The following is a 140,612-nucleotide window of genomic DNA, read 5'->3' as shown; positions in this document are numbered from 1 at the left end:
TTTCCTGTGTATGTTTCAAATTAAAAGCTCTACAGAATGCCATTTGAGATGTTCCCTTCACTCCTTAAAACAGGACTTTTATTTTGAAACATTTGCAGGATGTTAACCCTTGGAAAAGTGTCATTATAGACTATGGGCACCTTAGCATGTGCTACTTCCGGTGGGGAAACTCCTGTAGGGCTTTGTTTACGGTGTGATATTCGCTCCTTGTTTACAGTCGGGTTTTCCAAAAGAAGTCAACCAAATGGACGAATCAAGTGGCCACTTACATTTCTATGGATGTCCTTTGCATTTACCGAATATATCTGTAGATGATATTCATCGACTTGTCGATATTTTTACCCCCGCGCCTCAGAGCAAAAGCAAGAAAGGATTCAAATTCTATATTTCCCAGTATTTTTGTTTCATTGTTCTTTACTTTTACTTCCTAACATCCAAGCCTGCAGTTCCTCTTATGTCCAACAGAGGTGCCAGCAGTGAGTCAGTAAGCTGTACGCCTCATCTGGTTCAATTGTATTAAGGCTTTGTGTTTGTACTTATAGGGGCGTGGCCTCTTTTATTTGACATACTTTGGATTATTTTTTTGCTCATTAATAAAAAATATTAAAAATATTTTTTAAATTTAACATTTTTTAAATTTAAAAATTATTAAAAATATTTTTTAGTAATCTGATTACTTGATTAATCGATGGAATAATCGACACAACACTCGATTCTCCCGGGTGCTGGCTCAATTTCCATCTTTTATGTACAGTCTCCTGCCTATCAGTAGAGATTCGTAGATAGAAAAGGCATCAGACGGTTTAATTAGCTGGACGAGTCCTGACAGAGCTCGTTGTGATGCTCTCTGTGCAGTGAGGTAAGTGATGAAACATTGATGTCATATCTGCACCAGCTACAAAAACAAAGAGCCAGGCTGGAAAATAACACTGATCATCCTTTAAGCGCACTCGGTTGTCGAGCGGTGTGTTGTGTTATTGTGCGAGGTGGTGCTCAGGTCTCCGCTGTAGTGCTCTCTCTGCAGTGCACTAAGCAGGACACCTTATTTAGGACAAAGTGGGAGAGGAGAGTGCTCCCCCCTCCCTCCGACTCGCTGACCTTCTGGAAAGAGGTAGAGCTAGCAGAGGGAGGAGAGGCCATTTATCTACTCTCCCCACCCTCTACCCACCAGCACCATCCAAGTGGGGCAGCGAAGCTGAAGGTGAGGGCAGCTCGACCTGCTGCCTGCAAACATCGAGCCTTCCACTGCTCTCCGTCCCTAAAGTAACAGCTGTTCAAACGGGCGACGGCGTCAATCCACGGATTTTTAAACAAATTCAACATGGCCATCCCCCATCGCGCACGCATCCATCACCGCCACGCCGCGCTCCAGCAGACACGGCCGGTCGATCGGCCTCCCTGACGAACTGTCATCACCAATTAGTGCAAATGTTAACAACTGACATCCCATAATGTAGATTCAGCATCACGATCACACGACACGAACTACAGACGGGCGACAAATGAAAGGAAAACTGGTGTTTTATGGTGACTTCATTATTTCTGTGGTTTACATTTTTATTCTTTGACTCTTCTAGAACAGCTTTGCATGATTCACAGTTCATAATAATCCTTTGTCTCATACTGAGCCTCGGTGCAGCCCCTCACTTCAAACTCTCACTGAAACAAGCCCCTCCTCCTGCTTTTAAGCCAACCTTCTTCTGATTGGCTGCCCCTCATACAGTGTAAACCACAAGAGGGCGGGGCTTTTGTGCGACTACGTATGGATATCTCCTCGCTCGGAGTAGAGCTGGTGCCTTCTCGGTGACGTGTTTCAGGCACAGCGAGTCCTGGGACACGCTGCAGGGATTATGTCTCTCAGCTCGTTTGGGAATGACAAGGAATGGAAAATGTCTGGATAGATTTTCAAAATAAAAGACCCTGCCAGCTTCTGGTTTGAATAGAGAACGTTGGAGACCAAATATATTCTGTGGAGGAACATGTCGCAGTCATTATTAAAATACCAGAGACGGCAAGTAAAGTTTGGAAGAATGCTGTTTTCCTCTAAAGTGAGCTTCTGCTGTGGACTGAGAGACGTCATCAGAAGGGGCTGGGAAGCTTCTGGAGGCTTCCTCTGAACCTTTCTCCTAGCCACACGTGGACCTTTACACCCATCAGGGATGCTCGCGCTCTGTCACTGACACCCGGAGGTGCTACAAACTATATTCAGTGTAACACATCACCTGCGATCAGCCCTGCAAACAGTGCCGCTCGCTTAATTAGCGAGCAGTTAGAATCCGCCTCGTCCCCCGACAGACACTCACATCATTCCGTTCTGGACGCCGCCCAAACCTGCCGCTGCTGCTGCTGTGGCTGAGAAGCCCTGACACGTGGTTAAAGGGGGGAACTCGCACTGTTAATGTGTGAAGTGTGTGCGTGGATAACGGGGTGTGTGTGAGGAGAGGAGGGGGGTGCTAGAGAAGACGCCATCAGCATCAGCCAAATATAAATAGCTTTGCCCTGGTTTGGTAGCTGGCACCCTTTAAAACACACACACACACACACACATACACACACACACACACACACACACACACACACACACACACACACACACACACACACACACAGAGTATAGCCCTGATCTAGTTGCCACTGTGCAGCCTCTCTGTGTGGTTTGGCTGTCCTTCAAGAAATGAGTGTGTGTGCGCATAATTAGGAATGAGTGTTTGTCGAGCTGTTTGTGTGTGAGTCTGTGTGTGTGTTTGTGAGTCTGTGAGTGTGTGTGCTCTGCAAACAGTGAGACAGAAAGAAAACTGTAAATTACGGGGTTTGCATGTTTGCACCTGTGTTTCTGCCGCAACCAAACACACACAACCAACAATTCTCCCCTGCACAACACACACACACACACACACACACACACACACACACACACACACACACACACACACACACACGTGAAAATGTCAGTTATTTGTCCAAATTTCCACCATTCAAAACTTCATATTTGACTTCTGTTGCTGTGCGTCTCTCCTGAGGAGCGGCAGTGAAACTGAAATCTCCTCTAATCCTCGACACGTTTGCCATTTCTCGGCGTCACCGCCGTATTGTGCTAATCTCAAAGCCTCTAAACGAAGTGCTGGAGTCTCTGTTTGCAGCCCACTCTGGAGGGCCGGTAAACCACTGAGCGCCTGAGAGGATGTGGTGGTTGAGAGCTGGACATGAAATAAACGCTGTGACAGATCACTTCTGAGATGTTTACAGTAAGCGTGCGCGCCGGATCGGCTCCTAATCCCGAACTCACAGCATCATCTGAGCGAGGGAGCGAGGTCGGAGTCAGCTGGTTTCTGCTGAGCAGATTATACCAAGACTGTGAAATAAGTTCAACGAGCTGAAGTTCAAGTTTGAACAAACTGCCAATATTTTTTCTGTTAATGAATTTGAATGAATTCATTCAAATTTTCTACATCGCTTCCTGTTTGCTGGAAGAACCAGCTGCTAGGCTGAAAAGTGCAGTTAAGAACCCAAAGTTAGAACTTAAAGATGATGGGAACAGAGCTCGAGTCAAACGGCAAACATCTGTGATTGTGTTGATTCGCTTTGCTGTCTCAGACTGATTGCAAACAGCTGCAATCAGATGGTTACCCAGAGATTCAAATGTAACATCTTTGACCTCTGGGTGGTCACTTTCCATCACCTGGTGACTGCACCGATCACCTGGTGGGAGGAAACCTGTCTCCAAACAGCTGCAGTCTGAGTCAGACCGTTTGGAGACGTGTTCCTCCCACCAGGTGACCGGCGTAATCTTCCTGTGATTGAAAGCGTCTTCCAGAGGTTGACGGTGTTGCGTGTCCAACCTCCGATTGACCAGGTGGTCTTTGCAACTACTTTCAATTAATCTCCAACAATCACAGCAACGTGATATCACGGCAAAGATGGACACTCCTGTGCACTGTGTCCATGTCACACTTTGACTCTATTTGACTGTATTTTAACTTTATTTTGACTCTAGTGTATTTTACTCTATTTTACTTTATTTGACTCTATTTTACTGTATTCTATTTGGGCTCTGTTTTACTGCATTTTACTCTATTTGACTTTAGAGACTTAAATAAATTCTATTTGACTTTATTTGAGTCTGTTTGGACTCTGTTTGACTCTATTTTACCCTATGTGACTCTATTTTGACTCTATTTTACTCTATTTTACCCTATTTGAATTTACAGAGTTAAATAAATTCTATTTGACTTTATTTTGCTCTATTTTACTGCATTTTAACTATATTTTGACTCTATTTTACTCTAGTTGACTAGATATTCCTCTATTTGACTCGATTTGATTGTATTCTATTTGAATCTGTTTTACTGAATTTGACTCTATTTTGATGAATTTTACTCTTTTTTTAACCCAACTTTACTGTATTCTATTTTACTGTATCTGACTCTATTTTACTGTTTTACTATATTTGACTCTATTTTACTGTATTTGACTCTATTTTACTGTATTTGACTCTATTTTGATGAATTTTACTCTTTTTTTTAATCCAACTTTACTGTATTCTATTTTACTGTATCTGACTCTATTTTACTGTTTTACTATATTTGACTCTATTTTACTGTATCTGACTCTATTTTACTGTTTTACTATATTTGACTCTATTTCGACTCTATCTTACTCTATTTGACTCTGTTTTGATGAATGTTATTCTATTTTGAATCTGTTTTACTGAATTTTACTCTATTTTGACCCAATTTTACTGTATTTTTATTCCATTTTGACTCTACTGTTTGTTTTTTACTCTAATTGAATTTAGAGACTTAAATAATGTCTATTTGAGTTCATTTTACTCTATTTTGACTCTGTTTTACTGTATTTGACTCTATTTTGACTCCACTGCTTCTTGTTTCTTCTGCATGTATGTGTCTGGAATCTTTATGACTTTATCCTCATGCAACCTCGCTCACCCTCCCTCTTCCTATGTACATACATGTGCACACATTATAAAACTGACCCTGCTATACAATCAGCCAAGTGTGTGTGTGTGTGTGTGTGTGTGTGTGTGTGTGTGTGTGTGTGTGTCAGTCCCTGCAGCCGTCTAGCACCCCTGCCAATGACCTGACCACTGCTGTTGCCAAGATACTGGTGTGTGTGTGTGTGTGTGTGTGTGTGTGTGTGTGTGTGTGTGTGCATGGATACATACGTCTGTTTCCACACCAACATACAGTCCAACCTATTTCTGTGTTGGGCTGAAAGATGAATCTCCACGCACCCGCTGTCAATCAGACGTGCACACCTACGCAGACAAATAAGGTGCTGAAACGTTGCTGATGTGCATCGTGATTCATGCTTTCTGGGGGCGGACCATTTACATCTGGAGTCCAGCGGTCCTCCCCCAGAAATTGTACATTTTGCCGTTTAGAACGATAAAGCAGAACATAAATAATTCAAACAAATGCAGAATGCCACCTGACCTGTGGGGGAGCAGTTGGCTGCGCACAGTGAAACTCGCTGCATGCATAATATCGCAGCAAACACTGGAAACATTACAGGAGCTAATCTGCAGATCTATTCAAAACAGAACCTGAGACGCCACCAATAAACTGATCGGCCAGCAGGTGCTGACCAGGTATGGAGGTGTCTGCACAGCGGGGGGACAGTTGGACGTGGGACAGGATTTATTGTCTGATTGATTTCAGTGGACAGAAAGTGAGGGGAGAAAATGGACTTGGAGGCTGGAGTGGTTGACAAAGACGTGAATCATCCTGCTGGGAACTTTCTGTCCAATGAGGTCTCAGGATGGTGCTGCTCTACACTCTCCAGTCATGAAGCCTTCTTCTGATACCGATGTGTGTATATGTACATATATTTATCTATCCAGGCTAAATTTACTTTGCTTTTATTTCTCACTGTTAGTATGATGTATTTTTAAGGAAGCTGAAGCTATTGAGCGTCATTTTAACTTACATTTTAGGTTTATTTAAAATGTAAGTTAACTACTTGTTTATATTTAAGAAAACTTTCTGTCCTTTCACAACATTCAGTACATTTACATGTGGGGCAAAGGTGAGGTGCAGACGTAATGAGCTGGGAGTGGCAGATTCCTCTGGCTGTTGCTGTTACTCGGTGCATCACAATGTTAATGCCATCATCATGATGAAGATAAAAAGGAGAACTTGTCCCCACACACAGGCACGACCTGCTGAAACTCAGGATCAGAGTTGGAGGCGCTCCCACTGGCCTGCTTCGGTTTGTCAGACCTGTCTGGATGGTATTCAACATGAGACGGGCGGTTTTAACAGATCTGAGGAGACCAGCTGATCGGAGCTGAGAATTCATCACGCACTCAGAGCGTGATAATATCCTAAAGGTCCCGTGAAGCGGCTGAGTCAGAGCGTCTCACGCTGCCGCTCTGCAGTCAGTCTGAACACAGCAGTCCTCGGTAACACGAGCAGCTGCAGATGTCCCATCAGGCATTTTATCTCTTGTAAACATCGGACCGTGTACTGTAATCCAGCGCGTTCTCTTTCACAGGGTGGCGGATACCGGAGCCGGAGCGCCACCCATCCGTTTAGCATCTCTTCTTTGATTCACAATAACGAGTCTCGCTCGCGGCTCGTCACAGCGCAGCGCTGTTCAGGATCTCCTGTCACGTAGTAACTTCGGCAGCTTTTCATGGGAAAACTGAACACAGTGAAGCGAAAAGCACGAAGCTGTCTGTGCACAGACCAGAGTTTCCTGACGAGCATCCTCCCAATGCCTCATTTTTGACTTCTCGTGGCCTCAGTGTTGCTGAGCGCATCAACACACGCCAAAGAGTCTACCTGTGGATCGTTCCGTTACCGACAGCATTATACGTCAATACTTCATTTTTTAACTTCCTCCCTTCCATTTCCTGCCTTTGTCTCATTGTGTTTAAATGTCGTTTAACACACTTCAGTGTGCAATGTTTCTGTGATCTTAACTTGTTATGTACTCTTTGTGTTTCTGTATCTTGTACCTGGTGGTGTTGACTGACTCTACCTGAACCCTAATATTGATTTATTTACTCTTATTTTCATCATCTCGTTTTCCTCCTCTATTCCTTCTTATGGTGTTAACTTGGGATTATTAACCCTTTATTTCCACGTGTCTTGTTTTCCTCTCTTCCTTTACCACCATTGTTATCGTTCTGATTGGTTCACCTGTGTGTTACCATCCCGTGATTTCCTCATGTTGCTTTCACCTGTGTCTCTGTTCTTTCCTTTTCCTCTCTGTTGCTGTTGTATTGGGTTCACCTGTGTCTTATTTCCCCTCTCCCTGGTGTCCACGTCCACATGGTTGTCATCTCTCTGTCCCTGAGTCCTCCCCAGCCGTCCCTGTTGCTTTTGCATGTTGTTGGTGAATTGGGTTTTCCTGCCACACAGTGCAGTGTGTGTTGTTGTGTTCTCACTTTCTCGTTTTTTTCCTTTTCCATTTCAGTCTGAAGATGCTGTAAGAAGAATGAACAGTGAGATAATTATTGTTAATGTTAACTCCCTGAGTCCTTTGAGCTCCTGCTTCCACGCTGAGCATTCATCATTGTTTGGCAGTGACCTCACATGACCCTGCAGTCGCACTGTGCAAAGACATTTTTCCCTGGAACTGATCTCCATCTGTGGAGCGAGATGGATTTGACCTGGAGCAGGACTTCCTGTGGCGTCCTGTAGTAGCATGATGACGATTGGCTGAGAGAGTGCGTGCTCGTACCTGGTTGGGCTGAAACGATCAAATTGAGGAACGCCAAGAGAGCTGACAGAAGTGACGGTGTGATCTGTACGCACGAGCAAAAATCAGCTCGAAGACCAGAAACCTTCCCTGACTCCACTGCCTACTCACGGCTTCACTCCTCAAACCTAAAAAGTCATAAAACTAAACAAAAGCTGAATAAGTCCACCACCCACACACACACACACACACAACTCAGCAACTAAAATCTAAAGTTTCCCCTAAAAATCAACACCACAGAGCCGGAGGTGCCATCCCACACACGCACACTTGACTTTTTAATACAAGCCCACCACATCTCCCAGCATGCACATATTGCAGTTTGAAGCCCCGCCCCAAACCGTCACAGACACAAAATTATTCCTAATTATTCCGTCGTTAAACGAGAAAATTCCGTAAAGTCTTCGATTTGGATTTACAGTGAACAGAAAACAACAACGTCTGCACTTCCAGCTGTAACAAAGCTGTGATAGAGTTTACAAGTTTCTCCAATCTGCAAAGGAAGAGAGCTTCTCTTGTTTCTGGACACAGTGAGAGCTCGATCGCTTCTTTAAATATTGCAGAAATGTGCTCCTGTGCCTCCTTCTCACCTCTCTGAGCAGAGCAGACACTTTGTGACGGGTAAGAATTTCACTCCACGCCATAATTCAAAGCAATTCACGGAACAAATAACCAGAAGAAGTGAAGCATCGATGGTTACGGTGCTGGTGCAAACACATCAGTTCATCCAGCTGCGTCTGTGTTCGTTCAGGTAAATTCTTCAGGTTTGCACAAAAACTCCAAATCTCCAGTCAGACATGGAGGAGGAGCTAAATGATGCTGTTGAGGGCAGCTGAAGCTGAATGACCGGATCTCTGATCTCCTCCCCGTGTGTCCTCCACCTTCAGAGGAAGCTCCTTCCTGCTCCTTCCTCACCCAGAGCAGAAGTGCAACTTTACCAGTAAGACGACAGCTTCTGTCTCTTCAACAGACCAACCAGTACATCCATCCTTTATCCAGATAACTGCAGCTCTAAGTTGGTGCTCCACCCTTTTCCAACCATGGCCTCAGAGCTGCAGGTGCTAATGCCCCGCAGCTGGAGGTCACCGACTGATGAAGCCAGAGGGCAACATGATCTGCAACGAGCAGAGAGGAGGTCCTGAGATGCTCTGAGGTGTTTCCACTGAGGTGACCGCCAATGCCCCGCCCACATCTGCTCCTCGGCCTACCTTCACCTGACACTCCAACATGCAAAGGTAAAGTGGAACAGTCCTGTAGCACGTGTGTTTGTGGGCTTCAGGAGGACGTTAGCAGCTGTAAAATGAACATCTGGATCCTCTCTGTTTCCCAAAACGTTCGGCTCCTTGAAAAAACAGCTTTACTTGTACGTTAGCGTGCTGGAGGACGCGGCGCTGAGTGAAGTGCCGAATGTGCTGCGAGTCAGCAGAGCCGAGATCGATGGCAGAGGTAAACAAGCCCAGAGATGTAAATAACAACAAGCTTCCATTTACAGAGCAGCTGAAAAACTGCAGCTCTGACACTGATTTATGCTCTACCGCACGCGTGTGTGTGTGCGTGTCTGTGTGTGTGTGTTTGACCACATGTGCTGGCGTGTTCTCATTTCTGTGTGTACGTGTCGATGGAAATGAGGTGACCCGCTGTGTGTGAGCGCGCTCAGACAGAATGCCTCGTCAGATGTCTGGGGACAGTTGGCCAATCGGCTCTCGTGTCTGTGGCCCAGACACACACACACACAAACACACACAGACACACACACGCAGAGAGGTGACACACGTTACAGCTGTTAAATAAAAGATGGCCGTTGGGTGGCTGAACAAAGAGTCAGCTTGTAAACAAACAGAGACAGAAACCCTTCCTTGCTTCTTCGCTGCCTGTGGATGAAATCCTGCTCTGCATTTTGGGGTTTTTTCGTGATATCACAAATGCGTACGTGATGTGTACGTGACGTGCTGCGCGCATTGTGTCCAGGTGAAATATCGATGCTTGGGTTTAAGTTTGGTACGTACTCGTGCTCTTGAGCATCTTTGACCTTGCAGTTGGGACCGATCCAATAACTCAATGGATTAAAACCTCAATCGATAAATGGATCAGCGGGGCCCAGGTGCTTCACCTGGACCCCGTCTCATCCCTCACAGGTCACACTGACCCCCAGCTTCATAAAAAATACAGTTTAATCCCCAACTTTCCACAGAGCTCTCAGCACCGCGAGCTCACACACGGCCACGTTCAATAAACTCATTAGCAGTCTCAGTTTGCTGTGCGCGCCCACGCTGGGCTGCAGATCCCCTGATCTGTCCTCGGAGAAATCCCCGCTGCTCATCGTGTCCAACGCCACACAGAGACCTGACGTCTCTAACCTCCGTCGCAGCTGCAAAGAGGAAACTTGCCCTTCGTTTCCTTCAAACTCTGCAGCAGAAAGCGCAGCGGCGTCCGACCCTCCTCCCGCCAGCCTTCTGTCTCAGCTCACGCTCTCGGTGAGAGGGAACAGGAGGCTGCTCTGCTAATGAATAGCTGAGTAGCTCCTGTATGAGGCCGAGCTGCGGGTCTGCCTTCACTTCTGTTTGCTGCAGCACGGCCTCACAATGCACCTCAAACACGCTCACACCTGAGCGCAGCCCGAGCTTCAGCACACAGGTTCATGAAAGTAAGAAGAGTTCAGGTCGAGTCAGAGCTCCTGCGCCGCGTGGCCGTCTTTGAAGCCCATATCTGAAAGCTGTGACCCTGAGCTGAAGAGCCACAGGTCGCTGCTCCCTCCACTCTGGGCAAGGATGGACGCAACCCGCCTCTGTCCCTCGCCATGTCCACGCAGTCGCACCGTTGCGTGTGAAGTAGCATGTTTGTGTTTCTGTATTTAAATCTTTATCTGTTCTTTGAGCTGATTGGTGTTCATGTGCATGCAGGAGGTGGTCCCCCCGCCCCCGAGAGTCCGACCTGGACAAAGGGCAGAAAACAGACGACGGAGGCAACATCCAAATGACCATACACTGTATATAAATGATGGACACCTTATAGACGGTGTATTTTGTTTCCGTGGACGTTAACTCAGATCAGCTGTGAGTATTTTCATTCTTCACTCGAGCTGCTGTGCGGACATTAAACGCAGCAGTGGCTGTAATTAATATTTTGAGAGTGTGTAAAGAGCTGCAGAGCTGAAGGTTTGGTGTGTCTGTGTGTGAGGCGTAGCTACAACTACAACTAAACACACCACCTGAAGCATTCAGCATGTAGTGAGCTCCAATGTGCGATTCTGATTGCACCGACTCATCCCTGCACTGCTTTCTTTGACTTGCTCACACTAACACGCTGCTTTGTCTGCAGGACGGAGTGAGCATCACAGAGCAGCTGCACACATACGTCTCCACACTCGCTGAACCATGCCACGCAGCCCCTGTAGGAGCTACCTGACAGGAGGACTCTGGTAGAGGATGTAATATGATAGACAACATGACAGACTGTGTATAAAATGTTGACCAATCATGCAAACCAAAGGAGAAATTAACCCTTGACCTTTACAGTGAGGAGATGCAGTGGCTCTATAATGTGAGGGGCGTGCTTACCTTTGTTGTGATGGAGGTTGTCTCTCTGCAGCTGAACCCGTACAGGAGATTTGGGACCAATCGGGCCTAAAACATGAAGCTATCACCAAAATCTGCAGTTCCTCTACCGTCCAGCAGGGGCTCCAGCAGCGAGTCAGTTCACATAGACTGCAAACTTTTTGCGGGTCGATACAAAAACCCCTTGTCTCTTATATTGCACCTTTTCTCCATCGCAGACATAACACGTGCAGAACGGACCTTCACATGATGCACAGGCCTGCAGAGGGCAGCTCTGCACAGATGTGCATACTAATTATTCAGTCTCTGCCGTCCTCAGTGTCTGCAATTTTATGCACCAGAGCAGTAAGTAGACGTCTGATGGCTAAAGTGAATATCTACCTTGATAGCTGCCCAGCAGGCCGCCGTGCTGGAGCTGCACCCCACCTGCACCGGCCCGCTCGGACCCCTCCTGTGAGCGCGACAGTTAGAGAGAGAGGCAGGAAGAGATGTCGGAGGTCTGCATGAGAGGAGGATGGAGGGAGGAAGCACAGGCGAGGAGCAGAGAGGCTATGATTGCCAGCCAGCGTGTAGCCGGTAATTACAACGTTGTGTTCCCTCTCTCGCTCTCAGGCTCGCAGCCATTCACACCTTCCTGCTTTACATGCCCGTGTGCTCAAGGTTAATGCAAGGGAAGGCTAAATAAAGACATTCAGGACACTTGATTTCAGACTGTCACATGCCTCTTTGTGTTTTTGGTTATACATGTTAAAAAAGCAAGTTTCTGCTCTGAGGCTTCAGCTCACTCATCATTCTTGGTCCTGCAGTCAGAACGTGGTGTGAGTCTTTCAATGGAAGCTGATAACTTCCTGCTACATCTAACGCAGCCTCATAAACTCTGTTTTTCATGGATGTTAAACTTTATGGTAACACCTGGAGAAAAGCGATGATCTGACTCTACAGGTACCTGCAACAAATGCGCATTAATAAAAAAGTATTCCAACTTTTTCAGACTCTGGCTCTTATTCATTGGTCAATGCGACTGGCCGTAACCTTTCCTGTACTGCACGATGAAGGTGTCATTCATCGTCACTGCTGCCTTTTACAGCTGAAGAGCCTGATGTTTCTTACAGTGTTTGGGAGAAACCATCTCAGTGGCCCCCGTCGGGTGACGTAGGTGAGAAAAATGCACGCTTCAAGATCAATAAGTTGTTATATTAGTAGTAATGAGATAATTAAGCGAGTTAATGAGGCAACAATGAGGGAACAAAAGCTGCATGTCAAAGGTGGAAGTAGCTGCATTTGTTCCTGAAGTTTTGAGTCACAGACTTTGGCTTTGTGGCTGCTGCCATGTTGTTTTGGGTTTGTGACCATACTGCGTCGGCCCTGTCAGGGTGGGATAGGCTCCGGTGAAGCATGCAGAGCTGCTGCTGCTCCACATCGAAAGGAGGTAGCTGAGTTGGTTTGGGCAGGTGGAAAGGATGCCTCCCAGGTACCTGTTGGGTGAGGTGTTCCTGTACGTCCTTAGAGGAGGCGGAGGCCCTGGGACAGACCCGGGACACGCTGGAGAGACGACATGTCTCGACGTGCCTGCTCTCACGACGCACAGTGGACGTTAGAGGTACTGCAGCCGCTGGTGCTTTCAGCCGATTGCACGAAAAAGTCCTCCAGCTTTCATCTCTGTGTTGGTCTCTCTGTAAAAACAGTTTCAGCTTTTTTTAATGAAATCTGCTCCGACTCGAAGCCTGAATGAACCTCCTCGGCTTCGTTATCGCAGCCGCCTCGTCTCATTGTTGATGTGGGAAATATTGATGAGGCGGTCTTGGAGGCGCATGAATCTTGGATTAATCACAGCTCGGTTTATGACCTGTCCGCTGCATCGCAGTGCGTTCTGTGTTTGTAATTGTGCTGTCAGGTGATGTTAGCGTGTGTGTGTGTGTGTGTGTGTGTGTGTGTGTGTGTGTGTGTGTGTGTGTGTGTGTGTGTGGTCCCCAGGCTGTGGATTTATTGCTTACATGACTGCCTAAACTGACCGATCAGCTCTGGTATCTCCTCGTCTGTCTCCCCCTTCCTGTTTTCTCCTCTCTCGTTTTCTCTCTGCTGCTATCTTGCATCATTTCTTGCCTCCCTCCCTCCCCCCTCTCCTCACCCCCACTGTCTCGCTCATTGACTTATCTTTCTGCTTTGCTTGATTCATCTCCTTCTGCCCCTCGCTCTCTCCATCACACACACTCTGTTCCTGCTGCTCTACATGAGTATGTCCTCTCCTCCCTCCTTCTCTCCTCCCACTCATTCACCCCAGTCTCCCCCTCTCCCCTGCCCCTCACTCATTTTTATGACTGCCACAGGAGCCTTTCTCTCTCTCTCTTTGTCTCTGTGTTTATGAGCAGAGCTATATTGAGAGCGTCTGGCTGGTAGACACAGAGGAAAAGAGGGGGCGAGAGTGCACGATGAAGCCAGAGGAGAGAGGGATGGAGGGCAGGCGCGACCAAGATAGAAAGCGGGTTAGATAATGGAGCTCAAACATACATGCATACATGCGACCGATCAATGCCTTTTACATCTGGCGCAATAAAACGTTTTCTGATCAATCCGAGACAATGAAAAGAGGAGAAATAATCTAAATGTGGCCAAATGCCACCACAGAAGAGAAATTAAACGCTCAGGGGAATCAATGGCTGCTCAAAGTGGCGCAAATCGATATCTGCATATCAGCATCGCAGCTATTGATTTAATATGACTACATTTAACCTGAATCAGGTATCTGACTCTGCAGCTCTGATCACCTCAGAGGAACATTTCATCATCTTTAACTTGTTTTGCTTTAATAGTCCAGAAAGGTTCTCTGATCCGCCACAGAGCCGGCCGTTTCATTAGGCACGCTATAAACGTATACGTGTGGGTTTGTGAGACGCATCTTGATCAGCAAGTTGATTGGTCTGTTGAAGTCAGTGACAGTGTTTCAACCAATCACAGTGGCTGATAATCTACTGCTTGGTCTGTGTTCCTGGCCTCATACTTGATCCAGCTGTTTGACCTCATTATAGACTCATTTCAAACATTTTTAAAACAAACAGCTAACAGATCATCTGCAGAGGAATGGCTTATTGAAGAGTTTCAGTCAGGTTTCAGAGCTCATCACAGCACAGAAACACCTTTAGTGAAGGTTACAAATGATCTTCTTATGGCCTCTGACAGTGGACTCATCTCTGTGCTTGTCCTGCTAGACCTCAGTGCAGCGTTCGATACTGTCGACCATAATATCCTATTAGAGCGATTAGAACATGCTGTAGGTATTACAGGTACTGCACTGCAGTGGTTTGTATCATATCTATCTAATAGACTCCAGTTTGTGCATGTAAATGGAGAGTCCTCTTCACACACTGAGGTTAATTATGGAGTTCCACAGGGTTCAGTGCTAGGACCAATTCTGTTTACATTATACATGCTTCCCTTAGGCAGCATCATTAGAAGACATAGCATACATTTACACTGCTATGCAGATGACACCCAGCTCTATCTGTCCATGAAGCCAGATAACACACACCAATGAGTTAAACTGCAGGAATGTCTTAAAGACATAAAGACTCAGTGACGTGATCCTAAATTGCCGATAGGTGTGAATGTGAGTGCAACAGGATGGCGACCTCTCCAGCATGTGGTAGCTGGAGTAGGCTAATGAATGGATGGATGGGTGAGCACTGACTAAGCAACAGAAGATGAATGAAGAAATTAAATGCTAATAATGTGGTCTATTAAAAATTGGCTCTTTCTTTGTTACAAACTTTACTGTATTATCCATCAGTTAGGATACGACACAAAGTAACTACTATGATTTTACTGTATAACATTTTCAAAATTATAATAATTACATTGGTAGATTGCTCAATTACTTAAAGCTGTAGTGAGGTTTTATTACATATAAATAAATGTTCATAGATAAGTTCCCACATTTAAATGCATTTTATAGTTTCAGAGTTTCAAATGTCGTGTTTGCAGTGACGTTCCCACCCTACTACACTGCCAGAGCTGAAGCAGGACGCAGCCATAGTTTACACCGACGTGAAGAGGAACAGAAAGCAACACTAACTCAGGTTGAAAGGACTCAAATTTCCGGATCATTGCAGGCGTGCTGGTATCACTTTCAGTTTCCTGCCTTAGCTTTCTGACTCCTGCTTCTGTCTGAAGTCCTACCACTGAGATGTGTAACCAGCTGAAGACCTGCAGCCCCGAGCAAAGACAATCATCTGATGAGTCATGCCGTCTTTCCCCTCCATCCTTGGGTTTATATTTGGAGGAAGACAAAAAGAAGCCTCCAGCTCCGAGTATGTATTAAAGATGGAGGTGGGTGTGTAATGGCAGCAGCTGAAGTGAATCATTAGCTGGAAAGTTTGTGTTTGATTACTGCAAGCGCTCCTCGCCACAGGCAGAATACAACTGAGGCCATATTACAAAACCGGCTTCGTCCTATTGCAGCAAATCCAGCTCTCCTTTCATTTTTCTCTTATTGCTGAGCTCTCCTGAACATCTGCGAACTCAAACAAAAGCCAGAGGAGACCAAAGTCCCGACAGAGAGCCGAAGACTGAGTGTTTCATACGACAGTCACAGATCAAAATGTCCCCAACGCTCTTTGTTTATCTGCCAGCAAAAGTTGTAGGACCACCAGCCGGACTCTCGGATTCTTCAGCCAAACTCTTACAACAGCTGGAAGATGAAAAAACGAGGACGTGCAAAACCAAACTCTCAGACTGGGAACTGGACCAGACCAGAACCTTTAGACATCTTTGAAAACTCTACAATAAAATCTGTATTATCACCTTTATAAGGTCGTAAAGAGTCTGAAAGCACTGCTGGGCCTCAGCACGAGCACAAGGCTTAAGCTTTAAATCACGGTGGGTGTAGTTTAGGGCAGCAGTGAGGCCACTAAATGGTGTAATGTGCATTTGTTTAAAGGCTTCCTGCACACAGCTCAGTTTCACTCGGTAATCTGTGTAAACACAAATCTGTATATGAATGTAAAGAATCTGCAGGAAGGACTGTCTGGCTCCTGTTTGCAGTCAGACTGCAGGCTGTTGGGATGGAGATCCATCCTTGATGATCGTTTTAAATGCATCTGCATTCACGAACAATGAACGCATGGATGAAACAGCTGCATATCTGCTGGTTGTTCTGGGTCTCAGACCAACAGCTGTACTTTAACCAGAGAAGGGGGACGTGCACATTACCTGTGCTCCAGGACAGGTGTGGTGCTACAGCAGAGGCTGAGCTGGTGCAGCTCCTGTCCCGGCTCTCGGCCCCCTGTGTAACCTGTGTGATTGCAAACGACAAAAGTAAACTGATGATGCTCGCAGGTGCACAATCAGAATCTCCGACCCTCTCGCCTGCATCAGGAAAGCTAAAGGCTCAAATGTTTGGGCTCTTAAACCCTCACACTGAGCAGCAGGAGGTAAAAAGTTGAGACCAAACTACAAACAGACCTTTTATGAACATGTTGGATGTTTGTCCTGTTACCGTCCACCCTGGACCGCTGACATTCATCAGTAATCTTATCGCTCTTACCCTCCACTGAATTGTTCTGCTTCTGCCTCTGTTTTCCAGTCTTTGTTTTCGGTCCTTTACTCTGATGTGTCCTTCCATCATCAGCTGGGAATCCTCTGAAAAACACATCAAACCTTTAGTTTCTGTCACCGAATGAATCTAGCGTCACTTTGACCTGCAGGCTGCGCTCACCTACTCTGAGTCTCCCGAGCTTTGAATCAAAATCCAGATGTTTTCCGGCTCTTGTCGTCGTGGCTCTGTCACTTACTCAGTGTATGTTCGTGTCGTTGTGACCAGTGCTGATTGAACCGCTGCATATCTCGGCCAGGACAGTCTTGTAAATTAGATTTTTAATCTCAAGAGTCGTTTTCCTCGTTAAATAAAGGTTAAATAATAATTTCTCCGGCAGCACAGCAGAGGCTGGGTTCAGATTAATCAGACAGATGATGCTGGTCTGAATCACACTTGTTGTTTGGTGGTTTTATTACAAAGAGGAGCTCATGCACTGCTTGATAAACATGAGCGTTACAGGATGATGATGGTGATGGTGATGAGCTTGTACCTGGCTTCCATGATGGTCAGCAGCAGAGATGGGCAGTAACGCGTAATCTGATTACTTTTTTCAAGTAACGAGTAAAGTAAGGGATTACTATTGCAAAAATGGTAATTAGATTACCGTTACTTTCCCGTAGGAACGCTGCGTTACTGCGTTACTAAAACCGTGATTTTTTTGCGAGAATATCTCACGACAATGACGTAAGCGAGTGCGCCGTTAGTGACAACAGCTGTGTGCAGATCAACAATGGATCATATATTGATTGTGGGAGAGAGTATGAGTGTGCAGCATTTAAAGCGTGGAAGTACTGACCTTACTTTGAGTTTGATTCCATAAAAAGTAACAAAAACATTAGCGTCCATCATGCGTGGGAAGAAAACTTCTTTTTACAGCGAAAAAACCCCCTAAACTTCCAAGCAAGCGCCAAGTGCGCAACGACGTAATGGGAAATTCACAGAGAAACTCGCGGATTCTTCAACTGACCGCAGCACACATGCACCAGGGTAAACCTCCGCCTAACCCACTCCTGCTTTACAGGTGAAAATAGAGCAAAAGGACCGCTGAGTCTTTGACTTTATTTATTTTCTGCTGTGTTTTACTTGCATCTATTTGAAAGACTGAGTGTAAACACAAAAAATATTTTATTTTATGTGCTGGAATGTGCAGAAAATAGGTTTAAATGTTAAACTAATTTATTCAACTCAGAGAATGTTGCATATAAATAAATTTTGTCTTGATGCATAAAGTTAAAAGATTAAAACTGATAAAACAAGTTTAAAAAAAGAGACTTTTCCATTTGATTACATTGTGTATGATGGATTATGTAGAAAAAGTAGAATTGGGCTGAAAGATCTATCGCTTTATCACCTCTTCAGGTTGTAAATCATGTTTTTAAAAAGTAACTAAGTAGCTAAGTAATTAATTACTTAATTAAGTAAATAAGTAATTAATTAAATAAGTAATCAGTAAAGTAACGGGATTACTTTTGGGGGGAAGTAATCAGTAATTAGTTACTGATTACTTTTTTCAAGTAACTTGACCAACACTGGTCAGCAGATCTAAACATCCTTCAGGCTTCACAGAGTCACATTTCCACCTCCTTCACCCTTCTAAGAGCTGCAGGCTTTTTTTCTTCGACTGAAAAATTCCTCAGAGTTCAGACTGCAGAGTGACATCAGCACAGGAAACTGACCCCACAGCAGCGTGCTGTTCACCAACGAGCGTTAAAAAGGAGACGAGGGAGTGGGTAAGGCGGGGTGAGATTCTAGGGAGAAAAAGCATTTCTAAATTTCACAGATTAACATTTAAAAGTTTGAATAAATATAAAAATGTTAAATTCAGAAGGAAAAAACTGAGAGCTTTACATGAAAAAATGTATGAGAGAAAAACAGTGAAGCAACAGATGAAGTGATGTTTGTAAAGTAAAACTCATTTACCACAAAAAGGCAGCAGTTTAATACGAGTAATGTTACTTTTCACAGTTAGATCGGAAGTGCTCAACTTATAAGAACATCATCTTCTAACCAGACTGTTAAACAACAAAACACAGAGTTTATTTCTTTAAAATCTGACGTTTTCTCTTGTGAATTTGAGCGTTTGTGGGGGTTTTGCTCCCTGATGCGCCGTCTTAGACGTTAGACGTCGAATGGAGACATCCAGGAGGAGCAGTCCTGCTGCGGTGGGTCATTGGCTGTGTGTGAGGCACACTCGTGTGCAGTGGAGCAGGCGTGTGGTATTTGTGCTTCGAGCAGGTGTTTGCTGAAGTGAGGGGGAGCAGGAGTACTCAACCATATGTGATTGAGCAACTGGTCAATAAAGAAAGATGATGTAGGAAGCAGCCCCCAAGGTCACTTCATGGAAATTCAGAATCACATCGTTTCTGAAGATCCCTGCACCAGTTTTGAACAATTCCCATCTTTCCCACTTCTCAGGAATGACATTTCCATCCCAGATCCAGTCCCACACTCAGCCATAATCTCTGTTTTCATCGGGAATGCTCAGGCTCGAGTTTTAATAATGGAGCAAATAAATCAGATCTGTAATTAGGCGAGCTGCGATGCAAACGAGAGCCGAGCGCCACGTCTCTCTGCAAACGTACGTGCTGCAAAATGAGATGCTTTTCACAGATTTAATGCCGTTCTTCACGAGATCTCTGCTCCTGCTCAACGGCACAGAAACAGCAGCATTAGTCTGAATTCCATACGTTTAAAGTTAAATAAGCGCTGGCTCTGTCAAACCTGCGTTTCAATTAAAAAGTGGAGCACAAAGCTGCAAAGTGAAGCACGGAGCACAGAAATGCAGAATACTTGAAGAGGATCTGATCTGCTCTAAAGGATAAACGCTGATCTGAGAGCCTTATCGCTCAGATTTTTTAATTTTCACACGAGTGTGTAGCTATTAAGTTTAGTAATGAGAGCTGGGATCAATTCATATTTCAGACATTTACTATAAAAGTCCAAGGCCCAATCTCTGTCGTTCTAATTTCAGCTGATATACACTCAACAAAAATATAAACGCAACACCTTTGTTACTGCTCCCATTCCCCATGGGATGGACGTAGAGACCTAAAATTCATTCCAGATACACAATATAACCATCCCTCCCAAACAGTGGTCACAAATCAGTCCAAATGTGTGGTAGTGGGCACATCTGCTATATTGAGATAATCCATCCCACCTCACAGGTGTGCCACATCAGGATGCTGATCTGACATCATGAGTAATGCACAGGTGTACCTCAGACTGCCCACAACAAAAGGCCACCCTGGAATGTGCAGTTTTGTCTCACAGCAAAATGCCACAGATGCCACAAGCAATGAGGGAGCGTGCAACTGGCATGCTGACAGCAGGAATGTCAACCAGATCTGTCGCCCGTGCATTGAATGTTCATTTCTCAACCATAAGCCGTCTCCACAGGCGTTTCAGAGAATATGGCAGCACATCCAACCGGCCTCACAACCGCAGACCTCTTGTAACCACACCAGCCCAGGACCTCCACATCCAGCAGGTTCACCTCCAAGATCGTCTGAGACCAGCCACCCAGACAGCTGCTGGAACAATTGGTTTGCACAACCAAACAATTTCTGCACAAACTGTCAGAAACCGTCTCAGGGACGCTCAACTGCATGCCCGTCGTCCTCATCGGGGTCTTGACCTGACTCCAGCTCGTCGCCGTAACAGACTTGTGTGGGCAAATGCTCACATTCGATGGCGTCTGGCACGTTGGAGAGGTGTGCGCTTCACGGATGAATCATGGTTCACATTGTTCAGGGCAGATGGCAGCTGAGAATGTCCCAGTTCTTGCATGGCCAGCATACTCACCGGACATGTCACCCATTGAGCATGTTCGGGATGTGCTTGACCGGCGTATACGACAGCGTGTACCAGTTCCCACGAATATCCAACAACCTCGCACAGCCATTGAAGTGGAGTGGACCAACATTCCACAGGTCACAATTGACAATCTGATAGACTCCATGCGACGATGTGTTGCACTGCATGAGGCAAATGGTGGTCACACCAGATACTGACCGGTTCTGGGTCCCCAGACCCCCAATAGCGCAAAAAACTGCACATTCCAGGGTGGCCTTTTGTTGTGGGCAGTCTGAGGTACACCTGTGCACTACTCATGATGTCAGATCAGCATCCTGATGTGGCACACCTGTGAGGTGGGATGGATTATCTCAATATAGCAGATGTGCCCACTACCACACATTTGGACTGATTTGTGACCACTGTTTGGGAGGGATGGTTATATTGTGTATCTGGAATGAATTTTAGGTCTCTACGTCCATCCCATGGGGAATGGGAGCAGTAACAAAGGTGTTGCGTTTATATTTTTGTTGAGTGTATGTCACAAGCAGAGCTGCTGGTTTACGCTCGAATCGCAACAGACAACACACCAACGGCCACCTCTGCCAATCACAGGCAGTGTTCATAGACTTTGTGATGGAGGAAGATGGCACGTCTGTGCAGTCAGGCGAAAGTTTACGAGCACTCGAGGAGCTCTAAAAGCAAAGGTAACGCCTGCTGAAACAGGTGCTTTGTTTGGATTTGAAGCACAGCCTAGCTAGCAGTTTCCCTTTGTTTCAAGTCATTATGCTAAGCTACGCTAATCTGAGGACCTGCTGGCTGCACAGACTCGAGAACTCATGAGCTTTCAGTAAGAAAGCGACGCTCACGTCACCAAAAATGAGTGAATAATAACGGCTTATTACATGTGTGAACCACAGAGATGCTGCACACGTGCTGCTGGAATGTTAGAGAGCTCAGAAATGAAAGAATCAGACACACGGTGACGGCAATGTGGTTTAAACCACCAAAATAAAGTCACAAGTTACAGCCAGGCCTGTGAATTATCATTAGTAATTATAAGTGGCTCAGACTCGTCATGTTTAAGTTCAATAAAGCTCAAATATAACACAGCAGAGGATCTGAGTTACAGCAGCTCCAGAGCAAAAACACGACAGCAAACTCCTCTAAAGTTGGTGTCATAAGCCACCACCCTTGTTCAAAGCTTACGACACCAAGCAGTTTAAAGAAGTCCAGACGCTTTTCTTTCCAAGCTCCTTAGACTACGACAGGGGTAGGCAACTGCAGGCCTCGAGTACCGGTGTCCTGCAGGTTTTAGATCGCACCCTGGGTTAACACACCTGAATCAAATGATTAGTTCATTACCAGGCCTCTGGAGAACTACAAGAAATGCTGAGGAGTCATTTAGCCCTTTAGATCAGCTGTGATGGATCATGGACACATCTAAAACCTCCAGGACACCGGCACTCGAGGCCTGGAGTTGCAGGAACAATCGTGTCTGTAAGGAGAATGATCCAAAAATACGTCAACACACAAATAAAGCATAAACGTCCGGGAACAACAGGAAACACCGACAGTGTCGCAAAGACACAAGCAGGACGTGACTCAAACATCATGATGCCAGCAGCGCTAACGTTTGCACGCTCTCTGCAACATCTTAGCTGCTTGATGGTTAAACAGCCGCCTGTTCACTTTATAAATGAACCTTTAATCTGAGTCCAGCCAGAATGAAACTATGACAACCAACCATCAAAGGAAACAGAAACTATGGGAAGGACCGCAGTGAGCCAGGGTTGAGCAGCGGCTGTAAAAGGCTGCGTCTGAATTCAACCCATCATCATCTCCCAACACTAAACAAACTGGTTCTCAACTGGTCATGGATGTGAGCTAAAGTGTTTAAAGCTTTACAAATGCTGCTCCATCTCCATCATCAGGGAGAGGGCTCACAAAAGAGCCGCGGCTCTTATGGAGAGGCTGCGGGAGGTCTCGCTCCTTACTCCTCCTCGTGTCCACGGGAAGCACGCCATGTTTCAGGCCTGCTAGAAACAGTAGCACTGGTATGAAACCAGTTTATGTACCCAGAGTGCACTGCACACAGCGAGATTAAGGATGTGTGCATCTTGCATTTTTAACATACGAGCAAAAGCCAACAAGCTGATATAGTCGGGGTTCCTTTTAACGTGAGCATGGCGGCGGTTCAGCCCGGCCCCCCGCTGCGCCCTATGGAGTCAGCCAAACTTTCTAAGACACTTCACCCCCCCCCACCGTACCCCCTGTAGCCTATCCCATCATGGGAGGTTTTGATTCACAGGACTGACAACCTTATTATGCGGCACACTTATTATTGATATTACGCCGCAGAGGCACGGTTGCCATGGTCACCGAGCGAGAGACATTTAATTTTCTCTCCTCCATCATCATTATCTATGGGGCCATCTGTTGTGGAAAATGAATTCAGCCTCATTTGCATGACTGATAAGCACATTCTTTATCTGTCCCACAGAAGGTCATATGCCACAGATTTGGGGACTGGAGAGAGGGAGTGAGGGGGTGAAATGATGCGTGCTCTTACCTCTGCGAGTGAGGTAAATGGGCTGTGTGTTTGTGCTGGGATGTGTGCATGTGTCTGCATAATGCATGCACATGTAATGTTTATGTATGCCCTCTTGCCACGCTTTTGTTCTCACGCCGATGCTTTTGAATTTCCATCAGCACGTGCCTCTGAGCATGTTTGTGTACGTACCCGTCGTCATGGCTGCGTGTAGTCACTTTGTTTGCAAACTGCTCGTGTGAGTGTGTGTTTTCGTAGGTGTGGGTGTGTGTTTGTGGGATCTGTTGGTATTTTGGGTTTCAGATTTCAGAGTAAAGGCCTGTTTGCACTGCACGAATAAGAGGAACACGAGGAACAGCATCGCTGCCGTTCTAACATACCGGATCTGCAATCCACGCGTCCATCCTTTTTTTCCTATCTGAGGTTGTGGTTTCAGTACACTCGGAAGGTATTCCAGACCTCCTCCTCCTCAGACACCTCGTCCAGCTCTTCCGGGGGAGTCTTGAGGCCATCCTGGATCAGATTAGATGTATTCTCTCCAGCGAGTTCTGGATCTGTCTCAGGCTCTGCTCCCAGGAGATCCACACCCAGGTCCGGCTACAGGAGCAACAGAAACTTCCAGCTTTTTGTTGAGGTTTCCCAGCTCTGACTTGTCCGATTGCTCTCAGTCCGGCCCCCTCTCCTTGGACCAGTTTGTCTCGCAGGACTCAGTCAGGAGCTTTTCCCCAGACACCACAGCTCTATGCAAAGCTGTCTCAACAGGGAGGCTCGTGGAGCAGTAAGAGTCAGAGTGGCCCTGGTCCACGTGCCTGTGTGAAAACACTGAAGGGATTCTCAGTGGGTAAACTTTCAAAATAAGAGTCAGGGATTGTCCAGTACAGGATGACTGTGTTGAACAAATAAAAAATAAAACAGAGAAAAGCTAAAATGAATAACCAAATATAGTTTAGCTGTAAATATACTGTACCTGAGTGTCCTGCCTAGATGAGTGTAGAGGAAAGACTGAATATTATCATCTGGTTTTTTTTTCATTAAAATATACCCACTGTGAGCATCGCTTTATCTTACAGTTTGGTCAAACATGGGAACAATGGTGTAATGTAAAAAGACATATAATTGTCATGTTACTGATGTTTTGATTCTATAGTTTGTAGCATTTATCAATATCACTTCATCTGCTAAAAACCCTGGCTGATATTGTTACTTGGTTGTTTCTTCGATAATTATGTGATATTTTATGCACTGAAAAAAATGAATTCTCCATGAAATGTTTCTGCGTTGGTCTGTAAATGTAATAAAACATTACATTTAATCCAGTCTGGTTATACTTGATGATTAATTTTTTCTATAAATAAACCTTTGATTTCATATATTTCAGTGAACATTTTATTATTAACATTATTTATTATTATTCAGACTTATTGCTTCGTGTTTCTCGGGGACTCATTTTTGGAGTGAGGCTGTACACCTTATGTCCTTGCTAGCGTTGGTTCTCTGCAGCCCAGCTGCTAAGATAATGTGGGCTCATTGTATGCACAGCATGCTAACGCTAAGTAGCTAACTAGCTAAGAGCCCAGAGTGACGTCAAAGCTGAGCATACGCAGACTCCAGCCCCGCAGCCAGAGCATGCACGTCAACAGGTAACAGACTGCTACAGCAGAATCACCATGATTCTGCCTTTGAGGCATCTTTGTGCTGGTTTCATCTTTTCTTTGTGTTCACACCTAAATGCTAAGAGAAGGATCACCTGTATCCTCGTTAGGGTGGGGATGTGTGCGGTGTGTGGGTCTGTAGCAGTGTTGCCAACTCCTCAGTAAGGAAAATCGCTATCTGATTGTTCAGTCTGACATCACTAGCCGTGTCTGGGCCTAAACTCCGCTGCAGGTCCATATATCAAACGGTCACTATGGCATTACTGAGAGTTAAAACACTGTCTAAAGTCCTTCATCTTTAATAAAATGATCAGCGTTCTTCTCTACCAGGTGTAACAATTGAGTTTAACATCCAGGCATCCATGAAAACGGAATTTATGACATTTAACAGACTTAGAAGTTAGCTCGCTAGCTTCTATCTAAATACAATATAGCATGTCCTGACTGCGGGGTTTTGGAAACAAATTCAAACGTACAGCTCTGTTATCACTTCCAACATAAACGAAGACAGAAAACTAAACAGCAGTGACGTTTGTAGGGTTACTGAAGTTTGGCTAGCTGGTATATAATGATGTGCTACGTGACCGCTAGCGACACAGCAATGTTAGCATAATATAAACAAGCTAACTTTTTTTCCACTCGATAAAAGTTAACGTGAGTGTTCTCGGTGGTCAGGAACAAATGTAATCGCATGGCAGGATGCTGTAAAAGGACCAAACTTCAGCCAGGAGAACAACTGAGATAATCCATCCACAATACGAGGTTAGTCATTCATATACTGCTGCATGGGCTGGGCTGTAGCTACATCCTAAGGTTTTAAAAACTGAGCTTAAATAAATGGTCAACGGTAATCACTGACTTTTTTTAGGAGCTTTTTCAGATTAAATAGAAGAAAATTCAAAGCATTAAACATGTTAACAACACAAAAGCCATATTAAACGCAGACTACTTTAGGCCCGGAAGTAGGATTCCTCACGTCATCACTTAATAATCGGATTGGCTGTCCTAAAAGTCGCTAGAAGTCGCCAAATGACGTCATCGTCTAATTTGCATAATTGGTCATGCTAATGTAATTGTAACCTATCATGGAAGACACATAAAGTGAGTAAAAAACGTCCTAAATGCAGTTAGAATTTATTTAGAACTACAAATTAAATTTCTTTTAGCAATTATTGTTTTTTTAATGTCACAATTCCAATCCTGCTCCTTTATCCGGGCCTGGACCGGCAAAAGTGACCCGAAATTGGCACTCTGGTGGAGTTACTTTGTGTGTGAGAGTGTTTGTTTATAAGTAGTTTTAAACCTTGTGATCCACGAAACAGCATAACAGCAAAAGAACTGACTGCGTTACAGTCATGCGCGATTCATTTGCCGTTTGGTGTGAACGTCTCATGCCCTGATAGCAGCTGGGGGAGGACTATCCTCCGCCTAGGAGTGCTTTGGCACCGGTGAGGTGCCCAAGGCAGCACCGCTGCCTGTTGAGAGTAAGAGCCATACGTGTTTTCACGTCAAAAAGTCGTCATACAGTAAATAAGTCTCCAATAATACCAGAAAAAGTCGCCAGATTTGTCGCTAGTCGCTTTTTAGAAAAAAAGTCGCTAAGGGGGTCTGAAAACTCGCTAAATATAGCGATAAAGTCGCTAAGTTGGCAACACTGGTCTGTAGGCTTAGCTTATATCATTCAATGGTGATTAAGAGACAATAAGTTTCAGGACATTTTACCGAGAAAGTAATGTAACGAGTAATGTAACGAAGGACTTTGTCCAGCTAGCAATTAAGTAACACAAAAGTAAGATGTAACACATTTAGTGATGAAAAATGTGCAATACAATACTGTGTATCCAAATTATTACCCATCGCATATTTACTGAGCTGAAATATAAGGTGCAACAGACATTCTTACAGGATATCATATTTTTATATTTAATTGTAAAAGTGTAAATGTGCAGTGTTTGTGTCGATTTTACTGACAACTTTTTATCGTAAATATGAAAAAATCCCCCCTAAGCTGAGGGGACTTCCTGCTGAATCAGGTGACACATCTCCATGGATTTGTCTCGGTGAGCAGCACGCGTCACCTCACAGGTATGAATCTGATTTCGGTTTGAGGAAATATTGATTAGCAGATTTTTGTCTATGACTGTGGGGAGTAACGAGGGGAGGTGTGATTTTAAAACCCTGTGCTGGTTTAACAATGAGGAGCCGAATCTAGTCTTACAAACACAGCAATACACACTGTGTGTGTGTGTGTGTGTGTGTGTGTGTGTGTGTGTGTGTGTGTGTTTATCCCCTGAAGCTACTGCTGTGTGTGTGTGTGTGTGTGTGTGTGTGTGTGTGCGTGCGTGCGCGCGCAGGTAAAGAGGCTCCCTGTGGGTTTGTGTGTGCTCTGGTCTTTCATGTCTGGCACATTTGTCATCCTGTTCCAAAGACCCGAGTATCTCACACACACACACACACACACACACACACACACACACACACACACACACACACTCTCTGTACTGTACATAAGTAGGCTGAAGCTTGTTATTCCTCCTCTTTCTTACTCCCAGTACACCACCAATACAACCTCTCCTCCCTTATACATTTCTCTCTCTCGGCTCATTCTTTTCTTCTTCCTCCTCCTCTTCACCTCCCCCCCAACCCCACCCGCTCCTCTCCCTCGGTCCCAGCGAACAACAAGCCTTCACCTTCTCCCACGCTATCATCTCAAGTCCCCAAACACACAGATTGTCTTCCTCCCCCTCCTTTGGCTGCCTGGCGCTCACTTGCTTCCACTCTGCAGCAGCTGCACCTCTAACCTCAGCAGCCTCCCTCCATCCCTGCTGCGGTGCCGGGGTTCCCTTCGTTTTCTTTCACTCGGGAAGTTTTTTTCTTTAAAATTTACAGATGTATATGCGCTGCAGTCGGTGAATAAGTGATTTTAAAAAATGGCCTCTAAATAGTTCAAGCGCTTTTCATTTCAGGTGAGGAGATGAATTTAAGACGGTATTTATGTTAAGTAGACTCTTCTTCATTTTCTTCCACGTCTGAGAAGAAAACCTTGAACTTGAAAAATGATTTTCAACATGATGAGTGTGATTATTAACCTTCACTTCTGCTTTTCAAGGCATTTCTGCTGAGCCTCGTATTAAATTCATCATCAGCTGACAGAAAATCAGCCGCATAGCTGAAGCTCCAGCAGTGAGTCAGGACTCACCTGTTTAAATGCATTTGTAGGGGTGTGGCCTGTTTGATTGGCAGGTGCGTGGTGGCACAGGCAGCTGTAGCTGTTAGCTGTCTGCTGCTCTGGCCGGGAGGTTATCGTACTAGAAGGCTGACCTCCAGTTTTGGTGCACAGTGAAATTCTGGGATTTTGATTGGATGTCATTGAGCATCATTGTGCGATGCTTCCTGACAGTCCATGAATGAAGGCGATGTGGTTGGACTGAAGGACTGAGGAGCACTCGGTAAGTGTTATGCAGGGATGCAGAAGTGGTGAGGTTGATGTTCTTAGATTTACTTGGTTAGGTTTGTGCACTGAAAGGCTCAGTCTAAGGGTCCTGCTACAAACTAGCATGTGGCTGCTTTACTGCTCTGAAAGACACTTGGTGAGGTTTCACCAGCGGTTGTGGTTTGAGTCCAAATCGCTCTCCACACTGATGAATGACGCTCGTCTGGCGTGTGGACGTGTGACGAGCTGGGAGCTGAAACTGTGCTGTCGCATGTCTTTAAACACAACCTTGTCATAATAACTCTCATTTGTGACAATATTAGATATGATGAGGTGCAGAAAAGTCAACCTGGGAGCCAGAGTGTTCCCGCGAGAGCTCATTAAAGTGACAGTCAGTGAGCATCAGTTATGCTGATGTCCAGTGACAAAGAGATTTATGAAAGTAAAGACACAAACATGAATTACTCAGGGTGCACATTTTTCCCATAAACCTTTGCTCTGAGGCATTACGGTCTGAATTAAATCAGTGACGAGGGAATGAGCTTTGAGAGCGACGAGAGCGGCTCATTAAACAGCTGAAAACAAACACGCTCTGATTTGGTGGATTTTACAGTTTGTGTACCTGCAGCTTCTTTGCACGAGCAAATGTTAGCAGTGGACTGTGGACATCCCACTAAGCCTTTCCTATCACAAACATCTGTCCTGTGTCTGCTTTGCTTCAGCAGCGTCTCTGTCCTTCCAGTGAAGCACGCCACTTCATTATTAGACCCCCAATAATAAATGTGAGCTGTGGTTGGTTTGGGCCGTCAGAGGCACTCAAACAGAAAGCGCTCACCTATTGGTTAATGACTTGTCAATCACAGGTCAGGAACCAATGAGTGCGTCCTATCTGAGCCTTGGCGTGGCCAAACTCCATGTTTTATTCAGCATGAGCTGAAACAAGAGGCCGAGCTCATACAGTCATCGGGACTGTGTCCTCCTCACACGCGTCCACAGACATCGCCCCCTGGTGTTTGTGGGAAGGATTGCTGGTTTAGTGCGTCTGTCTTCAATCCATATTTATGACATCATACAGTCTGTTTCATCAGTGCATATGAAACAGTTAGCAACATGTAGGCCAAAAAAAGCAGGTTTAGGTTAACATCAGGATACACAAGGAGTTTTTAATGCGGGGCCTTCGGGGCAGCCGTTTGTATGATCGTCTCTAATGTGATGAAGTTGAACAGAAGTCAGTCGTTTGTGTTCAGTGTGTGCGTTGTTTGGTGTCTCAGTCGGTCTGGCGTGGATGGCCTTCAAGTGTCTTCGACACATTCTGAAGTGTTCACGTCGTTAATTATGAGTTTCAGTCATTTTCATGCAAAAAGAGTCAAAAAATAAAATAAAGTTGAACTTTTTGTAAGAACAGTTTCAGCTGTTTGTGCTGATGTTTCCTGAGAGCAGGACCTGAATTATAAGACTAACAAACTGGCACTGAAATGAGTTTAACATGGATTACAAATATTTTATATGAAACAGTCACTAAAAATGTATGTAGAATATATTTACATGTAATTTAAACTGATTTGAAGATTTTGAAAATGTTCTTTATTCAATTTTATTTATACAGCGCCAAATCACAACAACAGTCGCCTCAAGGTGCTTTATACTGTAAGGTCGACCCTACAATAATACACACAGAGAAACACCCAACAGTCATGTGACCCCCTATGAGCAAGCACTTTGGCGACAGTGGGAAGGAAAAACTCCCTTTTAACAGGAAGAAACCTCCTACAGAACCAGACTCAGGGAGGGGCGGGGCCATCTGCTGTGATTGGTTGGGGTGAGAGAAGGAAAACAGGATACCCGTCTTCCTTCCTGTACCTGTCTGATTCATGATGTCATCACAGTCAGGCTGGCTCTCCATCTTTATTACCTGACACTGAATCTGAACCAACATCTGGTTTGCAGATGTTTAAGATTCAAAGATCCCGTGAAGATTCACTGCTAACCTGTCACTGACCCCGTGGCTGAGTTATCCCTCGTTATGGAATAATTACCAACAAATTACAATCCAGTCAAAACCTAAAAGGGAAACGTATCCCGTCACTGCTTCCTGTTTCCGTCTCCTGCTTTCCTTCTCTTATGGCGTCCCTGTTGGGATTTGTTTCGCATGTTTGTTGGTTTATGGAGGGACGTTCTGGGTGAGACTCGCCGTCTTCAGCGGATTTCTTGTTTGAGTGAAGCGATCCTCGGTGCCGAGGCTCCGTGAGCAGCAGATTCACGGCAGGATTCAAACATCACAGCGCAGCGATGCAGGGCTGCTGGGTCAGCGCGTCGGTCTGCCTGATTGCTGGAGTAATTGTGCCTGATTGGCATTAGCATAGGTAATATGGAGCACCCCGGGGGCAGCGGCGGTCCCAGCCCCCCTGAGTACTTATGGTGCCCTGCTGCGCTGCTGCAGGCAGAGAGCTTGTTGGTTGAGTAAAATGCTGCTGGATGCTTCTGATGTGTTTACTGTTGGAGCTTCATATATGCTCTGAATATTTATGTGCAAACACGAATGTATTTGGAAACGTTATTGCTCGTGTGCAGCGAGAGGCCCGATTCAGCCGCCCCAGCGGGCCGAGCGAATGAATTAGCACCTCTTGTCCAGTAAGAAACGAAGCTAATTTATACTCTAATTATGACGATGTCTCAGGGATCAAATTAACATTGTGTGTGTTTGCATATCTGTGTAAATATGGAAATCAGTGTGTTGTTATTCCCACACATGAATGTCACCCCGGTTATTGTGCACTCCACACGGCTGCAGCTCGCCCGCTTCCACGCTCATTCATCTTCTTCTCCTCTCTTAATTCTGCTGCTCAGCCAGCCTCGGAGCCTGTGATGGGTGGAGGAGGAGGCGGAAGAGGAGGATTAATTAACGGCAAGCCAGCGATGAGGCAGAGACTTCCTTTAAGTTTGCTTCCTGTTTGTGTCTCCAGTCAGACGAGCACTGAACCACGAGTGGAGCTCATTCCAGCGATTTTAGGGCACAAACGTGTATCTGTGCTCCCCCTCCCCTCCTCCTCCTCCTCCCCCTCCCCCTCCCTTCATGTGTGCCCGTGCAGGGCCCGTGGGAAGCACTCGCTCTGGGAGCAGACCGTCTGCAGCCCTGAATAAATGTATGTGGGGGGGGGCAGAGAGAGTGTTGGAGGACATACATGCAGAGAGACGAGCTTTCAGCTTCCTTCAGTGGTCCCTGCATCTCCTCCGAGCTTCCTCACACGCACACACACGCATGCACACGCACACACACACACACTCCTTCAGGGTACACCAGCCGCTCTGGAAGTCCTCTCTCTCCTTTGTTGTTTTTCTGTTGGTTGGTCTCGGCGACGGCGGAGCAGCGTGCGCCTCTATCGCCGCTTCTGTGTGTGTGTGTGTGTGTGTGTGTGTGAGTCTGCAAGGCGGCGTGTGAAGGATACCACTAGCAGCGCCCGGGTAAGTCAGCCTCTTCCTTCCATGGTTTTTTTGAGCGTTTCTCTCCATCTCGCCTGGGATCCTCGCCTCTCTCCACCTCATCTCCCTCTCCCGCCCTCCCTCTCTCTCTCTTATTGCTCTGCTCGCTCTCTCTCTCCCTCAGTGTCTCTCTCGGTCTGGGTTACGCCGTTTCCTCCCGACCGCGCTCTTGCCATACCTGCTTCTCTCTCTCTCTCTCTCTCTCTCCTCATTGGTGTGTCCTGATTCCTTTTTTCCATCAGGCTCTGGGCCCCATTGGTCGTCTGCCTTCCAACCATTATCTCCACTCCTCCACCCCTCTGTCATCCTTTCTCGCTCTCCGCGCTCTCTCCACCTCCTTCCCTCATTGCCGGTCACATCTCTCAAGTCGTAAAAATGATTTGCATGCAGGAGGAGAGCGCAACTTTGCAGTGAGAAAAATAAAGGAGAGGCTGAAACCGGGAGAGCAGGAGGAAAAGTTTACTGAGAAGACTGCAGCTGGAAGGTAACTCCTGCCCGTTAACGGCTTCTCGTGTTTCTGCCGTGCCCGTAGACGTGACGGTGTGATGTTGATCGGCTGCCCGGCTCAGTGAGCGTTTCGGCTGAATCGGAGCCTCGCGGTCGCTCCGGTGTCGTATCGTCGGGCTTTGTTTCTGTCATGTTGCTGCAGTCGGGCGGGCTGTTGTTGCGTCAGGTATCGTGAAGAAACTTGCATGGTTCACAAGTTTGTTGTGGAAGTTTGGTGCTGAGTGCTGCTCTGCACATTCGCGCTGTGTTTGCTGGAAACGTGTCTCATCGTTATGCTGCTGAATGCTGGATTATTGCAAGATTTCCTCCATGTTTGTGTTCTCGAGCGCTTTGATTTGCACGCACATGTGCTGTCACTCTGATGTCTTCATGGACGAGGCTGAGCGAGGCAATCTGAAGTTCAGCTCAAACTTCAAGCACATGCTGTCCCTTCGGTCTGCTCTTCCTCCTGATGCAGATGTTGTGCGTGTGTGTCTGCATGCACTCACACAGATGCACTGTAACACGTTTCATTCTGTCATGACAAGCAAAGCTTTGCTGCTTCCACAGTGAGTGTTTGTGAGCGCAGGATGGAGGCGTCGCTCGGACACATCTGGAGAGGAGTCCAGACTGACCCTGCGTCGTCTGACACATCGGTGTTTTCAAAGTGAAAGTGTGTGCAGGTTGGGATGAATTCATTTATCGGCCGGTGTCAGTAGTTCAGCAGGTTTAACCTTTGTGTTCCTCAAATCTGAGATTTAGTTGAGTAAATCTGTGATTCAGAGATAAAGTGATGCAAACCTGAGAGACTCTAAATGAGTTCAGTGAAGATTTCTTTCTTTGTTTTCTGCACAAAATGGAATAAAAACATAACAAATCAATAAAAGCCCAGAGCAGTCTCTCAGTCCTGACTTTAGTGTGAAGTCATCTCAAACCTGTGAAACTGCTCTCACTGACGCTCTTACAGTTACAGTAAGAAGTGCATCTCTGAGCCGAGCCGCTCGGCGAGCTGAGGTGAAGCCGTGTTCTCCGGGATGTTCCTGAAACGGCGGCAGGAAGGAGACGGCGTGCTTGTTAGAGAGAGAGCGCGTGGCTGATGTGCTTTGCAGAGCGAGCCGAGGACAGCGAGACAGCTGAATGTGATTAAATTATAGAGGGAAAGCATGCTACCTGGTCTGACTGAGACCAACGCTGTGGGAACCCCCTCCTCCTCCCCCTCTCCCATCTCCTCCTCTGTGTGGTGTGAAAGTGAAAGAACCCGGGGAGGCTCGTCAGAGAGAAAGTCAGGTGTTGATGCTGAACGTGGACTCAGTGTAACGAGTCACGGCATCGACGAAGACACGGGTGGGAGTCTTTACTGCTCGGCAGCCTAATGAACGAGCAGGAAAAAGCCTCCCGGGGATCCCCTTCATGCAGCCGCCAGGGTGGGGGTGTGGGGGCAGCTGCGTGCTAATATTAGCTTCCATGTTGAATGGCTGGATCCCACACGAATCAGGCTTAGCAGAACTGCGGCGTGCGGTAACACAGAGCATGACTGTGCGCTGAGGCTGGACTGCCCGTGTGGTCGCACGCTGACGTGCATTTAATGACACGAGTGAGGACGTGCTCGACTCGCCCTCCTTAGGCGTTTGGAAAATATTAACAATTTTTAAAAACCCGTTGCTTTCAGCATGTTATACCACCACTCACCACTAGGAGGCGGCGCCTCTTTCGAGGGGAGTGAGGCGGGAATTAAAGCCACAAAACCTCTAGTACAATCAGAGCTCTGCTCACTTTCTGTTCCACAGGGGGCGCTCTCGAGCTCACTGTTTGGACATTGTTGACAGGAGAGCTCGAGACAGTAGAAAAGATTCTATTTGCAGATGTCTTGCAGGTTTCTATTGTAGTGAAAAACCATTCGTATTCACTCCTGCTCACTGATGTCAGAGCGCCCCCTGTGGACAGTAAACCCTCAATCAGAGCCGCTCGTTAAAGGGAGGGTTAAAACCCGATTATTGGCGGGCGCGATCGATGGATTCAAACGAAACACACTCTGTGGTTGAAGTTTCACGTCAGCTGTTTTTTTAAATTTGTCGGTTCATCTGTGACGCGCATGTTTCTGCAGGCATGTCCTACTGAGATAAATAAAGTTTTTCTCATACAGGAAGCAAGAAAAAATGAAACAGTGACACGTTAACGACGCAGATAATCTCTCTGTTATCATCTCGCACTGTTTCTATGCTCAAACGAAATCGCAGAATAAACAAAGTGAAAGTTTGATGAACGACTCACAATGAGGCAGCGTTTCTGTGTTTGATGCTTTTATTGTTTCAAATTATAAAACGACGTAAAGTGTATTTAAAGGCAGAGATGGATCAGCGGCGAGGGTCAGCTGACGGCTGTGGGAATGTGAAGCGCTCCGTACGAGGCGACTGCAGCACGGGCTGCTGTGAGCGAGAGCGGGAAACGGCGTCCGAAGTTAAAAATGAAAAAATATTTGCTCCCCGAGGCGAAGTTTGGAAAACTAAAGTATCATTTCTGGGAGACGCAGTTTCACGTCGCACGTCTGCAGCACATCTGTTCCTTTAACATGAACCTGATTATGCAACACATGCTAAAGATGACAGAATGATGCCAGGTCTCTCTTGGAAATGAGATTTTTAATCTCATTGAGATTTTTTACCTGGATAAATAAAGGATTAATAAATAAATGATTCCTGTAGAAGAAAATAATCACTGTGACGGCACAGCGGTCAGTGTTCCACTCACTGTGGACCTGTGGACTCCCACACACACTCCTGTTTGTAAAGTTAACAGTTAAAAAATCAGTTTTTTAAATTCAGCTTACCGTGAAAAACGAAACAGCTGATTTATTTCTTATTCAAATGTCGAATTTACGATTTACTTCATCCTGAAGCTGATCGGGAGTGCTCTCATCTTCATCATCATCATCATCATCATCATCATCATCATCAGTATTGTTGTTACAGGTGTTTGCGGTGCTGTAGTAGCTGCGTATCGGCGTCCTCAGCGTCCTTTGTTCTTACCTCACATTCTCCAGAGTTCATGTGATGTGTTTGTTTCTTCATAATTGAAATTTTTATGTGCAAACGATGAAATTATGGAACGTCTGCGTCCACACTCTGGGAAAAATCTGGGAGTGGAAACGATGATGTCGACCGTGCATGTGTATGAGTTTACTGATGAAAGAGCGTGTGGACAAATCAGGTGACCCTGGTCTGCACCGCCGGGGCTCTCGTTCCTCGGGATGAGTCGCAGGTTCGGCAGCGGCCGATCTCGGCTCAAACATTTAATCACGATGTGGATTTTTGGTCTCATTCGGGTCATTCCGAGCTCGCTGTGCGTGTCTTTGTGGGAATCAATGCGGTCTTCCAATCAGTCTCCGTGACGGGCTCGGGCAGAGGGGAGATTGATCGATTCGAGCCGACACGTCGTCGATGCCGACATCTACTCGGTGTAGGATGTGGCCGCTCGCGCGTCCTTCGCACACGCACTCCTGCGGCGGCTGATTAATTATGCCGCTCATCAGTCAGAGCACGAGTTGTAGCAGATACTGTAAAATATCAGCAGCATTTCCAGGCTGCTGTATTCAATGTGATGGTGACGGGACGAGGTGACACGGGCCAACAACAATTCATATCGAAGGTTATTATGATCACAAAGTCGCTGCTCCAACACCTGGGATCCTTTCATTCCCTCCTCTGCCCCATTGTTTACATGCAAATCGAACTGTGTGCATATCCAAAGAATCTACAGTTATACAGGAAAGAATGAATGAAACAAGGAGACATACAGAGAACTAAACAGGAAGAACACCGAGGGAAAGAGGAAGTACACAGGAAGGTTACAGAAGACTGAAAAAGAAGGAAGTAACACAGAAAGTGAGGAAAAAAGGATATATCAGGGAAGCGAAGAAAGGAAGCATGCAGGGAACAATGATATAAAGGGAGGAGAAAGAGGAAGGAAAGAAGGAAGAATGCTGTAGAGCAGGAAGGAGGTACGGCATACAGGAAGAACATGGGAAGGAAAAGCATACAAGATGGAAGAAAGCTTATAAGAAGTAAGGTAGGAAAGTATACAGGAAGTTAGGAAGAAAGGACACATAAACAAAGAAAATGGGAGGTAGGGAAGGATACTGGACAGGAAGTAAGGAGGCGTGCAGAAAACGGGAAGAAGGCATGTTTTGGTAAAGGAGGAAATGAGGAAATGGGAGGTTTTGGATGTGTAATTAGAATATCAGGTAGAAGCACTCGTGTAACTGTTAGCTGTCGTGTCAGGACTGAAGTCCGACAGCAAAAGGTTAAACCGCTTGTTAGTGGATAGAAAATTGTATTACACGTGGCGGTTACCACCTGGATGTGGTCGTCCGTCCCCCCGTGTGAAAAAGGTCCACAGAAAACAGAGTACAGGGAGTTTCAGTGTGGGTATCCCTCCAGAGAGACACACACACCTTCGTGCCTTTCCTCGGGGAAAACGCGATCTATCTCCTGGCGGGCAGGCCAATTAAAAACCAATCAGGCTGCTTGGAGTGCGCTGGTAATGGGAAAGCCGAGGCAGTGAAGGAAGTGCGGCTGATTAATGGACATTTTCACCTTGTGGCATAACAGCCTGCCACAGGCATCCATCACCTCGGGGGACGACGCTGGCCCCACACCTATCCCGACCGGCTGACGCGCTGTAAGAGATGTGCGAGCGTGCGACGGCGTGCCTGATGAGGCTGCGGGAGCTCCGCGTTAACCTGCCTGATCAGCAGGCCGCGGCGGCGGCGTCACGGCTACAGCTGCTTGTTTCCGTGTTCACACATCAGAGGACGCGCTGCTTGTGTTAAACGTGCATTTCTCACGTATTAGTTATAATAACGTGAGCCTTCCAGTGCTCGATGCGAGCACGATGAGCAGCTGGAATCACTTCCAGTGTTTTCGTTGCTCCGGTGGGTCAGAACCGGACTTTCCCACAGGCTGCAGACACGCTAACGGGGGGTCGGGACGCTCTTACCCAGCGCAAACACTGTGTTTGTGCCGTTGCACGGCAGCGAGCATTCAAAAGGAAAGTATTAAACGGCGTGAGCCGAGCTGGTTCCATTTCAGGAGCCGCTGTGACCTACTTCACACAGCCCGGCAGCGAGCTGTAAATAAGGATTTTCATAACCTGCTTTGGCCTTTTCCCATTAGAGCCACGACGGTGCCTTGAAGAATATTACAAAGAGGTGAGGAGCAGCTGTTTAGAGCGCTGCTATGATATCATCAAAGCGCTGACCTCCAGACTGCTGGAGTCTTTGTCATGCAATTACAATTAGCTTTAGCACCACGTTTAGCGTCAGCGATAGGACGGGACGGAGGGCGGGGGGAGTAATTGAATTTCTGTGTGCGCGGCTGCAGTTCAAAGTTGATGCCACTCGGTTTGTGTGTCTATCTGCCCGTTTTACCCGCCTCGCCGTGGAAACGCATTTATTTCAGCTCCGGCTTAGTTTGCAGATCTTTTCCAGTCGAATCAGCGGCCACGCTGGCACCTGTTGACATTTAGTTTCTCTCTAAACAATGAAACGATGAATCATTAAAGGAAATGTTTCAATCACAGCAACACCTGCCTCCTCGCTAATGACGCTGCTGCGTCATTACCGAAAAGTCAAGCAAGACGCCAGAGTCTTCGGGTCAGAGCGGTTACATCACTGCTGCGAGGGAGGCCGCATGTCAGGGGAGGGTGGAAGGAACCAAGGAAGGAAGGAGACCAAAAGCACACAAACCAGAATGGAAGGAAGGAAGTGCACATGAAGGCAGGAAACGAGACATATAGGAAGGAAACAAGGAAATAGGAATTATGAAGGAAGAACATATACAAAGAAGGAGAGATAAGCTTAAGGAAAGGAAAGAAGAAAGCATACATAAATAAAGAACGAAGGGAAGGAAGGATGTATGATACAATAACAAAGGAAGGAAATACATAACTAGGGAAGAAAGAAAATATGGATATTGAAGGACATTAAAGGTTTAAAGTATACAAACAAAAAATGAATGGATACAGGAAGGAATGAATTAAGGATACATAGAGAAAAATCTGGAAAAAAGAAGGAAATGAGGAAGGCAGAAAATAAGGAAGGAAGGATGTACAGAGAAAGGACATACAGAAGTAAAAGGAGGCAGGAATTGAAAAAAGGAAGAAAGGAAGGAGGAGAAGCTAAAAAAGGAAGTGTCAGGGCAGTACATGGGAACGTGGCGAGATATTGGAAAATGATTACCAAACAGGCATCCATTATTCAGCAGGGCAATCAGGGCGGGCACGCGCTCCTTATTTATGCCAGCGCTGTAAATCAGATTTGTCGGTTTTGATCACTCTAAAATCTCCCAGTCACACGCGGGCAATATTGGGTGAATATTACACTGTCTAATGGGTAATTGATGACGGCATGTGACACCGGTCGAGACGAATGGACGGCCTGCAGGAGCGAGGAGGAGGAGGTGTCGGGAGAGGAGCTGATTGCTCTGAGTAGCTTTGCAGGAATAATTCGGGTTCACACGCCGCTGTGCTCCTGCTTCCTCCTTTTTTAAGTGTTAATGTAAATCAGCACATGTGCAACTACAGACCAATAACCAATCAGCATCCAGCGCAGGTCACAGACAGCCCGTCTTCATCATCCTCACTTTGTTTTCTACATTTGAGGCACGATGTTGTCTTAACTGAGGATAAGTGATCTGTGGAGGCAGGCGGAGGAAAGGAAATACATCTGTGACTGATTAAGGAAGGAAGGAAGTGAAGAGGGAAGCATCAGGGGAAAGAAGGAAGAAAGGATACATTCAGGAATGATGGATGTTTACAGAAAGGAAGGAAGTATAGAGAAACTGGGAAGGAAGCATGCAAAAGAAGATGTAAAGAAGTAAACAGACAGGGAAATGGAAGGATACAGCATAGGAAGGATAGATACAGAGAGGAAAGAAGGAAATATAAAAGGCTTTCAGGTAGGAAGGAATTGTGGAAGGAGGGAAGCAAGACAGGAAGTGTGGAAGAAGAAAGGAAATATACAGGAAGTAAAGGAGATCCTGGAAGAAAGGAAATAATCACTGAGCAAAGAAATAAACAATCAAAGAAAGAAGAGAAGCTTGTAGGAAGGAAGAACAAAAGTCTGCAAGGAAGGAAGGTATTATTAAGGATTCAGGAGAAAGGAAGCATGTATGCATAATGTTAGGAAGAATAGAAGGATGGACAGCAGAAGACATACAAGATGAAGGAAGAACAGAAAGAAGGAGGGAAGGAACTAATGATGTGAAGTATACAGAGAGGAAGAAGGAAAGGAAGGAAGAAGTATGCATTAAGGGAAGGAAGGAATTAAATATGCAGGAAGGAGGAAGGGAGGATGGATGCATGAAAGAGGAAGGAGAGAAGGAAGCATGAAGGAAGCATGATGCTATTTTGTTGCACAGATAAATGTTTAGTGTGTGTGTGTGTGTGTGTGTGTGTGTGTGTGTGTGTGTGTGTATGCAAATGTCTTTGTGATTGATTCGTGCGTGCTGATGCCCTGGTGCTGCAGCGCGGCGGGCGGACATGATGTGCTCTGAGTGGCGCGTCTCTGCGAGGGTGGCCTGACCTCTGCCTTCAGCTCCGCTTCACAGGAGCAGCAGCAAATGAGAGGTGTCATGGCGTGACAGCGCCGCGGCCCTCTTTAGGACTGACGGCCCGTCTGACGCGCACAAGCGCTCGCATGAGGACTGAATGTGCAGACCGGCGGCGGGGGAGGGGCACGCGTGCACACACACACATGCAAATATGCAACAGTTGGAACATAAACAGACACGGGTGCATAAATATTGACGGTGTGGTTGAGTCCGGGCAACACGGCGCAGATCAATAGCTGTGTTTCATGAACATGCAGCTTTTGTTTGGGGAAACAATGATTTGGCTTCAGTTGTGACCACTTAGCACTCACGCCTCGCTCCGAAAATCAAACTCCGACGCAGACGGGATTGTGTCAGGCAAACAAACAGAGCTCCGAACTCGTCGGGCTAATCTGGGTTTGTGTCGCGCGCCTTTGAGCTGAATCAATCGCCTCGTTTGGAGTCCTGAAATTGTGTTTTTGTTGCTGGTTTTTGTGACATGTTGTCACAGAGGCTCGGTTATCAATATATGAATCACACAGAAACGCAGAGCAATCTCAGGACCGAGACATCGGGGTAAGAACAGTTAGTCTGCCTCTACTGCTGTAACTAAACTCACATATGTTATATTTAATTTCACTGTTTCAGGAGAATAAGAGAAAAGATCAGAATAAGCCTCAACTGAAACCTGCAGTTCCTCTAATGTCCAGCAGAGCGTCAGTCCCCGTGTTGCAATAAACACGTTAACAGCCTGATACAGAAAATGATCGCTATATATCATTTCCCCTTTCATAACAGCTGTTTACACTGAATTAAGGCTTAAAGTCTACGTTATTAGGGGTGTGGCCTCTTTGACAGGTGCAGACACAGGCGGTTGTAGCTGCTAGCTGTTTGCTAGCTTCACCTGAGCTGGACCTCTGGGACGTGTTTGTGCCGTTGGAGCATTTTTAATGACATCATCTGACCGATACCACGGCTGCTGTGAGGTTACTGTACTAACAAACCACCCAAGAAGGCGGAGCTCCAGTTTGCTGAGTGAGATTTGAGGATTTTAATTGGATGTTATTGAGCACTAATTAGCAGGTACCTGTGTCTGTCTTTCAAACTACAAGCCGGGAGTCGAACTCTGAATGTCCCCATAAAACAAAGTGTTCGTGAGACACACGCTCACTACGATATAATATTTCGTAAAAGTAATTTTATGAATTTTACGAAATACTATACGAGACTTGTAGTGGTGAACGATGTCGTCAGTTGGAGTCTGTGGCATCTGTGGGCACGGCGTTATGACCCCGCTCGCTTCTGGCTCCACAGACACCACACGCCAAAATCAGGTGGTCAAAGGGGTTTGCGGTAGTGTCTGCCATCTTTTATATACAGGCTGTGAGTGAATCAGTGTGTTAGCAGACGAGGTGCTGCTCAAACGAAACTAGGGCATATCCACCTGCCACCTGCAGGCCTCCCCAGACACAACCCCCTGAAACCGCTGACGAGGCACCGCTGGGCCTTCCTCCTGACACACACAGACACACACACACACAGACACACACAGAGTTCCTCCTCATGTCCTTCCTCTGCTCCTTCTGTCATTCCCTTTATCTCTCCCTCTCCCGTCTCTCCGCTCCTCTGGCTGCACTGTATCTCTGCTCATTGTTATCGGTCTCTGTAACAGGATTTTCTCCGTCCTGCCGGATGATTAGTTCAAATATAACTGTGAAGGGGTGTGAGGGGGGGAGTTTTGCCTTCATTTCTTCATCTCAGTTCAGTGGTTAACGAGGGGGATGGATCACATATTTACTGCTAACAAGGGGAATGCCATCGTTTCTCATTCTCCCTCACCGAGTGCGCCCCACAGTCCCATGCATAATAAATCAGAGCGTGTGTGCAGGCGCCGGCCTCTGCATGCAGACAGGAGTCACGGTGTGTAGTGTGATCTGCTACAAACGCAGGAGGAATGTGAAGCCGCGGCGCGTTCGGGTCGTTGCCGGGTCTCGGCTAAAACGCTCCCGTTCGCTTTGCCTCTGTCAAGCTCCTGCGTCCCCCCGCCCTGGATAAATACCGCTAGGTGCATCATTCCTTTAGTCTTAACCCCTTGCCACCGCCGCACGAGAAGCCGCTGCCCCGCTCGTGTAAGTGACCTAATTTTCCTGCTCGGCCCAGCGTTTTCCGATGTGAGCCATTCCAAAATAGCTTGGCTACAGCAAAGCGTGGCAAACTCATTTCCATCTTGCATAACAGAGACCAAACATCCCCTCACCCTCCCTCCCTCCTTTCCGGGCTCAGTGGCGAGATGGCACACTCTCTCACAGGCTGCATCTCAGCTTCCCACTTCAGTGCATGAGGATGATGGTGATATTATCATTTTCACTTATTCATCCCAGTGTTTGTGCTTTATGTCCTGACTGTAGGCCCGATTCGGCCCATCACATTATTTAGAGACGCGGTGCAGGTTTAGTCCAGGATATGGAGCGCCGTGCTACAAGCGTCGGGAGGACATATTTCAGGCACAGCTGATTCTGTGACCCGCGCTATGTCTCATCAAAATAACCATTCAGACGCTATTAAAAGCTCTCTGCGCCGCAAACCCGGCGTAATATCACAGCACGGTGGCATTACGGAGCAGTATAACATGCAGCAGGGCCGTATCTCCTCGCTGTCATTGAATCGGCTTTGGATGGAGATAATGAGGAGTGGGGGGGCTGAGAGAGGAATCATTATTTTACCCATGGCTGCGGCGCTTCTTAACAGGGTCTGTAGGGCGCCTTCACAAAGCTAATGTAGAGAAATGGAAACAGATGGAAAGCATGATTATTTGATCTGCCTAGACCGCTCAGAGGCAACAGAGTGGGCTGTATACGTCTGCGTGTGTGTGTGTGTGTGTGTGTGTGTGTGTGTGTGTGTGTGTGTGTGTGTGTGCAGTGACTGACGTGCATTAATGTGCCCGGGTGTGGGTGGCTATTGTTTGCGTGTGTTTTGCGGTCCATCTGTTGCCGTGTTTTTGAATGCGGCGCGCGTGCTTCTGAGTGCGTTCGCGTACTCATCGAGTAAGAATAAGATTGTTTCACGCTGCAAACATATGGCCTCTAATTAGGAGTGAGCAATGAGCAGTGATACAGGTAGTACTGCACGCAGGTGTCTGTGTTATGTGCTGAAGGCTGTGCGAGGCTGCTTCGTACCTGCGGCAGACTTTCTGCATAATGCACCATCTCACCTCCACATCTTTAACACTCATGTTACCTGTAAAAGTGTAACTGAAGCGAGGCTGTGGAGCATTTTTTTTTTTACTTTGCAAACAGAAGAAAAAGTTAGCATCAACCTTCAGAGCGCAAAAATGAAGCTGCAATTCCTCTGACGTCCAGCAGGGGCTCCAGTTAAAATAAACGTGTTTGAAGCCTGATGCAAAAACTATTTTTTGACCTTCATAACAGCTATTTGAGTTTGCATTGTTAGGGGCGTGGCCTCTGTGACCGACAGGCGGATGACGACACAGGCGGCTGTGGCTGCTAGCTGGACCTCTGGACGTGTTTGTGCTGTTTCAGAGCATTTTAAGTACATTTGAATGTAATTACTGACCAATAATATCGCTGCTGATTTGATGTGGATGTTACTGAGCACTAGTTAGCAGGTATGTGCATCTGCATGACGCTCTCATACAGTCACTTGTGGCTGCACGCGCTGAGGATAGCAGCAGCAGTGAGGCTAAAATGACACCTTTAATGCACAGCCTTTGACAAAAGCCACAGAGTCTGTTTTGGGAGGTGGAGGTGGTGCCAGTAGCATGACTGGGACGTACCTGGGAGAGGGAGGTTGTAGTCTCCTGAGGGATCATTGTTATTGTTATTATTGTTATTATTTTTGGATGTTTCTACTTAATTCTATTTTCAATCAGTTTTTAGTTCCTCGGTGTTCGAGGCTCCAAACTGCTCAGGAAACAGGTCGTGGTTCTGGCTCGAGCTCCAAACCTGCAGCCTTTACCCTAATAATGCTACATTTGTGTAGCCGTGACACATTAAGCTGCAAACGCACTCGGGCTGATCTGTTCCCTCCTGCACGGACGTGCTTCACACCGTTGGTACACACATGTAGCGAGATCATTGTCAGAAAGCCCATCCCCACTGTGAAAAGCACACGGCTCTATATGCGCTGTGCAGCCCACACACGATACAGAGAATTAGCTAGGCTGTGTGTTACTCGATCGATCCGAGCCGTCTCCATGCCTCTCCGCTCTCAATTCAGCTGCAGTAGCATGGCGGCGCGTTAGCGTTGCACCGATTGGCCTTGGCGTGCTTCAGCCTACTGTATGCACGCAGATAAAGCCACGAACACACACGCGACAGGGCGCACACGCTCCCTTTGTCACAGAATGGGGTACATTATCGCATGAGGTTCCCTGTCAGGCGAGGGGTTGGAGGACGAGGCTGGCTCGTGTGTACGTGCGTGACTGGCGGGCCACACCTGTCAGCAGCGCTCCATAGGCTGGCTGCTGATGCTATCTGACAGCCCGGCCGCCACGAGGATGTGTGTGTGTGTGTGTGTGTGTGTGTGTGTGTGTGTGTGTGTGTGTGCCGTGACCGTTTGGATGAGTCACTGTTGTGCCTCTGCTGCTATGTTCCCCAGAGGACCCTCTAGTGTCTGACTGGTGGTTTCTGTGTGTGTGTGTGTGTGTGTGTGTGTGTGTGTGTGTGTGTTTCTCTGGCTGTGTGTTTAGGGCTTATTAACAGCTGGCCTCTTACTCACACAGTAAACAATCACCATCGAAAATTTTTCGCCATCTAGTCTCTCGTAGTGCCGCGACTCTGCAACGTGCCGAAGCTCTCACACTCTCCATCTGCTCCTCGGCTCTGTGGCGCCGCAATCTGCTTTAATTCATCATTTACGTTAAAGAACAACACGCGTGACGCGCCGCCTCGTTGTGATGCAAACTGTGTTGCGGTAAACTTTCAGCCGAGCTGAGGACCGCTCTCTGGATGTGACGCTCAGACGGCGTTCTTCAATGGCGGCCGCTCGCTGCAGACCCAGCTTTGTGAAGCAGCTGTACCCTCCAGTGCCTCTCAGCAGCACATGCATTTGGCTGAAATATTCAGCCCGCTCCCAGCGATACCTTGCATGTATAATTACCGGATATGCTGCCTGCCGCTGATAACTCTCCCAAACAATGTTTGAAGGGGGAAGGCGGCGATGAATTCCCAATGAAGTGTGAAAAAGACTGATTAAAATTGCCGTGGTCAAAAGCCAGTGCACCAGTGTGTTCTGCTCTCACGGACCAGGGGAGATGAGGAGACAGACTGCAGTGGAGATTGCTAGCTCGCGTTTTTCCCATACCGTGCCTCGGACTGATTTGGCTTCTATTTTTGTCCTCGGCCGAATTGGAATATATTTGGTGCACTTCTTAAAGATACAACAGCAAAGCACATTTAGAGGCTCACCTGAGCCTGATTACTGATTCACATACAGCTGAACTGCATGTTTTACCTTTGCGATTTGTGTGAGTCAGTATATCACTGTACTACATGTCGCTGCAGTTGACTTTCAAATGTGGCACTCTTCACATGGTCCCACCGTTAGACAGAATCACATAAACGGTAAAAGCGTTCACGGGAAAATCGTCTTCTGTTTGCAGAATACGTACGAACTCTGAGTCTGAATCGTTGTGTTAAAACGGTAGAAGCTCAAACCAATAAGAGCCTCCAGAGCTGAAACATTACGATAACACTGAAACCTGCAGTTCTTCAGCCATCCACTGCATACTGCTTTTGCCACATCGGTCAGGTTTAGGTGGAAACGAGTCTGAGGTGAGGTCTTCACTGCAGTAAACCTCAACATGTCCTCGGCCGCTCGGAGCCAGAGGACGCCTCGTGTGTAAACGAACCACATCAGTGGCTTTGGCTCTAATTGATGCCCCGGGGACGAGGACAGGCTGCTTTAGGTGTAAGCAGGTGTAGTTTTGAGGGACTTGTTGAGCTCTAACTCTTCATGATCTCTATAAAAAGTGTACAAAAGAGTATTTGTATTTATATGTTCCCTCGTTGTCTGCTTTCATGTCTTTATGTGTTTTTGCATAAATCTGTGTGGGCGAGCTCGTCTCCTGTTGGTAGCTTGATGATACATGTATATGCTGCACATGGAAAATATATATAGGTGTGTGTGTGTGTGTGTGTGTGTGTGTGTGTGTGTGTGTGCAGCAGCTTCCAGGCGCCCGGGAGCCTGTTTGCAGAGGCTGAGGGAGGGAGGGGATGGAGAGATGGCGTCTCATTTGAGGCGTGTGGGCGTTGAGCTCTGGGCACCTAATTACAGCCCCAGCCGGCTAACGCAGCCCACCCGCCCGCTTCTCCATCGGCCCCTGTGTTTGGGTGTCAGAGCTGGATGACGCGCTCCCCTCGTCTCCGAAGCTTTGCTCTCAGGAGGACGCCACCTTAGCGCGAAGCACGGCTGTGTCTGATTAGCCGGCTTAAATGAGATCCCTAGCTAGCTGACGACGTTGTCAGTCTCTTTGTTGACAGCTATGAGAAGCGCTGCCAGACTGCCACCCGGCACGTTTAGCTTGTTAGCTTGATCAGGAGGCTCCTATGCATCATGTCTAACAAACATTGGAATTAGAAATCTGCAGGGAGCTCATTTAGGCTACTCCAGGAGAGAGACTAGTTAGCTAGCTAGCTAGCCACATGCCCAGAGGCTAACAAGCCCTGACTAACATAGAGGGCCCTTTTTGTTTTTTCTTTTCTCGTGTACAGCTCAGTAATTGGTGGTTATTAGTAAGCTTGCTGGAAGAGGAGCTCTGCAGCAGGTTAACCCTTTCATCCCCAAAAGCACGGCCGCTGTGTTTCATCTCGTTTCAGAGGATTAAAAGGCAGCGAGAGCAGAGAGAGAGAGACGGATGCCTATAGTGGGGGTTGGTTATTATTATTTTCTGCCAACAGCAGATGCCAGGCGCAGCGGTTTCAACCGGGCACACTTTAAAACACAACACAGCTGCCGTCTCTGCATCTGGGCACCGGATCGAAGGAGGAGGGAGGAGAGGAGCGCGGCAAAAATAATAATAATAAGAGGAGCAGGAGACAGGCTGTGGAGGGAGAAACAGGAGGAGGAGAGGGAGGAAGAAACAAAGGCTGACACAGATAACATCTATCAGTGCTGCAGAAACATGGGCCGGGTTTACCCACTGCACCCTCCCGCCTCATCCCCACGTTCCCCTCCAAAAGCCGGGAACCGCTAACTGGGCCAATCCACAACAGGGATTAGCCATCTCGCTGCAGAGGCATTTAAATGTGCTTCATGTGGGAGTGAGCGTAAACACAAACGGCGAGAGAACAGCAAGACAGGAAACGCTTGTACTCTATTGTTTTTACTTTATTTGTAGCGCACGGGTGGAGACAAAGAGAACGCGGTAAGGCAGAATCAGCCTGAACGCAGTGTAGAAGCGATCTCTCGTGAAATGACACAGAGAGAAGATTACATGCAGGAAAAATTGGAGGTGGATGGGATGTGTGAAGCATCTTGTTGACCCTGCAGTGAATGAACATAATGCACGTGGCTGTGGTTGTGCAGGAGGAGATGCAGTGCTCATTTGAAGCCTCCCGTGGAGCCGTGCGAGATGTAAAGCACGGGCAAACTTGTGTTTCCTTCCCCTGCCCTCCCCACCTGTGGACAGAGGTGCGGGCCAAACGTCGGCGCCACAGACGGGGAATTGCACACCTTTATTATTTTCCACTGATTTCAAAGAGCTCTGCGCCACAGCAGGCTTGTTTCTCTGCTCGCCTCCCTCGCCCCTCTTCTTTTGTTCTACCTCTATTAGACTCGTCCTTGACTGCCGAGCGAGCGCGCGGCGCAGCCTTTGGTCGAGAGGAGCCAGTCAAATGCTCTCTCGCTCTCCCGTTGAGACAAGAATAGAAGAGAGCGAGACGCAGAAAGGATAGCGAGAAAAGACAGGACAGCCTTTTCTGTTTTTTTTAAAACACGGAGCTGTGAATGAGAGCGTGGAGGACTATTAGCAGGAAGTTGGCCTGATGAGCAAGCGTCTGAAGACAGAGGAGCGCTCCGGGCGTCTCGTTTGGAAAGACAGTGAATGAAAAGTCGTCGTCTGCCAAGAAAGAAACCCTCACAAACTGTGGTGCATCAGTCACTGAGATTTACAGTCGACAACAGGAGCAGGAAGGTGCTCGTCTGTGAATATGAGATTAAAGCAGGAAAAGACTGAGCCGAGCACAAAGAGCCCGCTCTCTTAATATTTAATCCCACTGCGCCCCAACCGGCTGAGCTTCATCTAGAGGGCACTCTGATGAACAGCCCAAATGGTTATTTACACTCGTCTCTGAGATAAAGACACCACTTAAAAATAATTGTCTTATATAATATAATACAGATTATAAATGTGAGCTGGAATGAAACAGCTAATGATGGATAATCAATCCTGCAAGCCGCTTTGCAACCCAGTCCGAGTTCATCAGTGTCAGCTGGAGCTCTCCAATCATTTAATAGTTTCATCAAACATTTTTATTTAGGTTCTATAATAAAAGTAAAATAAAAACAAACTTTTTGCATTTTTTTATTAAACAGTGGTATTGTTTATTTCTGTGGTAAACTTCCTGCTAAACATAGAGCACAATAAAAGTTGACTTTATCAGCCAGATGAAAAAGAAATCTGAAACACAGACACACTGATCCCAGGAAACAACAGTTCAGTCATTTCAATCCAACAGCAGCAGAAAAACATTCACTGTAACCTGTAGCGGTGACAGGAAGTTAGAGGATCAAACTATCCTTTCATAATAAAATGTCGTCATCCACCACCATCTTCTTCTACTGCTTATCGGGGTCGTGACCTCTGGTTTGCCACAGAGGTGGAGAGGGTGATTTTCACTCTGGTTAAACTGGTTTCCATCATCGTTCGTAGCCGGCAGCACTGGGAGCAGCATAACGCTGAAACAGCACACAGTTCAACCTGCCTGGGTGGGGTGCAGAGCCAAAGTCACGGCGGCCTGTGTGGATGAAAACATGTTTATAACAATGAGAATATTTCATGTGTTCATGTTTTAACCAGCAATAAACAGAATTCACAGCATCCAGCCAGAAAGATGGAGAGCTGAGACTTCCAAAGGGAATTTGATTAAATCTGGTCCTTCAGATTTCCTCCAGAGTGACATCTCTGATGAAGCTCTCACCTGGTGGTGGGTGGATGGTTTCTGGGCCTGGTGGAGTGCTCGAGGATTATCAGAACCACACTGAGCCCGATCATCAGCCCGACAGATGCTCTGCTTCACCTTCAGACTGCAGATGCTTTAGAGTCTGATGTTTTCCTGTCATTTGTTGTATCCTCTGTTTCTCTTTTTTATGCTTTAGATCAGATTTTTGCAGAATTATTTCACAGGCCGCTACAGAGCGGAGGCAGGGTTTCGTTTCCCTCTTTACCTGGACGCAGACAGCCGTGCAGCGAGACAGACAGCAGACAGATGGAGAGGCAGACAGGTAAACAGGCAGATAGACGAGCGGGCAAACAAACAGAGACACAAACAGATGACGAGTAGACGGGCAGATAGTCGGGCAGATTGGCAGAGCGGCTGACAGCCTGGACGCTTTCCACTGTGGAGGTATTGGCTGGAGAAGGAAGCTGGCAGGCAGACAGGCAGATGGACAGGCAGGCAGACAGGAGGACTGGAGGAATAATAGAAAGACCGGCTGGAAGAGAGACAGACAGAAAGGCGGGCGGAGAGGTTGCCAGACAGACATGCACCGTTGGTAGCAGGACAGGCAGTTGGCGTAGGAAGGAGACACGGGGACAGCGAGTGCCTCTGGCAGAGAGGCAGAGCGAGATAGAAGGAGACAGAAATAGAGGAGAGAGAGGGAGAGGGATGAGGTCAGTGCACGGCTGGCTGGCTGACTGCTGATCTGTGGCACTGGGCTGGCAGAAGAGGCTCCTCGGGGAGCGAGCAGCTCCACACAGCCTCCGTCTACACCAACCCCCCGCCTCCGCCAGCCCTTCATCCCTTCAACCTCCAGCCGGGATGGAAGACGAGCCTGTGAGGGGAGAGACTTTTAGCACACAGTGGCACAAAGAGGTGAAAGAAGGCACGAAACGAGGAGCCGGAGCGACAAACGGCGCCGTGTAAAGGTCGAAAACAGAAAGCCGTGAATGAGGCGCAGGGACACAGGAACGCGGCCTCTCCTTCGGTCGGGTCTTTAATGTTTTAGTCATGTCGCACCGAGCTGCTATTTTCACCCCCTCGACACATTTAGATCACGCCATGTGACTGCGTCGTTAGGACGCTATTTCTGAACACAGATTCAACCCCCAGATCAGAAGGCAGCACAACGATGCTGCAGAGAGGAGCTGCTTTCAGGCCAGCCCAGGTATGACGCTCACTGGCCTGATTGACAGACCGACAGTGACAGCGAGGAGGTTTCCAGGATTGTCGAAGCATAAATAATGTAAACGCTTCTATGCGACACGTAGAGGTCAAACACCTGGCAGGACGCTGCTCTCAGACGCTGATAGTTTGGCTGCTCCGGGTTAAACCTCCTCGTCACACGAGGTCTTTCATGTTGACTTTTGCATGTTCTCCTGCACAGGCTCCTCCCACTATCCAAAGACATGCGTGTCGGGTTAATTAGGGAGTCGCTGGGTAAAAAGAAGCTCCCTCAGCCGCCTCAGGATGTTACAGTACAACTCTGCAGATATCCTGATATGAGTGAAGAGGAACTCACACTGCAGAAACAACAAAAGGACCTACTGGTCCCTGATCATTGGCTGTAACCCGCACAGCTGCAGGCCCAGCTCTCATCACCACTCATGACCTACCACGTGAAATCAGGATAAGCTGGTGTTTGAGGTGGTGAAGTCGCCAGGTGGTGGTGCAGCCCACCTCCTGCCCTGCCCTCCGTCCCATCCTCTGATAGTTTCAGGATCACCTCTGTGCTGCTGCTTTCCCTGCTTCCGAGATCTCAGAGCATCACTGCAAAAGGAAAACTACCATATTATAAAGTCTAAACTTAGCTCCCTCCGTGTGTCATAGTTACGTTTATATATCATATTCTTCTGTTTCACGAGCTTCGTGATCAGCAACAATAAACAAGTCAAATAGAGCCGAATGAAGCACGTTTCTATTTCTGTGGTGATGACAGTGCAGCAGGTTTAATTTCGACTGTATAATATTTCCCGATCATCACGTTTGCAGAGTTAAAATTGCTGAAGGAAACCTCTCTGCGGAGGCATCTTCAGGACGCAGACGAAACGTTAGAATCTGGAGGCCGATTCGACTTTCCTGGTGTTTGGACAGCTGAATTATTGGATCAGCGTGTCGATACGTGATTCGAGGTGCTGAGGAGGGTTTTTATGGCTTTCTCTCGGCTACAGTTACACGAGGTTAATGTTACAGCCGTGCGTGGGAGTGTGAATGTGTGTGTGTGTTTGCTGCAGGGCGCAAAGCTGCTCCAAATGTCCATCTGTGGAGTTCACAATCCACCTGAGCCCACTCACACATGTGCAGCCCTCCTCCTCCCCCCACTCACACACATATGCAGAAATCCACCTCAGAACCTCCAACGCTCGCTGCATACCTGCGCAGCTCGCCGAGTCTTTTTCTGGTTGCAGCTCCGTTCAGGCGCCATTTGCATAAAAACATCCCACCTTTTCTCGAGCTGTCACCTTGATGTCGCTGCGGCACGCAGTGTGATATCAACATAACAAGTTTTCTGACAAGGATCCAGAAACGCACATATACATATTTCACAACAGGTGTTAGGAGACATACGAGGGAAAGAAAAGACGAGCCCCAACACAGCGACGTATACGTGCAGCCATTCATGCGCCGCTCGTGTTTGCAGCTCGCTGTAGTCTCAGTTTGTGTTTCAGTGTGTGCTGGCACGCCGAGCGCCAAGATGATAATTACTGAAACGAGCTCCACGTCGCCGGCGCGACTCTGGGACGATCTCCAATCAGATTCATTCGCAAGCGGCGCGTTAATCGCACGTTTCTTTTCTGAGATTTGGTGTGTTTGCCGGCGACACTCGTCGGGGATCGGTCGCAGCTTTACGGCTGCTGCGTTCACACCGAGCCCGCCGGCATCAGCTCCACGCACAGCTGAGCTTTTATAGGTCGGAGACTCGGAGGCCGCTTTCCTCTGGAGTTGGGGATTTTGTCTCGTTGCTGCTCTTTGATGAAGTCGTTTTATTCTTTGATGGGATTGTGTAACGTCCAAAATCACAGATTATTAATGACGTCATTATGTTGGTCTCTCATTATTAATGAGATTAAAAGTAAACAGTACAGCTTGACAGCGTGCTTCAGGGTTTCTCCTCGCCGTTTGCACGTGCACGTGAGCAGTGCACGTCTATCATGTCTGAGTAAATATCCCCACATTAATACGGAGGATCAGAGCTGTCGCAGTCAAAATAAAGGAAGAATAAAAACATCTAAATATTTAAAACAGACATCAGTCCAAACTGACATAAATCAGTATTTGTGATGTAATTGCTTCCTGTGTGATTTGTATTTAAATTATATTAATTTATTGTATTTGTTGTTACATTTATTTTTTTTCTTTTCCGATTAATTTTGGTTTGAATTATTTTCAGCGTTTCTCATAGTGACACAGGGTAAAAACAGGCTGCAGTTACTGTGTTTTTAATAAGAATATCTGTGCACTGCGTGCTGCGGTGGCTTCTGACAGTCGTTGTGTTGAAAGTGTAACGTGACCACAATGAGGCACATCGTGAGACGTTCTGCTGTTAAATGACTGTAAAGTTGCAGCAGCTACATTTGCTTTGTTACTCCTGTTCATACTGCTGTGATCTACAAACACATATAGTCTTTATAGCGCCATGCAAACCAACAGCTGACCGTCTGTGCTGTTTATTAACCAGTCACACCTTCCATTCTTCTTCTTGATGTTCTGGAACGACGGCATGAGATCAGCTTTGTCGCGATCCTTCTGTTTAATGCGTGCAGCTGTTGCAGGAATGCTACTCGATCAAACGTGTATTTAATGCATGTTTTTCTGTAAACTCTGAAGACGATTAATCGCTGCAGAATTCCTGGTCGAGGAGGCTGAACCTGCAGATTTGTCTCAGTCCCGCAAACATTTTAAAGTAACCGTCACAGCTCTGCTGAATGAGCGATTTCTACTTAATTATTCACAATCCTGTGAGGTTTTTCCGTTTCTGTATGTTAGCGTGCAGTTCTTATATGTGTATAAACTACAGTATATGTTACAGCAGCTTTTCTCCACGTCTGCCAGTAATTAGTATCATCGGGCCCCAATGTGACCAAATATCAAAGAGAAATTAAAAATGCTGCTGTGGAAGAGTTCAGGTCTTAGGAGGTTAAATCAACAAATAAATGAATGCACTCAGTTTTATATGGAAAAATCCGTGACAGCATTTCTTGTGTCTTACAGTAAACATGCAGTAAAAAGAGCAGGTGCAGTAATTTCATGTAATCTAACAGTGAAATTTGACATAATTGGAGGCAGAGGTTCTGCTAACAGGAAATGCATCCAGCTCGTGTATAAAAACAGGAAACATGTGAGTCACTCGCAGGTGTTAGTGACTAATAACGGCGATGAAGCGGCCTTGCTGTCTTATACGTGCAGTGAATCCGGCAGACTTGGGGTGGAGGGCGCAGCCCGCCGCCGTCCCCCTCAGAGGATGCTCTCTGGCTTTGGGGGAGCCGTTTTTAAATTACCGTGTGATTCATTCAAATCGAAACAAATTCTGCTTCGTGTAGCCCGATGCCTTCGAATCCCACACTGGAAATGCGGAGCTGATTTGAGCAGAGAGCGAGGGGACCGTTTCTATCCCGTCCTATTAGGGGCTGCTATTTTTGGTGCCACAGGATACCCAGTGACTGTGTAGAGCCTTGTCAGTGACGAATGTGTTTGTGTGAGAAACAGGGGTGGGGTGCCTTCCCACAGGAGGATGTGTGTGTGTGTGTGTGTGTGTGTGTGTTGGTGGAGATGGATGGAATTGGGGGGATATTCAGTGTTTTTCTGTCTCGCCTGCAGCGCTGTGTGTGTGATGGCGAGAGAGGCAGATAGAGAGACGGCATGTGTGAACGGTGACGGGGTGTCCGCTCGCTCTCTCTCTGCCTCTCTCCCCTGCGGTGATTCGGTGTGTGTGTGCCCATTAGCTTGCCCGAGCGAGTGTATAGCTCTGAATATTTTGTGTGTGCTGCCATGCTTCGGTGCCTGTGCTGAGATACAGCACGCCTTACTAGGAGTACCTTTGTGTGGGAGTGTGTGCGTGCACGCGCTACGGCTGCTGTCATCCTGGGGTAAAGCCTCAGGACATATAGGGTCATGTGACAGACAGCCCTATCTATCTGCAGACTGCATCATTGGTATTCTGGGTAGACGCTGGCAGTCAGGCAGGGGGTGGGAGGGCAGAGGAAGGATGGAGAGAGGGTAGAAGATGGGAAAAAACAGAAGAGAACAATAGAGCTCATCAGTGCATTGAGACCAGGGTGCAATCAAACGCGCACAAACACGTTGATTTAGTCCACGTGTTTGTATACCTGCAACGCTGAGGCGAGCGCGCTCATCCTGCTCTCGCACCGCGTCCTTATCAATCAGTTCCGGAGATCCGATACGACTGAGGAGAAGCAGCGAAGGTTGGAAATGCCACACAAAAGGAGCTGCTTCATTAGCCGTGCCGGAGAGCGTCGGCCCGGCATCGGGTTCGCATAGCTTCAGGTTAAATTCCCCTCTGACCAGATAAATGATCGCTAACCTTCAGAGAAATCATTTCACTGCACAATCGTGCAAACGGGGTCTTCACAGTGGTCTTTGTGACCGTGTGCTGAGGGAAGATCATATAAACTGTCCCAGTAAACAAGCATTCAGCCTCCAATGACAGGTGGACACCGCGGCTCAGATTTCTGAGCACAAAGTGCAGCTAGGAAGATGTTCCTATCGATCAATCTGGACCATTGTTGTAGACAATGTGACATTACTAAATAAAAATGGATCACATTTAATGTTCAAGTGTACAGAAGACACAAACCTCAAAGCTGCCGCGCTCCAAATGTGCAGCACCGCTTCATGAACTGATCGGGACGCTTCGTTACACTTTATACTGCAGGTGTTGCTGAGCGTTCATGGAAAACTTATCGCTACAAGTAAAAGCAGATGTTATGTTTGCAGGAAATCAATGATAATTGGTCATAAAATGTAACCAAATAATGCATTTGTGTCCGATGCCACCAACACGCCAGCGTGACGCCGAGGTCTCCTCTGGCCATGTGACTCTTTGTCATCCAGTATTTGACCTCCTGCAGGCAGATACTGTAATAATGTAGCCGATAAAGGCAGGTATGTTTGAGAGTCATCAGTGTAGAAGTGTACGGCAGCATCACAGAAAACTGAGCTTTAAATAGATGCTAAACTACAGCTTTGATGTATAAGTAACACATTTTAATCCCACAGAGTCAAAGAATAATAATGTGCTACTTTTAGCACCAGTGGCTTGATGCATGGCGATATAACTGCCTGTTTAGGACACTGACTGACGGTTATGACTGTAAATCATCTGATGTAGATCTTTGTGTTCATCTTGTTTTCATTAACTGGAGGTTTAGCACTGAAAGCTGCTCCGTTATTGTCAAGCCCTTTCTTTACCCTGCACATGTAATAAATGAAGATTGCAGTCACTGCCCAAGGACACCTGCTGCATAAATTAATGGGCTGAAACATTAGTGATAACGTGTAGTTCTTAAGTCTGAGACAAACCACTGTAAGTCACTGAGCCTTAAGAAGAGACATCACACCTGGACGTTTGGACCTGCTGGTGTCCCGGGCCGATGGCTGCAAACTGCTTAGAAAGACTGAGAAACTGTACACGGGACCTAACAGTGAACACATCAGATGGGAGCCTGCAGACAGCCAGAGCCTGTTCCTTCTTCTTAAGTGGGAGTGGGCTTTGATTGCATTTCATCCAATTTGATATGGAGCCCAATAACAGCATGCATGTTGGCTGATTAAGAAGAAGGAAGGCAGCATGGAAAAGCCAAAGAAACGCTGAAGGTACTCAGAGTCACGTCTGAGTAAAGCTCGTCCTGACTGTGAAACGTGTCACCGAGGAACCAGATAATGGAGCCATCCTGAAAAACGTTTATGGATCTGGAGTTTATCATGAAGTGTTTTGAGGAATGATGTCAGCTGGGTTTCTGGCTGGATGAGACAGCAGCCTGGGCTTTTAGTCAGGCAGACATCTAAATGTAATCTGCTGATTAAGCTCCAATCACACGGGCCTTGGGACCTATCAGGGACCACCAGCCGCTCTGTGGGGTCAAATGCAGATTTGGATTTGCTGTTTGAAGACCAGTGAATGTTTGTGAGGGGTTAGCAAGCAGTTGCTGCTGATGCACAGCGGCTCACGGACGTGTCAACGTCTCGTCGTTGGGTGGGAGCGCTCCATTGTTCTTCGTGCCGCCTGTGATGTGCGGGCGGTTTCATTTTTCCTTTAAGGCCTTTTTGATTTAGTTTGACCCAGGAAAAGACAACCAGCTGCAGTCATCAACTTGTCCCCAATCTCTCAGCAGTTAGTTGGCGAATGAGGTTTTCATGCAATACGTGATTGCACCAGTTTCACCTAGCGACCTGCACCGAGCGCTCCCCAGACGGCCGACTGATCTGTGGTTTGGATCAGAGGGCAGCCGTGTGTCTGCAGACGTTATGGGTCGTTAATGCTTTGTGATTATTTTGCTTTCGCAGGTGTAACAGACGTCGTCGAGCCCTGGGGACGCGGGGAGAGTCTCCGCCTCTCCGCCGGTGTGAACGCTGCTGTTTTCTATAGGCGGAGGCGCCGCTCAGCCTCCTGTTTTCCTGCGGCTGTTTCAAGTCTCCCTCCTCGACCTTGGTGTTCTATAGCTGCCGGGGATGAGAGATGGTGTTAACACTTCTAAAGGCGTAAATCACCTCTCCCTCTCTCCCCTCCATCACTGCTATGTTGTTCTCGCCGCTCGCTGTCTGTGCTGAGAGGTGATTGGAGTCTTCCCAGTCCCATAATAGGCCGCTATACGCGCTCCCTCTCTGCTTTTTTCTAACAGCCACAGAGAAGAAGAGAAAGAGAGGAGACTCATCAAGTAATTAAGGCCCTGGCTCTCCCTTGGAAATTAAAGGAATGGCCCTTTGCTCTCCTCTCTCTCTCCCTCTCTCACTCGTCCTGCTGGGCTGATTGCTGTCTGGCTTCTTTCCTCACCTGAGTATTTCGCTCTCTCTCCCAGGCAGCCAGCCCATATTGCATTGTGCTGGTGATTACCCCACTGTGGGTAATTGCGGCGGCTGTTCGCCCGATGTTATTTCCCCCACTCTGCGAGCTTACAGGGGAGGCGCCTCCCCAAAGAAGGAGGATGGAGGAGTGCACTTTTAGCTGCGTGTGTGCATTTGTGTCTTTTTAGGAGGGGTGCAGCTAATAACGAGCACGGCGTGCGTGTTGCCGCGTTGCCGCGTTGCTTTATTTTCCTCCCAGACTGCCGGCGTGGACACAGCGCGGCTCGCCGCCTGTGTTTGCGAAGCCTCGGCAGGTCAGGCGCGCGGTCAGTTCCATCTCTGGCGTCCTTGAAGAGAAAAGTGGGTCAGAAAACTGCTTTTACCTTGGTGTGCTCTTCCTCTTTGATAGGTGCAGGGAAGTCATAAAGAGCCGGTCCACTTCACTGCCTGACAGCCCCTCTCACCCTTGAACCTCGGAGTCTCCGACGGCACCGCTGAGTCCAAAGATATTTTGTGGGAGAGATTCAGACCAACAGGCAGATTCATTTTCTAGCTGTTGTAGCAGGAGATCAGCCAACAGCTCCAATCAGAGATGTGCTGATTTGATGCAGGTGTGTCTGTTTTCTCTGCCTGTGCGCCCGGTGTGAGAGGCCCGCAGCCTCAATAAGATTAGAGAGGAGAGGGGCGGCGGGGGGAGGAGCTCGCTCCTGCACTCTGCTTTAACAAGGACATTTCTGTAATAGTCCAACAGCCTCTGGAAGGATCCTGGAGGTGTCGGCTATTTCCACAATCATTGTTTTTGCTGCGAGTCAGCTTTAAAAAGGCATTCATATGTAAACGAATATGCTGCGTGATGCTGTTTTAATTTTTTCGGTGTATCCGATGAAGCAGAATTTTACTTTCACGTGAATATAAAATGAACAGTTTCAGCTTCGGGCCCTCACAGTTCGCGAGGCCGTTATTGTCCCGTGCAACGAAAAACTCTCAGGGATGAAAAACATGTTTAAAGATGATCCCGGTACCACTGCTCCGAGCCCACGTGGTGATCCGAACCCCGAGAGTTTACCCAGAATGCACTTCTGCTCCGAGCCCACGTGGTGATCCGAACCCCGAGAGTTTACCCAGAAGGCACTTCTTTAAGTTTTCTCCATTGAATAATCAGAAATGTGAGTTTGGCTTTAGAGCTTTTAAGCTTAAATGTGTTTCCACAGACTTGAGTGGATTTCTGTGGTTCTCAGTGACAACGGCTCAAAATTCCCCCAAAAACCAAAAATGTGATGCAACACATGAAAATGTCATCTTTTTTATTTTCTATGAGTTTGTAACTTGAACTGAATCTTTGTGCTTTAGTGACGATAAAGACTCATAAAGTCATACAATCAATAAGAGGGCAGATTTCATTGGCTGTCAGGCCAGGCCACACCCCCATTGCTGGATGAAATAGTGAAGTGGTGCTGCTCAGTAAACGACAGTTTTCAGAGCTCGTTTGGAGAAACATGGGTCTGCTCTGTTTGATTGCTCGCCTGTTTTCATGGACTTTGACCAGCTTTTCCCACCTCTGTGTACTCGGAGGGTCTCTGAAAATATTCACATTTTGAAGGTTAAATATCGCATAGCAACAATCAGCTGATTGGTTGATTTTCCGTGGGGTGACTGGATATGAGAAGGTGTGATGAAAAAGTTTGAGACGTGTAACGTGTCGTCCTTGCTCTTCACCTGCAGCAGGATTTGTTGGGGAAACGCTGTAATATTAAAGCAGGCTGGATGCAGGGTCGCAGGATTTGTTGGTTTGTGCTGTATCAATGTTTTGACAGTGTGGTCAGTGTAATGCCTCGCTGGATTTAGAGGGTTTGGGTGGTTTAGTTTGGGGATATAGTGGATCAGGTCTTTTTTTACACCGAGAACCTTTTGAATTACTAACCTCTGTGCTGTCGGGGCATGAGGGGAGGGAGGGGGAGCTCCTGCAGATGCTCCGGAGGTGGATCTGCTCTCTGCACAGCCGCATGGGCAAACGGCGCCGACGTGGCGTTAGAAGGTTCGGGTGCCTTTCAGAGAGGAGATGCGTACTGCTGGTTTTATCCCCGTGTGTTTGCGGTCCATTGATTTCCAGCGAGCGGTGTGAAGAAGAGAAAAGGCGCCAGCTGGCTTCATTATCAGACCGATCCCATCTCCAATAAACACATATTTGTACGCAGGCATACGTTAATTCCACTTCTCATCACCGAGTTATCTCGCCCTCTGCCTGCACGCCGTCGTCCCCTGTCTCACCTTTCTCTGAAGAAGCTCGTGTCTGCGCTGCTTTTGGGGGGATGTAAATATTTTATTCCTGTGGATCCTCATAAAGTATTGAATTAGATTTTTTTTAAAAGGCAGGTCATAAAATGTTTTAAAGGCTCTTATTTTCACTTGTGAGACATAAAATTCTACATTGTTTTCATTTGTGTGTTACATGTGCGTTTAACCTGCAGGTTAGAGACACGCTGCGGTTTGCCTTCTGCAGTAATGACTAAGGGGTGATCTGTTTTCTAGCTTCACATTTGTATGGTGACACTCTTTTAGAAAGGCTTTGCATGAGTCACAGTTCATAATAAGCCTTCTTTATTTCATAGCCGCTCCCTTCATTCTGTATGAAACAAGCCCGTGTAACTCCTCCACCTTTAAGCCAGCTTCTTTTGGATTGGCTGTCCTACAGTGGCTCTGAACAGCAGGTGGGTGGGGTTTGTAAGTCTCAGTGACATCACAGAGCTCCAAGAATAGAAAACACGGTGATAAACTGAGTGTTTAGAGCAGGCTGCTGCCTGAGCTTTGGGCTCACAGCGATTACTGAGTTCATTATTAGAAACTATACAAAGAGATAAATCGTCTCTCTGTGACCGAGCTGGACGCCCGGTCACAGCAGCTACGACAGCTCGGTAAAAGAATAAATGCAGAGACAGAAACAGTTAGACTGATGGAGTCGATTAGCTAAACATACAGCGGTGAGCTTACATCTAAAATGAAGGCAGGTAACTGTCCTCATCCTTCATGGCATAAAGCCTACTGAAATGGACACATATGAGGGAATAAGTTAGAGTAGAGTAGAGTAGAAATATCCTTTATTTTCCCTCATTGACAAGACAAGAAGAATATAAAATAAAAAACAAGAACAAGAAGGCAAAAGACAAAAATATTGTAAAGTTATTGAAAATATAAACTCAGACTCAAAGACGCGTGCAGCTCAGTAGCATCATTTCTTCAAAGAAACTGCAGAGATGTAAATAACTTATTGTGTTTAATAAAGATTATCTCTGTTTTTGACTCATAATTTTGGAACATTTCTTCATATCATGGTGATAAAAAGCAGCGTCAGATCCTCCATCACCCACCACGGGACGTGTGACCAACAGGAGACGGTCTTACCTGTGACTCTGAGGAGCAGAGCTTCTGTTATCTAAAGCAGCAAAGATGAAGAATCAGGACACACATGGCTGAGGATGCATCTGCAGCCTGAGTCCTTCTTCATCTCCTCTGTGCGTGTGTGTGTGTGTGTGTGTCCGAGGCAGTGAGGAGAATAGAGGATACAGAACATAGAGGAAGAAACAGAGAGAGATTTCATCTCCTCTCAGCCTGTATACATATCGAGAATGTAGGTCAGGCAGCCCCAGTCGCTCTCAGAGGCTGTGTGTGTGTGTGTGTGTGTGTGTGTGTGTGTGTGTGTGTGTGTGTGTGTGTGTGTGTGTGTGTGTGTGTGTGTGTGTGTGTGTGTGTGTGTGTGTGTGCGTGCGTGCGTGCGCGTGCTTGCTTACACATCACATGAATAAAGCATGTGTCTCTGCTGTAATATGTGCTTATATGTGTGTGTGTTTCTGTGTGACTGGTGTGATTTCTTTGGGTGTGATGTGTGTAGTTTGTGTCACAGCCCATTTCCCATACTGCAGTGTACATCACCATACAACAGGGTATCATTACAGTGAGTGAGAGAGTGTGTGTGTGTGTGTGTGCGTGTGCAGCCAGTCTTCCAGCCTATTTACAGTGTGTACTGTGGCTTTGATAGATAGAGAAGCCCAGAAAAGGGCAGGCATGGTCTCTTCTTTTTCTCTTAGGAATACACACACACACACACACACACACACACACACACACACACACACACACAGTCTAACAGTCCTCGGTCATATATTCTTCCTTTGTAACAAAGGAGGGGAACAAGAATAGCTGTGTGCACATCCCAGTGTGCGACTGTGTAAGAGTGTGTGTGTGTGTGTGTGTGTGTGTGTGTGTGTGTGTGTGTGTGTGTGTGTTCCCATTCGAGCTGAAGGCCGATTCCTCCTCCGCTTTGCTGCCTGTCGCTGTCCTTGTGCTGAAACGTGCAGATTAGCAAACCGACTGCATGACCGGAACAACATCGACACCACCAACAGCCACGCTGCATCGCTTTCTGCTGCAGATACACACCTTTTTCGGTCTTCTTTTCTCACACGCACACGCTTCGTGCTGATGAGGAGTCACAGAGCTGTGATTTGTCATCAGCCTCCACATGAAGACCTTGATCAGAGGACAGACCCATCACTTGCACTCTGATTATAAAGACCCAGGAGTGTGTGTGTGTGTGTGTTTTTGGGTATTTAATGGGGTAAAAGGAGGAGAAATTTACTTGAAATCATTCGCAAAACTTGATGAATTTGTCCTTAGTTAGGAGACGCTACATAAAACTTGTGCTGATTACTCACGTTAAGCTCGATGAAACTACCTGCAGTTCCTCTGACGTTCACTGGAGGCTCCACCAGCCAGTCCGTGCCCACAGACTCCCATGTTAAACTAAACATGTTTACAGCCTGATACAGAAACTGCTTTTGGTGCCTGTTTACATTTTATTAAAATGTAAAGCTTGCATTATTGGGGGCGTGGCCTCTTTGACTGACAGGTGGATGGTGACACAGGCGGCTGTAGCAGCTAGCTGCCTGCTAACTGTTTGTGCTGTTGGAGCATTTGGGACCATTTTTAATGACATCATCTGAAAATAACTTGGCTGCTGTGAGATTAAGATAAGTTCTGGGATTTTATGTGGATGTTACTGAGCAGTGATTAGCAGGTGTCTGTGTCTGAGCTGGATCCTGCAGGATCTGGATCTGGGTTAGTTTGTGATGTTTGCTTGAGGACTCTGAGAATCTTTCCCAGTATCTATTTATGGACGTATGTCACCAAAGCTCATTGGTAAACATTCCAGGAAGTTGAGCCAAGGTCCAACTTCTTGACCAAACTTGCTAGCCAACAGAGCGACTGAACCAGTCTCATGACTTCCTGTGGAGTGAATTACAAGAAAACTACAGTTTTTTCTTCATGGTTTAGACCTTGATAAATGTTTTGCACGGTGCTGGCTGTGTGGATGTTGGTTATTTGCTGCCCTCTCCAGATGTTTGACTCCAGAGGTTTACTCTAGGGGTGGGGGAAAAAATCGATACTGTGTAGTATCGTGATATTTTGTTTGCTAATAATGTATCGATACAGGGACAGCAGAAATTGATATTTTGTTACAAAAAGGTTTTTGTGCTCTGACTTCAGAGCATGTTGATCCTTTTTCTGAGCAAGAATCCTGACATTCCTTCACTGTCCAAATGTGTTTAACTGTTTTTTGGCAGCGATAAACATGACAGTTTACTTATTTTAATTTAAGACATGTTTTATTTTAATTAAGTTAATTAACTTTTTTATTTAATGTAAAATTATATTTTGTTTTAATTTACTTTCAAATTCTTCAGTTGCTGAAGGGGCTGCGTAGTTTTCATAAATTGCATAGTTTAGAAAGCTATAATTGTACCAGATGGTTGCATTCAGTTAAGTTGGACTAGACTGTAATACAAACCGTTCAGTTTGTCAACAATAAAACTGACTGAAATGAGAGAAAGACTGAGTGCGAGACTTTGTTATTAGATAAAATGAATATTGATGAAGTTTACCTTTATGTACAGAATCTGAATATCGCAAAATATTTTAAAAAATTGCAATAATATCGTATCGCGCGTTAAGTATTGTGATAATATCGTATCGTGGGATGTATGGTGATTCCCTCCTCTAGTTTACTCTGTCCTGTGACTGCTGCTGAACTCAAATACAGGAGCTAACCTGCTGTAGTTATTGATATTATTGCAAGTAAAGATGAACACAGATGAATTTTTCCAAACCCGTTTAACAGAAAGATGCTAAACAGGTAAAAAATAATAAAACATGAAACTTTTGAATGATGATGTGAAGATAATATCAAAATGTTTAAACAGAAATGGAAACTTTGGGTGAGACCTGATTATTACTGATGTTTCTGTGCAGCTTTTTCAAACCTGACGCTGTAGATTTACTCCAAACTGTGCAGCAGCAGATTAACGACCTCGTGCTGTGGTTGGATCATCTCAGACCTTCTCTGGGCTCAAGTCACCTCCATTTTTGGCGTCTTCAGTCCATCACTGAGAACACCCTTTAATTTACAGTTAAACATTTGAACTTTTTCTACATTTTCACTGGATGCTACTTTTCTTAGATGAAAACATTTTTGCACAGTCGTCCGACAGACAGACGAGCGTTCGCCTAAAAAGGTGCTCAGAAACAGGAAGCAAACGGCATGATTGATTCTTTTACCTCTCGAGCTGCTGTTTTATCTGCAGGTTTTACATTTCTCGCAGCCACCCACGTCCGAATTCGCTCCGACTTTGTTTTATTCCCACGTTTTCTGAATGAAATGCCCCGGAGGCTGTAATCAAATACGAACCGGCAGCCTCTGACGCGTTTTTTTTTTCATGAAACAAAGGCAGCGGGGCCGCGCTCGTGAAGTGAAAATATAGTTTGAGTGTCCCATTGTTTCACATTAGGGTTTCCTGTTAATAGCCACTTTCAAAGTTGTTTGTGCGATCCCCTTACAGCCCCCACCCACGCTGCCTCCGCACGCACCATTCAAACTACAAAGAAGAAACGCTGCAAAGAAAATGGAAAGCAGAGGTGTGTGTGTGTGTGTGTGTGTGTGTGCGTGTGTGTGTGTGTGTGTGTGTGTGTGTGTGTGTGTGTGTGTGTGTGGATGGGGGGTAGAAAGAGACCCCCTGCTGGTTCAAAGTAAAGTCCGCTTAAGCACCAGCACTCCTTTTATATAACGCAGACACACTCAGTGTACGGGTGTTAGTCCTCAGGGAGCAGCTATTGTTTGGATTCACTCTGCTTTCAGCGTGTGTGTGTGTGTGTGTGTGTGTGTGTGTGTGTGTGTGTGTGTGTGTGTGTGTGTGTGTGTGTGCGTGCGTCTGTGTGTGTGTGCGTGCGTCTGTGTGTGTGTGTGTGTGTGTGTGTGTGTGTGTGCGTGTGTGTGTGTGCGTGCGTCTGTGTGTGTGTGCGTGCGTCTGTGTGTGTGTGTGTGTGTGTGTGTGTGTGTGTGTGTGTGTGTGTTACGGCCGTCTGCTGCGCTCCCTATGGGGGCCTTCACTCTATACACCATCGACACCTCATCTGTTCTCGTTCCATACGTTTTCTCAATTAGCTGCAGCGGATGGAGGAGCATTGACAGGCAGAGGGAGGGTTGACATGTTCTCTCACACCTCCGTCTCTTCCGTCTTCTTCCCTTTCTCCATCTCGGGTCATTTTTTTTCCATCGACAGAGCGGGGACAGAGCGGGGACCCCCCTCTCTGCCTCCTCTTCCTCGCGCTCAGCAGAGGATGGAGAGCTGAGGAGAGAAATCATGGAGGCAGGCACGGATCATTAGCTATATTTGTCCCCACTTCCTGCAGCAGATGATAGATCTAGCTAATTACCCCATGTTGCCAAGCCTATCGCACACGACAAGCGGCCGTCGTTATGGCGGAAATCAGCGTTGGCTTTGGCGTGCGCCGCATAGCTGACGCTATATGACTATTCATGAGCCCGGAGTCAAAGGAGGAGAGGAAATTTCAGATCCTGTCACGGCTCTGTGTGTGAATGTGATTGTTCTGGGAATGATTTTAATGATGCGTGTTCTCCTTCCTCCCTCTGTGCAGAAAATGAGTTTGGAGGAGACGTGGTGAGCCGCTCCTCCCTCGCCGAACGTCAGAAGGTCACGCTGGAAGCAGAGGTCGGGGCCAACGAGCTGTGTCACGCCCACAACGCTTCAGGTACAGCGCGTCTGCAGGATCATTGCCATTCATGTTGGTTTTCCTCCTGAAATCATGGCAACAATGAGCTTTTATGACTCTTTGTACTGATTTCTGATTTATTTATTTGCTCACACAAAAATGTGTTGGCAAAACCAAACTGCAGGTTCTGGAGCTTCAGCTTCGATCGCTGCCTGGATATAAAAAGCAGATTCAGCGATCCGTCCAATAAAAGCTTCAGCCAAACATTTAGGAACCAGATTTTTTTATTTTAATTTATCAGCTTATCGATCCCCTGCTCTGAATCCTGTCCTGCTTCCTGGGAAAGCACCTGAGACCATGAAGTCATCAGGAAAGTGAGCAGGAAGCTTATTTTCCATACAGTCAGCCAGAGGAGTCGCCCCCTGCAGGACAGTAGAAAGAACTGCACAGGTACATTTTAGTGCTAGTGTTAGCTTATAGCTGCACCCTGTTGCATAGATGTGGTCACCTCTGGCTCCACCAAAGCAGCGGAAAGATCGCACAAACATGTCCTGGTGGCGTGTCCATCCTTTATGGCTAAGTCTGAACTGTGGTGTAGGGTCAGGTGACTATAGAAGCCCAGATGTTTACAGCTGCTTTTATGTTTAGTAACGATCAAACGCGAGGCTCAAAGATGGAATGTTTTCCAAGCGTCCCGGATGGCGAGGCTGAATAAAATCAGAGTTTTATGAAGGATAAAACACGAGACCCGCTTAGGCGTTAAAGAAATCAGGTTAGTTTCACATCCATACCGTTACAGCGCGCTGTCATCGGCGGACCAGCTCATAAATTGTTTTATTCTATTGCGATCGCAGCATTTCAGCGCCCTGCACAGCTGCTGTCACCCACCAAAACCATTTTCATTCCTAGTTAGGAATCACTCCCCAGATTTCAGCCTCACACACGCACACACACACACACACGCCGAACGCCCACTCAGATGCTATCTCGGCGGCCCTTCACACTAATTCAGATGCACTTAGCGTCGGTTTGGCACACGTGTTTACTGCCACTGGATGATGCACGGCGTAAATACCTATTTGCAGTGAAATTCGATAATGCCAGCACGGTTTTGGTGGCTCCCCCCTGCTGCTACGCTGCACAGAATATCAATGTGTGTATGTGTGTGAGGGTGGGGTTGGGCGCCATATGCCTGAAACGCATTCTCCCAAAACTTCAAGGGTAAAACAAAGGGAAGCAATGACGATGTGAACTGTTGTGACAGATGTCTGAGCCCCACCCCCTCCCCCCCCTCCCCCATCACCACCTAAATCGTAAACACACACATACAAAATGCTTGTTCTGTGTCTCTGTGCATATTCCAATGCTAACCCCGTTTCTCCTCCCTGAAACCTTTTTTACATTTTTTGATGCATTTTATTTTGGCATTGATCTCGACCCTGATCAGTGCTGCTGCTGTTTCCTATATGTGAGCTGAATTAAGAGTCTCGCTCCCGTTCATGACCTGGCTTCGTGTGTTTGTGCAGCCCAGGCTAACATTCATGGATGCAAATCAGAAAACACGTGAAGAACTTCCGAATAAGGACGCGCTAAAAGGATTGTGCTCGGTTTGGATTCTACCAAACAAACCCACGAGGACGTCATGCGTGAAATGAAGAGTGAATTACTCCGTTAGCTTCATTAACATTAAGGTTGTGCATCAAAACTCTCAGCCTCTCTGAACTGGACTCATTCTGCTGCTTCCAGCTCTGTGGTTTCATCAGTGAGCAGCTTTGCATGATTCTCTCCTCGTAATAATCCTTCTTTAACCGCCTCACCTCATCCTCTGTCTGAAACTGCTTTAGCTCCTCCCCCTTTAAAGCATTTTATTCTGATTGGCACTCTGTGACAAATAAACAGAAGGTAGGTGTGGCTTCTGTGCCTGGGATGACCATGTAAGGGCCAGCTCTGTGACGTCATAAAGATCCCGGAGAATAAAAAACAGTGATAGTCTGAGCTGTGCCTCGCAGCACTGCTGAACACGTGTTTGTCATGTTTGCACGAACACGCGGCGCTCATCAGAGGGTTCATCTAGGCGCCACTGAGTCCTACACCAGTCTGAAACGTGATTGGCTGACTGCAACATTAATGTTCAAGCTGAGATTTTGTGTTTCTGTTTTTTTAACTGGCCAACAAACATTTGTGGCTGTTGTCCAACTTCAGACTAAATTCTGCTGAAACTTTTATAATAATTCCTGTAATTTTAGCAGGAAGGATTACTGTTGAGCCTGTGAAAGCTGATGAAGCTGTTTGTTGTTGTCAGTGTAGAAAAATAAAAAACTCTGATCTTTGCTGTTAAACTTTAATGGCCTGTAATAACTTTGTTTTTGAAAAATATCATTTTAGTTTTGATGTTTTGATGCAAACGTCACCAAACACAGTGCATACCATGACTGGGTAACTCTGCAGGTTACTCATATTTTAGATTTAACATATTGTTTTATTATTTTGTAATGGATGAAGCGTACAAACTGTGGGGGGCCGGGGGGAGCACTAACCTTCTTCCAAACAGGACATGCGGTTCCCCGGCGATGCCAGGGACTGATTGCAAGTATCTGAGCAACCTTGGCCAAGGTCACCTGCTGGGATGCAACCTGTCTGCAAACAGTCTCAGTCTGACTGATGGAGGTTTTTCACGGCCTCATTAATAATCACAGACAGGTCGTCAGCAACTATATTCTGGTTTTGTTCTTATATAGAAGCAAAGTTGCTGCGCGTTTCAGGCCTGTGAGCTTCTGGAGTCTGATTGGAAACAGTTGATGTGAGTTTCTGTGGATGTAGACGGCAACAGATTTGTTTCCTCTTCATCCAGTCACACACTGATGACTGAGAGTCTTATTCCTGTTTCATGGATGTGTTAAAGCACCAAACTGCTTCAACGACAACAGGATCAAACGTTTGTTGGTTACTGTCTCCAGCTGCCATCCCCTCGTGTCCTGCTTTGAATCACAGTTCTTACTTTGAAAACGATGAACGATGAGTTTATGAAAAAAAAAAAAGGAAAATTCATTAACTTAAACATTTACCGAAAGTTCAGTGGACAGCTTTCATTTTGACACACAATCAGTTAGTTGGGTTAAATCTGCTTGCTGTGCAGAAATAATCACACATGCAGAGTTTTCTCATTGTTCGAGGTGTTTTCTTAACTAAGCAGTGTGAACTTTTGGAGCAGGGATCAGCGTGACTCAGTGGTCATTCATCTGGGCCTTTAATGCCATTGATCCCAGCTCTAATTGAGACACAGACAGAGAAGGAGTGGGCCTCCAACTAATCCTCAATAAGCAGGCTAACCTTCATTACAGCCGTGACATTTTCCCATGGGGTGCTAAGAGAGAGAAAATGCCAGACGGAATACGCATGACTCGCCAACATATGGCGAGCTGCAGAGGCGTGCGCGCTTCCCAGGTCCAAGTCTCCCGAGGAAGCTCGAGGGAAGTAAACGACGAGGCTTCCCGGATCCGCTCGTGTTCGGCAGCGACTCGGGCCTCGCTTCAAACCCTCAGAGAAAGTCTGACAGCGTCAGATAGGCTCTGTTAGTATGCATGTGTGTGCATTTAAACAAGCCGGGCTCACACTGTAGTCCACAGCTCATATCTCCTCTGCACGCATGGAAAGGCCAGCCGTCGCTTACAAATCAGTTCACAGGATGTTGGAGGCAGCTGAGAGATTTGGAGACATTTTTAAAGGTGCTTTATGTTGCAGGGCCTCCCGACTGAACCGCACGTGCTGACGTATGTCGGACTAACATCCTGCTTCATCTCCGCTGATGAAGTGAAGCGAAAACCGTGAAGAATAATCCAAAGTCCAAAGTTTCAAACTAAATCAAATTCTTGTGGCCACGCAGCAATGTTTGTCCCACCCATGATACCGCTGGGGCTCATGTATGTCAGACCTGCACATCCCTCTGAGGCAGGTTTATCCTCTCAACGAGCCGTCATAAATCCCAACACCTCGGAGCGTCCCTGCTTTATTTCCAGATGTCCCTAAATATTCATGCCTGCCTGGCAGGTTTGGGCTGTGACGGAGGCCCTGTTTGGATGTCTCTTTTTATTAAACGTGATTTATTAACACCACACTTACTTTACTGTAGAGCCCCTCAGCTCTAATGGTGTGTTTCTTTACGAACGCCCATAAATGTTTCGACGGGAGAAAAATAAAATGATGAAAAGCGAGGATACCTCGTAAATCTTATTAGTGCAGTAAGGAGGGACCGGCTGAGCGTGTGTTGTTGGTGTGTGTGAGAGCGGGAGATTAAAATGAGACTAAAATGCCCAGTGCTCTCCTGTTTTATCAAAGCTTCTCTGGAACAACGAGCAGCGGCGATGCTATCGCTCCAACATGTGTAATCCACCTCAGACTGGATGAAAAGTCACCTTGTGGGTTTTTATACCTCATGTCAGCTCTTCCAGGACGGATGCTGCAGTATCTGCGCCTTTCATGGAGACGTAAAAGTCTTTGTTCCTTCGTGTGCTGGCTGTGTGCTCGCATGGCTCATGTTAATAGTTAGATGATTCCCAACAATCACTTCAAATCAGCAGGAGGAGCTTCTAATGGTGCGGACAGGAAGTGCTTTTATTGTGCAGCTCAGTGTTTTGATATTGGTTTCAGTGATCCAAGTAAAATATTCTGTCCTGACAGAAGCGCTAATTCGTCAGCTTTCTGAGCCCCTCCTGGATGGATGAACTCCTCACCCATCTTTGAGGGAGAGGCCGGCCAAAATAAAGAAATAAAACCTACAGTTCCTCTAACGCCCACCAGGGGCTCCAGCAATGATGGGAGTCCTCATGTTAAACTGCCCTGATACACAAAGTGCTTCCTCCTTCAGGACAGCTGTGTGACCAGGAAATACTGTTCTTCAGCCCCACAGCAGGGCTCCATGTGAAAGTAAGGTGGAATATTTATCCCAGTAAATGAAGAGCCATCTGTGTTTGATGAGGTCAATAAATCTGTAACATGACTGATTGAACAGTCACATGTTTATTAGGGGTGCAACGATACACAAAATTCACGGTTCGGTTCGGTTCGACACTTTGGTGTCACGGTTCGATATTTTTTCGATACAAAAAAAAAAAAGTCTGTGTGACCACATCTGTTGTGGTCAGACTTTGGAAATTAATACGGTTCCCAAAGAGTTTCTGAGGAAAAGCGAAGCACAGCATTGGCGTTACACCCGTGGGTTTGGCTGTTTGCTTTCATGAGGTTTTTAGGTCTCTGTTACCAGTGCAGGGCGACAACTCAAATCTTACTGAAGGATTTTAATCATTTACACAAACGCTGCCGTCAGTCGTCTCGTGAAATGTTCTTTCCAATGTCGGGTGTGAATTGAAATGTTTGACAAGCTGCAGAAAAGTCCCGAGCACCTGAGCGAACATGGATCCAAATGAAAGCTAATTTTGCGACGTGTCTGTTGTGTGTTTAACAGCTTGTTTGTGCCTCTCTGCAGATGGAGGTGGATGCAGATGATAAGCGCCATCGCACACGCTCCAAAGGTATCTGCACACACACACACATGCACACATACACCATTCAGGGTGACCTTCACTCCCCCAACACAAACACACACAGCGCACACACGCTACTGCACAAATCCCAGACTGTCACACTCGAGTTGGCTTTTCTCGCGGCTCTCTGCTCCTCTATCGCTCGTTTTATATCTGACAGAAACAGAAATCCACATTTTAAGAGCTTTGTTCACAATGAAATATCTACCGCAGCGATATCCACTCCTATGAAACCCTGCGAAGTGAAAACAGGTTATTGAACTTTATTTAAACCAAAGAAACGGCAGCTGTCAGCGACTCTCCTTTGGAACATCTCAGTAAAACTGAACCGAGGCTCAGTCCACTCTGTCTGAAACATCTAAGATGCTACATTCATATTTTATCCCCTCCAACTCTGAGTGCCCGACATCTTTGACCAGGCGAGGATGAAAGTGGTGACCGCTGCTCCTCCATCACGAGGATCAAGCAGCTCGTCAGCCGTGTGATTGAAGTTCAGGCGAAACCAAAGATGTGTCACTGAGATCATCGTTCCCTTCATTTAGACAGAATCATTTAAACAGAGAGCATCTGCAGTATAACATGGGACTGACCTTTGACCTTTGTTTGCTAATCCCAGTGATGTTTAAGCCCGTATCCTTCTACAGCTCTCATCTGTGAAACTAGTCCCAGCTGTGTAACGCCCACTCAGGCTGTACGTAGCAGTTAAAGCTGTTAGACAAGCAGCATTTAAAAAAGTTTAGTTTTGGCAATCAGTGACATACAAATCATCTCAAACGGACATCTAACAGTCCTGCAGGTCATACACACACAGCAACGAGTCTGCTGTTTGGGTCAAGGGTCACGTCTGTGCACCAAAGGACAGGTTCAAGGTTTAAGGTTCAAGGTTTTTTATTTGTCACATGCATAGTTATACAAGTATAACACACAGTGAAATGTGACAGGATCCCAAACGTCAGAATAGAATAGAATAGAATAGCACTTTATTGCCACTGTTCATGTACAAGGAAATTATGGGATCTTGGTGACTTCGAGTTCAGGTTTTTAGACTTGCATTTTTAGGAATAATCCATTTTATTATTATTATTATTATTATTATTGTTGTTGTTGTTACTTTCAGAGCTTCCATCATCTACATGCTTTTTGTCCCATGAAATTAAAGTGAAATATTCCAACAAACCAAAGACACATTATATCTAAATTATTCTCATTGTGATGGCTCGGATCTCACAACGTTACTTTTTTCCTTTCAACATATTTATTTGTTAATTTATGATCACTCGTGACACTTGAACACTTTGCACTTTTTTAAATCACAGATGTTAAATATAAATAATCGAACCAATTTTGTTTTCATGAAAGTTTAAAGATTATTTCTTATCGTCACACCAAACGTTTCTGCTCCAGCTGCCTTTGAATACAGCAAAATAAACGTGTATCGTGTGCAAACATGACAGCGTTTTACTTTTTACTAGCACAAAACCCAAATGTGTATATATATCATATCATATAAAAATATTATATCAAAATAAAATACTGCCACAGAGAAATTACAAATGAAATTTCGACTCTTATATTATAAAGTATATTGAATTTTTATAATCATATTTGTCACCATGTTGAGATTTTTCCTGCAATAATTCTTTTAATTTTAAATCATAGATTTGAATGAATTTCTTTTCAGTTTCCAAATGTTGTAATATTTAGATTTAGAGACAGTTTATTAACGTTAAACTGTCGTCTGACAGTAGTTTTTAATGTTTATCTTAAAAGCTTTGTTATTATTAGTTTCAGTTTTTTTAATTTATCAAATATGATATAATATTTATCAGTTTTAGAACAGGTGTTAAATTTCAGTGTGAAGTCCACTGACTCACATTCATGTAGTCGTCCTGGTCTTCATACATATATGAAAGTGACAACTTTGTGACACTGCATCGTTTCCATATTGTTGATCCAAACATTCAGACGAGAGTAATAAGCTGCAGACAGATCACACACATGTCCTCAGACACAAGTACAGATGATGAATATACGCCTGCATTCAGTGACGTTCTCTCCAGCTTCGAGTGTTTCCCTGATGATGTCGCAGGAAACTGATGCAGAGTCACAGTCGTGGCCGTTCAGGCGGATTTCACATGTTTCATAATCTCTCTGTGTTTCTCTTCCAGTGCCTGTGGATCCAGCATTAACAGAGCTTTTCAGGTCAGTGGGAATGAACACACACACACACACACAAACCTGCCTGTTTTCCATGATGATCCCATACTCGAGATTCTTCCTGTGTGAGTTCCACACTCGCGTCCCTCCCTTTGGACATCCTCTGATAACAGCAGAACAAAAACATGCACCACTTTCTTTTTCCAACTCCACACATGAAATATTAAATAAGAGGATTTCTTGTCTGTTTTTGTCTAATGTTCTCAATGTTATTTCGATGATGGTCGATTATCAATGTATTAAGCATTCAGCACATTTCCTTCTCTCTTTCTACGCCTACAGCCCTAAAAGTTCTCGCTGGGTGAGTGGAGTGGGTGGAAGGTAGAACTTTATTCTCTTTGTCACTGGAAAAGTTTCCTCTCAGAACAGTTTTAGGAAGTGCCGTCATTTCTAAAACCATCCACTGTGTCAGGAACTACTTCAAGATACTAATTAGCTTAATTTACCTGCTTTAAGTAAGGTAATGTGACTGGAGCCACATTTAAGCTGTTAAAGCTTCGTGCTGGAAAGTGCTGCTAGAAAAAGAAAATGTTGGATAGAATTGTAAAAAACATCTTGTTTGCTTTATATTTACACGATGTATATTACTCACCTGACAGTCTCCAGACTAACATCAGGCATCTTATGAAAGGCTGTGACCCTCCAGGTTTAAACAATTATCACCCTGTTAATCTGAAATAAACTCTTAGCTTATATGTTTGGCTGATATTAATATCTTAGGTGAAACTGACGAAAGTCTGACGTTCGACTGGGTCATGGTACCAACAGCTATGTTGGGAACAAATCACAATATTAATGGACCAGAAGAATAATTGTGTTGTTGTATTTGTCGATCCGAGTCTGGTTTGGTTGTGTCGAGCTGCTGTTAGGCAGACTTGGTGATACTGCTGGAAGCTTCAGATGTCAGGTTTCCTGAAGAGTTTCAGAGGAGTCCACCATGGTTCAGGTTAATTTGCACTATCATTAATAACATATGTAGCACAGAATATGTTTACAGCTAAAGTGCACCTTTATGCAGATGACACCATACTTTACTCAGCTGGCTGTACAGAGTCAAGCTTCTCATTCAGCCTGACGAGACAGCAGCACAAACCTGTTCCTGTGATTTATGCTAATCACAGTCGGCTCCTTGTTGGGGACCCGGAACTTTCTCTGAACTTTTTCTTATTTTGAACCTTTGCATAACCTTTGAACCTTTCTGGTCACCAATAAGCTCTCTAAAGCTGGAGGCTTTTGTCTGTCAGGGAGAGTTGAGAGCTTTTTATAAAGTATTATGTTATTCATGTTTTATATGATTTAAGGTTGTGCCTTCATGGCCAGATCTTCCTTGAAAAACAGGACTTCCTGGTTTAAATGAGGTTTATGTGCTCATTACAGCAAATTATTTGACTTCCATAAGGTTGTAAGTGACGTTAACTTTAACCTCCTAAGACCTGAACTCTTCCACAGCAGCATTTTTAATTTCTCCTTGATATTTGGGCTGATTGGGGTCCGATGAATGTAAAAACAAAGAATTACCAGATTTTTTTTTTTTACCTTATTTTTGTTTTTAAGAAAAATCAGAGCCACATATGAGGATATTCGTTTAAAATTCTGATAGAACAGGAGCAGCATAATGTCCTCATAAGTGAATATCAGGTGCTTGTAGAGCAAAGTTGAGTATTTTGGTCTAAATAACCCAAAATGTGATGTCCACATATGTGGACACCAGGTCCTAGGAGGTTAAAGGGCAATTTAAAGGTGTGGGCAACCACGTGTATTGCCCCCTTGTGGCCATTAAAAGTAAGGCACATTTAAGGCACTTCTGCATTGCCAAATAAAATCCTTGAATTTCCCTCAAAACGAGCTCAGACTTCCTGGGCGGTCTGTTAGTAACGTTACGATCAAATCGAATAGGGACCTTGTGAGTTGGAATCGAATCAATACCCAGCGCTAAGTAACACCACAGCAGCCACACTGTTGGTGGATAATGTCATTAAAATGCTCCATACATGGTTCAGAGGTCCAGTTCAGGTGAAGCCTAGCTGTTAGTCAGAGAGGCCACAACCCAGTAATGGCCTGACTCAGTTTTCGAGTGGACATTAGAGGAAGTGCAGGTTTTGGTTGTTTATTTTCCTTCCCCTGAGGAGGGCGACTGGTCAGGACAAGCAGTTACCATTAATGAACTCCAGTTAAAGGCTGCGGCCTCACTCCTCGTCCCCCTGAGACTGTCGACCCGCTGTAACATAAGTCAATAAGCTTATGCGCCTCCATTCGGGCCGTGTCACTCTGTGAAATACCTGAACAGCTCCTAACAAAGCTGTGGATACACTGTGCAATCCAGGCTATCTCTTAACCAATACGGACTCTTCTGGTTAGACGGTGGAGGCTAAGACAAGGAGGTGCTGACAGTGCGCACAGAGGCTCGAATATACATGTGGCATGCTTGTTTTTCTCTATTAGCCATGTTGTGTCACCTGGTTGAAAGTGTGGATGCTTCAGTGTCCTCTACTCGTCTTTGCGAGTTGTTTCCACCACAGTAATGTGTGAGTTTCACTTTGTCCTTGGCTGTGTGTTCGGGGGGTAAGATAAGGGTTCCTGCCTACCTATATATCAATAAATAATATTCCACCTGGAAGATTACTGCGTAGCCTTTAGCTGATATTCATAGATAGTCCAAGGTGTACTCTCCCTGCTCTCTCCCCCTCTCTTTCAGTCTTTCTCTCCCTTTTCTATCATTCTCACCTCCTCCTCCTCCATCCCTCACTGTGCTGCTGCCTGCAGATAGTAATTAATCAGGGGATCGATGGGAAGCCTATCTCCAGGCTGAGGCGTCTATAATGTCGATAATGCTGCTCGATGGCCTCTCTCCCCGGAGAGCTGATAGTCTTCAGGGCGAACACGCTTGACACGGGCCGTTCGGCTCTGCGTATGTGTGTTTAAAATCCTATTCAGCATGGACACTATATGATCACAGTTACAAATGCAGTGAGAGACAAATATAGTGCTGCGTAAAGAAATTAATATGAAAAACTAATAATTTCTAAGATGAAAACTGTTGATTTATGTGAAAAAATCCCCAAAACCAACACAAACCTTTTTGACCTGATTTTACTGATAATACTTTAAAGGCTGATTTTACATAATTTTCCATTCTTTCTTTTTAAAATATTCATACTTTAATATTTATCTACACATTAGTTTATATCCCGATCTGCTGTCCTTTGTTATTATATCATTGTTAGAGAATTGTTATAAAAAACAGAAACAAACTTGATTTAAAACCATAAAAATCTATGAATTCAATATATTTTAAGAACCGCTCCAGGTTTAATACGGCTGATCCATAAATAAATGTGTTTGGGTAAATGCTTTTATTGGACCAAGATCGAGTGCATTAAGTGTCTAGGTAATGTTATCAATATCAGGCTTGCATATGGTAAATGGACCTGAGTGACATTCACATGGCCCATGTTTCTAATAATCAGCGGATGTGCAGTAATCCCTGAACAGATTGTCACGGTTTTTTCTACTTTTAGATCGAGGTGATGTCATAGACAGGGGATATTCTTAATATGGTCAGCTTGTGCAAAGAAGCCCCACCCACCTTTGTTTAGGAGGGGCAGCCAATCAGAAGAAAGTTGCTAAAACAGCTTGTTTCATACAGAGGACGATCTGAGGAGCTGCACCGGTGTGACGTACAAAAGGATTATTTTGGACTGTGAATCATGCAAAGCTGCTGTAATGGAGTGACAATAAAGATGTTAAGGTTAAAAGAGAAGAAAAGATCCACTTTGGTGAATAACTGGCATGATAAATACAGCAGCAGCTGTGCTGTAGGGCACATTTCATCCACTCAGATTAACTTTATTTAAGTCGCTTTCATAGATTATACAGAATGTAAATCATTTGAGGCAGTGGGATCTCAGGTCTCAGCCGCAGTACACCAGTGGGGTCTCTGACTTTTCAGTGGCTTTTCAGTCACCATCAACTGGCACAGTAATCATAGATGTGCAGGATGGCTAATTGAAGTCAGAGTGCAGCAGAAAGGCACGCATATAGAGCATAATTCAGATTCATGTGGGAAGAAGCTGTTTAGAGAGGGTGCTTTCAGCATGCGGCCATTGCAGCTGCCTTCATCTGTGCGCAGCTAAAGCAGCAAAGACACTGAAGGAAAAGGCATCCTTTCACGTTTAAAGCTCCAATTACATGGATGAATTTCTTTTATGAAAGAAAAAAGCAAAGGTGGCTTTAAGAGAGGACCCCGTCTCCATAAAGCTCACCGTGAGATAGACGGGGAGGCGAGTTTGTGCAGACGGGAAAGCTCACAGCATAAACATTCGCTCCACATCTCCTCTGTCATTTGCATATTTACAGTCTGCCATGCTAATCATGTTTATTGGGGTGTATAAGAACTGCGCATGGGCTCGACGGCGGAGGACAGCTTTCTGCCGGAGACTGTGAGATATAAAAATTACCCCCAGCCCCCCCATTTTTGAAATAAATGGTTCCTCCTGCGGTAATCCAATTTCAAAAAGACAAAAAGAGCCATCTTACATAACTAGGACAGCACAGGCTTCTGCTAATTATGGTGTTAAGAATTCCCCTGATTTCAAACAAAGGCCAAGATTCGTGCAGATATTTTTATGTTGTGTTCAGTTCTTCATCCAAAAATGGAACTGAAGCTGCAAAATCCTGAGAAACTCAGTGCAAAAAATATAAATACATCAAGGAAATCAAATCCAGATTTGCTCGATTTCACTTTGAACACAGAGATTTCTGCTGTCAGTCCCTCTGTGCTTTATCTCTGAAGTGTTGAGAACAGTTAAGTAAGGAGGATAACGGCTAAAGCTCCTCATTTTTCCCCTGTCAGACTCCTGCTCCCTCACAAAAGAGATGAGGTGGTCACCGCCTGGCCGAGGAAGAGGGCTTTAGATCGTCAGCGTTAGAGCTGAAACGAGGCCAAACAGGAAGCGATTGACACGGCACAGATCCACTCTCCTCTCTTTGTCTCACCCACACGTCTCCCTCGTCCTTATAGCTCCACCATAGGCTGCGTTACACTGACCCACCCTTTTTTGCTCGGGGTCGTCGCTCCGAGCCGCCCACGGGCTCGAGCCCCTGCAGCCATTCTGCACATCGCCGCGGGGCTGACGGGCGCCGCTGCATCGATCCAAGAGCAGCAAGAATGGAAGTCTTTTCTTTCACCGCTCGTGGTTTTATAACACACCAAGGCACGCTGTGCACAGAAGATAATTAAAGACAGCTAAAATAAACATGGAGATATCACTTCATCAGCATGCCCGACTCTCCTTCCTCCTCTTCCCCTTCCTAACACTCTATCCTTTCCTGCCTCCTTCCCTGCCTTCCTTCCTCCCTCCCTTGCCCCCTCCCTTTTCTCTCTGGCAGAGCTAATTCCCTCTTCAGATGGTGCGGCTCTCATTTGCATACTTATCAAAGTGTTTGGACTATCCGACAGAAGCTGTAGGAAGGTGGGGTCATTAATATGTTAATTAGCCCCTTCGCTCCATCCTTTTTCTCCCCCCGCCTTTTAGATGCTGGCGCACCATCCGTATCCTCCACCTCTCTCAGCCTTTGAATGTTTGAATACCCTCAGAGGCCCTGCAAATACCATAAGACTCTGCAGACATGCACACACAGGGCTTAGGTTCACAACGACGTATAGAGAGTGCGTTTGCATGCATGCAGACAAATACACATCTGTGCTGTTGGATTAGCAACGTTTGAGTTTTGCATAGGAAATTTTAGCACCGTGTAATGATGTGGTTACAAAATTGAGCAAATATTATCAATCTTTGCCGTCAAGACAAGTTTGTCTATCTCAGTCACGGTGATGTCTGAATTTTAAGTAAGTGGAAGATGATATGTTTTCTTTTCATTATTATCAAACACAAAATTAAAGACAAATGTAAAATATATGTCTAAAGTAAGACTCTATTATTATTATTAGCACTCTGAGCTAACTATTTCCTAAAGAAAACACTGAGTGTTAATGCTAAGCCAAGCTTAGAAGTAACAATCAAGCCACTGAGTTGACTTGGAGGCGGTTCTGGTTGATATTCCCACCTGACCTGCTCAGAATCAGCTCATTTTAATTTTTAGCATTTTTAACACAAAATATGCAAAATCTTACCTTGATACAATGAATAATTTCTGAGGTCCTTGAGTGTTTTTAATTTTTTTAAATCTTTGAAGGTCCCTGTACGGCACTTAATCTGGGATGATTGGGGGCTTGTCCGGGATCTTTGAACCCTGTCTGGTTTGTTGAAATGAAATTGTATTTGTTTTTCTGCGTGCACACTTGAAGTGGCTTTGGTTTTTAGTTTTGTGAATAATATTCTTTGGAGTGTCTTGTAGGTTTTGATCTGTGTTTTAGATTGATTTGCTGTTTGAGAGCTCCTTTGAGTGATTCATAATCAGTATTTCTACTTAGGCATGTTTGAGAACCTGGGCGCACATTGCCTTGGAAGCATTTCACTTGTTGGTTACCTTTTGGTTCTTGTGGAATCGAGTTCCCAGTCCCACCATCTGCTCGGGTTAAGTCTGTAGGTGTATGTTGTGGTGTGTTAATGTTGGTCCTGGTTTATTTCTTATTTCAGACCAGCATAAGCAAACCTGTTCTGGTTGTCATTGCATTTGTGGAAGCCTGTACTCCCAGTTATACTGACTGACATGAATAGACACGGTGTATTAAAAATCCCGAAAGTTCTGAAGTACAGTTTAATAATTGTATTCCCATGGCACTGTCACATTTATTTAAAAAATCACTTCATCAGGGAGCTAAACAGATTTCAAACAAACAACGAATCACCTAACTTGTAGACTGTGAAGGAGGCCAAACTGGTTTCCTATGAGCTCAAAATATTTGTCGTATTGAAATAAAAAACCAAGTCCCATCAGTCCATCTATTTGTATTTATCACGTGTTTGTATAGAAATACAGGCTTATTGGGCTTGTTGCTATCAGGCACCATGACTTTCAACCCGGAGACTGTGCTTTGAGTATCATCTCTGATCAATTTCAACTCAACCGCTCCATAAAGCATCATTTATTCTGGGTCGAGAGTGCCCTCTATGGAGCAGAAAGTCCAGACAGTGGGAGTTCCCCTTTGCAGGTATAGCAGTCATACACTGCGTATGAAATATAGATGAAGCCGCCACAATGTTGCTTCGTAAAATCCTGTTTTGAGTGTTCTGGCTGTTGCCATCTTAGCTTTTTGAAGACCTTCCGGTCCTTTTTGACTGTAATGGGATCATAATTTCCTAAATGAACATCATGTCATATTCAATAAGACTAGAAATAAACCATAAATGCATCAGGAGTCTTTAATGTTTACTGAGCTCACAGATCCATGAGCAGCAGGTTCGTTTTATACAATCTGACGAGTCATCCCTGCTGGACATTGGCTTCAGTTTTCAGACTCTGAAGTGTCACATACCCAAACCCTAACCCGGCTTTTAATTACACTCTGTGGCAGAAATAGGTTGTAATGGTAGCCCACCTCTGAGGCTGAAGCTCGTGTAAAGCTTCACTCTGAGTGCAGTGCCAGCCTTCAGCAGGACGCCGTTAATGAAGAATATGTCCTGTACATAAAGGTTGGAGGTCAGAAGTGGAGTCATTCAGCAGCAGCAGCAGGACACCTTGTTAACTCAGACTTATCTGCTCACGAGCAGAGGTTAACGGGTCTGTTCTAACAAGGTTTCTATGGTTAGTCAACACTGATACAGGTGACTGAAGAAGATGCTGGCAGTAATTAAAAATGACAAGGGGAAGTTATCAGCAAATGTTGGCGCAAGGCATCTTGGGAATTGCTGTCCTTGATGCTATTTAAACTCTGTGGTTTGAGCACTAGAATCCACATAATCGTAGCGTTTATTCAGCCGTACGCTGGCAAACAAAGGCATGTGGTTCCTGAACGCGAGGCTTGGAAATAAATCAACATTTTTGTGTGGAAACAGAAAGGTAAGCAGCAGCAGAGACAGACTGTTACAACATCCTGCTCACCGGATTTGATTTCAGCTTTTCAAGGACTTGAACAAACAGGATTCACTGAACGCACTCACTTTAGGGAGACTTTCTTTCATGCTTTCACCTCTGGCTTCTGCCATTGTTTTCACAGAGATACCTGCAGTAAATTGGGCATAAACATCAAGAAGTGTTGTTTTCCAGCCCTCGTTCTTTTAAACGTTCTCGTAGAACAGGCCGTTTTGATATTGATGAGCGAAGAATGAGGACGGTAGGAAGGGAAAGGCAAAGAGATTAGGCGAAACAAAAGGTGAGATGAGAGAGCGCTCACCTTGTTCTAAGCAGCAATAAAAGCCTCGCTAATCCACCTGGCCTTGCCTCTGAGGACATATTTCTCTGTGTGCCAAACGGAGAGGGTGTTCAATTCAACCCACACAGGGCAGACTTAATAATTACTCTCGCTTTGAACGCAATTTCCTGGCTGTGGGGAATGATTGACAGATTGTATCCATGGTGTCAGGGGGGCCAGCCACGCCCACCCTGACTAAGGTAGAAATTAGAGAGCAGCAGGAGCTAAATTACACCTTAGCAGAGACCTCTGCAGGAGGACAGGAGGGGAAGCATGATGAATGAGAAAAAGATCAGAACGGAAAGGTAGCGGGTGAGTCGCGTGGGAGCACGGAGATGATTGGAGGAATGGCTCGGAAATACATTTGAGGCACACGCACGCACACACACGGATGCTGGTAGACACACAAAGGCTCGCGCTGAGGTAATGGGTCTGCAGTACTATTGGAGTGCAAAGGGAGAGACACTTAAATGCCATCTCTGCAGTTGGGATGCTATTTACTCCCTCTCCCTTGCACACAGCCGTCTCTGCTCTCTCCACTATGTCATGCTCTCAAAGCACTCAGACTGATATGAGAGCAGCGAGCGGCCGGCAGAGTGGCACAATGAGTCTTCGGGTATCTACAGTGGAGGAGCTCAACAACAGCAGGAAGTGCACAGAAAGAGTGACGGATCGCTGCAAAGCAGAGAATAAATCTGCAGCGTCCCTCTGAAGAACCTCATTTACTCGTAACGTAGAGAAAAGACCCAAAGAATGATCTGCTTCCACAAATATCCTCTTCCTTTGTGATTAAAAACACATCGGTTATCACGAGCACTTCAAAAGTGAGACGTTCCTTCGTTGCCTCCAGCAGTTTGTGGGCTGATTTCTAAGTGAAGGACGAATTGAATGAAGCCTGTTTTCCCACCAGGAATTTGATTTCCAGGTGAAAACCACAGCCAAACATTGAACGTCCAATATTTGAAGGGCGGGGTTAATGACTTTCACTGTCCATTTGCAGGCGCTCTAATACAGGCTCGAGGTCAGCTGTTTCATCCAACCTCCCAAACTGTCCGACCTGATTATTTCATTATGAACTACGACCGTGATGAAAATAAGCAAAGCAAAATGAAATGCTAACCTGATGTGTTACACTAAAGCAGAACAGTACTGACTTTGTCCTGCACTAAATCAATGACTTCTCTGTAGTAATAGTCAGTAGCAGTACAGGCCAATCAGACAGCAAGCTGCAGCTGTTCAACCCCGTCACACCAAAACTGTCCCTGAGTAACATCTGGAAACTACTCAGCCTCATCTTGTCTCACTGTTTGACACATTTTGTTATGTAGGCCGTCTGAAAATAGCCTACAAGCTGCTGAATCTACAATGTGAAATTCTCTAACAGGAAATTCTAAGTTACAAATACCCACCATAACCATAATATTTAGATTCAGCTAATTGGACTTTCTCATGGTTTGTCACGTATCGTGTCACGCTGTCATCTACGTTGGACGCAGTTCAACCAGGAAACTTGAGTTGTGAGTGGTTGATTTCTGCGCTCGCTAGCAGAGTACTGTGGTCGTAGTTTGCTTGGAAGATGCAGACTTGTCTGCAAACACTTGCTGAGTGGCAGCGAAACACCAAAAAGTCACGCAAACTGAAAATGAGACAGTTCGCCTTCAAAATAAAAGCTTTTCAGAGTTTCACTTGAGATCGTTAATTTTTGTGTACAAATTCCATGCAAACTGGTGGTGACCACGGCAACCGTAGCTGCCAAAGGAAAGAGGTTTTTGCCAAATGGGTGGAGAATAGAAACTGGTGACCACTGTTTGGCAGGCAGTTGCAGAGCAGTCTTTGGACAGGTTACATGGTTAGTGACAAGTTCTGGGTTTTGAGCCATAAGTGACCGTATTTGGATCAGAGGGTGGAGTCCTACTTTCAGCTCCATTCACAGATACTAATCTAATCAGTCCGCAGTAACATCCAGACAAAAATTCACTCAGCGAAACTGGAGCTCGGACTTGTTGGACCATCTCTCAGTATAATTAGCTGCACAGCAGCCATGTTAGTCAGATATTATATTGGTCAGATGCTTTAAAAATACTCCAAAAGGAACAAACCAGTGTTTGTATGTAGACCTGTTTATTTCTGCTGTAAGGTTGGACATTTTAACATGGGAGTCTACAGGGACTGATTATATTTGAAAGACAGCTTCAAGTGGCCATTAGAGGAACTGCAGCTTCACTTTTCACCCCCAGAGGTTGCTGCTTTGTGCCAAACCACTTATTCCTCCTGATGGTCTGATGGTCCACTAGGAGTCAGATGGTGTACTGTAGGTTTACCTCTATCTGGGTAAAGTGCTTCCATCCTGGCTTTAAGGACCCTCGACTGGAGCAGAGCCTTCAGAACAGGCTCTTCACCTGAAGAAAGAGAGGGGACAGAGGCGAGGGGCAGCTCACTGACACACATTCGCATCCACATCTACATCGGCGCTCTTAATGCGATCACACACGCACACGCACAACCTACTTCACATGTAGAGCAGCATTCCCAGCTGAGTGCCGCTCTCCAACCTGGCAATTTGAGCGGAAAGAGAATCCAGCTAAAGTACACAGGGCGTCATGCTGATTTCACAACAGGGGGGTTGAATGGCAGAATGGCCTCACTACAGCCCTCGTTACTGATCTGGCAAGATCCGACTCATCTGTTTCAATAGCACTCTATCATTTGCACTTATGTGTGCATGCACAAGTGGAGGCAGATTGCACGAGTCCAAATTGTTCACTGGAAATGCTGCTTCTATGTGACGCAGGACCAATTTCACGCAGTCAAACCTGCACGCCACGAGCGAGCGACGAGCACACGGAAACGCGTACCCACAGCAACATCTGACGGGGATGTTTTTGGGTGACATTTAGTTTCTAGGTTGCACAAGATGCTTGTATAAATGAATCATGAGTGAATCTGTGAGGTGTGAATAATAGATGGGAGGAGAGGTAAAAACAAAGGAGTGCTGTTATTATTTGTTAATAAGACACTCTGGAGCATCACTAACTAGATCTCATTACCTCCGTAGTCACAGGCATGTATACACACACATTTTCCCACACACCACATGCCAAACTCATGCACAAGTCTCTCATCCTGCATGACTATTTTTACCTGTGAAGCCTGCCGTTGCCTAGCGCTCTGTAATTACAGCCCACACTCCACCAATGAGTGATTAGAAGCAATGATGGATGGGTTAACGCTGTCACCTTAGGATGCCATGGTGCTGAGCTAATTATACGAGCGTACACGTGTCACATACCTGATAGCCCTCTCAGCCTTCTGCCATAACTCTGGAACAGGTGCGATAAAGGTGGACGATGTGTCTCCTGTTAATCTGCAGATAAGGCATGATGAAGTAACGCCGCAGCTGATTAATAGATCTCCGTGGCTCCTAAATGAGTTCCTTTGGTGTCACTTGGCACTTTAAATTTGCCTCATCAAACATCTGCTCCTGCGGCGTTACCATTTGTAGGCGGCCACGAGTTTTCCACTTAAAGCCAGCGCCCTGATTTCATCATCATCATCATCATCATCATCCTGTGTGAAAACACTGCCAAAATATATTTGGAGATTTTCACAATTTCAGTTTTTCTTTTCACCGCCTGAAAAGCTATGGATTTCCTGTCATATATGGACTTTCTGTCTCTGCATAGACAATGTCTGTGCAGGATGGAGATGGAGCGCGCGCCTACTTATACATGCAAAGTGTGTGCGTGCAGACGGGGGATGTGAGGGGTTGCGTTTATGATTGCCACGACTGCAGCTGGGGCTGTGGGCTGAGTAATTGCCTGTCTTGGTAGGGGGAGCGTGGTAGCGAGCTAAAAGTCAAGTGCTCTCTTCCTGCTGTAGACCTCATTTGGATTCCACATAGCTAGCTAGCAAGCTAACGCCAGCCTTGGGCCTGTATTATTCATAGCTTGACAGATAGCGCTCACTAAAAGCATTGGAAGTGGGCCAGGTGGTGATGGAGCGACAGGGGAAGCAGCAACACTGCACCTCGCTCTCTGCCTGGCAGGAAGAGAAACAGATATGGAAATTGAAGATACAATGGAGCAGCAGAGAGATGAGCAGCTTTAACAGAAACAGGGAAATGCTAAGTGGGATCGGTACAGAGATGAAGAGAGTGAAGAGGTGAAGAGGGGACGAAAGGAATCAGACAGAATTATCTGAAGGCCGCGTGAAGCTAAAGGACAGTGCAACTACAAGACATTAAAGCAAAGATAGAAGACGAGCGAGCTCACCGCAAAATGGAGAGAAGACAGAAGCAGAGTGACTGTGAAGAGAGAACGAGGCAGCCATCCACCCCCGCCAAGCTCAGGAACCCCTCTGCCTCCATGTGCAGAACCAGATAAGGTCGCATTAATCAAAATCTGCCACTTCCCCTTCCAAAAAAACACCGTCTCTGCCATCAGCCCCCCTCTGTGATGTATCTGTCACCGAAACAGAAATTTCCATATTTAATGGGAAAGCTTTATATCACCAAAAAGACAGTGTGGGCTGAGGGTGAAAGAACAGAGTCGGTCGGATCTGTCAGCTCTGTCATTAGCTTCTACACTTTAGACTTCATGTGGCGCCTCGGGGTTCATTCGGTTTGGCTCCGACGCAATTGTTATCATTCCCGCAGTATGATGACGGAGCCGGTCAGACATCGGTCGCTGTCACGTGCAACCAGAGGAACTATGGTGTAAACAGCGCATTATAAGGTTACTATTTCCTGTTCCTGTGCCTACTGCACGTCAGAGCAGTGAGTCCTTTTTCACTCAGTGAACTCCTTCATGTGAAAATGTGCCCGTTTTAATTCATTTTAAACTAGATTTGATTCAGCTTTACGCTTACTTCACCAGTTAGTATATATTTAGTTTACCACATGTGAACAGTCACAACCCTTTACTGCTCCATTTAACAGCTATTTACTTTGTTAAATCACCATTTTCAAAGGTTCAGTCAATATGTTTTAGCTAACTATTCCACTATTATTAGCTGTTAGCTATTCTTCTAGCAGGCAGTGTTCCAGTCTCTGGAAGCAGGATGAACTCCGCTTGACATCAAGTCACTGAAACAGGTGAACATAGTTGACTGTACAAAGTGTGACCATTATTGTCTTAATCCCCCGTAGATATGAACAGTTAGCCATGTCACAGAGCTCAAAGCCTTTTAACTCTGCTGTGGCTTTATTGCTATTAATATATTTGAAGGAAAACCTCATTAACAGCTGTTTTTATCTTAGCCACAACAAGCATATGACTTTGTGGAATTTGGTGCATCATTGGAAATTAAATACTTTATACACTTTTTAAAATTCGATCAGCCTTAAACATCTGCAGCGGTAATATTGATCCATGTAACACTGGTGTGGGACATTTGTAGAATAATTACTATTATTATAATCATATTATTACTACTACTATTAATAATTGCTTTTACTTTGAATGCGTTATGTGCAGTTTGCCAATAATGCAGTTTTTTATGCAGGGAGGTGTTTTCATCGTGTTTTATTTGCTCCATATCAGTCTGATATGATTCTTTAATTGTGCAGAAATGTGAGGATGCAGCTGAAAATGATGAGACAGGATTATTAAGTTGTTTTAATTCTGGTCATTTTTATGTTGTTGAAAATTGGAGGAAGATGGGAGGGGCTTAAATCATAATGTTAGCTGGTTGTTTCAGTCATCTAGTGTTGGTCAACAGTTATGACTGATATTAGCAGCACTACTTTTAGCGAGTTCACCATTTCTGTCACTTTTTACATGAGTGCATTTTGGCTGTTTCCACTGTGTATCCTTTACTTTTAGGCAGCTTTCAGCTCTTCATGTTTACTCAGTTGTTAAACTGTAATTTCTCGTTTTGTGAGATAAGTTGAATTTATCAGCCTAGGATACTGCAGACGTACCCCCTGGGGTATTGGTAGGCCTAAATTCCTGTGTGAGAGAATAACTGTGCATTTTTCTGCTGTCTGTTGTTTCCTTGTATGAACCTTTAATGCATTTTAAAAAAGCCTTTGAAAGCATTTCAAAGCCAGGGCTGCTAAATGTACAGTGGCACACACATGCGACTTCCTTTTTGATGACATTTGTTTATTCCCCCTTATTTGCCTCCTGTGCATATTATGACAAGCCTGCAGACTACCTTTCTGACATCACCCGGCGTCAGATAAACAGGTGGTGTTTATGCTTTTTTCATCCTCTTTTTTCTTCTTTTTTAATAACCGCATCCCTGAGGAAAGACATCAAAGGGAATAACAGATCATGTGCGATGAGCGCGGAGCGTGCCAGGGGGACATGATGGGCATGAAGAGGGGAGGCGGGGGGCAGGCAGCTGCTCAGGGCCAGCTTCAGGCCCGGGCACATCCTGACCCCTAACCCCTGAACCCACCACCAGCCCTCCCTTCCCCCCCGCCTGCCTCCTCTGGCCAGCCCTTCCCTTAGAGCAGCTGCCAACTAAATTACATCAATGTCAAAAAGCCCTCCTCCTCCTCCACTGCTGGAGAGACAGGGCTTAGTAAACATGGCACAGAGTGGGAATCACAATGAAACACACAAAGGGCAGACGCTTTATTCTGAACGCCAGTATTCGGTAAAAGATGAGGCTGGTGTTTCTTGTTATTGTCGACAAATCTCACGAAAAGAGCGAAAGCAGCCGTGCGTCGGTGCATCCATACGTTCTCTGTTCTCCAGCTGCTCCGTGGCTCTCAGCAGAAAGTCTGCTGGTTCCTGCTGGAGATGGAAATCTGGAGAAATGGGACATGAAGATGTGCACTTTGATTTAAAAAGACAGCTTCGTGCTGCAGGTTTTAGCAGTATATCCAGTATAAGGAACAAATCTGCTCATCCAAATAAATGGGCTAACCACGAGAAGGAGCTCCTTTCCAAAATGGCAGATAGGCCAGCAGCTAACTCACCGGCTTCCCTGTGCGCTCCTCTGAGTTGAGGGTGATTGATTGAAGTCATTACGCTTGTGGAGAGACTCCTTACCTGGCTAATCCAGGAGTGATTTTAGCTGCAGCATGACAGATAGCCACATTACACCCCCTGATTCTGCTGCCCGATGAGCTCCCTGCCTCCAGCTCTGCTGGAACATTATGCAGAGTAGCTTGTACGATAAACACAGATCAATAATCGACCAAATCTCCGACCTCGGAGTTAATTCAGGGGCCTCGAAACACAAATACTTCATGATATATGATAAATACTGCATTTGTGCTCAGAGTATTTAGTTATTTACTCACAATGAGGTACACAGTAAGTGAAAATCACATGTCATTGTAGTTATTTCAGCTTCAGTCCAAAAGACTTTTTAAGCAATTTAAATGTTCACAGCGAGGAAAACCCGACAGTTGTGCTAAAGTCACGGCGCGCTGCAGTCACCTCCATGCTTTGTTGTAGGCTGGTCACAGAGCTGATGTTAGATATTAATTTTCATCTGTTCAGATTTATACAAATGGTCAAAATCACCCACACGAACATCATCGACGACCAACAGGAGCTCTTCTGTTTCCCCACAGAGCTTCTGCAGCATCTTCTTTTTCTTTTCGTTTTTCCAGAACGAACCACAGCAGACACAAAAGCTGCTTCTGCTTCTGAATTTCCACCAGAAGCATGAAGGGAAATCATCTTAAAGGGACTTTAGCTGCAAAAAGTGACCCCGTAAGATCCTATATCTCTGCAAAATCCTCTACTCTCTGATTAAAAACTGACTCTTGGCTGTCTTTAGATGTCTTCCAGTGTGTGGTAGGCATTAGTTTAACGTAACCCAACAGGACAAAGAACAACCATTGCAGCTCTGAAGCTATAAATTTCCTCCTTAGACTCTTTCGGCATTTCATGTGGTACAACGAGAAAAACCCTGGCCCGTCTTGTCCCATCACAGCCCCATAAAAGCTCCATAATAAAGACACGGAGATGCTCCTCGCTCAAGCGTGGTGCTCAGGCTGATAAGACGAAAGGACTCAGTCCACCATCTCCCAGTAGAGAATCATGGCCTTAAACTTGGAGGTGCAAATGTTTGGACCAGCTGCTTCACACTCGACCGCATGCAGATGGACACACCATGATGCAGAAAGCATCTGTCCATGAAGACCACAAACAGGACTGTGGACAAGTAGCAAACACCCACCCAGAGCCAAACAGCCACTGAAAGCATGCTTGACTTTGGGTCAAGGACACAGATTTATGTCACAAACCTGACCAAAGTTGAATCTACATGTAATGCAGTCAGATCAACGCTGCATAGCTATCGACCCAAACTGTATTAGCAGTGTCCAGGAAAAAGAAAAGAAGTCCAGCTGCCTCCGTGACCTGGATGACTGAGCACCGTGCACACACATGTACCAGGAGATGTTAGCGTATGAGACCACGGCAATGACACTGAGCATTTTAGGAATGAGGGCGACTGCAGGGAGATGTTGCTCAGCACACGTGAGGCTGATTTCTCGCCACTGTTGTGCGTCTCAGCCGAGCTGAGCTCCCGGGCTCTCGCCAGGCTCGGGATAAAGGAGGAGACTCGACAGGCAGCGGGGAGTAAGGACACCAGCCAAGGCTCGGATAAAATCAAGAGCAAGAGTTAACGGCAAGAGTCGAGGCAGAGCAAGTGGAGTATTTGACTAAAAGTTGGGTTTAGTAGCTGCAGGCTGCACGTTAGAGCTGCAGCAGCGAGCAGACATGAGCAGAGAGTCTTTGGGGGCCCGCTGCCTCTCAGCCTCTCCACCGCTGCGCCCGCTGTCTGAAATCATTTAAATTACCGGCTGAAGAAACGGGGACTGTGGCATGTTAATGCTTCCTGGAGAAACGAAACACGAAAAGATTACAGTTAAATGATGCTTTCATTATTAACGCGTGTGCGTAAATCCAAGTGGACATGGAACCGCAACACCTACAAACATCATGTAAGTTTCCCTGACAGTGAGGATTATTCCAAGACCGCTGCTCCGAAGTAATTTTTCACGAGCTTTAGGACAGTCTGACAGTTATTCTGCTGAATCTGTGTGTGTGTGTTGGGGTGTGAATGGGTGATAGCAGCTGATATCCAAGCTGGAGCCAGAAAACGCCCCAAATTGCAGCGTCTGCCATGCGCTGAGCCTCCTGCACCGAGACGCTGCCTTTTGTTCTCGGCTGCTCGCGGGAGAAGCCTGACAGCTCTGAAATGATCCTCTCTCCTCTTTCACACTCTCACACACACACACAACTCTTCTTCTCATTTCAACTCTGCTGCCATAGATTCCCCATATTTCTGCACACACATAGAAGACTGGAGGACATGCATGCAAACATGCACAGAAACATACATTCTCCCTCTGCCTCCCTCCTATAGCCTCCCATTTTGCTCCCCCATTTGCTCTGCCTCCCTCTCATTTTTCCTTTCTCCTCGCTGGCTGGCGGTGAGGATGGTGAATCCCTCATGGATTTCTGGAGGGTATCACCATGGAGACAGGGCTCTGCCACACATGTCTATAGATCCTCCTGCTGGATAGGGAGCACAGTTAGAGGTGGTGCATTCCCTCCATCTCTGCTGTGCTCTGTGGAGGCAGACAGAGAGGCTGCGAAGAATGAGAAAATGGGAAAGGAGGTGGAAATATGGGAGGAAATCCATGGAGCTGAGTGTTTCTTTAACGGTTCTCAAACGATACTGAACATCAAGAACATTCTATGCTGCTCTTTAAAGGGCTCTGCGTGACGTTAAGAGAACATCTACATGTTAGTTCCTTTACATTACATTTAGTGTGTTTCAGGTTCCCACGTGGTTCCTCATTGGCCCTTTGGGAACATTTTGTTCAGGACTTCATAAGAATCTTCTTCTAGCTATTGGAAATGCTCAGTGCAGCACTACACACAAGACATGTGGGACCTACAAAGAACGTTCCCTCATGGTTCCCCACTGGTCCAGGTCGGTCCTATGCAGACGTTCCCTGTAGAGTTTAAAAGGGAATTCTGTTTTTCCTGTTTTAAACTACATGGATGACATTTGGGATGTTTAGAGAATATTCCAAGTGGTTCCATGAGAACAATAACGTACTGAGCATGTGCACATATGAGGCTCAGCTGTTCTTATTTAAACTTTCCAGTTGTTTTGTTTGTTAGTCTCAACGTAACATGGATGGTGAATTTGGGATGTTCAGGCGGTGTTCCCACATGGATCCATCATTCCCATGAGAGCGGTCAGGAAAGGGTGTTCAAAAACTTCCATATTAAATTTCTTTATTGGTGACATTACACAGAGGACATCAGCATATGTTTCCACGTTGGACACGTGAGAACATCTCAAACATTCGCATATGGCTCCAAGTCGGTCTCATGAAATCGTTCTTATGTGACATTTGTTTCGATAATGTTCCTGTATGGTTCCCGATGGGTGACGCTGAGAGGTTTCGAGGACTTAATCAGGATGTTCACATATGGATCTAAGCTGCTCGTTTAATGTGCGTTTAAGAGGATGTCCAGTTCTGTTTATTCATGGGTCACATGACAGCGTAACACAGAGGACACCTTCAGGATGGACGCCTGTTGGTAAAATAAGAAAATCCCTTTGAGAAGTCAAGAACATTTAATATTGTCTCAGTACAACGCTGCAGTGTCAAAGGTCAGCTATGTGCACATGAAAACAAAAAAGTCCCCACTTTTAGATGACGCTGCATGTGTTTGTTTTTTTTGTGCAGGATTACACAGGAGATATTCGGGAGCATTTAAAAGACCTGATGGGGTCTGAGTTTGTGCTTATTTCATGAACAACGAGGGGACAGTCAAGTTGTTCTCGGGATTTTCAGGGAACCAGTCTTAAAGTTCCCTTTCAGGTTCCCCAGGATGTTTGGAGAACCTTTAGTTCTGCTCACGATGCGGAGGCAGACACTCAGTGGACTTTTGGACGTTCTAGAAATATTTAGGAGACGTTCCCTTTCCACAGAGTGTCTGCATCGAGCAACTTCACAATTTAGACTCCCGGGATGTTTTGGGAATGTTTGCTGGCAGAATGGATGTTGCCTAATGTTCCAGAAAATTCCCAATCACAGTGCTGTGTTCTTTAAAGAACAGTGGGATGACAGACATCAAAAGTGTTCGTCCCTGTAGGTCACGACACTGAAGTTCGGTAACCTTTTTAGAACCTTCTGTGACTCTAAATGAGGATGAAGGATGCTGACCTGTAATGTTATTCTAAAATATGAGCCGAGAAAGGAGCCGGGGTGAAAACAGACAGAGAGATTTGAGGTGGGAATGTTTGGTGACAAGAGGAGATGACGAGGGAGAGAGGGAAAAAGCAGCAGCAGCTGCCTCATCCGTGCGTCACGGAGACAAATAGTGTGTGATGCTAATGACTGGCTAAAGCTTTTGCCCCTGCTGCGAACAGCCGCTAATATGACTGCTAATAAAGGCACCGTGGAACGCTGTCGCATTCCAGCAGTCGCTCAACTGTCACCCAAAATTAGCCAAACAGGAGCTCTCCCTCTCCTGCCGCCACCCTCCCCCCCGCCTCACATTAAATCGCAGGGAATGGGGCCCTCTCCGTATCCAAAAGGTTTCTTTTCTGCATTAAAAGGCCACTTGTTCACACTGTAATAGAATTTGTTCCATCTTCTAATGCCAAGGATGCCCACTCCATGAAATATGAAGTGGTCTTTTTGTGATCTGAGGCTCTTTTCTTCTTTGATTACTACCTCTCGTACGGCTCACTCTTCTTGGAGGACTTTGTGATGCTGCCGGGGGGACAAAAGCAAAAGCAAACTCAGGATGGTGCAGTATTTTCTCATCGCCTTCCTTTGTCTGCACAGTGACTGCAGAATTTCATTTTAATTATTTCTGGAATTTTAATTGCCAAGTGAAGCGAGTGGGATGCAGTGCCTGTGATGACGAACGTCGCAGCCAAGGTCACACAGCGATGGAGCCAGGGAACGTGGGATGGCCGAGCTGCGGAGGCTTCCTGTGGCTTAGTCATCGTAGGGCAAACAAACCTTTCACCGTGTCACAACGAGCTGACGGCTCAGGGACGAGAGGACACCTGAGAGCCGGGCGCTCTGTATGCAGCGCTCCTCAACGGCAGCGTGATTAAAAGTCATTTACATAAGAATCTGTGTGGCTGCTCTCAGCGAGCCGGAGCTCTTTAATGGCATCCAAATGTCTGTTGGACCGTAGGCGGAACTTTCAGCAGCGTCAGGTTTTAAAGCTTGTTCACGCTCTGCTAAAAGGCATCCCTGTTTGTACAAGCCTGACCCGAAATAATGAAGCGCACTCGACTCCTTTTAAAACTACAATGAAAAATACACAAGCCAGCAGTTATTATTTGCTATCCATTAGCTGATGTTGCAGAGCAATTATAGCAATTCAACAGCATTGTTTTGATTCAGGTGTAGTCACATTAATACCTGTCAGCCACTGAGCCGGCGCTGAATGCTTGACAGCAAACACCAAGTCAAACGTGCTCCGTGCAGCATTTTCAGGTATTAAACGCTTTTTTATTGCCAATTTGTGAACACAGGATAACGCAGTCTAAAATACGAGACATTGCCCAACTTTTGTTTGTCTGAAAATCCAGGAGATAAAAGGCTCACGCTCGTTCCCCGAGAGCCTCGCTGCAGTGCTTCCCAACACTGAGCGACGCTGGCTAACGTAAGCTTAGCAATAGAGCCGACTAATCAGGACGTCACCAAACGACCGCAGCAGACTCCACAAAAACCAACACTGGTAGCTTCAGAGGCTTCAGATGAATACAGAGAGCTAGCTAAAGCCTCGGTCACTCAGGCCTGAGCACTGACTGATAGCCGCCACTTGCTAGGGGAAAATGAACCAACTGGCTGCAACTGGTTCCTGGTGGTACCTGTGAAATAGATGGTGAGACTCCGATAATGCAAGCCTAGAGACCAGTCAGTAATCCCATGGTAACCACCAGTCGCTAGGGAAAAATATATATTCCCTGCCTGGTTGCTGGAGGTGAAATAGGCTGCAAATCCTCTGCTGTCGTCGCCTGTAGTTTTCTAAAAAACGCTGTGAAAACATTGATGCAAACTGGAAACAGTGACCATTTACCTTCAAAGTAAAAGATGCACCTATTGAAAATGTTTAGTGTCAGCGGTGACGCTAGACTTTTACTTTGAAGGAGAACATCTCAGTTTCTGGTTTGCGTTGCACTTTTTCGAGCTTCACTTCAACTCAGAGAGCACGAGTCAAGTGTTTGCAGATCAGTCTGCATCTTCCATGCAAAATGTGCATGTCAGCAGCGGCAGTGTGTGAGCAACCAAAGCAATAACATCGAGGGTTTTGGTGCTGCACACTCTTTGCAACCCAGTTCACTTGGCAACAGCCAGCGACCTCAAGCAACCACTCACCAACCACTCACCAACCACTCACCAACCACTCATCAACCATTCACCAACCACTCACCAACCATTCACCAACCACTCACCAACCATTCACCAATCAGAGGCGTATGTGACTGAGGCCTCAGCCCATCTGCTGTGTTTTGGGGAGGGGTGGCGCTGCTGTCAGGGGCGCTGCTTTGAGTGGATAAGGTGGGCACTTGTAGTTTCAGCATGTCAAAGGCTGCTTTGTTGTGTCTACACTGACACTTGGGCAAACAGTTTTTATGCTCTCTCAGCTGCAGGACAACATACATGACATAGAGAACACGCAGGCCGACGGTATCCTGCACACGGTGCTGCACTGGTCGCCTGCAGGACTGCTTCACTGCTAAAATAAAGGTGGAACTGCAGGACTAGAAGACAGAGGGAGGGAGGAGGGGTGAGGTGTTTATCTGCTTTTCACACCGTTCCCCCACTCCCCCCACTCCTCCCACTCACCTATCCCCCCCTCCTGCCAGCCCGCCTGCCTTGGCAGCCGCTAACCTGCTGGGACCGGCCCTTGATTTATTTGGAGAGGGCGCTGGAACAGAGGGGCTGGGATGAGTGGCATTTTAATGTGCTTTTGAGATGTTTGGTCACAAGCACTATTGATCACTGTGCTGCAGCACGCCACCGCCCCCTCCCTCACTGTCCTGCAGACCTTCTCGCTGCCCTGGGGGAGAGGTTGTCAGGCAGGGAATGAGTTTCCATGTGGGCTTAGATTAATGAAATGAGCCCCCTGGTTGCGGGGGGTGCAGGGGGTCAGACCATTAAGGAATTTCAGGGCTGGGCGAGATTGAGCCTGCCAGCTGACTGACTGATGGGCGAAAGAAAGAAAGAGAGAGCACAAGGGAGAGGATATTGGATGAAGCAGAGGAAGAGAGGAAACAAAAAGGGGTACCTGAGACCGTCTGACCACTGCGATGAGTTTTTCCCAGCACAAAAGTAGCTCACAGTGACTAACAGTTGCCATTTTCTCCCCTCGCGTGCCGCCTGTGCCATTCGTTCACATCAGGTCCCACTCTAAGTAGCGCAGAACCCGGGGAAACATCCAGAGGTTGTAAAAATGGGAGCCAGGGATATTTCACAGCCGAGTGAACATGCCCAAAGCGTGTTTAGCTCTCTCGCACTCGGGCCTGGACAGGGGGTTTATTTGATGGCCAAAACACTCAGCAGAACTCATCATAATTCTGACTGTGTGGTGCTTTTGTTCTAACGTGCCAAATGTGCGTGCGCAGCCACGACACACACAAACGGTCGCACACACGGGCGGCTCGGGGGGCCCGGTAGGAGTCGGGACTCTCCGAGGTTTGATGAATCAAATGGATTAAGCCCCTGTGATCAATAGCCGGGGCAAATACACAGATTATCAGATTATCAGATTAGGATCTGTCCCCCTGCTGCCGGGGGGAGCCGGAGAATACATTAAAACCCGAGGTGCCTCGGCAAGATTCAATTAATCAGGCTACAGGTTGTCTGTTTCCCCTTACAGTCAATTCCAGACAGGCAGATGTGTTTTGCTTCACTTGGGAACAAGGACATATCAGTTTGGAACAAAGTGTTTGCAGGGCATGCACAGTGATTTTCTCCTGCCGGAAGAGCAAACTGATGGTACCTGAATATCAATGAATGTGGAAACTAAACCAGATCTTCTGCTTTTTGTTTCCCTGCACAGATAGAGAGTCGACATCTTTGCGTTTTGTTGTTTATCAGTTAATGAGTGCGTGTCTAATTAAGGCCGTTTGGGCAAAGTTTGATCTTCTGAATATTTCTTTGCTCCTGAGCGATGTACTATATAACCACAGCGTCGCAGCACAGGCCCCGGCACAAACCAGAGTGAACGTTTATGGGCAGGTGGTGCTAACGGCTAACGGCTGCCCTCTTATCTCTCCTCTGCAGTGTGTACGGCTGCCCTCTGGCCAAGAAGAGGAAGAGCATAGACAGACAAACCTTGGAAACATCCCCAAAGAGGAGCACCTACCTTGATGACATGGACAACTCCACAATGGAGGAGTGCTACGAGACGGACGGAACCGAGGAGATGGATGACCGGGAGGAAGAGGAGGAGGAAGGAGCTGTAGAGGATGAGGAGGAGGAGGGGGAAGTGGAGGAGGAGGAAGAGGAGGAGGTAGAAGCCTACATGGACTACAATGTAGAGCAAATGGAGCACGAGGACGGGGAGGTGGAGACAGGGGATGGAGAGGGGGAAGAGGAAGCAGAGGAGGAGGAGGTAGAGGTGGAGCAGGAAGAAGAAGAGGAGGGTGATGAAGGAAGGGTGGTGGAGGCAGAAGAGGAGGAGGAGGAAGGAGTAGAAGAGGTGGATTATGAAGACGGAGAGGAGGAGGAAGGAGAGCAGAATCAAGGGCAAGGTGAGAGCACCGTCATTTCCACCTGTTATTGTTATTGATGATTAATTATTGATATAACGTGTTAGGCATAATGGGTAAGAGTACCTTCAGTGAAGGGTTTAAAGGCACGTTTTAATGCCACTTTCCACTGAAGCAGCGGCTGTGCAGGTCCAGCCGGCCTCACAGGCAGCAGCTTACTGCTGCACAACAACTCCCATCGTTGTGTTTGAGGTGGGAGGTTGTGCCAGTTCTCATTTTCACACACACTGCCTCAGAGGAGGTGAGTCCTCTGATTCCATGGAGAATGACATTTTGGTCTGGTTCTGTGCATTTCCACCCCTAAAACACTGGTGCCAGTACTGCTGTTAGTGGATATGGGAGGGGTGACTGGAAGAAACTCATCAGTGATTCACAGATGCAGCCCACAGACTCTGTCCTCCATGACATAAAGTATCCAAACAGTTATCAAGCCTGTCAAAATGTAGGCTAGTTCGTCTGGTTATAGAAACGTTATCACAGTGGAAACACACCCTGCAGCAGCGGCCCCCCAGCCTTTTTTGCCCCACAGATGGTTTAATGTCACGCAATATTTTCACGACCGGCCTTTAAGGTGTTGCGGATAAACACAACAAAATAAAACAATATGACCGAGACAAAAACTGTGGTATTTGGTAAATATAATAGTAAACATGAATTCACTGTGTAATTGTGTAGCTTTATTAGCAGCGTCCTTCTGAAATGCACCAACAACACTGACAGTAACATCCTCCTCTCTGCCCCTCCTCTCTTCCCCTGTCAGGTCGCTATGGTAACGCGTAAATATTTATTTCAAAATAAGACGAACAACTACAACACAGGAAACTGAATTAACGATAAAAACCCTGAAAACCATAAATTTCACACCCGTGAGTTGGTACCAAACGACTCAGGGGCCGGTCTGTGGCCCAGGGGGTTGGGGACCACAGAAGCGCACCCAGGTCCAGTGGACACGGTGCCTGATCTAGAACTGGTTCCATGTATTTCTGCCTCAAAAAGACCAGCGCCAGGCCCAAACAGCTGGAACACGTTTGCTCGGCTCAAAGCTGGAACCGAGGTTACGCATGTAACCAAAAGTCTGTGGCGAATGAAAGGGCAGCTAGTAACTTCACCAGTGACTGCCAGATGCAGCTCACGGATGTTAGTCACCATTTCTTCCCATGGAATTTGCAGGAAATTCTGGTGCTAATGCTACAAACCTGTAGCAAAAATAGCCATCAACAGGTGAGACAGGTAACAAAGCATGTGTTTGAATAAATAACGTTTTAGTTTCTCTGCATTAATTGGAAGGTTAAAATTTCACTCAGCACAAAGGCTGATCATGGCAGGAAGATTATAAACGAATGCAGGCACTGTGTTCCCATCATTGCCATGTTGGTTATTTTGAACTATGCCTAATGAGCTATAGGGAGCATAGGCATTAAAGTGACCTGCAGCATACCCACCTTTATTGTTCCTTTTTTCCACTCAGTTAAGACATAAACTACAAAATAAGCATCGTGTTTTACTCAGTAAGACTTTAAACCAGCGACTGAGACCAGAAACGTATCAGAGCAGTGTTTATTGAGCTGAGATGTGAGGCCGGCAGCAGGCTCGCTTTCATGTAGACTTCTATACAGGGAGTGCAGAATTATTAGGCAAATGAGTATTTTGTCCACATCATCCTCTTCATGCATGTTGTCTTACTCCAAGCTGTATAGGCTCGAAAGCCTACTACCAATTAAGCATATTAGGTGATGTGCATCTCTGTAATGAGAAGGGGTGTGGTCTAATGACATCAACACCCTATATCAGGTGTGCATAATTATTAGGCAACGTCCTTTCCTTTGACAAAATGGGTCAAAAGAAGGACTTGACAGGCTCAGAAAAGTCAAAAATAGTGAGATATCTTGCAGAGGGATGCAGCAGTCTCAAAATTGCAAAGCTTCTGAAGCGTGATCATCGAACAATCAAGCGTTTCATTCAAAATAGTCAACAGGGTCGCAAGAAGCGTGTGGAAAAACCAAGGTGCAAAATAACTGCCCATGAACTGATAAAAGTCAAGCGTACAGCTGCCAAGATGCCACTTGCCACCAGTTTGGCCATATTTCAGAGCTGCAACATCACTGGAGTGCCCAAAAGCACAAGGTGTGCAATACTCAGAGGCATGGCCAAGGTAAGAAAGGCTGAAAGACGACCACCACTGAACAAGACACACAAGCTGAAACGTCAAGACTGGGCCAAGAAATATCTCAAGACTGGTTTTTCTAAGGTTTTATGGACTGATGAAATGAGAGTGAGTCTTGATGGGCCAGATGGATGGGCCCGTGGCTGGATTGGTAAAGGGCAGAGAGCTCCAGTCCGACTCAGACGCCAGCAAGGTGGAGGTGGAGTACTGGTTTGGGCTGGTATCATCAAAGATGAGCTTGTGGGGCCTTTTCAGGTCGAGGATGGAGTCAAGCTCAACTCCCAGTCCTACTGCCAGTTTCTGGAAGACACCTTCTTCAAGCAGTGGTACAGGAAGAAGTCTGCATCCTTCAAGAAAAACATGATTTTCATGCAGGACAATGCTCCATCACACGCGTCCAAGCACTCCACAGCGTGGCTGGCAAGAAAGGGTATAAAAGAAGAAAAACTAATGACATGGCCACCTTGTTCACCTGATCTGAACCCCATTGAGAACCTGTGGTCCATCATCAAATGTGAGATTTACAAGGAGGGAAAACAGTACACCTCTCTGAACAGTGTCTGGGAGGCTGTGGTTGCTGCTGCACGCAATGTTGATGGTGAACAGATCAAAACACTGACAGAATCCATGGATGGCAGGCTTTTGAGTGTCCTTGCAAAGAAAGGTGGCTATATTGGTCGCTGATTTATTTTTGTTTTGTTTTTGAATGTCAGAAATGTATATTTGTGAATGTGGAGATGTTATATTGGTTTCACTGGTAAAAATAAATAATTGAAATGGGTATATATTTGTTTTTTGTTAAGTTGCCTAATAATTATGCACAGTAATAGTCACCTGCACACACAGATATCCGCCTAAAATAGCTAAAACTAAAAACAAACTAAAAACTACTTCCACAAACATTCAGCTTTGATATTAATGAGTTTTTTGGGTTCATTGAGAACATGGTTGTTGTTCAATAATAAAATTATTCCTCAAAAATACAACTTGCCTAATAATTCTGCACTCCCTGTACAGTCGGACAAGCCGCCCTCTGCTGGCCGTCAGAAAGAATGCAGGTGAAGATGCTGTCTTTGCATTTCAACTCAAAAGCTGAAAAAGCTGTTTAAAATCCAACCAGTGCACAACTGTGTTGAGTTTGTGGAGGATAAATTGTTCCTGAATCATGGTGAACATCTCAAGAAGTGCTGTGAAAGCCAGACTAGCAGCGGTTGCTGTGCTCAGCTAACCAAATTCACTGCCAAACACAGAAATAAGAGTATATTAGTTGGGTAACAGTTTATATTTTCTACTCATAAAAATGGCTCCATTTGCTGTTTCTATTGCTTTTAGTGCAGCACTTGTTCTGTTTGCGGTTTTTAGGGGTGGGCGATATAAACGATATACGATAGAAACTATATAAATTTGGCCAACGATAGAGATTTTGACTATACCGCTCTACCGCGATAGGGCATGTTAATGATGCCATCAAGCTGCGCCTGTTTTGGTCAAAAGCATCGCCAAAAACTGCGCTTCCTCCACTTCCGTAACATTGATTCATTAATGTTGAATTCTCTCGCAGCTGCTCTATTCCCATGTTGTTGCAGTATATTAATAACTAACCTCGTATTGTGGATGAATAATCTCAGTTGTTCTCCTGACTGAAGTTTGGCCCGTGTATAGCATCCTGCTATGCGACTGCATTTGTCCCTGACCACCAGAATCCCTCACGTTAACTTTTATCGAGTGGAAAAAAAGTTGGCGTTCATCCTTCAGCTTCACTGTGCTAATGTTATGCTAACATAGCTGTGTCGCTAGCAATCACGTAGCACAACATTATATACCAGGTAGTCCAACTTCAGTAACCCTGCAAACGCCACTGCTGTTTAGTTTTCTGTCTTCATTTATGTTGGTAGTGGTAGCAGAGCTGTACGTTTTATTAGTTTCAAAAATCTCAGTCAGAACATGCTATGAAATGTTTAGGTGTAAACGAGCGAGCTAACTTCCTGCAAACTTCCTGTTAACTTCTAACTCTGTTAAATTTAATAAATCCTGTTTTCATCGATGCCTGGATGTTAAACTTAATTGTTACACCCGGTAAAGCAGCAACGCTGATGATTTTATTAAAGATTAAAGAATTTAGACCGTTTTTAACTCTCAGTGTTCGTTTGACTTTGGGACCTGAAGCAGACGGAGTTTTGCACCCAGATTACTCCGTGAAGCTCCTCACTACGGCAGCCGTAATGCTCTGACAATCCATCAAGCAGTGCGGCTTACCAAAGTTGTACTAAAACATTTTTTAACAGATTTCTGCAGCCAAAATCGGTTCGAGGTCAGTAAGCACAACCAGAATTCATACATAAGGCACACTCTCGATTTTTGAGAAAATTAAAGGATTTTAAGTGTCCCTTATAGTGTGGAAAATACGTTATACAGAAGAAAAGAATATATCGCGATATATATCGTTACCGTACGTGCTTCAAATTATACCGCGATATGGATTTTAGGCCATATCGCCCAGCCCTAGCTGTGATGTCGTAGTGTTGGCCCGGTACAGGTGAAGGTCCAATGCAGACCTCTGCATTGGAATAAGAGATGTGCACCGACAGGCTGATCCACACAGCCTGTTGTTCCTACAGTGATTAGTTATTTCTCTAATATGCTTTGTTAATGTCATTCATTCATTTGCACATTTTCCTTGCATATTATTTTCAGAGCCTTTACTGCAGCTGCTCTGAGACCAAATTATCTGTTGGTTTATTGATTTTTTTTTTCAGAGAGCTCCTTTTTAAAAAAAAAAAATAATATTAATTGCTTCTTCTAATTATGGATAAATGATCTAAATTGATGGAGTCGCCTTTTTTCACTTATTCCCCATTGAAATTGTTTGACCTTCATCGTTAGGACAGAGGCTAAAAGGAACTAAATCATGTTAAATTACTCAAACGGCAGCCAGATTATTTTGGAAAACGATTATTTTCTCGTTTGAAAAGCTTCTGAGCTCCAGGTTCAGCTGAATGTTGCCTTTCATTTGGATAAAATACAAAAACAGCGCCCCTGGTTTGGGACTGGGATTTGAGAAACTCCTGCCCCATATGTTATCTCGTCTCCCCCCCGCCTGGCGTGCCCAACACCAGATCTGGCAGGTTTCTCTCCAGCAGATTCAGCTTTGCACCCCCGCATCACGATTGGACCTGACAGTGCCTTCAAGTCCAATTAAGAGTGAAGCTCAGAGAGAGGAGTGTGTTAACCCTGCTTGGCGCGCAGCTCTACCCACCCAACGTGTTGATGTGGCATCTCGGCAGCCATGTGAAAACATCTCTGCAGACTGGTGTTCATTAGAGCCCACAGCCAAGGTCTTATCCTTAACAATGAGACTGCGGACTGTTGCCACCGCCTCGTCAGCCTGTCAGCAGCCTCTCCCTTGCGCTCTGTGGCTACTGCCTGATTACCATGTATTTTTGATAAGTGCTTTGCATGCTGCCGTGTGCTGTTGTTGCCAAACCCTTCTTTATAATCATCATGATTTTTATTGGCGTGGAAGGACTTCCTGCATTTACGTCTGCAGAAGGAAAGCAGAAACCTCTTTCCGTCGCTGGGCAAATACGGGCGCTGTTCTGGAGCGTCACCCAACACCACTACTCTGTTTCCCGTTTAATCTCTTTAACCCTTTTGTGCACCTTGATTGCTCTTCAGACTGTTTCCATGCAATCAAAAATGAAACCTCTGGTGCAGAATAAGAAGCCTTGCACTGTCAAAGGCCGGTCATTCGTGACTGCTCCCTCTTCTTGCTCCGAAGCGGTGATACTGTGCTGCTCTCGTTAGCTCGTAAGTGTGTTTGCGCAGGGAAAGCAGTGTATGTGTAGAAAGTCATGGTTACCTCTCACCTTTACTTGACGTCTAAAATCCAGAATGAACCAGTCACCATTTTGTGGCTGTGATTGCAGTCACCGGGTTTTAGGCTGTTGGTCTGAAACGAGGTGAGCAAAGACGTTTGGACATAAATCCATCAGCTAAAAACATCCAGCATCATCACGCCAAACGCAGGATCTCAGTGATGGAGATATCAACGTCATGCAACCATTGTAGAAGTTGTTTACAGCTGATTTCACGTAGTCTTCATAAAAACTGTTAGTAGGTTCTTCAAGTTGCACAGTTGATGCATAATGTTTTCCTTTTGACCCCCCAATGTATGAAAATGTAGATCTCATCCTTTGTAGCTCCTTGGAAAAAAAAACTAAATTCATATCATTGTTTTGATTACAATTAAGTCTTTGAACCCAGCAGTAGTATTTCATCACTAATGAAACAGTCTGCATCACTAATTACATGCTTTTTCCATTATGTTATATTGTTTTCTATAATTATTGTTATTATTATTAATATTATTTTTTTGCCTTGCTCCTTTGCACCAAAAGTGATGAAATCTCTCATTAGATATGTGTCTGTGTGAGCCTGTGGGTTCATTTTCTCTGCAGGAATGTAAGTGGCAAATGTGACGCCAATGTGAGCGATGTGCTCTTGGCGGCTCGGGGCGGAAATGTGAAAGGAGAGATTGGAAGTGCTCCAGGAGTGAGTGCTTGAAATTACTGACAGAAGAGGTTCAGTAACCTTTCGCAGTCTGTCAGAATCAATTAGGCACTGAAAGGAATTCTAAAGATGTTGTTGATTGAATGAAAAAAGGAACTTTACAGGCGCGTGATGAATAGCTGCTGTTTGGGGTTTATGGTGGTGCACAGGGAACATTTTATCTCTTAGATTTTAGACTGTCCTGTGAGAAATGTTCACAGTAATGCAATGATTTTAGTTTCGCTTTCGGTTTTCACACTACAGACTGACAATTTATAGAATTATCAAGCGATATCATCACCCTGTTAATACTCTGAGGTCTAAGTCGTCACTGATGGAAACCCCCAGGCCGCCAACCGTAACCCTGTATGGGAAAAGGTTGGTAGGTTGGTATATGTCATTTTTGAGCCAAATAACAAAGAAAATAATCATTATAACAGATACATATTTAAAAAAAAGTCTTCCCACCTGTGAAGGGCTAACTTTCACCAGGGAATCATTTGGAGTGAGAGTTGGACAGCTGAGTTAATGCTTAGTAAGCACAGTTTGAAAAAGTAGTCAACGCCACCTTTGAAACAAGGTGTCTTCTTCTAATAACGTTTCCATTTGGGCTAACAGATGAAAAAAACAGATAAAGGCATAGATGAAAACCCAACCTTAACCCTAAGCAGCTCACTGGTGATGTGGTGGGTGTTAAAGGATAACCAGAGGACCTGTAAATTAAGAGGTAGGGAAAGGGGTAACCTAGAACTTGTTTGATAGAGTCTCATTTAGCAGAGCATCTTTCTCTGGAATTTTCCCAAACCACTGCATTTAACTTCCTGTGCTGATTCACAATTCAGAACACAAGCTGCTGTTAAGGCTCTCAAAGTAAATTATTAGGGGAAGCAAAGAGTTCCTTATCCAATTTAGATGGACCAAGCCCAGAAATCTGATTTAGCAGTAAAATAGAATGACGGAAATGAAATTACAAGACGCTTGTTCTTTCTTTCCAACAGAGGACGATCAGATGAGCAGCGGTGAGGGGGCTGAGGGCAATGGCGGTGGAGGCGGAGGCAGCAGCACTTCCAAATCGGGCCCGACGGCGGAGAAAGACGATAACAACAACGATGAGTACGAAAACTACGACGAACTTGTGGCCAAGTCGCTCCTGAACCTGGGCAAGATCGCAGAAGACGCTGCAAACCGTGCCATGACTGAGTCTGAGATGAACAGCAACTCCTCTAACAGTGCTGAGGATGAAGAGGAGGAGGAAGAGGAGGAAGAGGAGGAGGAGGATGAAGAGGAAGAGGAGGAGGAAGAAGAAGAGGAGGAGGAAGAGGAGGAAGAAGAAGAAGGGGATGAACCTCAGAGGGGCGATCTGAGTTTGGACGTCGACAGCGACGTGGTTCGGGAAACGGTGGACTCCCTCAAACTGCTGGCACAGGGTCACGGCGCCGTGCTGTCCGACAACTTGGACGGACAGGAGTTCGAGGACGGCACGGCCAACAACGGGGATGCGATTGACTGCACGAACAATGGGGTAAATGCGCACAACGGTGGTAATGGACAAATTAAGACCACCAGTAATGGACAAATAGAAAACAGCGATGAGGAGGTGTGTTTGAGCAGTCTGGAGTGTCTACGGAACCAGTGCTTCGACCTCGCTCGGAAACTCAGCGAAACAAAGTCCATTGACCGAAACGCACCGTCCCAGCAAAATCACTTCTCATGTGAGGATCCCAATCAACAGCCCCAGCATCACGGCTATGGGGACTTCCACAACAGCCAGGACGACAGGCGAATGCTCGATAGGAACTATTCCGACATGGACAATCTCATGAAGCTCGAGGAGCAGCTGAGCCCACGCTCCAAGGCCTTCTCCAGTTGTGCACACGATGACCGGTACCACACTCACCACCGGGACTTCGATGAGGACACGGCCTCTGTGACCTCAGACCGATCAGAAGAAGTGTTTGACATGACAAAGGGGAATCTGTCCCTGCTGGAGAAGGCTATTGCACTAGAGTCCGAACGCGCCAAGGCAATGAGGGATAAAATGGCTGCCGAGGCTGCAAGAAGAGACGGGGTGAGGTATGGCCATGAAGATCACGGCCCGCGGCACGGCTACGGCGTTGAGCGTAAAGCCCGTCTTCCCGATGGTATGAAGAAGCCTTTCTACCATAAAGGTGAGCCATTCTCTCAAACACGGATGCACACCATACGACAACAGCAGCATTTAAGCTGGTTCAGTGTGGTTTCTGATTTTGTAAAAGAAATCCGAGCGTTTGAACAGTTTTCAGTATGAACTGTTCGATCGGTAAGTTCCTCCACATTTTCACAGTGTAGCTCATTTTAGAGAATTAGGACAGTTAATCAGCTCGACCAGCTTGGTAAACAAAAAGTATCATGGAAATGGGAGAATCGCACCATGTTCCACCAGGTCATCGGGAACCCAACCAAAGTTTGGATTGGCATTGGGCTTTGTGCAACACCTTAATGGAACATCTTTAGCTTCAGAAATTTTAGCATGTGGCTATAATAAAACCCAACCTGAACCCTAACCCTGGACCGGTCCCCGGCGACGTGGCGGATGTTATGACCTTAACAAGCTCAGGTAAAAAGTTTTCCTGACAACTCTGTATTTTATCTATCCTGTGCTGGAGGCCAGGCAGCCCACATGCATTCTGGGAACCTCGCTGTAACCCCAGGACAAGCTTTTTCAGCCAATTTGGAAATTCGCATCTCGGTAGCAGCGGGAACGGCAGCAGCAGCTTATGTTGTTAAAATAGGCCAGCATGGAAACATCAGAGGGTAGGCTTGTCAGGCATAAGTAATGGCAATCTGCACGGCCTGTTAGGACTGAAAATCTCATCCCTGTGATGCAGCTTGGGGTAAAGCTGCCTATTTTTAAACCTGTGCAAACACTTGGGAGGAGAAACCACAAAATAGAGGCCTTCTGTCTGCAGAAAGGATTCATTCTGCAGGGAACTCTTTAAATTTGTTGAGAGTAGCTATGAGCTACCATTCAGATTGATACCGACAAATATCAAGCTAATCCTGCAGTACAAACACTACAGAACACCCTCGGTCACAGAAAAATTACATTGGCATTCACGCAGCGGTCTGATTGCAAATTCCTTTGTTTAACTCTTAATTATTCTTCTTATCATATCCTTTACAACAACAATATACAGGCCTAACAAGGTTAAATTGCTCCCTCCCATAAGGAAGATATCAGATGAGAGCAACAAATAAGAGCATGCTAATTCACAGCAGGATGGTATCACACCTTAAATGCCACACATCTCACAGCAGGTTTATATTGCGACTTAAATGCCACACAAATGCTAATTTCAAGGGCCTTCTGTGGCCTCTGTGTCTGGCTAATGTTGGAATAATGAGAGGACGCAAGACGGCTGCGTCACGATAGCATCTTCCCTCAGGCGAGATGGTAGCAGACACTCGTTGACTGGGGTTCTTGTGCGTGATTTATAAAGTAGAGCATGGCGAGGAAGAGGGCGGGACGGGGAAGAGAGAAGCATGAGGTTGAGATGAAAATTGAACAGTATCAGAATGACCGATAACGAACGACGGGCCTACTGACTGCACATTAATTATCCAGAGATGGTATGGTAATGGGGGCCATTTGCTATGCAAAGCGCAGACCGTCCCCAGCCACAATCAATATCCACTGCTTTCTAATATGCCTTCCACTTGGCTGCCTCCACTCCCTGCAAGAGGAGTGGAGGCAGGCACGAGCATCATGTCTGTGTGCACGTGCGGTCAGGCGTATGGAAGTAGGGAATTTTTTCCAACATACAAACATTAACAGCCAATGTAATAAGAGGCCATTAAAAAGAAGCCTCGGTGTTATCAACGTGATATTACCCTGGTGCCAGACACGAGAGCCAGACATGACGGAGCAGTATGTGCCGTATTCATGGGCCTCTGTAATGTGACATAGATGGACGACGGCCACCGAGGATAACGAGGAGCTTTGTTCTGATGAATGAGAGACGAGATTTGGTTTGGTGACTCATTAGTAAATGAATGAGTAGGTGTGCCTTCATGTCCCCTCTTCATTTTGCCTTTTATGAACTCTTTCCACTTTACCACATCCACACATCCATCCATCCATCCATCCATCCATCCAACCATCCCTTCCTTTCATCCATCCAACCAGGCACCCATCCTTTTCAGCCATCCCTCCATCCATCCATCCAACCATCCCTTCCTTTCATCCATCCAACCAGGCACCCATCCTTTTCAGCCATCCCTCCATCCATCCATCCATCCATCCATCGAACCATCCCTCCTTTCATCCATTCAACCAGGTACCCATCCTTTTCAGCCATCCCTCCCTCCCTCCCTCCCTCCATCCATCCATCCATCCAGCCATCCCTTCCTCTCATCCATCCAACCAGGCACCCATCCTTTTCAGCCATCCCTCCCTCCCTCCCTCCCTCCCTCCCTCCCTCCATCCATCCATCCATCCATCCATCCATCCATCCATCCATCCATCCCTCCCCCCTTCATCCATCCATCCATCCATCCATCCATCCAGATCTAGTTCCTGGGGTCTAGCTCCTATCTCAGGATCTCCTACTGGTTGGAAACCTCACCTCATGAGGCACAATGGGCCTCCAGTTATTACAGGCATAAAATCAATCTTGAGAAGAGCAAAAGTTCAGGGAATTCAGGTTTCTAAAGATGTTTTTAGACTTAAACTTCAACCACTGAGCTTGCTAATGTGTGTTATTACCTACTGTTGCAGCCTGGAAGAGTTAGTCAGCCAGGTAAATGTTCAGACTCAGGAGTATTTACCTTCAGTGGTTCAGCTGATCTCCATCCACTTACAGGAGCCCGTTCACTGCACTCTCTGCACCAGCAGCATTATTTCTGAATCTCGCAGCTGCACCAGACAGTCGTTCCGACTTTGCCACACAGTTTGCTCCGTTAACCCCCAGCAGCTCCGGGTCTAACTTCTTTTCTGGTGTCAACCCAACATGCATTCGAGGCCTCTCGGGAGACAGACAGCTGCTGGTAGCACTGCTATTTTCCCACAATTTTCACAATCAGATGTCTATTCTTTATGGTGAATGGTAATTGGACTGGTATTTATATAGAGTTTTTCTGCTCTCAGTGAGCACTCAAAGTGCTTTTACGCTGCAAGCCACATGGATGCATCGGAAGCAATTTGGGGTTCTGTATCTGGACACTTTGGTGTCAGGATCGAGATGAATCAGTCAACCTTCCGATTACTGGAAGGCCTTTTCTACCTCTTGAGCCACAGCCGCCCCCCAAATTATATAACCGTGTATAAAATATTCTTTTACAGCCATAACTCCGAGTCCTGGTCTCCATTTGAGGCTGAGGCCTGACACTTTTCAGTCAAAGCTCATTTCTATAGATTGTATCCTTTATTTTATTCTTCCGGTCATTACCCACATCTGCTGGTGATGGGTGAGGATAGGAATGTAGACTGGCCAATGAATCGGAAGCTCACCTTCACGCTCTGCTCTCTCCTCACCACAACAGTTTTGCATTCCTCCCCCACTCATATACAGAACCCCAACCTTCTCTTACTCTGCAACTCAGGGCTTTATTTTGGTTCATCGCTCCGTGTTTTAGTCGGAGCTTCTGAGTTACATGGGCCTTTGAAACTTTAATCAGTGGTCTCTCTTTCTGTGCTGTGAGATAATTACCCCTCCACTGCCTACTCTTCTAAAACATGCTCCTGATAAAGGTTTCTGTCAATCCAACGACTCCAAATTCATTCTGCAATCTGACACGGCTCCAAAACTCTGCCATGAAAATGCACAAACCTGTTTTCACTTTCGAATATCGCATATTTACTGCACTTCAGCTTGACTTTGCACACGGGGGTCAGAGGATTTTAAAGCTGGATGGTTGAATTTCCAGAAACAATGCCAGTTGGCACAACTTGGCATTGCTGCTTTTTGGTGGTAACCTGAGTTTGAAGGAAAGAAGAGATCCAGGTTTTGGAAAGGGAAACACAATCTTCTCCGCTGTGTGTGTTTGAGGACACGTGCGTGCACCCAGCAAACTGTCACGTGCAGCTGTGAGCTGGTTTTAATGAAGAAAAGCATGATGCAGCTTTAAAGGAGCCTAAGTTCTTTCTGTTGAAGGTCAAACATGTAAAAGTTCTAATATTTCACAATTCCTTCAGTTTTAAACAAACAGTAAACAAACTCAATCAGAATCTCTGCTTCTTCATACAAACACAGCCTGGAAATTCAGAAAGTGTCTGTCAGTTTCACTTTATCATTATAAATGAATATTCATACATATAAAATTGAGCTTCAAATGTACATTCATTCATGTTTACATAATTGTGGTGAATATTCACAGAGAGCTTGTGATAAATAAATGTTAGTGGTCCTGGTCCATGGCCGTCCCTGCATCCCTGCACCAAAGGCCAAATGGTCTCTCCCAAAAGGGGAGAGGGAGAACAACATCACAAATGTTTGATGAACAGAAACTTTTCCTTTCAGAAAAAGTTAGTTTGGATTTGGTGCATGCTGTCATACTTCATCTGACCACAACGTATAATATGTGTGAAGGTATTCAGCTGATATGAGCCTCGTATATGAGAACATGCAAACAAAATCTCTGTTGCTGACCTGTAAAACAGTTTCTATGGTCGGTCAGAGATCACACATCCAAAATTTCAGCCTCCACCCGTCTGCGTTAACCTGAGAGTCCATACTCACAGATACTTACCCTGAAATATTTGAAGGACTGAACTGTCTGTGGTTAGCTTACAAAGAACGTCTGAAACGCAGTGAACGTGATGTCGTGCGACTCCATATAAATAGTCCTTTACTTTGGATTTTAAGATTTAAACTTTAAGCTGTATTGTTTAACTTCATAATCACCTCATTCAACCATCAGGGTCAGACAGCTGGCCGATGGGTAAAGGTGAATAAAGGTGATAAGGTGCCATTTATCCCAAAGTTAGTGAAGAATACACGATGTGAAACCAAAAAACAGATGTGTTAGCATGAAGTTGTTCTGACCTCATTTCATGACATCAGAAAAAACACGTGCAATCGTAAAAGTACCGTTAACGTTACTAAATCGCAACACGAGGCAGAAGCTGCTCTTCATCTCAGAATAGTGTCATTCGTTTCTTTGCTGTTAATTTAATGTCACTGTTTCCATGGAAGCAGTCAACAGGGATGTCCTCAGTAGAGGTTTCATCAATGGCAGGAGACGGGGAAGGCCGACACATGTAGAATCTAAATACCATCGCTGTTATACTCTGTCATATATGACGTGTTCCAGCGGCAGGTGTTCATATTAAATATAACCAAAGTTTCTAATAATAAGCTCAGAACCTGTGCAGTAAACTCAAGCTGCCGACTGATGTAAACAGTCAGTCAATCACAGTTTTTTTCTATTCTTGGCTCAATATGAGGTCACAAAGATGTAATAGAAGCCCCACCCATCTGCCCTTTATAGGGGCAGCCAATCAGAAGAAAGCCGTGTTAAAGAGGGAGGAGCTAAATAGCTTGTTTCAAACAGAGGATGAACCACAGGGGGATTATTTTGAAGCGTGAATCATGCAAAGCAGCCCTGCAGGAGTCCAGAGAGGAGTTGTAACGTACAGTCAGCTGCCGCTTGGGTGCTAATAACCTCTACATCTTTCCCCTCACAGACGCTTCACGTGTGGACAAGAAGGAGAGCCGGTGTCCGACGCCGGGCTGCGACGGCACGGGTCACGTGACGGGCCTGTACCCGCACCACCGGAGCCTTTCGGGCTGCCCGCACAAAGACCGGGTGCCACCTGAAAGTAAGCGCTCAGCAGCAATGTTGTTGCTCAGGCATGCTCGTGCGTGCGGTGCTGTGAGTGTCTGATGCCTCGGGGATTACACGGGTCACGGCAGCACTTCTTTTGTGACCTTTTGCACGGGGCCGTGGGTTTGCTTGCCGATTGCCTGCCTAATGTGCCGTGGTGATGAGGTGGAAATGAGGCTGTGATAATGCACTAATCGCTGCAATGCAGCGACTGGAGTCAGCTGCATTGACTGACAGCGATCGAGATGTGGGTTGCATGCTTCATCAGTGTATATGTGGCTGAAAGAAAAGGTCTTTCCTTTATTTGTGTACCTTTTTAATTATTTTTTGAGTTCTTCAGTTTTCTCTAAAGTCTGAAAAGCTCACAGACCTTGGTGCGCGCTGCAGCCGTCCACGCCACAAACCCTCTTCATTTATTTGTATTCCTTGCTCAATTAAGTTTCACTGGATAGAAAGGCAGTGTCATATCTCCGAGCCACAGATCAAGTGAAGTGGCAATAAACATTAGCCTTGAATGAATAGTGACGTTTCCCTTTAGAGAACTCACCCCGGCTATTTAGTCTCATTCACCTTGTGCAAACTTCTCAATAAAAGCCCCTTTACACGTTTCATTAAATGCAGCATGAAAATCAAGTTATGATCCGCTGTGACCTGGACTGCAATCAAAATAAAAGAGGAGAAATTAGTTACCATTAAGGGCAGGCTTGTAAAGACCAGCACAGTGTCACAGATGTCTCTTGTTCCGTGGAGTGCCGCCCGCACAAGGTCTCCAACCTGAGATGTAATCATCTCCCAGAAATGTGAAGTCGCTCAGGGCAGCTGACCTTGAGTGGGATCAAGAGCCCCAAAATGGAATTTGGAAAGGTCTTGAATTGATTGTCACTGGAGATGTGGGGATATGATATCCGTGTTCCTCCTCCTCCTTCTTTCTCACGTCCGGCTAACTTTTGGAGAAGACGATACCACGGATGATTCAGACGTTCGGGGAGCCGTCCCACTTCCTGTTTTTGTACCGAAACTGGCCGCGCATCAGCCAGGAGTGCAGCAGGTGGCGCTCATGAGTGCTTTCACCTGCTTCGAGACAAAACCATGAGATTGTATTTAATTTGCCATCAATCCTGAAATGAAACAGGATGCAACAAACAGCTCGGGCTCGAGCTAAGTGTCTTTTTGCGCAGCACCTGCTGTCCAGAATGTTGGAGAAGCCTGATTTTGGTGTGCTGGTTACAAATATACCCAGTACGGGTGTGAAACAAGCTTTAGGGCATTAGGGCGTGCTACCTGTGTGCCCGTGCACCTGAGCAAACAGATGTCATTCCATCAGGACCGTTGCTGTGCAGAGACGTTATCAGGAGCTTTCAGTGTTATCGGTCGTGTCATGGCTGACGTGTAAGCGGCCGTGCACAGAGACTCCTGTAAAGACAAATACATGCCACACATGTGACTGCCTGCAGGGCGGATTCAGCGGCGGGCGAGCCTCTCCCCCCTGTTAACACATTTGCTGTACTGAATGGACGATGTATTATTAATGCAGTGGCTTCATTTAATTGGGAAATCACACAGTGTAGCCACACTCTTCCTTTCCTTGTGAAAAATGACGATTAAATTAGATCTCAAATTCATTAATTCCCGTTGCTGCTTGCCCATTGTAGCTCCGTTCTTGTGGAATATTAAAATATTTCATCAGGGAGTCGTGTTTTGGTCTTTAAAGTGATTTACCTTTGGTGCACGCGACGCTAGCGCAGCCACATCCTGCTGCGGTTAATATCTGCGCTCACCGATTCTGCCTTTAATTCCTCGGCATTGTGCGTGCGTCCTCGCAGAGGGCAGGAAAAACCTGGGAAATGCATAATGTATTGGCTTTTGGCGAGCTGAGGCGGCAGGCTTTGTCCAATTACCTGCACCCAACACCAATTAGTATGTAAGGGAAGGAGGATGATGAGGGGTTAAAGTTTAAGGGGGTGATAATGATGAAGCTGGTGCCGATGGGGTTTGGCCCCGCACGTCAGCGGTGTCATGCCGACCCCTTCCTCGCGCCCCCGCCCGCGGTGCTCTGGCGCTCCTCTTGGACATCCATAGATCATTAATCTAAATGGCCGGTTGCCAAGGGGATGCGAGGCAGTTATGGACTGTTTTAATGGTAAACGGTATTGAAGACTGCACTCTTACTCTAACGACGAGCACGTGATAACAGAGCGCACTCCATCACGGCGCTGCGCCCCTCTGTCTGCTTCTTCATTGATTTTAAGGCGGCATGTGTTGTTGTGCATGATTGCTGGCTGTTGGTCGCTCTGCTCTTTGCATGTCCAGAAATTTCCCTCCATTTCTTGCTGGCTTTGTCCTGCTAAACTCAAATGACATCTTTTTATTCATGACTGCCCCGTTCCATGAATACTAATTTGAAAGAGCTGGATAAGTGGAAGCAATATGGTGGGAAACCTCGCCTGCCCTTTCAAACTAGTGTTCATTAAAATGAAGAAGAGGTCATTTGGGTTCACTCAGGCTCATTTCTTAATGATGTTTATAATGCCAAGCTCCTCACACTCTAATAGAGCTCATGGCTGATTGTAAGGGGCTCCTAACCTTCCCTGTCTTTCACTCCTATCTCCTGTCTGTGCGAAGTTGTGGCAATGTATGAGAATGTTCTTAAGTGTCCTACGCCTGGCTGCACGGGACGCGGCCATGTCAATAGCAACAGAAACTCCCACCGAAGGTAAGAGCTCAGCCCGGACCCAGCGCCTGCACCCCTCCTTATTTCGGTTATGTTACTGTTGGACTTGCTTCATGTTTTTTACTATGGGACGTATTTTGTTTTTGTTTTTGTTTTTTTTACTGTGGGACTTATTTCAGTTATTTTACTTTGGAACTTATTTCGGTTATTTTGCTGTGGGACTTATTTCGGTTATTTTGCTGTGGGACTTATTTTGGTTATTTTACTGTGGGACTTATTTCGGTTATTTTACTGTGGGACTTATTTCGGTTATTTTACTGTGGGACTTATTTTGGTTATTTTACTGTGGGACTTATTTCGGTTATTTTACTGTGGGACTTATTTTGGTTATTTTACTGTGGGACTTATTTCAGTTATTTTACTTTGGAACTTATTTCGGTTATTTTGCTGTGCGACTTATTTCGGTTATTTTACTGTGGGACTTATTTTGGTTATTTTACTGTGGGACTTATTTCGGTTATTTTACTGTGGGACTTATTTCGGTTATTTTACTGTGGGACTTATTTTGGTTATTTTACTGTGGGACTTCTTTCGGGGATTTTACTGTGGGACTTATTTCGGTTATTTTGCTGTGGGACTTATTTCGGTTCATGCATGTTCGATGGATTCTGTTTTCACCCTTCGTGTCCTTTTCACTTGATTGAATTATCCTTAAACTCGTTATTTTTGCTGTCCTCTCACATTATGTTTATGTGAAAAACATATGGAGGACCAACACTGCCATATTTAAAAATAAATGAGTTAATCAAAAGAGCTGATATGTCTTTAAATACGTAAAACTTAGTCTGATGTGGTTTTTTTGCTGGCTACTTGTAGTCGCACTACAGTGAAAATTGCACAGCAACTTAATTGCAATCAGTTAAAATTGGTCGTTGCCTGGTGTTTGTGTTCAATCTTTTTGACCAATGAGACACACAGGCCTTACCATGCAACACCCTCAGCCTCTGCTGGGAGGCAGCCTGCCTCCAAACAACAGCAGCCCGACTCAAAGAGACTGGCGAAGGTTTTACTTACAAACACAGACGGGTTGCAGACATGCTGCACTCACCTGAGTCAGTCTGCAAGCATCAATTCCTGTTTCACATCTGTGAAGTTCTGACTGGACGGTGAATTTAAGCAGTTACATGACAACATGACAACAGTTTCACCACTTTATCACAGTTAATAGGTGCATTATAAGAGCTATGAACCTTTAAAATTTACCCAGAATGCACTTTTTGAAATTTCCTGCAGTGAAACGTTGGTTTCTGCTCGTCTGCGTCACAGACATCCCATCATACCAATGCTGTTAGAGAAAAAACCCTTCAGACTTTAGACTATAAAATGTTGCTGTGGTATCATTAATTATAATAATGCTGATTGTGATGGGGCCACGACAGGGCGCTGACTGAAGGGCCTCAAAAATATTCAAGTTGCACAATGAAAACCTCAGAGGCTCTTTGAGTCGTTACTTAGTTATTTTTGATTATAGCAGTTTGGTCTTCCACAGATAGCCCTGCCTGGATCGCAGGACGTAATTAAAGTAGTCCAGCTGCCATATTTTAGTCGAGCCTGCTCCGAATGCAGCGGCTCGGCAGCATAAATCATTTATCAGCTCGTGGCGGGAAAAAATGGCATTTGTCAGGTGCAGGTTTGGAGGGAGAAACCAAAATAGCAGGGCGCTCGTGCCTGTCAGACGGGGCGAGGTGACAGTGAAAGAGGAGTGTCACCCACAGCAGATGCTCAGGGAGTCGGGCGTAGCAACAGCCATTAGCACCTCTCTGCCACTCAGCCGGGGTGACGGGAGAGGTGCAGACCTGGGAGGACCAGAACGCCTCCCCGCCGCGCTCGGTGACACGGCGGCAGCGCAAAACAGGCGCACGCTGCAGACGTGGAGCAGAAAGAGCTGATAGAAGCCTCCATCGTGTGCTCCTTCACACTTCCCCATCTGATGCACCCTGATGGCAGGTGCTCCACGCTGGCTCCGGGCCATTGTCACAGATCATTTTTCCAGCGCTGCAGCTGACAGCCTGGATGGAGAATAATCGGGGTTAAGGATAACAACATGAACTTTTGTCACATTTGGTCAGTTATTTGTCAGGAGGAAGTTGCGCTGCGTTTCCTGTCAGCAGGTGTTTGAAGGAAACGAGCACGTTTGTCCATATGGGAATATCTATTCTGAGAATGATTTTAAGCTGTTCAACCAGAAACACACAAGCTGTTACTGACTGTGTTGTTACTTAAAATGCAAATTCATTAATTTTCCTCACTTTTTAACACTTTGTGAACTACGGTAGACGCCGCAATCGACTGTCTGACAGGCAGATGTGCTCGAGCTGTTTTCAGCCCGGCTGACGCTCTGACAGGCGCTCTAACGAGCCCGACGCTTCGCGGCGTGTGCGTTCGTTGTAACACTTTCACCTATCAAAACGCGTCCTCCACCACCCGCTCTCTCTTTGCAGTCTGTCAGGGTGTCCCATCGCTGCCGCCGAGAAGCTGGCCAAAGCCAAGGAGAAGCACCAGAGCTGCGACGGACCCAAGTCCAACCAGGCGTCCGACCGAGTCCTAAGGTAGTATTCACTCCACACCCCCAGAATTCAGCACAGTGTGTTGTGAATGCAGTGCAGCGGCAGGCGGGACGTGGCTTTGTTCTGGTTTAAGCAGAATAAAATGCTCTTGTCATGTTGGAACGTTATGTTCTTTCTTCACGTGCATCCTGTAATTGAGACTTGACGTCTTCCCCTTTTTTGTTTCATGCTCGTGTTCTCCCGTCCCCTGAGAACACATCCAAGAGACCGCATGTTCATTGCTCTGCTCGTCATGGACGCTTTATAACATTTAACAAAATTGGCCTCATTTATCAGAGCGAAGGCAGAGCTTTTTGAACGAGCGCCTCTGTGATAGTCATGAAAATGCTGTGATGAAAAAGTCACAAGTAATTGTGCGTTTTATATTTATATCTAACTGAACATCAGCAGTTTAAGATCTTGCATTTCATTTCTTCTCGGTCTCCGATTGAGGCCATAAACACATATCAGATGATGAAAGCGTATCAGAAGTATGCAAGTGAAATAAAAGCTTAAATTTAATTTAGCTGTTTTTATTGTCTACGCTTGAAAAATACTTGTAGCGGGATTATGTTTTTGAGAGAAGAGCAGAAACATCCATGCTGTGGCACATAAAGGGACACGTCTCCATCATCCAGCCCCACCCTCCACCCTCTAAACCTCCGGTATTCCCATCTTCCCCTCAGTCTGCCCATTTTTAGCCGAACCCCAAGTTTCCTCTCCTCCCCCCGTGGGCAATGTTGAATGCCTCGGTCCAACTTCCACCCCCTCGTCATTTATTTTCCAGGCCAATGTGCTTTGTCAAACAACTGGACTATCCACAGTATGGTTACAAGAACAATGTTTCCACCAGCACGCCCCGCTCCAACCTGGCCAAGGAGCTGGAGAAGTACTCCAAGACCAGCTTTGACTACAGCGCCTTCGACGGCGGCAACAACCACCACGTGTACGGGAAACGGGCCATCGCTCCCAAAGTGCATGGACAGAGGGACACGTCGCCCAAAGGCTACGACGGTACGACAAACTCGAGACGTTTGTGTGACGCGTTTTCTAACACGCCGATGTTCCTTAGGGAGAGACATCGGGACCATGTTAAACATAATAAGTAAAGACGAATTTTAAAAGTCACTGAAATGAGTTTTCAAAGAGAAAAAGATTCAAAATAGACAGAAATTCATTTTCTGTTTGTTTGGTTCAGTTTGTTAGTAAAAACACTGAAAACCAGTAAAAACTGCACGTTTTTCAATAATACACTCTTCACTGTTACAGTGTAGCAACTAGGGGTGTTTAACTTCACTGTTAAAATTTAAACCTTTGTAGGGCTGGGTTTTTATAATCGATTTACCGATTAAAATCGATGCTGGCCTGGATAATGTGATATCGATTCATTAAAATCCTGAATCGATTTTTAATATAAATTTATTTTGTCCGAAACGCCAGAATCTCAGGTGAAAACCTCACAAAATTTCAGCTAAGACAGTAAATGAGAGCAGGAACACGGATTCTGCACAAAGACGTAAACACAAAGGACCCGCGGATCAGAATCAGTGAGATGTGCTGAAAGCTGAAAGCCGACAGCTCGCTGATTCTGATGTTTCGGCGGGGTGAGCTTTGTGTTTACGCCCTTTTTGCGCTGATTCTAAAGCTGTTAGTTTATCTCTCTCCAAACAATATTGACCGAACCAATAGCAAAAGAAGATCCAAACTACGCTTCACATAAACATCGTCATGAATTCACTCTGACTTTTGCTGTTTTGCTTCCACCACGATAAAATCACACTTCATGCACAGCTCTCTCTCTCTCTCTCTCTCGCTCTCTCTGTACTTCAACAACAGTTTCCCGTCTAAAAATCTGTTTTCTTCATTATTCGCTTGTTTGTTACGCACAAGTCTACCGTTGTTTACAAAAAAATGCTGTTTTTTTCCTTTTACTTACTTCCAAAAAGAAAACCTGATTTCTGCTGTTCAACAGGCGTCTGAACAAATTTAAACTTTTTAAAATTATGCAAAATGCAAAACGCTGTGTCTGTAATAAAACCGCTGTAACGTCAGAGGTAACATTCATATGTTGATTAATGGTTTTCTTTCGTTTTTGATCTACTGCAGAATATTTTTATAAAGTCCAGGCCAGGAAAATCACCTTCATGTGTTTCTGTGTTTTATCTTCAGCTACTTTGACACAAAGGCATCTGCTGTGATGCTCACACCTTTGATAAAGTCACGCGAGTGTCAGCTTCCTTTTTATAGATACAAAAATATGTAAATGTACTGATCTGAATTATAATATTTCTGACTGTCTGAGGTAAAATTTCCCAGATTCAAATCGAATTGAATCGAATCGAATTGAATCGTGGATCGAATCGATTCTAGAAATCAGTGACAATGCCCAGCCCTAGTAACAACCTTGAGACTCAGTGTAGCCCCGCCTTCTCCTGCTTCCTGCTCAGACTCTAGCAGCAGAATGACCTTCATGTTTTATTCAAACCTCAGAGCAGCGACCGAGACACAAACTCATCAGGCAACAGTTCACCGAGCTCAGAGGTCAGCTGACCTGGAGGCTCCAATCACATCCTGCCCCCTGCTGCTAATTAGCAAGAATGCAGCACATGGGAAAATTTGCCAAAGTGAAGATTAGTGAAATAAAAATCAGTAATTTTAAGCATTCAGCAAAGTTTCACTTTATATTTTTGAGAATTTGTGAAATGTGAACGCTGCTGAAACCTTCAGAGCGACTAACTCTGACATGCACAAACTTCTCAGTAACTTCTTTGCTCTGCTGAGAAAGAAACTGTAAGATAAGAAACAGTGAACCCTGTGAGTTTGTGACACATCTGCAGCATCTGCATGGAGCACGTCTAACCCGGCGTTAGTCAGTGATGTGCTGAACTAAAAGGTTTTGGGCTTCGACTCGCTGTTTCAGGCCTGACGTGTCAATCTGACGCTTTTGCTCGTATTTCTGGAAAAACTTCTGCTTCTTCTTCTCGTATTGAATTTCTCGTATGCATCCGCAGCCAAACGTTACTGCAAGAACTCCAGCTCGGCCAGCAGCACCACCAGCACCTACGCCCCCAGCAGCAGTGGCAGCAGCCTGAGCTGTGGCGGCGGTGGCGGAAGAGGGGGCGCGGGAGGCGGCGGCGGGGGCAGCAGCGCCAGCAGCACCTGCAGCAAGAGCAGCTTCGACTACAGCCACGACATGGAGGCCGCCCACATGGCCGCCACCGCCATCCTCAACCTGTCCACGCGCTGCCGGGAGATGCCCCACGACATGGCGGGGAAGCCGCAGGACCTGTGCTCGCAGGTAGGGCGCCGCCACGATGTCCTTTAAATGCACCTGTTGTAAAGTGAGGTCAGCAGTCTTACTCAGTCTCACACTGCCGCGCATGGAAGTAGAAGATGAAGGCAGGAAGTCAGACACAGGAACAGCTTAGAGAATCAGTTCAATTTTCAAAATAAAAGACCCCTAAGCGCTGCTCCTAACATGCTCCCGGAGTGATGCGAACTTCTGCGACGGCTCGAGACCGACGTGCACCCGCGGGGTTACACAGGCGCAGCACTGATCCACCGCAAAATTATCTCTGTGCGTCAGTCATACCAACGCTGACAAGGAGCGCGCACACACACACACAGATCCAGCCTGTGTCTCACACTCACAGCTCAGCGGGCAGTTTTTTATTTTCTGTCTGGGGATCAGATAGGAGCAGGACGAGGCCCCGTTTGACACGGCGTGAGTCCAGTGTGTCATTTCTGAGGAGATAAGGTGACGGTGTTCCTGTATTATCTGCGCCCGGACGCTGAGCCGGAAAATGGAGGCCGGAGACGGAGCGCACAGCGGCGGGCTAATGCTGGCTTAATGCTAATGTTGACAGCAGAGAGCACAGCGGCGAAGGACAGAAGTGAGAATAAAGGAAAGGTGGCAGATTTGTAAATGTCACAGAGGAGAGGAGGTGTATCGCACAGGACTCGGGGTGTGGACGGTTTCTTTATGAAGCTTTGCACAAACACACCTCCTGTTTCTCAGTCAGTCCCTCCTCCTCCTCCTCCTCCTCTGCCTGCTGGTTGAAGGATCGGTCTGTGCCACGTCGTACAGCACTGAGGTCCAGTCTGACCGAGGCACCTTCACACTGTGTTCAGCCGAGTCAGAGGCGGAGCTTTCGGCCCCTTTTACAGCTCATTATTACACAAGCTGAGGTTTTACAAAAGGTCACTGCTAACCATTTATGCAGGTCACAGGGCAGTGCTGTAAACAGAGATACCTGGACCTCCCTGCGAGCGGCCACCTCCTCCAGCTCCTCGGAGGCATGCCCGTGTCCTGGGTCTGCTTTGCCAGTACAACATCCGACACATCTCAGAACGAAGCCACCCGGAGGTTTCCTGGTCAAATGAACCCCCTCGGCCAACTGTTTTCTACTCCGAGTTCCTCCTGAGTGACCCTGCTGCTTCTGTCCTCCATCTATCACATGGCTGTAGGAACATAAGTGTACCAAGAAATCTTCACCACAACAGACCAGTACAGCGCTCCTCTCTCCCAACTTATTAATAAGAACCAGAGAAGTTGAATTCCTTTATTTGGGGCAGCAACTCCTCCCCAACCCAGAGTGGGCGGTCCTCTGTTTCCTGGTTGAACAGCAATCTTGAACTTGGAGATCTGCATCTGCCAATCACTCTCTCCTGGTAGCACCTCGCACCTTCGTCTCTGTGCCAGCCCTTTGGCTCAGGCAGAAGTCTTCCTCAGGTGGAAAAGCACGATTGTGCACGTATGCATGTAGAAGGATGTGGACCACACTCGTGTTACTGACTGAGACTGCATCTATAACACTTCTGCTTCTATCCTGTCATGTTCGTGCTCGTCCTGTGGTCGACATGACAGCTCTGTGGGCCAGAGGCTTGGGCTGCAGACTTCCTTTGGCTCTCTGTGATGTCATAGAGATCTGCTATTCAGATCTGTTGATGAGGGGCAGCCAATCACAGGAACGTTGAAATCAGCTGGAAACGTGTCACGTTATTATTGTACGTAATAATCGTCGTTTGACATTCGCAGAGGTCTGAGAGCGGCACCGAGAGCAGGAGTCACGGCGACGGGAAAGAGCAGTCGCAGGAACCAGAGAGCAGAGCGAGCAGCGAAGCTGGTTTTATTTTAAGAACTGGAATTAGAGGGCGGAAATAATGTGGCCAGAACTAGTCAGCGACCTGGCCCCTTTACACCCAGCATTGCCATGGCAACAGAGGCCAGGGGTCACCACAGGGGGTTGGGCGGATCAGGAAGGCGGCTCTCTCTACATCTCATCCTCGTTAACTCGATATGAAGGGGTGGGTCACGTTAATTGGGCAGTGACACACAGTACAACAGCTGACAAGGAGAGGGCGATGTGCTGAGCACGCTCACGAGGGCAACAAGTCAGCGGCACACACGGCGAGCCACGTGGCGCCACGGCCGTGCCTCGCACACTTTGTTTATCACTGTGCTCTGTTTGTAACCACAGCAGCACAAAGGCGCAACCAGTAAAACCAGTAAACTATCACTCGTACTTACAATCCACAAGACTTTCATCCAGGACACTGGGGCTCTGCTCAGCGAGGTTTGCACAAGATCCGGTTCTAGTTTAAAAAGCCTTTGTCCCGGGCTGCTCCGTATCCTGGGATCACAGCAAAGACGGGAGAAGCAGCCCGATGGGTGACGACGTTCAGTTACGAAGCCTCGGACACGAGCGAGTTTGTGTGGAGCCCCCTGTGGAGGGCGGAGGAGACTGCAGCTGTAGGGCTGGGTGAAACCTGCACAGAGCCTACATGTTTTATCTGACAGGTTTTACTCCCAACAAAACACAAAATATAATTCATGAAACAGACTGAGTCAGTCGGGGAAGCTGGGATGTGGTGTGTGTATAATCCAGAGGACTTTAATCCCAGAGAACGAGCTTCAGGTTCCCTGTGGGGACTGTGTTTGTTCCCTTGTTGGATTATTCTTGTTACACTTGTTTTTCCTGTTTGTGGAACAGACACAGTGCTGTGGAAAAGTCCTCTTTCACGATTTCTTAGTGTTTTGCATATTTGTTTCAGAATTAGCTTTGATATCAGACAAAGACAACCCGAGTAAATACGGGGATGATTTAAAGCACCAAACTTTATAAATGATGAATAAACTGTAAACACGTCTTTACTGAGTTGAGCTCCACACCAGCCTGATCGCTGTGAGACGAAGTGAAGCAGGCTGGAGATCAGTTCATGTCCTGAATTCAACGAGGATCCAGAACACACGGCGTGACCTCAAACACAGCGTCTGGATTCAGACTGTGGTGCACAGAGTGGGTCCTCCACAGTGACGTCATCACAAACACTGACTGCAGTCATTACAATGGTGAAGTTCAGGGGGCAGTTACTTTTGCACACAGGTGTGGATCACTTTGTCTCTGCATCATTTCCTCAGGTTATCTTTGTAAGCTGATAAATCTGCAGAAACTAAGAAATCATATTTTCCACACGACCCACAGAGACAAACATGAGCTGCTCAGACGCGTCCTGCAGGGAGAAGCCAGGCTTGTATTTCAGCTGTTTGGGGATTTTTAGGAGACGGGACTCGTGCATGATTTACTTTATGTTGTTCCTCATGTGATGTTTTCCTCCTTGGATAAACGAGCCTGCAGCCGGGACGTTTGTTGGCTCCTTGTTGCTGAAGCCTCGGTTGTTGAAGTCTTCAGGTCCCGAGTCTCGGCCCACTTCGTTACAGTCCAGTTCTGTCTCTATTTTTGGGCGTTGTTTCAACCGCCGCTGCTCATCAGCCCTCCCTAACCCTCAGCCTCTGCCCCCCCCGCGATGTCCGCTCACATTAGACTCACACACCGACACACAAACACACACTGCAGAGCGGTGGGATGGAAGGAAAGAGAGACGGAGACAGAAAGGAAGAGGAGGGTTCGCAGAGGGATGCGCTGACGACCTCTTCGGGTTTTTGACCCTCTCCTGGATCTGTTACTGTGCTCTGCTAATGTTTCTTCCTACGCAGACTTGGGCAAAAACACCAAACAGAATTGGAGCGCTGTTTCAGATGTTTGAACTGCAGCTGCAAACTTTTTTTCCTCCTCAGTGTTTTGCCATCTCTGACCGTAGAGCCTGAAAATGTTTGACTGCTGTTAATCAGACGCTCTCTCTCTCTCTCTTTTATCCCTTTCTCTCCATCCCCGCCTCTTCATCCTCCCGACTTTAAACACACGCGCACGCCGACCCCGACCCCGCGCACCCTCCAGAGTCCCGGTCTAGATGTCGATGAGAACGGTACGTTGGACCTGAGCGTGAGCAAGCGTCTTTGCAGCGGCGGCGTAGGCGACTCGGTGCTAACGCCCCTTGAGCCCATGTCCCCCCAGAGGCAGGCCGCCCTGCTGGGCTCCCGCTGCTACGGCATGGGGGACGCGGCAGACTGCTGGGACCTGCCCGTAGACTACACCAAGATCAAACACATAGATGAGGACGAGAAAGAGGTAAAGGGGTCACGGCCTAAAGGTCGCCGAGATCACGTCTGTCTCCATCTTTGAATGTTCGTGACGGATGAGTGACGCGCAGGAGGGTGAGGGAGGGGAGCGGCGGACCACAGGCGGCCGTGATGCTGCCGGTGATAATTACAAAGCAGGAGTGTGTCTCTGGAAGCTGATAGACCATACAGTTGGCATGCGTCACTTACGCTGTCTGCTCAGCGAGGCTCAGCCCAAATTATCTCCCTCCAAGCCATTGATTCAACACTCTGTCTCCAAGTCAAACATTTGCACTGCCGTCTGATCGTCTTCGAGGTTTCTTACCTCGCCGTCTGACTCGCTGTTATATTTGGAATCATTAGAAAGTCATATGAGGGGGATTTTTGAGGGAAACCTAATGAATCTGCATGTTAATTGATGTCAGCGCCGCCGTGCGCGGAGTTACCGTCTCTGTTTGCGTCGTGCTCGCTGCATGCTGGCTTTCTGTTTTTACATTTTGCTCCTCTCCAAAAATGAATTATGCAAAGTAGCACCTTGGGAGGGAATCGGAATAGCTCATCTCATCAAAGAACTGCAGGAAATCAATGCACCACTGCTGCGACGGGCGCATGCATGTACAGTACATGTGCCTCTTTTGCTGTGTGTGAATATTCATAAGAGTGTGTGTGTCTCTTTGGGAGTGTGTAGATGCTAGCCTACTTTCTGCATCTCCGAGTATGCCTGCGTCGTTCCCCCGCGTGGCCGCCTCGCAGCCTGCGCTCCCTTTAATTGGCGAAACTGGCTGGCCCGACCCAGCGTCGCGCACCCTGAGACAGCTTGAGTGCTGGATAATTTGGGCTGTATCTGGACCTGTCTCTTTATGGGCATTACTGTACATACTCTGCAAGCACTGAGGGAAGGAAAAGAGGATTTGCATCCACGGCACTGCAGACAAAGGCCCACAGAACGCAGGCTGCAGCGTGCTGGCGCTTCACCGCAGTGCCATCTAGTGGCCGAAAGCTGCATCATGAGGGGGCCGACTCCCTGAGTGTTCTCACCATGAATGTGTGCAAATGCATGAGGGAGGCAGTGCTTCCTCTCAGGGCTTACTTCCTGTCAGACTGACAGCGATGATCGTTCGACCCACACGTGACCACATCGAGCTCGTCCTACACTCACTTTGGTTTATTGTGTTTTATCAGACGTCTCCTACATTTTAAGATTTCACGCCCGCTGAGAGACGATCACGAGTTTATGAGAAGAGAGACACTCGCGAGAACGAGTGCTTCAAAATGAATTCATATATTTGAAACTGCTCACGAAGGCTGTGATCACAAGTTTGTGCGAGAGTCTGTGAAGCTCAGAGCAAGTACGGAGGATCGAAACTGCCAAAACAAAGGAATAAAAAGACTTTTACATAAAAAATTATCCAAAATAAATACAGGAATTAAATAATTTATAAATATATAATTTATTGATATCTGTGTTTTTATTTGCTTCTTTAATTGTTTCCAGTTTATTTTCCAAGCACACAAAAAATTATAAAAACAATTTTGGCAGTTTGTGCCTCGAGGCTACGGAGGACAGGAACGGCCAAAATGAAAGAAATGCAATAAATATATTCATAATGTCAGTGAATATTTTATCAAATGTGAAAATCATTACCTTTGTTTTAATGTTCCTGTTTATTTAAAAGCACATGCATAAAGAAATGTAACAGCAAATAAATCCATAACTAAATATATAAAAACAGCACAGACACAAATAACAATGAAACATCATTAACTCTATTTAAATTATTCCATAATTATTGTACTTGTTTATTTACTTTATTTCTTATATTTAATTTCTTTTATGTGGCTTTAAATTATTTGTTTTGTCATTTTTCATTTATTTCTACGCAGACGTATTTAATGTTTTGGCTGCTGGATAAATGAAGTTTATCTAAAAATGTCTCGCATATTTATTATCGGAGCCGTTTATTTATTTCTGTATCTGTTTAAATTTCCGTACAGAAGTTTGTTCCATCATATTTGAAAATATGCAGCTGGAAAAGATGTCGATGTGATTTGAGGTGAACTGTTCCTTTAATGGAAAGATTGGATTTATTGAAAAGTGTAAAACCACTAAAAATCTTTTTTCCCCCGTGTCTTCCTGCTCCACGCCCCCGTCCCACAGCCGGACGACCTCGACCCCTTCCACGACCTCCTGGACGACCGCTCCTACACCACAGACGTCAACATGCCGAGCCCCAAGCCCAAATTCCTCCAGTGCAAGGAGACGAAGAAGGACCTGATAACGTAAGCGCCCTCCCCCTCTTCCTCCTCCCACCTGACCCCACCTGCCTCTCCCCACTCGTGCTCTGCTTCCCCTCCACCTTGTTTCTTCCTCCATCCTCCTCTCGGCCTACCACCTCCCTTCCTCCTCCCCCCGTGCGGCGCTGCTGGCAGTGGCTTTGCTCTATGACTTTTATTTCCCAGCGTTGTCCGTGTGTCCACGCTGATCTCAGACCTGGTAAATCCTGCGCTGTGGTAGACGCTTTATGGACGCGGCAGCCGTCAGTGTGGAGATGTCAGGAGTGTGAAGCAGAGACAGTGAAGCTAAACTGGAAACAATGAAAACCGAACACACCAGAAACGACCCCCCTCCCCCGCTTTTTCTCTAATTTTCACTTTTCCTTCTCCTTCCCTTTGGGCTTATAAATCTGTCTATTTTTCCGGTGGCAGATGTCCCACACCGGGGTGTGATGGAAGTGGTCACTTGACGAGCAATTTCGCCTCACATCGAAGGTGTGACTTCCTTTTCTCCTGGTGGATTCTAAGTCTATTTCTCTTTATTGTTTTCAGCTTACCTCGACTATGCTGTCAGACACCTGTAGGCTCTCTCTCTCCCTCTCTCTCTCTGATCTGTTAGCCCTTTGACTATTTGACCGGTCACGCTGAAGCGGGGCTGAAATACGGAATAAGAAGAGACTAGAAATTAATTAAAGATCGGCTACATTTTCCTAAGCTAAACCCCGGGATGAAGCCATCCCTCGATGGGCCGTGCGTAAAGCCGTCTAAGCTGGTGTTATTCGGTTCTCCAGGCCTTTCCCACAGCGTGATGCAGACTAAGCATTCAGAGACGGCAGGTGGAAGCAGAAATGCTGAGTGTGGGACGTGTGTGCACGGAGCGAGCGAAGGCTCACGCTTTTGGATTCCCCACATCGAAACTCACGGCAAAGTTTCCGGAAACGCCCTTCAGCCCCGTTTGAGCCGAGCGCCGCACCCAACCTTTGGCCACGGGCGCAAATACTCAGAGGGTTAACGTTAAAGCTCAGCTCCCTGCACGTGCATCATGGCTTTATTACATTTCCTGGTTGATATCGTGTGTTTTCTGTGCATGCTTTGGAGCGGAGTGTGAGTGCAGGCTGCTTGTGTTGTGTTTCAGTAGTGGGAGTGTTGGAGTTTTCCCTCCCTGATCCTTGTGTGACTAACGCTCCACTGCTGTATTTTCCAGTCTCTCAGGTTGTCCTTTAGCTGACAAAAGCATTCGAAGCATGCTGGCCAACAACGCGCAAGAGCTCAAGTAAGGCGTGACATGATTCACTCACACGTTTGATTTGTATGTCGAGCTCACACAAATGTACGCGCTGCTGACGGAGAGGTTTGCAGGCAGGGCCTGAGTGAAAGAGATGAGGGGACTGAAGAGGTCCGAGTGGGAAAGACGTGCATGTGATTTAAATGTGAGGCCGTAACGACAGCAGCAGGAGCTCGGCGCATATTTTAGAGATTTTATGGCAAAAAAAGACGTAAATATTGTTAAAGAAGCCTCCGGATTAAGATCAGTAACGTCCTCACATCTGCACGCGGATCTGCTCTAACCCTCAAGGGATGATATTATATATGATATATCACCGGACGGTGAGCTGATCAGTGCTGAGTAACATCCCAGAATTTCACCTAAACTGCAGCTCGGACTTGTTGGCGGCTCAGTTACTACGGTAACCTCTCGGCAGCTGTGTTATCGGTCAGATGATGTGATTTAAAAAGCTGAGCACGGCCGTTATGAAAGGATGGGGATTGGCTGGCTCTTAGAGCCTCCGGTGGACGTTAGAGGAACTGCAGTTTCTGACACTGAAGCGCACGATCTGATAACCTCGTGTCGCTGTTGTTCCCACATCATCATAATAAATGTTGTTCCAGGTTCAACATCGCAAGTGACCAATCACATTGTTGTGACGTCATACTTTTGCAACTTTGGAAAAAATGCCTTAAAAAAAAATCGGCTTGACTTGCGAGAAACCGCCTCTGTCCACCAATCCAGCAGTTAGAGTTCGTTGCATTTCAGGATACTGTTCTTTAATAAACGGTAAACATTGTACATATTGTCCTTGCAACACTGGAATTTCATAAATGAATGAATGAATCAGATCATCCGTCTTAAGCAGACCTCGCAGCTCTTTCCTTTAGATGAATGTGGCACGTTGCAGCTGAGATGCCGTAGGCCCTGAGCCCTTTTTGTGTTTTGTGCCCCAGGTGCCCGACACCAGGGTGCGACGGTTCGGGACATATCACTGGCAACTACGCCTCACACAGAAGGTAAAGCACCGCCGCGCCGTGCACATATTAATCCTGCAGATCGCTCTCCTCTCTGTAACGCTGTCATTTATCTACAGTCTTTCAGGGTGTCCGCGTGCCAGGAAAAGTGGGATAAAGATCATCCACAGCAAAGAGAACAAGGAGGACCAGGAGCCTATCAGGTGCAGTACAGACACTCATCATCTGTCTTCTGTCTCCCTGAAACGCCGTGATAACTCCTCCTCCTGGACCAGCTCTGCTCGCCACATATTTCCCGCGTGACACGTGATGTGATGAATGACTTTTAAATGATGCAAAGGAGCCGTGCACAGCTGTGCCGCTGCTCGCCTCCTGTAAGCAGGAGTCAGTATGAGCTCTGACAGGACGAATGTCCTCGGAGGGCAAAGTTTGTGCCGGAGTGTGAAGGAGAAAGTCGGAGAGCGCGGGTTGTGTGAGTTCACAGGAGGCTGGGGGAGGTTCTGCAGTCTCCTGCAGACACACACAGGTAGGAAAGACAAAGAGACGGAGGCAGAGAGATTGATTGACTTTAGCCGAATCCCGCGATGTGCTTCTCTGGCCTCAGCTCTGCAGCTGCATTGATTTCTCTGGTGGTGCAGAGCACAAACAATACTCCGACGCTCCTCATTCTGCCGGATTGCGAGGACAGTCGGCTCACGCTGACCGTGTTAGGATGCTCCGTGGTTACAGGGCGTGCCGAAAGAGGAAGACAAGCTGCTGCAAACAAGAGCGTCTTCCTGATTTATGCACACTTATCGGTGAGGCTCACTGAGACGGCATGATGGAGAGTTTATGTGAGGAATGAATGAAGGGGCGGGGAAACGAGATATGCCCCAGATTGGGGGGGTGCTGTAGATCTAATCAGATATTTCTCCTCAGAAAGAAACTAGTAAAGCAGCTCAGTCTGACAAGTTCAGACTGTCCTGCATGTGTGAGAGGACTGTCCCATCACTTCAGGGGAAGCTTTGGGCAGAACAGACAAAGATGAATGAAATAAATTCCTGTCAGTGCAGAAAGCCGGTGAACCTCCCTCTATCTGTTTTCCATGAGGCTGAACTAAAAGCAGACAGAACTGATACGTCCACGGCTTTAGCCGTAATCCGTTGTGCGTGCTGTGACATTTGGAATAATTTACTGCCTCGATGCATCTGATTAGCGCGGGTGTTGATGCACTGACACTGTTCCCCCCCCCCGCGCGATAAGAGCCGCCACTGGGACAGCTTTAAAATAAGATGATCGTATCTTTGTTTAAATCAGAGCGAAAGCAAAGACGCAAAACAGAAAAATAACATCAGCTGTTCAGCAATTCACCGCTGAGGAAGCACGAGCTCCGGCTCACAGGTCACAGAGAGGACGTTATCTCCTGTATGATGAAAATGTGCTTTTTTCCCCCCCTCAGGTGTCCGGTCCCGGGATGTGACGGTCAGGGTCATGTGACAGGGAAGTACGCGTCCCACAGAAGCGCGTCCGGATGCCCCATCGCAGCCAAGAGGCAAAAGGACGGATACCTGAATGGCATTCAGTTCACGTGGAAGTCCGGGAAGACGGAGGGCATGTCCTGCCCGACGCCGGGCTGCGACGGCTCGGGTCACGTCAGCGGAAGCTTCCTGACGCATCGGAGGTGAGTCAGGGGTGTGTGGGCGGAGCTTTAAGGAGAAGAACGTGCATGAAAGTCCCTACATAAATGGATAAACACAGGCAGCACTGTGATGTGTTATTAGGCCGGTGCTGTCTGCAGGTCTGCAGTGTGGATGGAAACACAGTAAGCAGGCAGACAGGCGGGTCAGGCAGGGCTGCGTCCTACAGACAAAACATTAGGAGAACAGGACCAGATGGAGGCTTCAGACGATGGAAGAGCTGCACAGTCTGCAAACACAAAGCCCATTGAGCTGATTCAGGATGAACCGGACAGAAGGGGGACGGCCGAGCAACCTGTGGGAACTTCTGCCACAGACGAACACAGTTTCATCTCCACCGTAGGAAAAACAGCTCGACTGCTGAATGAGTCAAAAACTCAGCGGTCGAGCTTCCATGTGTGCAGAAAGAGCTCGCAGTGAATAAGCAAACATGTGTCAGGAGACAAGCGTAGATGGAGAGCTTATAGCCTGAGCGTCACTCACGGGGTTACATGTCTGACTGCAGGACGTTTTTAGCACTTCCTTTAGCTTTTGCATGGAAACCAATTACACTTATATGACATATACAGACAGCGCTGGAAGCTCTATGTCCAAACTCAGCTTCTGTTCGGTTCCAGTTCCAGTAGCTTTGTTTAAAGCGTATTGCACACCGCTACATGCTGCTCCCTTGTGGACATCTTACAGACAGTGCAGAAACTGCACGTTGCATATAATGATGCAATGAGCATCCTTGGTAGGACACCTACAGGGGGTCGTGTCAGTCAGATGTTTGTAGCTGTGGGTGTTTGGACGTTTGCACGGCTCTGCTAACAGGTTAGCAGCTCACAGATCGACAGTCTGAGGAAGCACCAGTTTGTGTATTTATTGATTTCTTTTATGTAATTGTGTATTTTATGTATATTATGGTTTTATGTCTTTAAAAATATTTTATCATTTTTTAAGGTTTATATGTTGTGTTGTTTTTTTTAACTATGGACGTAAATTCTGCCAATAAAGATTGATTGATTGATCGATTGATTGATTGACAGTATATTAAATATGTGCCGGGCTTCAGATGACAGCACTGTGGGCTGTAAACATGTTTATTTCTGGAGCCTCTGCTGGACGCTGCAGGAACTGCAGGCTGCTGCTTGGTTGAAGTTTGCCACACCAGCACGAGCGTCTCTTCTTTAGGAAGAACACACTGGGTCGGGGGAGGGGGGGGGTTGTGTTTTCCATCTGTGGAGAGCGTTGGCTCGCTCTGTGTGTGTCTGTGGCGCCCATCATATACTGAAACAATGCTTCCTGTTCTTGTCGCTGCCTCCAGTCTGTCAGGTTGTCCGCGTGCCACCTCCGCCATGAGGAAAGCCAGGCTCTCCGGAGTGGAAATGCTAACAATAAAGCAGCAGCGTGCCAGCAACGGTAACGGCAGCTACCACTCACACACACAATACAGCCAATCAGGAACACGGCCATGGAGCGATTTACTGAAGAGACTTCCAATTCCACATAATGGACCAATCAGGAGTGTGTGTGTGTGAGAGTGGGTGTGAATAATGAGGGGAGCCGAGGAACAGGGCTGGGTTTGCTGTAATGTGTCTGTGAGGTTGTTGAGTCTTAATTAGCTTAAACGAGCTGACGCGGTGTAGGTGGAGGCGGTCGCACGCCGAGCGTCCGGCACACTTTTTAATTATTCCACACAGAAGGTGCTCATGTGATTGAGAGTCCCTCCTTGTGTGCAGGGCTGGAGCACGACGAGGAGATCAAACAGCTGGATGAAGAAATCAAAGACTTAAGTGAATCGAATTCACAAGTGGAAGCAGACATGATCAAACTCAGAACACAGGTGAGTCGCTTCCTGTCTGTACCGGGTGTGATTGTAAAGTTCTGCAGCTCCGCCCCTCAGAGCTCAAAAGCCAAACGTTGTTATGGAGATTATGAGGTCATGAGGCGGAGCTAAAAAGGTTCTGGGGAAGTGGATCAGCTCCTTGAGCACCTCCTCCTGTAATGCTGCCTCCAACTAAAGGTGTAATTTGAAGTGACAATCTAATAAGATTTACCTGCAAATACTTAGAGGTGGGTATGCTAGAATAAGGGGTGGCGATCATCTTGAAGTGAGGGGAACACATGTCAAAGTGGACATACGTCTCACGTAGCTCCTCCCCCTGCGTGTGCAGATATCAGTCAGCAAACCACTGAACTGGAGGCCAAATTAAAGAGAAGCAAAAGGCTCCCTCAGGCTGGACTGTTTAGGTGTCCTCACCAAATCCCGGCTTAACACCAACATTACACGCCTGATTAACGTTTAGCCTTCCCTTCAAGGTCGTCTCCTTGTGCACCCCTGGGCCTCCTACCTGTAGATCCTTCGCTGCAGCTTGAGCCTCAAACGTGCAGAAAGTAGCATGAATGCGTAAATGGTACTACGCCTCCTGTGGACATTGGGGGAATTGCGGCTTGTTTTTCAGCCCTGGAGGCTGTCGAGGTGGATTTGCAGAACTTTCTGGTCACACCTCGTATGAGCCGATCCTGCAGTGGTGCGTAGCTGCCCGTGACGCTGTGCACTAACTCTGCACCGTCCCTCTCTGCAGATCACAACAATGGAGTCCAACTTGAAGTCCATAGAAGAGGAAAACAAGGTGATTGAACAGCAAAATGAATCTCTCCTGCATGAGCTGGCCAACCTCAGCCAGTCACTGATTAACAGTTTAGCTAATGTCCAGCTCCCTCATATGGTAAGGGCCACCAGGAACGGCAAGCCAGCAAGTTGCAGATTAAAGCTGACCGTAGCATTATCTGTGTATTTAAGCTCAGCCCAATGTGCATGCTGCTTAGCCTGAAGTGTGGGACGCTGCTTGTCTCTCCAAACAGCGAAGGGGAGTGGTAGTTTCTCTCAGCGTCTCCATGAACTGAAATATTGAGGTTTTTGTCTTTTATTGTTAGTTTAATTGTTTAGGAGGAATTAAAGTGTACGTTTATATACATGTTCATCTGTTTGCTCTCAGTGATTAAAAAAGTGTTTCATGGTAATCACACTGCTCTCATATCCTTTTATTTAACGAACACGTTTCGCTGACAGAGGAATGAGTGAAACTGGAGCATTTTATAAAATCAACTTTTACATTTAAACATTTCCTCTGGTGAAAAATGTCCACAGCACTGCAGCAGAATCACCAATGAAAACCAGCTCGTGTTGTTTCTCAGTTAAATACTGCCATCTAGTGTTTGATTGTGAGACTGGTTTCTCAAAGGGATTTTAAAGGAGATTGTCCCTCTTTTCCTTCCAGAAACCACTGACGCACAAAGAGCCGCCTCTGAGGACTAACAGCTGCTTACAGATGCACCAGCAAGTAAGTGAGCAGCGATTCATGCACTCTGCTGCACTCTGCTGCACTCTGCTTCGTGTCTGACGCACTTCTGTTGTTATGGAAGCAAAGAAAAGTGATTAAACACCTTAATGTGACTCTTTATCAGCACTAAATCCTTAATGTTGGTTTCAGAAACATTTGGCTGCCGAGTTTGAACTGGTTGATTTGTCAGATATATGAACTCTAGCTTCCGGTGTCCGACTGAGATGCGCCGATGCGGCCGAACTGTTCTGGGGAAGAAACTCAATGATGAGTCACAGGTTGTGTCTGCCGGCACAGATTTTACTCCAAACCTGTCAGAGCACCGCGTCTCAGAGTTTAGGAAGTCTGAAACAGTCTGTCTCTCAGCCATGTGAGCTACAACAATGGACGAGTCTCCCGAACAGCTTTTTCCATCATGAAAGAAACATCTGAAAGGACTCACAAAGTCTCCCGCTAATCTTTGAGCTGTTCATTTATTAAACCACAGAGCTTTCATTCTCATGTGACGGACTTACAGGAAAAGTTCCTGCAGAGACCGGTCCCGAGTTTCTCTGAATTCTCACTGGACACAGACTTTGGAGGAACCAGTGTTGGACTCCACCATCATCAACAGCCCGCAGGAGGATTTGGGACCTCTGCCACCTCTCGACCTCAGCGTCACCTGATCCTCGTGATGCTGACGCGAGGAGATGATGTCATTAAAGCATGAGTGCAGACGCTAAACTGACTGAGAGCTTCATCCAGTGATGTGTCCTCCAACGCAACGATGACAAGGTTGACGTCTTCATGCTGTCATGCTTTACAAAGAACAGGAAGTTACAGCACTGTGCAAAAGTCTTGGGCCACCACTTATTGTTTATGAGAGCAGGACTCTTGTCATTTTTGAAGTGCTCATGAGCAACAGTTCTGCTTTCTGAAGCGTTTTCTTTGAGTTCAGTCCATCTGCCCAATCATCATCATTAACTAACACTGACCTAACTTTGTTACCAGCAGCCTGTCACACAAACACTTGTTCCTGTTTCTTTAGCCGACTCTAAAACAGTATTTTTGTACCAACAAGGTGATTCCTAAAGAGCAGTTAGCTGATGATCCGTCTTTAAGAACGAGAGGAACAAGCAGAAACCTGACAGAGGGCCTGAGAGATGATCTGGATTGATCAGACATGATCTCAGTGAGAAACGACTGTCAGGAAGCCAGTCTGAATGAAGGGAAAGGCTAAGGTATGAACATGACATAAGAACTGGACCGAAGAGCAGAGGAACAGGTCTGACGGAGAGCTGGATCCACATCCTGGTCCGTATGTACGAGGAGGTCCAGCAGTGAGCGTGTGCAGCTGTCTGTGATGCGTTGAGTGGTTTTGGCATTTCTTTGCTTCCGTACTTCACGTGTCCGTGTTCCTTCTGTTTGTGCTCATGTACCAGTGATGCTTTAGCACAGGGGTGGGGAGCTCCAGGTTCTGTAGGTTTTAGATGTGTCCTGGTTTAAATGGATAAAGGACCTCCTCAGCATGTCCTGAAGTTCTCCAGAGGCCTGGTGATGGTGTGCTGACCCAGGGTGAGATTAAAACCTGCAGGACTCCGGCCCTTGAGTTAACAGCGTTTTACTCTAACATGGAGTTTGTAGTGATTGATGATTTTTTGCCTCTGACGGTGTCCATGTGGTGCTTTTTGTTTTCCTGCAGGAGCCAATCAGCGAGCAGAACTTTGACGCCTACGTCACCACTCTGACGGACATGTACACAAACCAGGAGCAGTACCAGAGCCCCGAGAACAAAGCACTGTTGGAAAACATCAAGCAAGCCGTCCAAGGGATCCAGGTGTAATCAACCAATCAGCAAAGGGAGACTTTTTGTTCCCGCCGCAGGTGTGGGCGGCGAATCAGAATCCACGTACAAACAGGCAGCGATGGTTTGATCTCCTCGGTCCGGCGCACTAAAGTGTTATATATTCTAAATTCTGTTCTCTGAAAAAATTGCGAGGCTCTAAGTGTAGGAAGAGCTTTTCGTTCTCTCTTTTCTTTCTGGGTCTCGCTGTGAGGGAGAGAATCGGTTTTTGAGGACATTCACATTTTGTACGTTTTCATATGAGCTCACATAGTGTCATGTATGTTTCTAGCTGCTCATGTATGCACATTTTTAGTGTATATTTCTGAACAGTAAGCTAACGCTAACGGAACGTGAGCTCTTTTTAACGCGTGGCCACGAAGCATTCGAGATGGAAAAAAAGGTGGACGGTGGAAGCGAAACGCAGCGATGGAGGAGGATTTTTCTCCTGTGGACGATTCTGGACTTTTCAATGTTTTTTTCCTCCTCCTTCTTCTTCTTCGTCTTCTTCTTCTTCTTGCGTGTAGATTGTTCCAGAACAAGAACTGGCTTTGCGGATCGCTTTATTTTCTGCCAATGCTCGAGAAAAGTTTGTGCTTTGTTTTAAAGAAAAGACGTGCAGCTGCAGGTGGGGGCATTTTTAAAATCGGTGCTGTAAACGAACCCGGAGAGGAAACTGACCTGATGTTTGTATGAATGTATGTATGAACAGTTCTATTGGAAACATCATTACACGGAAACCCGATGGTGGAAATCCCGTTACCTAGGAGAGCCAATTGAGTCCTAGGGGAACGCGTCATGTTCACATGCTCATCGTTAATTAGTAGAAAAGACCTACAGAGAGCTCTCTGCTATCAAATCTGCTCAATTTGGAGACTCGTGTGGGAAACGTCTCTGCAATATCAGAACTATGGTTTCTAGCAGGGAGGCGATGCAATCTGCAAAGGAAAAACGTTGGTTGGGTATATGCAATCTCTTGTTTATAAGCATAGCGGGGTAACAGGAATCTTTTTAATATAGCCTGTAATGTAAAATATTGATTTTTATACAAATCTTTTAATACAAAAAGTCTTTTTAAAAAAGGAGGGGGGAACCTGGACGTGGAGTTTTAGGAGCAGAAGTATATGAGTTCCACTTTTTTTCTGTACGACTTTGCACAGGGACACCTTCGTTTCCATGTTTTGATGTTCTTACAGAAGCTAAAAGCAGTACCCGAGAGCCTGAAGCGAGGGTTTCCGAGGGTTTTGTAAAGAGTATTTATAGAGTATGACAGCGGGACTTACAGGGTCACTGTCCCCACTTATGTGCCAGTAGACTATTTGCACTTGTCCTTGAAGATATTATCCTTACGTACGGCGGCGTGCAATTTCCCAGGTGACCTCTCTGGCACACGATCGGATTTCGTACCACTGAGAGAGGAAGAACAGGGACTTGGTTCAAACCATAGCAGTTAGCTGTAGGCTACTATCGAGTGTAAAAACATTCAGCCATTTTTGCTCTGTTTTAGGAAGATGAAGTTATCCCCCGCAGCACTTTATATCTAATCACTGTACAAATGGTTAAATAGTCAATCAGTTCGAGGTTTGAATAAAAAATAATGGGGCCACGCCGCTGTGCGCGCCCCTCCCTTCTCCTAGTCGTCCTAGTCGTTAGCGCTCACGTTCAGGATTTGCCTTCTCGAGAGCGAATGCCAACGGTGCTCGTCGTCGTTCACCTGACCGAATCTCATCTATTGTACTTTACCGTCCTCTGTCGGGACTCTGCTTCCCATCATCCATGACTGCGTACGCCTTTTTCCACAGCATCGTGTCTGCAGCTTTTTGCCAATATAGTAACGCTTCAGTAGAGTAATAGCTAGTACCAGTTTTTGAATTAATTCTCATTACCAGTGAACATGGAGGAGGGACTTTAAAGCACAAACCGGCTGCTCATCTGACGTTGGGACATAAATAACAAGCCTGAAAAAGAGTATCTGTGACTATCTATAGGGAACGCAAAGAGGTCGTCGCATATTTAGAACCTTTCATAGAAACTATTGTGAATTCATCAGAGTTTATTATTTAGTCGGAGCCAGCTGATTTAGTTGGAGGTTGAGTTCAGTGACCATCAACAAAGACAGGATTTTGTATAAACTATTGTGCTCTCTGTGGAACTGAAGTTTGATTTATTTTTGTACTACACAGCATGGATTTGTTGACATTTTAATTTTGCTATAAATGTGTGAGATCACAAGTTGCTGTGATATTTCATTTATAAATTGTGAACTTTGTACAATTTTTGTCATGCTGGATGTTGACACATCTTAAACTCAGAATAAAGACAAATGTGTTGCCAGAGACCTGGAAACTATTTCTTTGTGTTCTTCGTGTGACGCTGCAGCACTTCGACGGGTTACAGCTCGCGACGGGCGTCAGGAAATGATGTCGTAAACTTTATGAATAAAGTTGAATCATCTCCTGTGTGTTTTCACCACAGGTTGTTGTTTTTGTTTCTAGACCATATCTGGACACGCTAGCTTCACACAGACACACATACCTGCTAATCAGTGCTCAGTAACATCCATCCATCCATCTTCATCCGCTTTATCTGGGGCCGGGTCGCGGAGGCAGCAGCCCAAGCAGAGAAGCCCAGACCGTCCTACTCCCCAGCCACCTCCTCCAGTTTATCCGGGGGAACACCAAGGCGTTCCCAGACCAGCCGAGAGATATAATCTCTCCAGCGTGTCCTGGGTCTGCCCCGGGGCCTGGAACACCTCACCTAGGAGGCATCCTCGTCAGATGCCCGAACCACCTCAGCTGGCTCCTTTCGATGTGGAGCAGCAGCAGCTCTACTCTGAGCCCCTCCCGGATGGCTGAACTTCTCACCCTATCCCTAAGGGAGAGGCCAGCCACCCTTCGGAGGAAGCTCGTTTCTGCCGCTCGTTCTTTCGCTACCCACAGCTCGTGGCCATAGGTGAGGGTAGGGATGTAGATCAACCGGTAAATTGAGAGCTTCGCTTTTACGCTCAGCTCCCTCTTCTCCACGACGGACCGGTGCAGCGTCCGTTTGGAGGTGCTGATCTTCATTCCCGCTGCTTCACACTCGGCTGCAAACCGTTCCAGTGTGAGCTGGAGGCCCTCACCCAATGAAGCCAACAGAACCACATCATCCGCGAAAAGCAGAGAAGAGATTCTGAGGCCACCTAAGTGAAAGCCCTCCGCAACTTGGCTGGGTACTCTGAACTGCCACTCGGCGCATAAGCGGAGATGACAGTCAGGACCCGTTCCCCGACCCTAAGGCGCAGGGAACAAACCCTCTCATTCACCGGGAAGAACCCCAACGTACCGGCAGCAAGCCGAGGGGATATTAGAATACCCACCCCAGCCCGCCGCCTCTCACCAGGGGCAACTCCAGACTGAGACAGAGTCCAGCCCCTCTCCAGGAGACTGGTTCCAGAGCCCAAGCCATGCGTAGAGGTGAGCCCGACTGTATCTAGCCGGAACCTCTCAACCTCACGCACTAACTCAGGCTCCTTCCCCACCAGAGAGGTGACATTCCATGGTCAGTAACATCCAATTAAAATCCAAGAATGTCACCAAAGCTGAAACTGAGACCTCATGAATGGTCTGTTAGTACAGTGACCTCACAGCAGCCGTGTTATTGGTCAGATGATGTCATTAAAAATGCGCTGAAAGGCTCCAACAACACAAACACGTTCAAGAGGTCCAGTTCAGGGACTCCAGTTAGCTCAGGTGAAGCCTAACAGAGAGCTGCTTGTTTCTCTGTCCACCTGTCAGTCAGAAGCCACACCCCTAATAATGCAAACAGGTAGGTTATAACAGTCTCCCCCCCATACAGGTGTTATGAAGTGGAAATTATCTGTAGGTACCAAAGCAATGTGTTTAAGTTTTAACATGGGAGTCTGTGTGGACCGACTCACTGTCGGCTTCGTTGTTCAGGTTTATTTCAGCTGTGTTTTATTGATATAACACCGGCTCATATCAGCTATCGTCTGAGAATGCTTTATCTTGTGAGATGACCCCAACAATCTGAGCAGCACTTGGCAACAGTGGGAAAGAAGAACTCCCTTTTAACAGGAAGTGACTTCCGACAGAAGCAGACGTCTGCTTTGGTGTGTAACCACAGTGAAAAGATGTGAGACAGGTGCATCATGGGAAGTCCCCAGCAGCCTGAGCCTGTAGCATCGCAGCTAGTTCAAACGTATTTCCAGTACAAACTGGAAGCTGGTTCCACAGAAGAGGGGCCTGAAAACTGAAGGCTCTGCCTCCCATTCTACTTTTAAATACTCTAGGAACAACAAGTAGGCCTGCAGTGTGAGAGCGAAGTGCTCCAATAGGGTGATATGGTACTACAAGGTCATTAAGATAAGGCGACCCCTCCTCTGAGGGGGCAGTCCAACCAGCTAAATATAGTGTTTACTCTATTATTTTATACTTTATGCTCTACCTCATGAATCTCCATTTTTTACCTACCCTAACTTTCATGCTTGTTTTTTTTTCTTATTTATCTTATGTCTAAATTTTATTTATGTATTTTTATATTGTACTGTTTCTACTGTTCTGTGCTATTGTAAGGTGACCTTGAGGGTCTTAAAGGTGCTATAAATAAAATGGATTAATATTATTATTTAGCGTAAATAATCATAACGTTTATCTTTGAATTTTAACATTTGTTTAGTAATATGTATGTTTGTTTTTGAACAGTCCCCTTTTTACTACACTGTAATGTGTAAATATTGCATTGATTTATTGCTAAATTTCAGCTGCTGGCCACACCCACCTGTCTGGGGTGTACCTCACCTGTTGCCCTATGATAGCTAAGACAGGCCCCCATGACTCTGAGCTGGGGCAGAAGAAGTGATGGATGGATGATATCCATACTACGGGCTACTTTAGGACCTTGATTTGATAGTTTGAGGTAGCATGATCACATGACAGTTATTACTGTTAGACATACTTTTAGGAAACTATCTCTTTTTTTTGTTGTTGTTTTTTGACCATCACGTATCCAGGTGAATCATTCATGCAGTAATTTTGCCTTTTATTACTACTTACCTGCTGAGGAGCCAGCTGAGTTGGGTCAGGTGTTCTGGTGTGACCCAC

General features: G+C 46.2%; 1 protein-coding gene across 9 annotated transcripts; it reads left to right on the top strand.

Moving 5' to 3' along the window:
- The first annotated feature begins 31,881 nt into the window (after nt 1-31,881).
- myt1lb (myelin transcription factor 1-like, b) lies at nt 31,882-137,839 on the top strand. 9 transcript variants are annotated; one of them, XM_082516777.1, is made up of 23 exons: nt 31,882-32,264; nt 65,037-65,150; nt 70,594-70,639; nt 72,820-72,853; nt 96,430-96,899; nt 104,628-105,797; nt 111,293-111,427; nt 114,055-114,145; nt 116,605-116,712; nt 117,497-117,723; nt 119,721-120,007; nt 123,948-124,178; nt 126,327-126,448; nt 126,875-126,937; nt 127,647-127,715; nt 128,666-128,728; nt 128,806-128,889; nt 130,125-130,346; nt 131,669-131,763; nt 132,084-132,187; nt 132,930-133,073; nt 133,626-133,688; nt 135,370-137,839. In XM_082516777.1, the coding sequence occupies exons 3-23, from the start codon at nt 70,594-70,596 to the stop codon at nt 135,508-135,510; spliced, it is 3,969 nt and encodes a 1,322-aa protein (XP_082372903.1). In that variant the 5' UTR covers nt 31,882-32,264; nt 65,037-65,150; the 3' UTR covers nt 135,511-137,839. The 9 variants fall into 9 exon arrangements, with proteins under 9 accessions (XP_082372903.1, XP_082372909.1, XP_082372904.1 ...); XM_082516783.1 differs by lacking the exon at nt 123,948-124,178; XM_082516778.1 differs by lacking the exon at nt 126,875-126,937.
- The last annotated feature ends 2,773 nt before the right edge of the window (nt 137,840-140,612 follow it).

Source organism: Aulonocara stuartgranti, assembly GCF_965226115.1.
Source record: "Aulonocara stuartgranti genome assembly, chromosome: 19".
Taxonomy (NCBI): Eukaryota; Metazoa; Chordata; class Actinopteri; order Cichliformes; family Cichlidae; genus Aulonocara; species Aulonocara stuartgranti.
Note: the sequence above shows the minus strand (reverse complement) of the source record. Positions and strands in the feature narration are given on the sequence as shown.

Bases quoted from the DNA above. Each gene is read 5' to 3' on its own strand.
- myt1lb (XM_082516777.1), top strand. From the start codon at position 70,594: ATGGAGGTGGATGCAGATGATAAGCGCCATCGCACACGCTCCAAAG. The intron at 127,716-128,665 runs GTAAGGCGTGAC...TTTGTGCCCCAG, and splicing joins AACAACGCGCAAGAGCTCAA to GTGCCCGACACCAGGGTGCG. The intron at 133,689-135,369 runs GTAAGTGAGCAG...GTTTTCCTGCAG, and splicing joins GCTTACAGATGCACCAGCAA to GAGCCAATCAGCGAGCAGAA.